This window comes from Erythrolamprus reginae, chromosome 10, assembly GCF_031021105.1.
Source record: "Erythrolamprus reginae isolate rEryReg1 chromosome 10, rEryReg1.hap1, whole genome shotgun sequence".
Classification (NCBI taxonomy): domain Eukaryota; kingdom Metazoa; phylum Chordata; class Lepidosauria; order Squamata; family Dipsadidae; genus Erythrolamprus; species Erythrolamprus reginae.
The window spans coordinates 9,213,852-9,358,030 of NC_091959.1; the positions used below are offsets into that span (position 1 = coordinate 9,213,852).

Genomic DNA, 144,179 nt, shown 5'->3' on the forward strand with positions numbered 1-144,179 from the left:
ATATGTGATTCTGGGTAGCTGACCACATGGAGTTGAGATTGAGGGTTTTTTAATACCTTCTCTTGGGCTTTGAATTTGAACTAGAATTCTATTCTAATTTGCTTATGAATAGAGCTAGCTATCTCTTTATCTCTTAAGTGTTGACATCTGCTGAGGGTTATTGAAGAAGGTGGGGGCTGCTTTCCAAGAGCATGCATGCCTCTCCATTTATTCCTCCAGGGAAATACAATATTCTGCCTTTTTAAAAAAATATTTCTCAAAATATTCCATTCTTCTAGGACAGGGGTAGGTGCTAACTTTCTGCACCGCTGATTTAAATAAGTTCCGGATCAAATCTGGAAAGAATGAGTTAATTCATCACAGCTGGGCTTTGGCCTCAACATATCCCAGTGTGTCAGGGATACTACTTGTACTAAGATTGTGCAGCTGGGGCCCTTTCCTCCGCAGATCTATGATATCCTTTCTCTGCCAGTCACTGGACGTGATCTATACATCTCTTTTACACTTCGCTCTTTATGCAACAGCTTTGTTTATCAATTTGCAGTCTATCTCCAACCCATTTTCCATGGCCCTGTGGCTGAGATGCAATCGCTGAGCAAACCAAAAAATACCTTCTTTTGGGGAAATACCATCAAGCATAGATCAGAAACTTTATTGATTCTGTTGTTTGATCGTATCAAAAATATAAAGCCTGAATCTAAATAAAAATTCACTCCTGAATTTTTTTAGAATAGAATAGAATAGAATTTTTATTGGCCAAGTGTGATTGGACACACAAGGAATTTGTCTTGGTGCATATACTCTCAGTGTACATAAAATAAAATATACATTTGTCAAGAATCGTATGGTACGACACTTAATGATTGTCATAGGGGTCAAATAAGCAATGAGGAAGCAATATCAATAAAAATCTTAGGATATAAGCAACAAGTTACAGTCATACAGTCAACATGGGAGGAAATGGGTGAAAGGAATGATGAGAAAAACTAGTAGAATAGAAGTGCAGATTTAGTAGAAAGTCTGACAGTGTTTAGGGAATTATTTGTTTAGTAGAGTGATGGCATTTGGAAAAAAACTGTTCTTGTGTCTAGTTGTCTTGGTGTGCAGTGCTCTGTAGCGACGTTTTGAGGGTAGGAGTTGAAACAATTTGTGTCCAGGATGTGAGGGGTCAGTAAATATTTTCCCCGCCCTGTTTTTGACTCGTGCAGTATACAGGTCCTCAATGGAAGGCAGGTTGGCAGCAATTGTTTTTTCTGCAGTTCTGATTATCCTCTGAAGTCTGTGTCAGAATAATGAAGAAGCAACACCCCAAGAAGATACAATACTTAACAATACATATTTTATTTATTTATTTATTCATTTGTTCAATACACAAATACATAGGAAGAAAATAGATATGTGGTAATATATATAAGGGTAAAAGTGAACTCAGAGGAGAGGATATATGAAAGGAAGCAAATATATATGATAGGTGAAAGAAAGGAAAGACAATTGGACAGGGGACAAAAGGCACACCAGTGCACTTATGTACGCCCCTTACTGACCTCTTAGGAACCTGGAGAGGTCAATCGTGGAGAGTCTAAGGGAGAAATGTTGGGGGTTAGGGGTTGACACAATTGAGTCCGGTAATGAGTTCCACGCTTCGATAACTCGATTGTTAAAGTCATATTTTTTACAGTCAAGTTTGGAGCGGTTCGTATTAAGTTTGAATCTGTTGCATGCTCTTGTGTTATTGCGGTTGAAGCTGAAGTAGTCATTGACCGGTAGGACGTTGCAGCATATTATCTTGTGGGCAATACTCAAATTGTGTTTTAGGCGATGTGGTTCTAGGCTTTCTAGGCCCAGGATTGTTAGTCTATTTTCGTAGGATATTCTGTTTCGAGTGGAGGAGTGAAGGGTTCTTCTGGTGAAATATCTTTGGACATATTGTAACAGCCGCCATGATAACATATGTGCAATATTGGAAAAACAACCCAATCCCATCAGAAAATGTACTTACAGATAAAATTTACAGGTTTGCAGAGATAGACAGGGAGACAATGGAGGTAAAAGAATTAAATAATTCAAAATGCTACGAAACATGGAACAGATGGTACAATTGGATTAGGGGAAAAAAAGAAAGGACTGAGAAACAAGTTGAAATGACTAATGAAAAATAAGAGCTGTGTAAATATATGATATAGTGTGTACAGTATTATTAAGTAGATACAGTGTAAGAAAATGGGTAGGGATCTGTATCAAAATATTGGGATGTTCTAAAAATGAAAAACCAATAAAAACATGTGTATATACATATAAACCATACTCAGAGCAGCATAAGCCAATAACTTCAGCCTGAAGATGGCGAATGTGATTCCGCAGAAACGTAATATTTGCTGATCCCTCACATCCTGGACACAAACTGTTTTGATTCCTACCCTCAAACATCGCTACAGAGCACCGCACCAAGACAACTAGACACAAGAACAGTTTTTTCCCGAACGCCATCACTCTGCTAAACAAAAAATTCCCCCAACACTGTCAAACTTTTTACTAAGTCTGTACTCCTATTTCTATTAGTTCTGTCTCATCATTCTTTTCACCCATTTCTTCCCACTTATGACTTTATGGCTGCAACATACTTGCTTCTTTAAGATTTTTATTAATATTGATTGCTTCTTGATTGCTTATTTGCATCCTGTGACAATCATTGTGTTGCATCCCATGATTCCTGACAAATCTATATTTTCTTTTATGCACATTGAGAGCATATGCACCAAGACAAATTCCTTGTGTGTCCAATCACACTTGGCCAATAAAGAATTCTATTCTATTCTATTCTACTCTACTCTAACTCTACTCCATTCCATCCCTATTCTTATTCTTATTCTATTCTATTTATCCTTCTATTCTGTTCTATTCTATTCTATTCTACTCTAACTCTACTCCATTCCATCCCTATTCTTATTCTTATTCTATTCTATTTATCCTTCTGTTCTATTCTATTCTACTCTACTCTACTCTACTCCATTCCATCCCTATTCTTATTCTTATTCTATTCATTTATCCTTCTATTCTGTTCTATTCTATTCTATTCTACTCTACTCTACTCCATTCCATCTCTATTGTTATTCTATTCTATTTATCCTTCTATTCTGTTCTATTCTATTCTACTCTACTCTACTCTGTTCCATTCCATCCCTATTCTTATTCTTATTCTATTCTATTTATCCTTCTGTTCTATTCTATTCTATTCTACTCTATTCTACTCTATTCTATTCTACTCTAATCTACTCCATTCCATCCCTATTCTTATTCTATTCTATTTATCCTTCTATTCTGTTCTGTTCTATTCTATTGTATTCTATTCTACTCTACTCTAATCTACTCCATTCCATCCCTATTCTTATTCTATTCTATTTATCCTTCTCTTCTCTTCTCTTCTGTTCTATTCTATTCTATTGTATTCTGTTCTGTTCTATTCTATTCTATTAAGTCTGCCTGCATGTAAGACAGCGCCCTACGTTTCCAGGCTTAGAAAACCCATCCCGATGTCCCCCTTACTTCTTTTAAGTTGCAAAGGTGCCAGGCTGTGTTTGTGTGTACATTTGTGTATGTGGGCACACGTGCTCAAAACGCTTCCAGGAGAACAAACCTTTATTTGGAGAAATGTCTCTCCCCTTCTCCAGCTTTTCTTCTCCCCCCCCCCCCATTTGATTTGTAGAAAATGCAAGTAATGGGCCTGTCATCACCGAGGCGTAGCAATAGGTTCCTGCCAACACCTCTAGCGTTCGTGTCATCACTTTGGTTTAACTGACTTCAAGTCGGCGTGGAAATTCTTTGCGATTCCTTTTTTTTTTTCTTGTGTTGAGACGGGGGTGGCATTTTCATTGCTTCAAAATGCCACAAACCCAAAGCAGACGTCGGTGTAATGGGATCTAAACATAAAAGTCACTTCCACCACAGCAACAGAGATGTCTCTTGAGTTAAATCTATTTTCCTTGGTGGAGCTCCCACATACGCTCTTCAAGCAGATGTACAAAACAGTGCTGTTTTTTAAGCCTCAACATCTTTACGGGCTTCGCTCTGGGTTTCTTCAAGTAGGCGAGAGATAGGTAGGTAGGTGTGCAACCTCGAGTCCCCATTCCCCCACCAAGTCCCCAAAACTTCCCATATGAAAGAAAACCTGAAAAGCTCTAGATTGTAGCTGAAATAATTCTTTGCTTCCATGAGTAGAATTCTGCTTAATTTCTATGGCGGTGATGGCAAAACTTTTTTTTTAATAATAAACATTTATTTACAATGTCCTTTTAACAAAGGGCATAACAGCATGTTAGCGATAGCACTGTTTTAAACAGAGCCAGCATATTGCGCCCACAATCCGGGTCCTCATTTTACCCACCTTGGAAGGATGGAAGGTTGAGTCAACCTTGAGCCGTTGATAAGATTTGAACTGCTGAACTGCAGATCTAGCAGTCAGCTTTAGTGGCCTGCAGTACTGCACTCTACCTACTGCGCCACCCTGTTTTTTGTTTTTGTTTATTGCTTGGGTACCAAAAGGGCATGTGCATGTACTCAGAGCCATAATATAATGCCCTCTATTTCCCCTCTGTTTGCGGAGGGGAAATATCAAATAGAGTAGAATACAGTGGAGTGGAGTAGAGTGGAATACAATATAATGCAATGCAATGCAATACAATACAATACAATACAATAGCGAAGGAACCTTGGAGGTCTTCTAGTTTAGTCCCTTACTCAACCAGGAGAACCTATTCCAGTGATGTTGAACCTATGGCACAAGTGGCACAGGTGGCACACGGAGCCATATAAACTGACACATGAGCCGTTGCCCTAGCTCAGCTCCAACATGCATGTGTGTGCCGGCCAACTGATTTTGGGCTCACACAGATACTCTGGGAGGGTATTTCTGGCTTCTAGAGAGCCTCCGGGGGGATGGGAGAGGGCGTTTTTATCCTCCCCCAGCTGCAGGGAAGCCTTTGGAGCCTGGGGAGGGCAAAACACAGCCAGAAGTTGGGAAACAGGCCATTTCTGGCCTTCAGAGGGCTTCCAGGGGGCGGGGAAGCTATTTTCATCCTCTCCAGGCTTTGAATTATGGGTGTGGGTACTTGCGCATGCACAATAGCGCACGCATACTCTCTTTTGACACCCAAGGGAAAAAAAGGTTCTCCATCCCTGACCTATACCATCTCAGATAAGTGACTGTCCAGTCTCTTCTTAAAATCCTTCAGTGATGGAGTGTCCGTGATTTCTGGATAGTATCTAGGTAGTATATGCTTTCCCCCAAACACAGTAGTCATTATTTCAGATGGTCAGATGGAGCAGAAAGTCAGATTTGTTACATTAAATGTAGCGGAGTGTTTGCATGAGATTTTGGCTGTCAATATCCACGCTCCTGTGGCTTGTTTTTAAGGGATGTGTGAACTTCGTAGCTGGTAGGTGGTAAATTACATGGTTTGGTTTGATTTTTTTTCTTTGTTTGTTTTTGGTGAATCCAGAGCTCAGTAAGAGAAATGGCTACTTTTATTGCAACGGATAGGTCCCGTGTCTGCGTTCTCTAAGGGGACAGAGATTAAGAGAGATGAGCAGGAAACCTGGATCAAATCCCTGGTGACAGATTGAAGATTGGTCTTACTGCTTGCAAAGGGGATTTAAGAGAAGCTAAATAGGATAACGGCTGTGAGGTTAATTTGTGAAAGGAGGAAGGGAAGAGGCGGAAGAGTAGAGGCTCATTCACAATTAACTGAGAACATTGTACCAGTCCCTTCATTCATTCCCAAGGAGGAGAAGGGTTTGAGTTAATGGCTCGTGCTATTATGGATAGATAGGTAGATAGGTAGATGTAGATAGATGATAGGTAGGTAGGTAGGTAGATGTAGATGTAGATAGATGATAGGTAGATAGGTAAATAGGTAGATGTAGATGTAGATAGATGGTAGGTAGGTAGGTAGGTAGATAGATAGATAGATAGATAGATAGATAGATAGATAGATGTAGAAAGGTAGGTAGATAGGTAGAGAGAGAGAGGATAGATAGATAGATAGATAGATAGATATAGATAGATAGATAGATAGATAGATAGATAGATAGATAGATGATAGATAGATAGATAGATAGATAGATAGATAGATAGATAGATAGATAGATAGATAGATAGGAAGGTAGGTAGGTAGATAGATAGATAGATAGATAGATAGATAGATAGATAGATAGATAGATGATAGATAGAAAGAAAGATGTAAATAGGTAGGTAGATAGGTAGAGAGCGAGAGAGAGATGCAGAGAGAGAGAGAGAGAGACTCATGAAAAATATAATTCAATACCATGGTGGCAGGCCGTCTGTCCGAGTCATTGCTGCCAAATCATCAGTAGAAATAAAGCATTTTAGAATGGGACCTTATAGGAATTGTACCTTTATTAATCTCTTTGCTTCCTTGTGGATGAGCAGGCTGTTGCTTTGAAACAATGCTGCCTTGGCATCTTCTACCAGCCTTCAAAAGAAAAACAATTAAGCAAACCTGGATAGTCCCAGCCATAGTTTGTTCAGTTTTATGTGCAACCTGATTGCTCTGCCTTGCTCTTGGCTAATGGTGCTTTCTTGGCTTAGGGTTTGTTAAGAGGGAAACAAGCCAGAGTTCCCAGTTTGCCCATAAAACTAAATAAACCACGCAGAGAACAGTCCAGGTTTATTTAACCACTCCCCTTTATTTAACCATTGAGAACAACCAAGCAGCTCAGTACTATAAACCAGAATTTAGCATGCCATTTGACCAAGACCATAAGATGTTCTTAGGCAAGAAATCACTGGGTTTTTTGTATGCAACCAATCAGAGAGCTTTAAACCCTCATCAGTGGTCCTATGTTTTCTATTATTTTTTTCCTGCTACTTATCTACAACGTCCCAGATAATTATGATTGGATCTGGTGCTTCTGATTATTGGATTCTTTTCTTTGACTTTATTATTGTTGTTGTTGTTGCTGATTCTATTGCTGTTGTTGTTGTTGTTGTCCTTCTTCTTCCTCTTCTTCCTCCTCCTCCTTTTCTTCCTTTTCTCCTTCTTCTCCTTCTCTTTCTCCCTCTTTTTCTCCTTCTCCTCCTTCTCCTTTTCTTTCTCCTTCTTTTTCTCCTTCTCTTTCTCCTTCTTTTTTCCTTCTCCTTCTCCCTCTTTTTCTCCTTTTCCTCCTCCTCCTCCTTCTCTTTCTCCTGCTTTTTCTCCTCCTTCTCTTTCTCCTTCTCTTTCTCCTTCTTTTTCTCCTCCTCCTCCTCCTTCTCTTTCTCCTTTTTCTCCTTCTCCTTGTCCTCCTCCTTCTCTTTCTCCTGCTTTTTCTCCTCCTCCTCCTCTTTCTCCCTCTTTTTCTCCTTCTCCTCCTTCTCTTTCTCCCTCTTTTTCTCCTTCTCCTCCTTCTCTTTCTCCCTCTTTTTCTCCTTCTCCTCCTTCTCCTTTTTCTCCTTCTTTTTCTCCTCCTCCTCCTCCTCCTCCTCTTTCTCCTTTTTTCCTTCTCCTTCTTCTCCTTCTCCCTCTTTTTCTCCTTCTTTTTCTCCTCCTCTTTCTCCTTCTTTTTCTCCTTCTCCTTCTCCTCCTTCTCTTTCTCCTCCTTCTCCTTCTCTTTCTCCTTTTTTTTCTCCTCCTCCTCCTCCTCCTTCTTTATCAAACACTATTGAAAAATAAACCTCAGCATGTTATTGCAGTCTAAACCAGATACTTGTTTTTTGTAATCCCAACAGATAAGGAAATTGTATTTCTTTCAGGCCAGGCCAGGCACCCTAACCCAAACCCTTGATGTGAGTGATGTCAGGTTGGCCATCTTTAAGCCAACCACATGACCTTTAAGCCACCTTGGTCACATGATTGTCAAGCCACTCCCACCTGGTCACATGGCCAGCAAAGGCAACAGCTCGCATGCCACTAATAATAATAATAATAATAATAATAATAATAATAATAATAATAATAATTTATTAGATTTGTATGCCGCCCCTCTCCGCAGACTCGGGGCGGCTCACAATGGTAATAATAACAATGTGACAATGTAACAAATCTAATATTTAAAAAACATCTAAAAACCCATCATTTAAAACCATACAACATAAGCATACCATACATAAAACTATATAAGCCTGGGGGAGATGTCTCAATTTCCCCATGCCTGGCGATACAGGTGGGTCTTAAGCAATTTACAAAAAACAAGGAGAGTGTGGGCAGTTCTGATCTCTGGGGGGAATTGATTCCAGAGGGCCAGGGCCACCACAGAGAAGACTCTTCCCCTGGGACCCGCCAGACGACATTGTTTAGTCGACGGGACCCGGAGAAGGCCAACTCTGTGGGACCTTATCAGCCGCTGGGATTTGTGCGGCAGAAGACGGTTCCAGAGGTATTCTGGTCTGATGCCATGTAGGGCTTTATAGGTCATTACCAACACTTTGAATTGCGACCAGAAACTGATCAGCAGCCAATGCAAGCCACGGAGTGTTGGAGAGACGTGTGCGAATCTAGGTAACCCCACGATAGCTCTCGCAGCCGCATTCTGCACAATCTGAAGTTTCCGAACTTCAGTAGATATGGCACCTGTGGAATATGTGCCATAGGTTTTTCCATCACAGTTGTAGAACATATTTTAGCTATTTTTCTTTTACCTGTTTATCTTTCCATTCTCGTTCATGGCTCCTGTGTTAGCAAAAACTTCAGAAGAGAAGGATTTAGGGGTAGTGATTTCTGACAGTCTCAAAATGGGTGAGCAGTGTGGTTGGGCGGTAGGAAAAGCAAGTAGGATGCTTGGCTGCATAGCTAGAGGTATAACAAGCAGGAAGAGGGAGATTATGATCCCACTATATAGAATGCTGGTGAGACCACATTTGGAATACTGTGTTCAGTTCTGGAGACCTCACCTACAAAAAGATATTGACAAAATTGAGCGGGTCCAAAGATGGGCTACAAGAATGGTGGAAGGTCTTAAGCATAAAACGTATCAGGAAAGACTTCATGAACTCAATCTACATAGTCTGGAGGACAGAAGGAAAAGGGGGGACATGATCGAAACATTTAAATATGTCAAAGGGTTAAATAAGGTTCAGGAGGGACGTGTTTTTAATAGGAAAGTGAACACAAGAAGAAGGGGACACAATCTGAAGTTAGTTGGGGGAAAGATCAAAAGCAAAATGAGAAAATATTATTTCACTGAAAGAGTAGTAGATCCTTGGAACAAACTTCCAGCAGACGCGATTGGTAAATCCACAGTAACTGAATATAAACATGCCTGGGATAAACATAAATCCATCGTAAGATAAAATACAGGAAATAGTATAAGGGCAGACTAGATGGACCATGAGGTCTTTTTCTGCTGTCAGTCTTCTATGTTTCCTCCTCAGTATCCCTCCATTATTTCATACTCAAAAGCTTCAGTGAATGTGATTGAGAATTACTGATCTATGGCAAAGCAATATTATGGTGAAAGGATTGATATTTACCCGTGACTTCACTTACGGGTTGCAAATTAGTCTCTAAAGACCCCTCCGAATGCTAATTTTTAGCCCTAATTATAGGCAGCCTTAATAATTACACCCTATTTCATTGTTATAATTATCCCCAGTTCACAGGCAAGGCTCTTTCCCTATGCATTTTGTAAGTGTGATTCCAAAGCCGTTAGCATGATAAACAAGTATTAAAGCTACATGGTAATTAGTTACGTACTCATTTACATTTGAATTGTGTACACTTGGGGAGAAAATAGCATGAAAAGATTTCAGGAGCCCTCAGAGCCACAAGAAGAAACTTCCAGAAAGAAGAGAGTTGCGTTGACGGGGCAGGAAAACCAGAAACTCAGCATAAATGACACACAATGCCTCCTTGTTAGAATTTGTGATTTGGTAATATTTGGTTGAATCATGTTCCCCATGGGAAGGAGCGGCAAGTCCTTCATGTTGGGTTTAACTACTCTACTACATGCTTGCACTGTCTTGTAAACACATCTCTATGGTCAGGTTGCAATTAACTGACCAGTGTGTCACCTTTTGATGACCAAAAGGGGCAGATAACCTGCAGGCTATATAAACCTCTGCAGGGTAGATGCCCACCCTCCTTTCTTGTTCTTGCTCTTCTACCTCTTCTACCTTCTTCTGTGTGTGCTCCATTGTCCTCGGCTGAGGACACATGTGTGAGATGAAATCCAAAGCCATCCTCACACATGGGACCATCCAGAAGTTATTAATATGGACTGGAATGTAAACTTATCTGCCTGCAATCTATCAATTGCATGAATCAACATAATTGTAAGTAAAGATTGTATTTTTCATCTTTATGAAGAAGTGGTCATTCATTGCTAACAAATGGGATTCTGAACCACGTGTTATTTCTTGCCATGCTAACTCCGCTGCAAATTAAGCCAGCTGAACTCTGCTAATACAAATAATATTAATGATAATCAAAATACCCAACACTTCATCCCTCTTCTCACAGCAAAATACCTTACTCCACCAGACTTGAAATTCTTGGCTTAGACAACTTACAACTCCGTCGTCTCCGTTCCGACTTAATTATAGTTCATAAAATCATATACTAAAATGTCCTCCCTGTTAACGACTACTTCACCTTCAACCGCAACAACACACGAGCACGAAATCGATTTAAACTCAATGTCAACCACTCCAAACTTGACTGCAAAAAAAATTATTTATTTATTTATTGGATTTGTATGCCGCCCATCTCCGAAGACTCGGCAATAATAAGACAGTGTACAATAATAATCCAATACTAAAAATGATTAAAAACCCATTAATATCAAAACCAAACATACATAGAGACATACCATGCATAAAATTGTAAAGGCCTAGGGGGAAAGCGTATCTCAATTCCCCCATGCCTGGCGGCAGAGGTGGGTTTTAAGTAGCTTACGAAAGGCACGGAGGGTGGGGGCAATTCTAATTTCTAGGAGGAGTTGGTTCCAGAGGGCCGGGGCCGCCACAGAGAAGGCTCTTCCCCTGGGTCCCGCCTTCAAAATACGACTTCAGCCACAGAGTAATCAACGTCTGGAATGCACTAACCTGATTCTGTGGTTTCTTCCCCTAACCCCAAAACCTTTGTTTTTATTTTATTTATTTATTTTGTCCAATACACAATACATATTGAAGAGGATAGACATGAAGTATTTTATATATAAAGAAAAGATATAAAAGTAGAGGAGAAGATATATGAAAGGAAGAAAATATATATGATATATGAGATAAGGAGACAATTGGACAGGGGACGAAAGGCAGGCTAGTGCACTTATGTAGGCCCCTTACTGACCTCTTAGGAACCTGGAGGGGTCAATCGTGGATAGTCTAAGGGAGAAATGTTGGGGGTTAGGGGTTGACCCTACTGACTCCGGTAATGAGTTCCACGGTTTCGACAACTCGATTGCTAAAGTCATATTTTTCACAGTCAAGCTTGGAGCGATCAATATTAAGTTTGAATTTGTTGCGTGCTCTTGTGTTGTTGCGGTTGAAGCTGAAGTAGTCGTTGACAGGCAGGACGTTGCAGCATATGATTTTGTGGGCAATACTTAGACCTTAACCTTAGACTATCTACAATTGATCTGTCCTCCTTTCTAAGAGGTCTGTAAGGGGCGTGCATAAGCGCACCACTGTGCCTACTGTCCCTGTCCTATTGTCTACTTTTTATCATTACTTATCTAATGTTTTATAGGTACAAATTATCACCCTATAATTGTTTTGACAAATAAATAAATGAATGAATGAAAGAAAGATAGATAGATAGATAGATAGATAGATAGATAGATAGATAGATAGATAGATAGATAGATGATAGATAAATTGGTAGATCTCAGACTAATTTTTGTCATTCCCCTGTTTGGAGGAGGCTAATGTCTGTTACCTCATTTATTCCAGTAGTAGCAAGTTATGTTTTCGCTGGAATCTCTTCTCATCTTCTTAAGTAGGGCTCTGGACCTCTGCCCTACACATTGTATCCTAAGTGCAGCACTTAATCTTTACGCTCAGCAAGCCCCAAACCAGCTATTACTGGACATTGTTTATGTCCATTAGATAATAGGAATATTTTCCCAGATGATAGAAAGGCTTTTCCAGTATTTCCTGCTTCTCTTCAAAGGAAATCAGTGATGTTAAGGTTTCTTTTATATGTTAGATGCGATTTATTGGAACTGGAAAAGGTGCAAAAAAGGGCAACAAGAATGATCAAAGAAATGGAGCCCCTCCCTTATGAAACCAGATTGCAACGCCTTGGTCTCTTCAGCCTTGAAAGACGGCGTTGAAGGGGTGACTTGATCGAAGGGTATAAAATCATGCATGGGATAGAAAAGGTGGATAGAGATACTAGGACGAGGGGGCTTTCCCTAAAGCTCATAGGTAAGAAAGTGAGGATAAATCAAGGGAAATATTTCTTCACCCAGAAGGTTTATGGAATTCACTTCCAGAAGAGGTCCTGACAGCTGTCAGCCTGGATAGCTTCAAGGCAGGATTAGACAGATTCATGGATGTCAAGTGTATCGGTGGGATGTCTATGTTGGTTGAGGCAGGCAGGATTCCCTTGGGTCCCATTTGTTGGGGGTCGAGGGAAAGGGAGGGTTTTGCCTTCTCTTTCTGCTCAAGATCCCCATGGACAGTTGGTGGGCCACTGTGTGACACAGAATGCTGGACTCTATGGGCTTTGGCCTGATTCAGCATGGCTCTTCTGATGTTCTTCTGTTCGTATGACTGTTTTACACCAGTATGAGTTACGGTTGTGCCTTTATTTACTTTGCGCCTTTTTTTCTGGTGCTTGGATAATGTGTGTTGTGGTTAGCTCTGGCCCAGCTCCTGCCCCAAGGACTGTGGATGTGGGAGAGACATCCACATGCTGCAGGCCTGTTTCCCCCCCGGTGGAATCTGATGATGAAGGCTCCTCTGACCAAGAAGACATGAGTGACAGGGAGGAGGAGAGTGTGGCAGACAGCTCAGAAGGATATCAATTATCTAGCTCCTCCTTGGATTCAGAACAAGAGTTAATGATACAGCCACGCATGCAGAGAGCGATGCATAGGCAGCAACAACTGAAAGATTATTATCAACGAAAATGAGGCCACCTGTGGTTGGGTGGGGCTGTGGTCATTAGTGAGGCTGCTATAAAGAGCAGCCTGTGGGTTTGGCCATTGTGGAGGATTATCTGATCGTTGTGTTTCATGACTGCTTTCCTGACTTTGACTTTTTGTGTGCTGATTTTTCCCTGCTTTGAATCTAAACCAGAGCAAAGTGTGTTTCACTTTGTGAAAGAAGGACTGTGAATTGCCTCACAGCTGCAAGCTAAGTATCACGGGACTAATAAGAAACTTGTACAAATTACCAGTTTGTTTGGAGACGAGTGCTCTTCGCTATAACAAAAGAGGGCTTAGTTAAATGAATTTTCATTATAAAGAACATTGTTTTGAATTTTCAAATGTGTGTATGTCTGAAATTTGTACCTGTGAATTTTTGGGAGAATTCTACCAGAGAGCCCGACAGAACAAATGTGCCTTGAATTTATCCGCTGCTGGAGAGTTGAGCCTAGCCGAGCAGTCCAAAAGTATAAAACACAAAGCGAGGCAAATTGTAGAACCTATAAATATCACCGAGGTGAGACTTGACTAATGGGAGATATTGTGCCCAGCTTTAGACTACAAGAGGGCTGGTTGGAGACCCTCATGAAAGGCTTTCTGGGCTGGATTGTTTTCAAGGATGAAAAGTGTCTTTAGACATTTAGCAGAACAACTTCGAGTCTTTTTTGTTGTTGTTTTTTATTGCAATGGGTTCAATGTTCCATGATGGGGGTTTTTAAAAAATTTTGAAGGCTTGTGCAACTTCCATCAGCACCACTTCTGTGTCAATGTCACACTTCTTCTCCATTTTCCATTTCAACCATTATTAATTGGACTTTTATGCCACCCCTCTCCGAGGACTCGGGGTGGCTCACGACATATAATAAAACAATGTATAACATCCTAGATCCAATTAATTAAATGTAGAATCTAAAAAAATCTTTAAAAACCCCTCTCCCCAAACCGTAAAAAAACCAGTCATTTCCATTTGATCATCTTTCGCTCAATACATTCATCGGCCAGGGGCCAAGGATATTATTATTATTATTATTATTATTATTATTATTATTATTATTATTATTATTATTAAAATGGAATCGATGGTACAATTGGGTTGACCAAAAAAACCTTTAAAAATTTTAAATATTTACATTACAGTCAAATATATTATTCTCTAGCAATCTTGTTATTCTTTATTATTCTTTTTTTTTTAAAAAAAGGGAAGGAAAAAAAATACCACATATAAGTGTGAAATTAACTAGTCTATCTTTTTTTGTATTAGTAAGACTTCTATACTTAGTGGAGCAATGGTAGCTCCTTTACATGTTAAATGTTTGTCTTGTTTGTCTTATACAGTGGTACCTCGAGATACGAGTTTAATTCGTTCCGGACTTGGGCTCTTAAGTCGAGCAGCTCTTATCTCGAACGACTTTTCCCCATAGGAATTAATGTAAATAATTTTAATTGGTTCCAGCCCTCAAAAAACTCACAAAGTTAGTCTAAATTATGCAGAAAGACATGTTTTTAATGAAGAAATGTACATGTACATATAAATGAATAATGAAGTTTCTTTCACTTAACTTGTAAACTTTCTTAAACTTTTAAATTTACATATGTTCAACTTCTCTGCCACCCAATCCTGTAGGACAGAGGTCCCCAACCCTTTTTGCACCAGGGACCGGCTTTAAGCGATCAAGAGAGGAATGGGTGAATGAATGGACGGAGGGTGGGAAGGAAGGAAGGAAAGAGGGAAGGGACAGGAACAGAGGAAGGAAGCAAGGAAACTTATGAAAGGGGAGAGTAAGAGAGGAATGAGTGAAGGGAGGGAGGGAGGGAAGAAGGTGGGAAGGAGAAAGAAAAGAAGAAATAGAGGAAGGGAAGGTAAAAGAGAGAAAGAAAAAGAGAAAGAAAGAAAGAAAGAAAGGGGGAAGGGACAGGAACAGAGGAAGGAAGCAAGGAAACTTATGAAAGGGGAGAGTAAGAGAGGAATGAGTGAAGGGAGGGAGGGAGGGAAGAAGGTGGGAAGGAGAAAGAAAAGAAGAAATAGAGGAAGGGAAGGTAAAAGAGAGAAAGAAAAAGAGCAAGAAAGAAAGCTGCAAGCACCCCCCCGAGCCCCCCAGGCCGGCTGCAACCTTTTAAAACACGCGCGCCGCTTCGCAGCTGTCTCCTGAAGCCGAACGCGGAAGTTAGCGTTTGGCTTCAGGAGACAGCTCCTTGGCGCTTGTATCTCGAATTTGGGCTTGTAAGTAGAACAAAAATATCTCTCCCCTCCCAGCTCTTATCTCGAGTTGCTCTTAAGTAGAGCAGCTCTTGTGTCGGGGTTCCACTGTATTTTAAAAAAGCCAACAAAAAATGTAAAAAAAAATTAATGTGAAATTAACACGGCCAAGACTCATGTAAATGAATATGTTTGTTTTATTTATTTATTTTCTTTTTTGTCTTTGTTCTGTATTTGTCTTGTCTTCTTTTTAATGTTAATAATTAATAAAGATATTTTAAATAATAATAATAATAACAATATCAACAATAATAACGATAATCTCCGAGACCGCCTTCTGCCGCACGAATCCCAGCGACCGATTAGGTCCCACAGAGTGGGTCTTCTCCACGTCCCGTCAACTAAACAATGTCGGTTGGCGGGCCCCATGGAAAGAGCCTTCTCTGTGGCGGCCCCGGCCCTCTGGAACCAACTCCCCCCGGAGATTAGAACTGCCCCTACTCTCCCTGCCTTCCGTAAAGCTCTCAAAACCCACCTTTGTCGTCAGGCATGGGGGAACTGAAACACCTCCCCCGGCCACGTACAATTTATGTATGGTATGTTTGTGTGTGTGCTTGTTAATATAGTGGGGTTCTTTTTAAAACTATTTTAAATACTTAAATTTATTGAATTTATTTGGATTTGTACGATTGTTTATATTTTTTGTTGTGAGCCGCCCCGAGTTCGCGGAGCGGGGCGGCATACAAATCTAAATAATAAATAAAATAAATAATAATAATAACAAAAATAATAACGATAATAATAATAACGATAATAATAATAATAATTTATTAGATTTGTATGCCGCCCCTCTCCAAAGATTCGGGGCAGCTCACAACATAACAGCAATACAATATAATTACAAATCTAATGTTTAAAACTTTAAAAAAACTAATTTAAAAGACATTGTTATAAAATCTTAACTAACGCCTAGGGACATAAGTGAGTCTTAAGACAGTAGGGAAAGGCAAACTATGCAATTGCATAGTCATTTTTTATTCAACATGCAATCGATGTCCCTTCCAGTTTTGGGTGGTCGCTAATGAGAATAGGATGAAAATGAGAATATCCCTGCAACGTCTAAAGAGAGCCAATCTTCGAATGTCAGAAAACAGATCTGCTGAATGTCAGCTACACAGAAGGTTGCAGTGATGAAGACTTTTGCCTGTCACCACCCAAAAACCTCGGAGTGAAATATCCCAAGGGCTGCCAACCAAAACTGCCCAATTCCCATGGCTGGGATACAGGGTTGGCAGCGGCTGAAGAGAAAGCCTCCCAGGCCAAATGTTTACGTCTCTCCCACCACCCACCAACACCCTGTTCCATAAACACACCAGCTATTTACTCTCCCAGCAGCCCTCTCATTGGGGGGGGGGGGGGGGTGGATTTGCAAATTTTAGTTTTCAGCAGGAAGCTATCAGTAAAGAATAGAATAAAATAGAAATTAGAATAGAACAGAAACATAGAAACATAGAAGTCTGACGGCAGAAAAAGACCTCATGGTCCATCTAGTCTGCCCTTATACTATTTTCTGTATTTTATCTTTGGATGGATATATGTTTATCCCAGGCATGTTTAAATTCCGTTACTGTGGATTTATCTACCACGTCTGCTGGAAGTTTGTTCCAAGGATCTACTACTCTTTCAGTAAAATAAAATTTTCTCATGTTGCTTTTGATCTTTCCCCCAACTAACTTCAGATTGTGTCCCCTTGTTCTTGTGTTCACTTTCCTATTAAAAACACTTCCCTCCTGGACCTTATTTAACCCTTTAACATATTTAAATGTTTCGATCATGTCCCCCCTTTTCCTTCTGTCCTCCAGACTATACCGATTGAGTTCATTAAGTCTTTCCTGATACGTTTTATGCTTAAGACCTTCCACCGGTTTTGTAGCCCGTCTTTGGACCCGTTCAATTTTGTCAATATCTTTTTGTAGGTGAGGTCTCCAGAACTGAACACAGTATTATTCCAAATGGGGTCTCACCAGCATTCTATATAGCGGGATCACAATCTCCCTCTTCCTGCTTGTTATACCTCTAGCTATGTGTTGTGGTTCAGCCTGGGACCCCTCCGGGAATGGCTGATTTGCTGTCGGTGTCCAGCTCAGAGGCTGAGGACCAGGAGGGGCAGACTGACGACGAAGCTGAATCCCAGGCTGAAGATGAAGGACAGCCAGAGTTCCACCAGGGGGAGCTCTCCCCAGCAAGCAGCCTGGATTCCCTGGGGGAAGATGCTAGTGACTTCATAGATATGCGACAGAGGAGAGCTAACGAGAGAAGAACGCAATTGGCTAGATATTTCCAGCATTAGAGGTCACAGCTGGGTTTGGGTGTGGTGCTCTTGGGAAAGGATAAAAGGCGGCCCCACCCTTCCTGGCTTGTGGAGTTTTATCTTGGAGATTCGTGAGACCTGTCTGTGAACTTTGGTGGCTACAATCCTGGTTTGTGCCTTGGACTCTTGAAACCTTGGGGGGGGGGGGTGCCAGCAAGAAGCTTTTGGAATTGACTGGACATCAGGACCCTGTTGTAAAGTATTGTAACCTGTCTGCTGTGAAGACAGGTTTTCCTTTGTGCTTATTTTTTCCTGCTATAAATTACTTTTGGATTTTACCAGAGTGTCTGGCTGTTTTTTCAGTGGGTGTGGAGGTCTGGGAAAACCCAGACAGAACACTATGCAGCCAAGCATCCTACTTGCTTTCCCTACCGCCTGACTGCACTGTTCACCCATTTTGAGACTGTCAGAAATCACTACCCCTAAATCCTTTTCTTCTGAAGAAAATAGAATAGAATAGAAATTAGAATATAAATTAGAATAGAATAGAATAGAATAGAATAAGTCTTTATTGGCCAAGTGTGATTGGACACACAAGGAATTTGTCTTGGTGCATACGCTCTCAGCGTACATAAAATAAAATATACATTTGTCAAGAATCATATTGTACAACACTTAATGATTGTCATAGGGGTCAAATAAGCAACGAAGAAGCAATATTAATAAAAATCTTAGGATATAAGCCACAAGTTACAGTCACACAGTCAACATGGGAGGAAATGGGTGAAAGGAATGATGAGAAAAACTAGTAGAATAGAAGTGCAGATTTAGTAGAAAGTCTGACAGTGTTGAGGGAATTATTTGTTTAGTAGAGTGATGGCGTTCGGGGAAAAACTGTTCTTGTGTCTAGTTGTCTTGGTGTGCAGTGCTCTGTAGCGACGTTTTGAGGGTAGGAGTTGAAACAGTTTGTGTCCAGGATGTGAGGGGTCAGTAAATATTTTCCTCGCCTTCTTTATGACTCGTGCAGTATACAGGTCCTCAATGGAAGGCAGGTTGGCAGCAATTGTTTTTTCTGCAGTTCTGATTCTCCTCTGAAGTCTGTGTCGGTCCTGTTGGGTTGCAGCACTAAACCAGACAGTTATAGAGGTGCAGATGACAGACTCAATGATTCCTCTGTAGAACTGTATCAGCAGCTCCTTGGGCAGTTTGAGCTTCCTGAGCTGGCGCAGAAAGAACATTCTTTGTTGTGCTTTTTTGATGATGTTTTTGATGTTAGGTGACCATTTTAGGTCTTGAGATATGATAGAACCTAGAAATTTGAAGGTCTCTACTGTTGATACTGTGTTGTCTAGTATTGTGAGAGGTGTAAGATACATTTGTCAAGAATCACAACCCTTCATGATTGTCATAGGTTCAAATAAGCAATCAGGAAACAATCAAGAAGCAATCATAACAATCCTTGGGGTCGTAGGCTAAAAAGATCTCCATATCTTTGGTAATGTCTCCATCATGGCGGGACCTAGGGGAAGAGCCTTCTCTGTGGGGGCCCCGGCCCTCTGGAATCAGCTCCCCCCAGAGATTCATACTGCCCCCACCCTCCTTGCCTTCCGAAAAAGTTTAAAAACTCATCTTTGCCGCCAAGTCTGGGGTTCCTTAGACCTTCTCCTCTGACTGATGAATGCTTAGTTTGACTGTTGAATGAATTATATTGATAGTTTTTATTTCGAATTTTACGATTGTTTTTTAAGGTACAATTGGATTGTTATTATTGTTTCCTGTTTATTCTGTACATGCTGTGAGCCGCCCCGAGTCCTCGGAGAGGGACGGCATATGAATCCAATTAAACAAACAAATAAAATAAATAAATAAAGTAGCATGGCTGAAATGCTGAATATTTTGAAATGAAGTAGAGGGGGAATTTCCTCCAGGCTTAAGTAATTTTGTTCAGAGAAACGGGTTTCCCTTTCTCCATTTGCCAAGTGGCCCTGAGTTTCTTTAACACTGCAGGAAAAATGTGTGTAAATCCATTTTCCCTTTATTCCAATTATTATTGTTGTTATTGATTTCTACGTAGCACAGTCAGCCAGATGTTCAGATTGGATTTGGTATTTTTGTTTACTTATGGAATCCTTTCCAAGGACCTAAGGGGAGGCCTCCACCACCTCCTCCTCTTCCTCTTCTTCATCCATCCTTCTTACCTTGTCTTCCTCCCACTCCCCTCTTCCTCCTTGTCCTCCTCCTCCTCTTCTCCTCCTTCTTCCTTCATCCTTCTTACCTTGTCTTCCTCCCACTCCTCTCTTCCTCCTCCTCCTCTTCTCCTCCTCCTTCTTCCTTCATCCTTCTTACCTTGTCTTCCTCCCACTCCCATCTTCCTCCTTCTCCTCCTCTTCTCCTCCTTCTTCTTCCTTCATTCTTCTTACCTTGTCTTCCTCCCACTCCCCTCTTCCTCCTTCTCCTCCTCTTCTCCTCCTTCTTCTTCCTTCATCCTTCTTACCTTGTCTTCCTCCCACTCCCCTCTTCCTCCTTCTCCTCCTCCTTCCTCCATCCTCCTTCCTCCCTTGTCTTCCTCCCCCTCCTCTTCTCCTCCTTCTTCTTCCTTCATCCTTCTTACCTTGTCTTCCTCCCACTCCTCTCTTCCTCCTTCTCCTCCTCTTCTCCTCCTTCTTCTTCCTTCATCCTTCTTACCTTGTCTTCCTCCCACTCCTCTCTTCCTCCCCCCCCTCCTCCTTCCTCCATCCTCCTTCCTCCCTTGTCTTCCTCCCCCTCCTCTTCTCCTCCTCCTTCTTCCTTCATCCTTCTTACCTTGTCTTCCTCCCACTCCCCTCTTCCTCCTTCTCCTCCTCCTTCCTCCATCCTCCTTCCTCCCTTGTCTTCCTCCCCCTCCTCTTCTCCTCCTCCTTCTTCCTTCATCCTTCTTACCTTGTCTTCCTCCCACTCCCATCTTCCTCCTTCTCCTCCTCTTCTCCTCCTTCTTCTTCCTTCATCCTTCTTACCTTGTCTTCCTCCCACTCCTCTCTTCCTCCTCCTCCTCTTCTCCTCCTCCTTCTTCCTTCATCCTTCTTACCTTGTCTTCCTCCCACTCCCATCTTCCTCCTTCTCCTCCTCTTCTCCTCCTTCTTCTTCCTTCATCCTTCTTACCTTGTCTTCCTCCCACTCCTCTCTTCCTCCTCCTCCTCCTCTTCTCCTCCTCCTTCTTCCTTCATCCTTCTTACCTTGTCTTCCTCCCACTCCCCTCTTCCTCCTTCTCCTCCTCCTCTTCTCCTCCTCCTTCTTCCTTCATCCTTTTTACCTTGTCTTCCTCCCACTCCCCTCTTCCTCCTTCTCCTCCTCCTCCTCTTCTCCTCCTCCTTCTTCCTCCATCCTTCTTACCTTGTCTTACTCTTACTCCCTTACCTTGTCTTACTCTTACTCCCTTGTTTTCCCCTCCCTCCTCCTCCTCCTTCCTCCATCCTTCTTCCTCCCTTGTCTTCCTCCCCCTCCTCCATTATTTCATGGTCCCTGAGCCTATCTGTAAAAGCATTTGGGATACTCTGCCAAGAGTAAGGCCTTTCTTTTGGAAGAGGAATTAAAACTGGGAGGAAACAGTCCTTTTGAGAGAGAGAGAGAAGAGGCTGGTTGTGTGCCCCTCTGCTATTCGATTGAAGTCTTTCTCTACTTATCTGGCTTCTATTGGCAACTTCACTGATGCGCGGGAGGGAGAGAAAGGACCCGTGGGGGGAGCGGGCAAGGGCGACACAATGGGAAGAGGATGGGGAAACGAAGCGGGAAGGAAGGAAGGAAGGAAGGAAGGATTGGCCCTCAAGCTCGGGGAACTTTCGGGGCTCCCGGGCCGTTGCCAACCATTGTTTCTCCTCCTTTTGGCCTGTGCCAAAAGCTCGGCTTAATCCAAGCCAAGGGGACGGGAACCGGAGCCGTCCTCTGTTCCCCTCCCAACCCTCGGTTCCTCCTCCTCCTCCTCCCAATTCGGTCCCTGCCTTGCCAGGGGAACGCAGCGGCCGGGAAGCTGGAAGCGGCTCCCTCGGAGGCGGAGGAGGCCAGCGAAGGGTCAGCGGGAGTGGGGAAAGCGGCTCCAGAGGCCGCCGAAGCAGCGGGGACAAAGCTACCCAAACCCTGCGTAAAGGAAGCGCCACCGACTCCGGAGGCTCCGCAAGGGAAGCGACCCCCGAGAGGGCTCGGATGGCCGGTTTGGCTGGCATCGTGGGGGCTCGGCCTCTTGGGGGAGATGCCGCCCGGGAGGAGGACCAAGGCGCAGAGAGGAGCCGCGTCTCTGCCCGGCTAAGCCCGGACTCAGCCTTCGCTTTCCAGTTTCCACCACCCGCCAAGGTAAGGCGAGGTGCGCGCCAAGCCAAGGCAGGAAAGCGGGGCGCCGAGGAGGAGGACGAAAAAGAGGAGGAGGCGGGGAGGAGGAAGAAGAAGAGGAAGAAACAAGAGGAAGAGGAGGAGGAAGAGGTGAAGGGGGAGGGAGAGGAGAAGGAACAAGAGAAGGAAGAGGAGGAAGAGGGGAAGGAAAAAGAGGAAGAGGAGGAGGAACAAGAGGAGGAGAAGGAGGAGGAAGAGGAGGAAGAAGAAGAGGAGGAAGAGGAGAAGGAACAAGAGGAGGAGGAGGAGGAAGATCAGAGTCCCGAGATCAGAGGGAGGACTGAGCCCTAGTCTCCGCAAATCAGTGCCTTGGCACTCACTCGGACTGGCGAGAGCTTCCCCTCTTCTCTCCCCCTCCCTCCTGAAAAGTTGCAAGGGAGGGAGGAGAGGGGAGGAGACGGGGAAGGACCAGGCCCTCGCTCCGCTTCGCTTTGACCCCCCTCCTCCTCCTCCTCCCGGGCTGGCCTGGGGGGGTGGAAAAGCGAGCGAGAGAAAGCCACCCGAACTCCTGCCGCTTGCGCTCCTGTTTCCCTTGGCAAATGGGAACGGCGGTCGGGTCTAGGGCGCGCGGCGATGAAGGAGGAGGAGAAGGGGGCCACGGCCCCGCTTTGGATTCGAAGCCGGTAGGTTGACACGGGTCAGAAGCGGGTAGAGGAAGAGAGGGGGGTGTCGGAAAGATTGGGAGGGGGGGCTCTGCTTTCAAGAGACCGCAGGAGGAGGAGAGGCGACCGGGGTGGTGGTGGGGTTTCCTTTCTTGCTGGCCCAGCTCCGTGGATTGGAAGAGCCGTCCGGCTGCGAGTCGAAGGGCTTTGCGGGGATCGGAGGAAGCGGCTGCGGGGGGTGGAAGTCGGCGCCCGGTGCGCTGCGGAGGAGGAGGAGGCTGACCAACGGGCCGCGAATGGTGGAAGAAGGGGAGAGGAAGGAAGGGGACGCGGGCTTTGAGCTGGCCGCCACAGCCGCCGCCGCAGCTGGAAGGCTGAGCCGGAGGCGCTTGGTTCGAAATTGGAGCCCTCCCCCCTTCCTCCTTTCCCCAGGGGGGGAACGAACCGGGGAGACTGATCGCAGCCCCCGGGCCAGCTTGGCCGCTTAAAACTTCGCCTCCGGCGCTTTGCTTTTGCCAGGTCCCTGCGGGGATAGGGTCGACGTGCAGAATCGGTGGAAGTGCAGAATCGGGACTCAGGACAGCAACGGGTCCGGTTTGGCCAGACCCCTCCTCTCCACAAGCCCCTGGGACTGAGGAGCCGGCGATCTCCGGAAAGACACCCCCCCCCCCCCAAATCCCTTAACTCGGTTCCCCCAAGTTGTTCTTCTTAGGCGGCAGGGGGCTCATTCCCCTTGTTCGTTTCTTCTGGAAAATCTGCACCGATTAGCTAGGAGGTGTGTTTGGGAGAGTAAGGGGGAAATAACGGTTTGGGAGTTAAGTGAGTAGCTGTTGGGTTGGTTTGATGATCTCTGGGTGTCCCTTCCCGCAAATTGGTCCCTGGTTTGTAGAAGGCAGCTTCTCTCTCTCTCTCTCTCTCCTTTCTCTCTCCTTTCTCTCTCCTTTCTCTCTCCTGTCTCACTCACTATCTCCTCTCTTTCTCTTCTCTCTCCTCTTTTTTCTTTCTCATTCCTCTCTCTTCTCTTTCTTGCTCTCTCTCACACACAAACATTCTGTCTCTCTTCTCTCTCTCACTATCTCCTCTCTTTTCTCTTTTTTCTCTTTTCCCTCCCTCCCTCTCATTCTTCTTTCTCTCCCCTGCCTCACTAGTTCCTCTCTTTCTCTTCTCTTTCTGCTCTTGCTTGCTCTCTCTCACACACAAACATTCTGTCTCTCTTCTCCCTCTCACTATCTCCTCTCTTTTCTTTTTTCTCTCTTCCCTCCCTCTCTCTTCTCTCACTCTCACTTCTTTCTCTCTTCTCTTGCTTGCTCTCTCTGTGTCTCACACTCACTATCTCATCTCTTTTCTCTTTCTACTCTCTTTTTTCTATCTCTTCTCTCTCTCTTCTCTAACTCTCTTCTCTCTTCTCTTGCTTGCTTGCTTTCTCTCTCACACACACACACACATACACATTCTGCTCTCTCACTCACTATCTCCTCTCTTTTCTCTCTTTTCTCTCATTTCTCTAACTCTCACTCTCCTCTCTCTTGTTTGCTCTCTCACACACACAAACATTTTCTCTCTCTATTCACTCTCTCTTCCCCCCCTCTCTCTCTTTCCTTTGGGGTCCGAAGGGTCTCACCTCCCTCTTGGCAGCTGGAACCTTTCATGGGACTAAACCAAAACAAAAGTGACACCCCCCACCCACCCCCGTCGCAAGGAAAAGGGTGAGCCAATCCAGATGACAAAGCTGCTGCTCACAGGTCCCAGAGTTGGAGAAGGGGGGTGGCTCTCTACCTCAAAAGGGGGGCATGAAAATAGGTGTGTGAAGCAAGCCCTTCCCTCCCCAGCCCAGTTGACACTCAATCCTTATTTGCCTTAGTGGGTCTCCTGTACCCACTTGCCTACCCAGCCTGCTGAGTGTTAACTAAATTCTGAAAGATTGAATAGTTTCCTTTGCTGGATCCGATTGGAGTTCAGCCTTGGAATCAGGAGGTAGGCACATCTGCCTGTCCGTCTTTCCATCAATTATGGATGGAAACAGGGCAGGGCTCATCGCTGGCCTTCCTCTTCCTCTTGTGCCAAAAGCCAAAGCTTGAAAGGCAAAAAAAAAAAGAGAGAGAGGGAGAGAGCAGTATTCCCAAATGTGGCCAGACCATATTTGGAATACAGTACTATGTTCAGTTCTGGAGACCTCACCTACAAAAAGGTATCGATAAAATTGAAGGAGTCCATACACAAATGGTGGAAGGTCTTAAGCATCAAACTTATCAGGAAAGACTTCATGGACTCAATCTGTAGAGTCTGGAGGACAGAAGGGAAAGAGGGGACGTGATCGAAACATTTAAATACGTTCAAGGGTTCAATAAGGTTCAGGAGGGAAGTGTTTTTAATAGGAAAGTGAACACAAGAACAAGGGGACACAATGTGAAGTTAGTTGGGGGGAAAATCAGAAGCAAAGTGAGAAAATATTATTTGACTGAAAGAGTAGTAGATGCCTGGAACAAACTTTCAGCAGTTTAAACATACCTGGGATAAACATATATCCATCCTAAACTACTCAAGACTCATGTATACCACCAGGCATGGGGGAGTTGAGATATTCCTTCCCCCAGGCCATTACAAGTTATGCATCGTATGTCTGTATGTATGTTTGGTTTTATAATAAGGGTTTTTAGTTGTTTTATTATTGGATTGTCACATGCTGTTTTTATCATTGTTGTTAGCCGCCCCGAGTCTACGGAGAGGGGCGGCATACAAATCCAATAAATAAATAAAATAAAAGATAAAATACAGGAAATATTATAAGGGCAGACTAGATGGACCATGGGGTCTTTTTCTGCCGCCAATCTTCTATGTTTCTACGTTCTATGTTTCTAAAACTTATGTCTCCTCCTGTCTCTTCTCTTTACAGAATTGCTCCATAGGTCCCCGTTGGCTACACTGAGAAAGTTGTAAAAGGTGAACCTCGTTCCTGAGTTTAAAAAAAACCAAACCCTGGGGAATCCCTGATGGTTTGCCTCCTTCTCTTTGATTCCTTTTCCACTGGTTTTGAACTTCAGCCTTCGTAGACAACAGCAAAAACTGAACGGATGTGTGACGCAGAGCGCTTTGGAGATTCTGGGGGACTCTCGCTTTAGTAATTTTGGGGTAAGTTACAATGTTGTCGGTTGGGTTGGGTTAGGCCCAGCAACAGACTTGCCTTAAAACTAGTGAGTCACTCCCCCCCCCCCTGGTTTCTGTGTAGTAGTAGATAACTCGCCGCCTTTGCTGCTGTATAATTTCTGTTGGACGTGCATGAAATGAAATGTCACAGCCTTGTGCAGATCTGGTGTGCTCCGACATTGTTTCAGATTTATGGAGGGGCGGGCTGTGGAGGCAGAACCTAATCCAGAAGAGGGCATAAAGGGAAGATACATTTATTTTTATTTCTGTGTACATCAGCAGTAAAAACAACTGACTGGCTACAATCCACGGATAAATGCTGGGCTTTGAAGATTAACGTTTCTGGAGAGTTACTATTCCTCTTGCCATCAGAAGTATCCTGAAAGTTGCCTCCTGCTAATGTAACCCTTTCCAAAATAATCCCCCCAGGGATCATTATATAAATGTTGTTTGGCACTCCTTTCAGGGAAAAAAAAGCAGGGCTTTGCGAACTTTTTCAGAAGTTTTGTTCAAACTCTTTTGCCGATCAAAACCTAAGCTGTGCTGTACTTGAGAGAAGCTTATTGTTCGCTTTTGAATTTGCAAGAATAATTCTGCAATATTTCTGTACAGCTGCATGCAGGTTGTTATCAAAGCTGCCGATAGTATTTGCTGCTTTCTTGCTGAGAGGTGGGATTGCTTCCAGACTTAGGGGATAATTTGAAAAGGCAGCTTAGTTTTGCAAACGTGTTCAGGCAAGGTCTCTCCAACTTTATCTTGTGCACACAGTAATGAAAGGTTGTCCCTTCGTTGTGGTTGTATCTGTTTTGAAAGGGAACTCGAGTTTTTAGTTCTGCAGAAAAATCCAGTAAATGATCACCACGTTTAGTGTATTGAGTGAAGGGTGTTTTATATTCAGCTGGCAGGCTCTGTACAAACATTTATTCTGCCTCCAACAAATAGAAATTCACACAAGTTGTCTATTTCTCCCCCCCACACACACACTTGTCTATCATAAACTTTAACTACATCACCGAACGTCTAACAGAAAGTTGAGTTGTAGAAATTCACCTGGAATTTTTTCAAGGCAGGAAGGCTGAAAGGGAAAACTAGAGGTTTCTTTTAAAAACCTCCTTGCTTTGATGTGCATCTTTGTCTCCTTAAGCAAGTTGTCATCTTTTCCTTCCTACTTGAGCCTCCTTGTCAACATCACATCACATATTCAGCATGCTTTGTAGAGTGGGCCTTCTCCGGGTCCCGTCAACTAAACAATGTCGGTTGGCGGGCCCCAGGGGAAGAGCCTTCTCTGTGGTGGCCCCGACTCTCTGGAACCAACTCCCCCCAGAGATTAGAACTGCCCCTACTCTCCCTGCCTTCCGTAAACTCCTTAAACCACACCTTTGCCGTCAGGCATGGGGGAACTGAAACACCTCCCCCGGGCATGTACAATTTATGCATGGTATGTTTGTGTGTGTGTTTGTTAGTAAATGGGGTTCTTTTTAAATCTTTTTAAATATTTTAAATTTATTTGGATTTGTCATGATTTGCTGTATCTCGCTGTGAGCCGCCCCGAGTCTGCGGAGAGGGGCGGCATACAAATCTAAATAATAAATAAAATAAATAAATAAATAAATTGTGTAGTGTCCCTGCCAGACAAACAGGCAATGCTCCAGGCTGTTTCTGTTCCAACGGCTAACCTCCCAGAATGCATATAATAATAATAATAATAATAATAATAATAATAATAATAATAATAACAACAACAACAACAACAACAACAACAACAACAACAACAATGTTGGAAGGGATCTTGGAGCTTCTAGTCCAATCCCCTGCTTAGGCAGAAAACCCTACACTACTTCAGACAGATGGTTATCCAACATCTGCTTTAAAACTTCCAGTGTCGGGGCATTCACAACTTTATTTATTTAATTTATTTATTCTTTATTTATTTTGTCCAATACATAATACACATTGAAGAGAATAGATGTGTAATAATATAAATAAAGAAAAGAATGGAAGAAAAGATATAAAAGTATAGGTGAACATATTTGAAAGGAAGAAAAGATAAAGGAGATAAAGGAGAGACAATTGGACAGGGGACGGAAGGCACACTGGTGCACTTACGCACGCCCCTTACTGACCTCTAAGGAACCTGGAGAGGTCAATCGTGGATATTCTAAGGGAAAAATGTTGGGGGTTAGGGGTTGACACTACTGAGTCAGGTAATGAGTTCTGAAGGTGAGCCTGATTAATTGTTCTGACTGTCAGGAAATTTCTCCTTAGTTCTAAGTTGCTTCTCTCCTTGTTTAGTTTCCACCCATTGCTTCTTGTTCTACCATCAGGTGCTTTGGAGAATAGCTTGACTCCTCCTTCTTTGTGGCAACCCCTGAGATATTGGAAAGCTGCTATCATGTCTTCCATGGTCCTTCTTTCCATTAAACTAGCCATGCCCATTTACCCTTTCCTGTTGAATCACAAGAGGACCATGGACTTTCCTGGCTGGACGTTCTAGTTTTTTTAGCTCTTATTGGGCCACTGGTTCTCAGCTGTCATTCCAAGCAAAGAGTCCTTCTGTGACTGCTCATGTCAAAGCTTAGCATAGAATTCTCCTGTCGACTTCGAAAGCTGGTGCATTCTGGAATAATTTTACCTTTTTTCTATGTAGAAGGGAAACCTCATATAAGGATGCAAGGGGACCAAAGTTTTCAGATGAAGTGGGGGGTCAATATAGTCCAATATTTAGAGGGGGGATGGCTTTTATCATTAGTATTATTACTCTGTTGTTTTGCAGGTACATTGAGAGTTTCTATGCCGGAGACAAATTCTTGTGTGTCTAATCACACTTGGCCAAATAAAGCCTATTCTATTCTATTCTATTCTATTCCTGCTCCTATTCTATTCTACTCTACTTCACTCTTTCTGTATTCTATTCTATTCTATTCCTTCTTCTATTCTACTCTACTCTACCCTACCCTACTCTTTCTGTATTCTATTCTGTTCTGTTATATTCCTTTATTTATTTATTTAGTTAGTTAGTTAGTTAGTCCAATACACAATGAGGGTTTTAGTGGGTATATATCTATATACACATAGTAAAATACATGATGAAGGTTATAGAGGAGATACTCATAGTAAAATATATCTAAGAAATAATAGAAAAGAAGGTAAAGTAATAGAATATATCAATGAAAGAATAGAAGAAGAGATATAGGAATAGAAGAAAGGTATAGGAGATATAGGAAAGCAATAGGACAGGGGACGGAAGGCACTCTAGTGCACTTGTACTCGCCCCTTACTGACCTCTTAGGAATCTGGATAGGTCAACCGTAGATAATCTAAGGGTAAAGTGTTGGGGGTTTGGGGATGACACTATGGAGTCTGGTAATGAGTTCCATGCTTCGACAACTCGGTTACTGAAGTCATATTTTTTACAGTCAAGTTTGGAGCGGTTAATATTAAGTTTAAATCTGTTGTGTGCTCTTGTGTTGTTGTGGTTGAAGCTGAAGTAGTCGCCGACAGGCAGGACGTTGCAGCATATGATCTTGTGGGCAATACTTAGATCTTGTTTAAGGCGTCTTAGTCCTAAACTTTCTGTATTCTATTCTATTCTATTCCTTCTCCTATTCTATTCTATTCATTATTCTATTCTGCTCTGCTCTGCTCTGCTCTGCTCTACTCTACTCTACTCTACTATACTATACTATACTATACTATACTATACTATACTATACTATACTATACTATACTATACTCTGTTTATGATTCTGTGGGTTTATTCTTGCCAGCCCCACAGAGGGCCATGCAAATCTTTGAAATAAGTTCAAAGTTTGCACATTTTTTTAAACCAAAAATGCCATTGTCACAGTTCCTACAAGTCAGTCTGAGCTATCTTGATTGTACGCATGGTTTTGTTTGCAAGAGGATAGGCCTCAAGCCTAAGTTGTCCACTCTGTTTATCGGCAGCGCAAACACAGCACTTAGAACTGGGTGCAAAAAGATAATTAAGCATTTGCAGCCAGGACATCGGAGTTAAGTGCCAGAACTGACTGTGCAAAAATCCATGACTTGAGAGTTATTTCAGGTCAGTTATTTGGTTGTTGCTACAGTATTGTTCAGGAGATGGGAGCAGCCGGCTTTCGTATTCTGGTCTCCGATGTTTGTCTATCCCTTTCAATATCCAGCAAGGAAATTCTGCAGATTGTGGTTATTTCTGGGAGCTTTGTGCATGGCTGGGATGGGATCTTTTTGAATGTAAATAAAATGTATTATCACCATTATGACTTTGATCTGCAATTGCAATGACTCACAAAAGAAAGCTCTTTAATTACTATTTTTGCTCCATTAAGAAACAAAGCGATTATATATCTGCTCATTAAATATATCTGTTAATTTTAGCCTAGCATGTCAATGTGACTTTTCCCAGTTGCAGAAATTTTTTTAAAAAAACATTCTCCAGTAGCAGTTCTGGAATTGGATGGACGGGAGAGCATTTATGATGGCGAAGGGTGGGGGTTTTTTTGGGGTGGTTGTGTCTCTTTAAAATCTGGCATCTGTTCTGTCAGGCTCTCTGGTAGAATCCTCCCCAAAATTCACAGGTACAAAGTTCAGACACACACACATTTGAAAATCCAAAACAATGTTCGTTATAATGAAAAGTCACATAAACTAAGCCCTCTTTTGGTATAGCAAAGAGCACTCATCTCCAAACAAACTGGTAATTTGTACAAGTCCCTTATCAGTCCTGTGATACTTAGCTTGCAGCTGTGAGGCAATTCACAGTCCTTCTTCTTTCACAAAGTGAAACACACTTTGCCCTGGTTTAGTTTCAAAGCGGGGAAAAATCAGCACACAAAAAGTCAAAGTCAGTAAAGCAGTCACGAAACACAAGGATCAGATAATCCTCCACAATGGCCAAACCCACAGGCTGCTATTTATAGCAGCCTCGCTAATGACCACAGCCCCACCCAACCACAGGTGGCCTCATTTTCTTTGATAATAATCTCTCAGTTGTTGCTGCCTATGCATCGTTCTCCGCATGTGTGGCTGTATCATTAACTCTTGTTCTGAATCCAATGAGGAGCTAGATAATTGATCTCCTTCTGAGCTGTCTGCCACACTCTCCTCCTCCCTATCACTCATGTCTTCTTGGTCAGAGGAGCCTTCATCAGCAGATTCCACCGGGGAGGGCAAAACAGGCCTGCAGCATGTGGATGTCTCCCCCACATCCACAGTCCTTGGGGCAGGAGCTGGGCCGGAGCTAACCACAACAGGGGGTGTCTCTTTAAAATCTGGCATCCAAATTAAAACATCCCAATTGTTGATTCTGTCCAAAAAAAAAAAAAAAATCCTGAGAGGGCAGTCGAGGACAGTCTCAAAATGGGTGAACAGTGCAGTCAGGCGGTAGGGAAAGCAAGTAGGATGCTTGGCTGCATAGCTAGAGGTATAACAAGCAGGAAGAGGGAGATTATGATCCCACTATATAGAATGCTGGTGAGACCACATTTGGAATACTGTGTTCAGTTCTGGAGACCTCACCTACAAAAAGATATTGACAAAATTGAACGGGTCCAAAGACGGGCTACAAGAATGGTGGAAGGTCTTAAGCATAAAACGTATCAGGAAAGACTTCATGAACTCAATCTGTATAGTCTGGAGGACAGAAGGAAAAGGGGGGACATGATCGAAACATTTAAATATATTAAAGGGTTAAATAAGGTCCAGGAGGGAAGTGTTTTTAATAGGAAAGTGAACACAAGAACAAGGGGACACAATCTGAAGTTAGTTGGGGGAAAGATCAAAAGCAACATGAGAAAATATTATTTTACTGAAAGAGTAGTAGATCCTTGGAACAAACTTCCAGCAGACGTGGTAGATAAATCCACAGTAACTGAATTTAAACATGCCTGGGATAAACACATATCCATCCTAAGATAAAATACAGAAAATAGTATAATGGCAGACTAGATGGACCAGGAGGTCTTTTTCTGCCCTCAGACTTCTATGTTTCTATGTTTCTATGATTTGTTTCTTTGCTTCTGATAAGCTGTTGCAGTCGCCATTAAAATCCATCTGAGCTGCTTTTATGAAGTTGTAGCTGCCAACTTCAAGCTGAAAGGGAAATATGTTGAGATCTTTGTTCCCACGTTCCATGGAAAAACAGCTGAGTGAAAAATCCTGTTATGAACATTATCACGCTGTTTTTCAGCCCATCTCTGGGCTGTTTCCTTTCCCCTTTCATGCCCTAATGGTCCTCCCAGCTGTTCACAAAAGCCTGGCGTTTTTGTTGTGGTTGTTGCTGTTGAGGTTGTTTTTCAAAGATGAAGCAAGGGTGCTTCTACTTCTGAAGTCCATTTCCAGGTGACCGGAAAGATGGAATCTGAAGGTCAGGTGGTAGGGAAAGCAATCATGGGCTTCTCTAAATATGCCCATGTTACACCAACACTCCGCAGTCTGCATTGGTTGCCGATCAGTTTCCGGTCACAATTCAAAGTGTTGGTTATGACCTATAAAGCCCTTCATGGTACCGGGCCAGATTATCTCCGGGACCGCCTTCTGCCGCACGAATCCCAGCGACCAGTTAGGTCTCACAGAGTGGGCCTTCTCCGGGTCCTGTCAACTAAACAATGTCATTTGACGGGACCCAGGGGAAGAGCCTTCTCTGTGGCGGCCCCAGCCCTCTGGAAGCAACTCCCCCCAGAGATTAGAATAGCCCCCACCTTCCTTGCCTTTCGTAAGCTTCTTAAAACCCACCTCTGTCATCAGGCATGGGGGAACTGAGATATTCTTTCCCCCTAGGCTTTTACAATTTATGTATGGTACGTTTGTATGTATGATTGGTTTTAAAATACTAAGGGTTTTTAGCTGTTTTGGTATTGGATTGTCGCATGTTGTTTTTACCACTGCTGTTAGCTGCCCCGAGTCTACGGAGAGGGGCGGCATACAAATCCAATAAACATAAACAAACATAAACAAGTAGAATGCTTGGCTGCATAGCTAGAGGTATAACAAACAGGAAGAGGGAGATAGTGACACCGTTATACAGAGCGCTGGTGAGACCCCATTTGGAATACTGTGTTCAGTTCTGAAGACCTCACCTTCAAAAAGATATGGATAAAATTGGACAGGTCCAAAGATGGGCTACAAGAATGGCGGAAGGTCTTAAGCATAAAACGTATCAGGAAAGACTTCATGAACTCAATCTGTATAGTCTGGACAACAGAAAGGAAAGTGGGGGGACATAATCAAAACATTTAAATATGTTAAAGGGTTAAATAAGGTTCAGGAGGGAAGTGATTTTAATAGGAAAGTGAATCCAAGAACAAGGGAGCACAATCTGAGCTTAGTTGGGGGAAAGATCAGAAGCAGCGTGAGAAAATATTATTTTACTGAAAGAGTAGTAGATGCTTGGAACAAACTTCCAACAGACGTGGTTGGCAACTCCACAGTCACTGAATTTAAATATGCCTGGGATAAACATATATCCATCCTAAGATAAAATACAGGAAATAGTGTAAGGACAGACTAGATGGACCATGAGGTCTTTTTTCTGCTGTCAGTTTTCTGTGTTTCTATGTTTGGTTTGGACTCTTGAAGAGCAAAGTTAAAGTTTTAGCCTTATTTTTCAAAGGTTCCAGAAATATGCGTAGAACCAACAGATTGTTGCATATTAATTTCAACATTTGCAATGTGGGCATATGGTTTGGTGGAGGGGTGGGGGGGTTGAGGAGGGGGGAAGATTGCTTTTGAAATTTAAAGACTTGTTTTGCCTCTAACAATAGACGTCACGATGGCTTCCCAAAGTTGCAACTAACTACAGTGGTACCTCTACCTAAGAACGCCTCTACTTACGAACTTTTCTAGATGAGAACCGGGTGTTCAAGATTTTTTCGCCTCTTCTCAAAAACCACTTACAAACCCGAGCCTCCAAAACTATAACCGGAAAAGGCGGAGAGAAGCCTCCTTGGGGCCTCTCTAGGAATCTCCTGGGAGGAAACAGGGCCGGAAAAGGCAGGGAGAAGCCTCCATGGGGCCTCTCTAGGAATCTCCTGGGATGAAACAGGGCCAGGAAAGGTAGGGAGAAGCCTACATGGGGCCTCTCTAGGAATCTCCTGGGAGGAAACAGAGCCGGAAAAGGTGGGAAGAAGCCTCCATGGGGCCTCTCTAGGAATCTCCTGGGAGGAAACAGGGCCTCCACCCTCCCTGTGGTTTCCCCAATCACATGCATTATTTGCCTTTACATTGATTCCTATGGGAAAAATTGCTTCTTCTTATAAACTTTTCTACTTACGAACCTGGTCACGGAACGAATTAAGTTCGTAAGTAGAGGTACCACTGTATAATTTACACTGCATTGCATCCGGGTATGAAGTGTATCCCCCCCCCCAAAAAAACTTTTTATTTCCCACTTGCAGTGAGCTTTTTGTTAACTGAACCAGATTAGCATTTTAACAACCCCGAAGTGAACTTCCACCATTCTTTTTATCTTGGACGCTGGATGTGTTGTTAATCCATCATCTTGTCTATTGGCTCAATAACCCCTTTTGGAGGAACTATTCAGTTGTGGACAATGGAGTTGGCAGCAACCCCTTCTCCGCCCCCCTCTCCTTCCATGGCACTGGCCGCATTGTCTGTCTCTGATGACTGAAGTTAACATCCAAAACGGGATGTTTCTTTTGTGTTCCCTGGGTTTACTCACTTGCTCCAACACAGCTTAGCAGGCACACCTGCAGAGGGATAGAAGGGAGGTTACCAAGAATCCCTGGGACATCGGGCAGCGCCAAGCTCTCAGAAGCGGGACCCTTATTGATTCGTGACATTTGTCACTGGCTTTTTAAATTATTATTTCTTTCTTTTTTCAAAAAAAAATTTTTATTGGTTCTCAAATACATTGTAAAACAAATAAATAACGACAATGAAAAAATAATAATAAAAATCAAACAAAAACAACTACAAAATAAATTATAATATCAGCAAACATTCAATATTTCTGCATTGCTACGTCGGATATTTCATTAATTTTTCTTTTTTTAAAAAATAAATTTTATTGGTTCTCAAATATATTTTAAAACAGGCAAATAAATAACGACAATGAAAAAATAATAATAAAAATCAAACAAAACAACAACAACAACAAAATAAATTATAATATCAGCAAACATTCATTGCCGCATCGGATATTTCATTAAATCCTATAATAATGTGCATATTATTATATTATATCCGATTCTACGGAGAGGGGTGGCATACAAATCTAATAAATTAATGAATAAATAAATAAACAAATAAATAAACAAACAAACAAATAAATAAATACAATAATATCGTATTATTTCATACAGTCACACATTCCTATTCAAACCATTCATATTTACATATTTATATTTTTTATTTTACTGATATTTATTTATTTATTTATTTATTTATTTATTTATTTATTTATTCGATTTTTATGCTGCCCTTCTCCTTAGACTCAGGGCGGCTTACAACATGTTAGCAATAGCACTTTTTAAGAAATCCAGCATATTGCGCCCACAATCTGGGTCCTCATTTTACCCACCTCGGAAGGATAGAAGGCTAACCTTGAGCCGGTGGTGAGATTTGAACCGCTGACCTTCAGACCTACAGTCAGCTTCAGTGGCCTGCAGTACAGCACTCTACCTGCTGCACCACCCCGGCTCATTTATGTATCTTTTGTGGTACCTCTACCTAAGAATGCCTCTACGTGCGAAATTTCTCTAGATAAGAACTGGATGTTCAAGATTTTTTTGCCTCTTCTCAAGAACCATTTTCCACTTACAAACCCGAGCCTCCAAAACTGTAACCGGAAAAGGCGGTGAGAAGCCTCCGTGGGGCCTCTCTAGGAATCTCCTGAGAGGAAACAGGGCTGGAAAAGGTGGGGAGAAGCCTCTGTGGGGCCTCTCTAGGAATATCCTGGGAGGAAACAGGGCCGGAAAAGGTGGGGAGAAGCCTCTGTGGGGCCTCTCTAGGAATCTCCTGGGAGGAAACAGGGCCGGAAAAGACGGGGAGAAGCCTCCATGGGGCCTCTCTAAGAATCTCCTGGGCAGAAACAGACGGAAAAGGTGGGGAGAAGCCTCCGTGGGGCCTCTCTAGGAATCTCCTGGGAGGAAACAGGGCCGGAAAAGACGGGGAGAAGCCTCCATGGGGCCTCTCTAAGAATCTCCTGGGCAGAAACAGACGGAAAAGGCAGGGAGAAGCCTCCGTGGGGCCTCTCTAGGAATCTCTTCTGAGGAAACAGGGCTGGGAAGGGTGGGGAGAAGCCTTCATGGGGCCTCGCTAGGAGGGTGGAGGAAACAGGGCCTCCACCCTCCCTGTGGTTTCCCCAATCTCACGCATTATTTGCTTTTACATTGATTCCTATGAGGAAAAATTGCTTCTTCTTGCAAACTTTTCTATTTAAGAACCTGATCACGGAACGAATTAAGTTTGTAAGTAGAGGTACCACTGTATAACCCTTCTGCTCAACTCTGAAGTGGTTCCAGCAATATTGCTCAATTTCATTTCCGCCACCGCTATAGGCCAGGTGCTTTGTGAGTGTTGAGGTCACAGACGTCTTCAAACTTGGCAACTTTAAGACTTGTGGACTTCAACTCCCAGAATTCTCCAGCCAGCTGGCAGTTGAAGTCCACAAGTCTTAAAGTTGCCAGGTTTGAGGAGCCCTGGTAGAAACTTGTACCTTTAAAGGACTCGGAACTAGAGTTCAATCGACGGAAGATGGTTGGCAGAGAAATGTTGTGGAATGGAGGTTAAAAGGCAGGGAATGAATCTTAGTCCTGAATTAATTGACTCACAGCCAAGTCATGAAGTTTTTCATTGGGCCGTTAACTTGATTGGAAATTGGCAAAGAGCTAGGACAAGTCATTAGACCTCCATTTCGTAACAGTCTTTCTCTATATCCTTTACATAAAAGTTTCTATATTTTATGGAAAGATTTCAGAAGTTCTTGTAGAGGTTATAATTCAGGTTCCCCTCTGTCTAATCCATGCATTGAATGTGGTAGCATACTTGGATGATCAAATGCCTACTTATGAGATCTACCAGTAGTGGGGTTAATAGATAGATAGATAGATAGATAGATAGATAGATAGATAGATAGATAGATAGATAGATAGATAGATAGATAGATAGATAGATAGATAGATAGATAGATAGATAAAGAGAGAGAGAGAGAGAGGGAGAGGAGAGAGAGAGGAGAGAGAGAGAGAGAAAGAGGAGAGAGAGAAAGAGGAGAGAGAGGGGGGAGAGAGAGAGATGATCGAGGGAGGTAGATGTATATGATTGATTGATTGATTGATTGATTGATTGATTGATTGATTGATAAACCGCCCTTCTCGGCCTGGGGGAATCCCAAGGGATGCTACAGTATTTATTTATTTATTTATTTATTTATATTTAGATAGATAGACAGACAGACAGACAGACAGACAGACCTACCTACCTACCTACCTACCTACCTACCTACCTACCTATCTATCTATCTATCTATATTAATTGTCTTAAAAATGCAAGTTCCAAATATAGTTATAAATGAAGAAGCAGTAGCCATCATGATCTCCGAAACATATAAAATTTATTTAAAACTACTAAAAACTATTAAGCTTTCTGTCTGTCTGTCTGTCTGTCTGTCTGTCTGTCTGTCTGTCTGTCTGTCTGTCTGTCTGTCTATCTATCTATCTATCTATCTACTTATCTATCTATCTATCTATCTATCTATTTATCTATCTATCTATCTATCTATCTATCTATCTATCTATCTATCTATCTATCTATCTATCTATTAGCCTCTAGGCCATATCAATGTACACGTTCAAACTCATATCACCAATAAAATTCTGAACAATTTAAAATGAGAGTAGGATAAAATACAATAGTTACAGGCTAAAATACAATAATTTAATCCAGAAACATATAAAATAGAATAAAATGGAGTAAATTATATTTCTTCATCGCCCTTGCAATCTACTCCAATCAGGCCCACGTTTGTGAGTCTCAGTCAGACCATTTTAGCCAGAAATTGTGCTGTATTAAATATCGTTTTCAGATTCTGGCCACACATGAGGTACCATGTTGTTTTAATATGGGCCTCCCACTGGGCCACATGTTTAATACATGGATCAGTCTTTGCAGGTATAACAGAGCATCTCCATGGTCATGTGATCAAAATGTGGGCCTTGGCAACTTACCATGTATTTACAGCAGTTGCAATTTTCCAGGGTCATATGATTACAATTTGTGAGCATCTCAGCCAGTTTCCAGCTAAACTGATTATGCATTATTGCTTTTTCTTTCTCTTTTTTTATATATAAAAAAATCAAAATTAATGACTCCAGCAGTAGGAAGCTAACAGCCCAAGCAAACTGGTGACTTTCGTCCTGAGCCAAAATATTTCCAACCCATCTAAATTAAATTGCTTTGATTTAAGTATTTGTCAAAGTTTAATTTACTCTAGGTCTTTATTTTTTTTAAACTTGGGTTACCGGAATACATCATCTCTTTTTTTGGCAAGCGCAGAACCTGTTTTAGCAAATGGTGCTACATAACCGAAGGTCAATTTATTATTCTTTAGAGGGGGAGTGGAATTACGATCCACATCCTATATAGCAATTTGGATTTAAGTCAAAGCAACAAGGCCAGACCAAGCAATAGATACCAGACTGCAAGAATGAATTGTTCAGAGTCATACAGTCTTGGGCAGCCAGTAAGTCTTACAAAATGAATGACTAAACAGAGGAAGTAGACTTTGGAATATGCAGGTAAGTATAAGTCACTCTATTCAAATCTTTTCTCCAGAATCCAGAGGTGAGTTCCTCCGATAGAAACCTGATGATGACGTCAGAATGATTTCATGGATTGGTTGGCGCAGGTCCTTGGAGGCCACCAACTTTTTTTTTTTTGAAGGGAATTTTATTCGAGGTTTTTTTTCTTCTGCACATGTGCAGAAGCCGAGTTTCTGGCATCTCCGGGTCCTGTCGACCTAGGGGAAGAGCCTTCTCTGTGGAGGCCCCGGCCCTCTGGAATCAACCTCCCCCTGGAGATTTGAATTGCCTTCTGTAAGATGTTAAAGACTCGCCTATGCTGCCAGGCATGGGGGGGATTAACTCCCCCCTCTCTTCTGACTATAGCACTTGAGAATGGTATGACTATGTTGCAATGTTTTTTAATATTAAGGGGTTTTAATTCTGCTTTTATTAATTGGATTTGTATTATTGTTTACTGTATCTATTGTTGTTGGGAGCCACCCCGAGTCTTCGGAGAGGGACGGCATACAATTAAATTAAGTTAAATTAAATTAAATTAAATTAAATTAAATTAAATTAAATTAAATTAAATTAAATTAAATTAAATTAAATTAAATTAAATTAAATTAAATTAAATTAAATTAAATTAAATTAAATTAAATTAAATTAAATTAAATCTTGATGCGTGCGTTGCCATCTTGGTTTTGACTTTTGGGCGCGGATTATTTTTCTGATTTTTTTGCCACTGCGCATGCACCGGGGTGGGCAGCAGCCGGTGCTCTATTCCGGTCGAAAATTCCAGGATGAGCACGAGGCTGCATGTCCCTGACATGCGCCCCTGCATGAGATTTGACTTTTGCGCATGCACGTCAAGTGAAACTTTATAGGAAGATGCTGACACGAGCTAGATTTCGGCGATTTTTGAGATTTTTTTGCTTATGCGCATGCGCAGAAGCAAAAATATCAGCGGAAACCACCAAAATCTCACAAGCGAGGGCATCCTTGCATGGGGTTTCACTTGCTGCACATGCGCAGAAGCCATATTTCATGCCGACGGGCACATGGGTGACCACAGGATGCATATGCGCCCACGACGGCCTTGGAGGGTGAACCGGTAGCACCCAAGACAAGCCGTCCTTTAGTGGCATGCATGTGCATGAAGAATGCGCCCACAAGGCACAGCCATGTGTCGTGGCCATATGGTGCATCAGGAAGCAAACCGCCAGTGAGATAAATTTGAACCCACCTCTGCCTGAAGCCAATCCTAACACACTGCCCTGCTCATTTTTGCATGTTACTATGTAAATAAGAACTGCTTTCAGCCCTTCCTAAGGAAGCTTCCTTAGATAATGCTTCTTGAATGGCCTGCCCATGGAGTACAGTGGTACCTCTACCTAAGAACACCTCTACTTATGAACTTTTCTAAAGAAGAACCGGGAGTTCAAGATTTTTTTGCCTCTTCTCAAGTACCATTTTCCACTTGCAAACCCGAGCCTCCGAAATTGTAACCGGAAGAGGCGGGGAGAAGCCTCCGTGGGGCCTCTCTAGGAAAGTCCTGGGAGGAAACAAGGCCTGAAAAGGTGGGGAGAAGCCTCCATGGGGCCTCTCCAGGAATGTCCTGGGAGGAAATAGGGCTGGAAAAGGCAGGGAGAAGCCTCCATGGGGCCTTTCTAGGAATGTCCTGGGAGGAAACAAGGCCTGAAAAGGTGGGGAGAAGCCTCCATGGGACCTTTCTAGGAAAATCCTGGGAGGAAACAAGGCCTGAAAAGGTGGGGAGAAGCCTCCGTGGAGCCTCTCTAGGAATCTCCTGGGAGGAACAGGGCCGGCAAAGGCAGGGAGAAGCCTCTGTAGAACCTCTCTAGGAATCTCCTGGGAGGAAACAGGGCCTCCACCCTCCCTGTGGTTTCCCCAATCGCACACATTATTTGCTTTTACATTGACTCCTATGGGAAAAATTGCTTCTTCTTACAAACCTTTCTAGTTTAAGAACCTGATCACAGAATGAATTAAGTTCGTAAGTAGAGGTACCACTGTATTATGATCTTTAAAAAAAAAAAATCTCTTTTCATACTGTAACATTTGACAGACCTCTGGTGAACCTTTCCCACCATTCTCTCTAGAGAAAGCTTGTGGAAACCCAGATTTTCTCACTTCCAAGGAGTAAAATCAATAAACAATGTATATAAGGCATGGGGCTTAAGTCATAAATTATGCTTCTCAAGCCATTATAGTTGAGTGTACTCAATACACTCAACCAAAACCAATTAAATCGTTGGCCTAGTAGGAAGGTGGTCCCACCTTTATGATCCAAATTGTCAATCACCGGCGACATTCCTAAAGGTTTGGTATGTTTAATTTGCCTTGGCCAACTCTGTATTTATTTTTAGATTGCTCTTTCTGAGATCAGAGGGCCGGTAGCAAAAAAAAAGGAAAATGTAGTAGAGACGTTAAAGAACAATAAACATTTCCAGTCCCTGGAAATTTCAAGTGCGGAGATCAGAAGAAAATGAGAAATTGGTGGAGAAAGCAAAACAGAAGGGTGGAATTACGAACTGACAGAGCACAGGTTTGGATGAATAATGCAACTCTAAGAAAAATTGCTGCTGGGCAGAAGATGGCATAATACCCTCAAAAGAAAAAAAAATGCACGAGGATGAATAAACTCTTAAGTGCTAAGATTTATAGAATAGAATAGAATAGAATAGAATTTTTATTGGCCAAGTGTGATTGGACACACAAGAAATTTGTCTTGGTGCATATGCTCTCAGCTGTTCTGTCTGGGTTTTCCCAGACCTCCACACCCACTGAAAAAACAGCCAGACACTCTGGTAAAATCCAAAAGTAATTTATAGCAGGAAAAAATAAGCACAAAGGAAAACCTGTCTTCACAGCAGACAGGTTACAATACTTTACAACAGGGTCCTGATGTCCAGTCAATTCCAAAAGCTTCTTGCTGGCACCCCCCCCCCCAAGGTTTCAAGAGTCCAAGGCACAAACCAGGATTGTAGCCACCAAAGTTCACAGACAGGTCTCACGAATCTCCAAGATAAAACTCCACAAGCCAGGAAGGGTGGGGCCGCCTTTTATCCTTTCCCAAGAGCACCACACCCAAACCCAGCTGTGACCTCTAATGCTGGAAATATCTAGCCAATTGCGTTCTTCTCTCGTTAGCTCTCCTCTGTCGCATATCTATGAAGTCACTAGCATCTTCCCCCAGGGAATCCAGGCTGCTTGCTGGGGAGAGCTCCCCCTGGTGGAACTCTGGCTGTCCTTCATCTTCAGCCTGGGATTCAGCTTCGTCGTCAGTCTGCCCCTCCTGGTCCTCAGCCTCTGAGCTGGACACCGACAGCAAATCAGCCATTCCCGGAGGGGTCCCAGGCTGAACCACAACATCAGCGTACATAAAATAAAATATACATTTGTCAAGAATCATGTGGTACAACACTTAATGATTGTCGTAGGGGTCAAATAAGCAACGAAGAAGCAATATTAATAAAAATCATAGAAACATAGAAACATAGAAGTCTGACGGCAGAAAAAGACCTCATGGTCCATCTAGTCTGCCCTTATACTATTTTCTGTATTTTATCTTAGGATGGATATATGTTTATCCCAGGCATGTTTAAATTCAGTTACTGTGGATTTATCTACCACGTCTGCTGGAAGTTTGTTCCAAGGATCTACTACTCTTTCAGTAAAATAATAATTTCTCATGTTGCTTTTGATCTTTCCCCCAACTAACTTCAGATTGTGTCCCCTTGTTCTTGTGTTCACTTTCCTATTAAAAACACTTCCCTCCTGAACCTTATTTAACCCTTTGGCATATTTAAATGTTTCGATCATGTCCCCCCTTTTCCTTCTGTCGTCCAGACTATACAGATTGAGAGACTATACAGATCTTAGGATATACGCAACAAGTTGCAGTCACACAGTCAACATGGGAGGAAATGGGTGAAAGGAATGTTGAGAAAAACTAGTAGAATAGAAGTGCAGATTTAGTAGAAAGTCTGACAGTGTTGAGGGAATTATTTGTTTAGCAGAGTGATGGCGTTCGGGAAAAAACTGTTCTTGTGTCTAGTTGTCTTGGTGTGCAGTGCTCTGTAGTGACGTTTTGAGGGTAGGAGTTGAAACAGTTTGTGTCCAGGATGTGAGGGGTCAGTAAATATTTTACCCACCCTCTTTTTGACTCGTGCAGTATACAGGTCCTCAATGGAAGGCAGGTTGGCAGCCATAGTTTTTTCTGCAATTCTGATTGTCCTCTGAAGTCTGTGTCGGTCCTGTTGGGTTGCAGCACCAAACCAGACAGTTATAGAGGTGCAGATGAGAGACTCTATGGATGTTTCATCCCTTTGGTGATGAACTTCCTAGCCAATTATTCTGGTTTCCAATAGAATAAGGTGAGCCTTGGTGGCACAGTGGTTAGAGTGCAGTACTGCGGGATACTTCTGCTGATCACCAGGGGCCAGCACTTTGGCAGATCAAATCTCAGTAGGCTCAAGCTTGACTCATCCTTCCATCCTTCCGAGGTCGGTTAAATGAGGACCCAGATTTTGGGGGGCAATAGGCTTACTCTCTGTAAACCGCTTAGAGAGGGCTGTAAAGCACTGTGAAGCGGTATACAGTGGTACCTCTACTTACGAACTTAATTCATTCTGTGACTAGGTTCTTAAGTAGAAATGTTTGTGAGAAGAAGCAATTTTTCCCATAAGAATCAATGTAAAGGCAAATAATGTGTGCGATTGGGACAATCACAGGGAGGGTAGAGGCCCTGTTTCCTCCCAGGGGATTCCTAGAGAGGCCCCACGGAGGCTTCTCCCTGCCTTTTCCAGCCCTGTTTCCTCCCAGGAGATTCCTAGAGAGGCCCCACGGAGGCTTCTCCCTGCCTTTTCCGGCTCTGTTTCGTCCCAGGAGATTTCTAGAGAGGCCCCACCGAGGTTTCTCCCTGCCTTTTCCGGCCCTAGTTTCCTCCCAGGAGATTCCTAGAGAGGCCCCACGGAGGCTTCTCTCTGCCTTTTCCGGTTACAGTTTCAGAGGCTCCGGTTTGTAAGTGTAAGTGGTTCTTGAGAAGAGGCAAAAAAATCTTGAACATCTGATTCTTATCTAGAAAAGTTCGTAAGTAGAGGCGTTCTTAGGTAGAGGTACTGTACTTAAGTATGGAGAGTAGGCAGAGTTAGAAGCACCAAAACATGGTTGGTTGGGTGACATTCTGAGCCAGTGTAAACTTTTCAGAAGTTCCATCTTCACATGAAAACACACCGCGGCTTTGTAACCCTTCCCGAGACTGCGCCTCCCTCTCCATTCACCGGCGTTTAAAGCCAACGAGGCAGAGGTATAATTGGCAGACTCTGCCTTCCCATTTGTACACAACAGAAATAATAACCTCTTCGACATACTGCAGCTCTGGGAAGAACAAGCTTGGTATTGTTCCGAGAAACATGTTCGCTCCAAAGCATAGAAAATAAAATTTAAAAAATCACCAGACTTGCCCAGGCTGACTTCCCAGCTGCCCAAACACCGCTGTTGGCACCGGTTGCCGAGGTAAAGACGCTCTTTGCTAGTTTGCCACCTACACTGTAGTGGGTGGACGAGTGTACGTGTGTACCGAACGCGTCAACAGTCTACGGAAGACACCAAGAACTAGAGAGGGAGAGAAAGAGTGGAGTTCAGTTGGTCCACGGAACCAAACCGTTTTTCCTTTAATACAAAAAATATATATATTTATGCACATATATACATAACACACAAAACAAAGGACATTTAAATGGTTAATACAAATTGGTTTGAATGATTAATATGTATGCTGTTAAATTGTCTTAGTTTTAATGATGATTTTAGAAATTAGGTTTTTTTCCACTTGACTTTTTTTTTTTATTATTGTTGTTAATTGTAATTTTTATACTGCTGTAAATCATCCTGAGTCCTTCGGGATTGGACGGCATAGAAGTCAAATTAGATAGATAGATAGATAGATAGATAGATAGATAGATAGATAGATAGATAGATAGACAGACAGACAGACAGACAGACAGACAGACAGACAGACAGACAGACAGACAGACAGACAGACAGACAGACAGACAGACAGACAGACAACGATGATAGATAGATAGATAGATAGATAGATAGATAGATAGATAGATAGATAGGTAGGTAGGTAGGTAGGTAGGTAGATAGGTAGATAGGTAGATAGGTAGATAGGTAGATAGCAGATAGATAGGTAGGTAGGCAGGCAGGCAGGCAGGCAGGCAGGCAGGCAGATGATAGATAGATAGCAGATAGATAGATAGATAGATAGATAGATAGATAGATAGATAGATAGATAGATAGCAGATAGATAGATAGATAGATAGATAGATAGATAGATAGATAGATAGATAGATAGATATTGGACATTTGTGTAGCAAATCTTGTTACATTTCTTATTGTGCTCACAACCTAACTTTTTTTGGCAAGATAATATATAATATATGTAACTATATATATAGCTGTGTGTGGCCAAATATAACAATACAGTACAACAGCAAATCTAATTAAATTCAAAATTACAAACCAATCATTATTATTATTATTATTATTATTATTATTATTATTATTTATTAGATTTGTATGCCGCCTCTCTCCGTAGACACATCCCAATCATACCAGTTCAATCATAAAACATATATTTCATTTCGTTGGCCAGGGAGCTAAGACCTAATTGACCCAAGCCTGGCGACGAGTCTTAAGACTCTTATGGAAGGCGAGGAGGGTGAGGGCAGTGCGAATCTCCGAGGGGAGCTGATTCCAGAGGGCCACCCCCTCTCCCCCACAAAGAAGGCTCTTCCCCTGGGCCTCACCAAGCAACCTTGTCTGGCTGACGGGACCTGGAGAAGACCGACTCTGTGGTACCTAATCGGTCGCTGGGACTCATATAGCAGAAGGCGATGCCATGTAGGGCTTTATAGATCATTACCAAAACTTTGAATTGTGTCTGGAAACCTATCGGCAACCAATGCAGTCCGTGGAGTGTTGGAGAAATATGGCATGCCTAGGGAGGCCCATAACCGCACTCGCGACTGCATTTTGCACGATTTGAAGTTTCCGAACACTTTTCAGAGGTAGCCCCATGTAGAGAGCATTGCAGTAGTCAAACCTTAAGGTGATAACGTATACATTGATCTTATTTCTATATCTAATCCTATGTCTATTTTCCCTTAACCCATTTGTCACCAAGAAATCATTCCAGTTAATAATATTATTACTAATTATACATTTGTTACTTTCTCCTGTTCTCCAGCCAGCGGTAGAACTTGCCCCAACATTCATAATATTCCGAATCTTCCTTATTTTTTAATTCCAATGTTAATTTATCCATCTCCGCAATTATTTTTTTCTATTATGTCTCCCTCTGTCGGTACATTTTCATTTTTTCCAATATTGTGCAAATATTATTCTTGCCGTGGTTGTTTTGTGCAAAATTAAATATATCTGGCTTTTTTCAATTTTTTCTCGTATTGTTCCCAATAGAAAAACCTTTTATATACAGTGATACCTCGTCTTACAAACGCCTCGTCATACAAACTTTTCGAGATACAAACCCGGGATTTAAGGTTTTTTTGCCTCTTCTTACAAACTATTTTCACCTTACAGACCCACCGCCGCCGCCACTGGACTTCCGTTGCCAGCCAAAGCACTGGGATTCCCCTGAGGCTCCCCTCCATGGGAAACCCCACCTCCGGACTTCTGTTGCCAGCGAAGCGCTCATTTTTGCGACGCTGGGATTCCCCTGCTGGGATTCCCCTGCAGCATCCCAACAACACAGAAGTCCAGAGGTGGGGTTTCCCATGGAGGGGAGCCTCAGGGTAATCCCAGCAGTGCAAAAATGCGCGGTGAATTTTGGGCTTGCACGCATTAATCGCTTTTCCATCGATTCCTATGGGAAACATTGTTTCGTCTTACAAACTTTTCACCTTAAGAACCTCGTCCCAGAACCAATTAAGTTTGTAAGACAAGGTATCACTGTATGTGTGAGAGACACAAAACCTTGTTACCTTTTCTTTCCCGAGTTGGAGAATAATCATCGGACTGTAATTTTTTATATTTTTTATTTTGCAATTGGGCTACTTAGATACAATTCTGTCATTTTGGACGGCAGATAAATCTCTCTACCTATAAGAAAGCTGAGGATACGACTCCAGATTGCGAGTGGGTAGCAGTGCAGACTTAACAGTGTCTTGTTTATTTCAAAACAAGTCAACGAGTGATATTTTTATAAGTAGAAAATGAGTGTGTAGGACACAGGGCTGGCCAACATGTTTTTCTTGGAGGTGCTAGGCTTTTTTTTTTTTTAAAAAAAATTGCAAACAGAAGTCTTTGTAATGTACGTTAAAAAAACTGTAAATATTTACCGCGGTCCCTGCTGTAGTTTCAAAGCCGCCCTGTCCCTTTTAGCACATCCTCGTGCAGGATGGATAGAACAAAAACCCCAAGCCGTGTGATCTCAAAGGGAGAGATGCTTTACAGATATTTTTAACCATATGTTCTTTTTGGATATTAGGAGAACAAGCCGATCATGTTACACATTTTGCTGAATAACTGGATTCCCTGCTACGGTCGGAGTGAAAGCTTTGGTCTGTCTGGGTTGATTTAAGACTTAAGATTTCATGGACGTATGGTGGCAATTAAATCTCTTGTAACATCCAGAAGCACCGGATCTTACATTAGTGGTCCCAGGGATCCGTTTTATGCCCCATTAACCTCTGGATTTAGTTACCCTAGGGAAAACAGACCTTTTGTCTTAAAAAAAAAACCAAACCAATGATTTTTTTATAAGTACAGCTCTCCTGGTTGTTGCTTATTCTGCTTTTGTTGTTAGATTTAGCCAGCTTAATAGCAGTAGCACTTATATACCACTTTATAGTGCTTTACAGTCCTCTCTAAGTGGTTTAAAGAGGCAGCATATGACTCCCCAATACTCGGGTTCTCATTTTACCCACCTGGGAAGGATGGAAGGCTGAATCAACCTTGAGGTTGCTCCATGTTTTGATGATGTAGCCAGCACAATGTTTTCTGGGAGGCTGCCGTAAAGATCAGTGGTTTTGATGGAGGGAGAGAGGGAGGGAGGGAGAGGGAAGGAGAGAGCTGGAGGCAGAGAGAGAGGGAGGGAGGGAGAGGGAAGGAGAGAGATGGAGGCAGAGAGAGAGGGATGGATGGAGGGGGTGAGAGAGAGAGAGGGATGGAGGGGGAGAGAGAGGGAGGGACAGGGACGGAGGGAGAGAAGGAGGGAGGGAGAGGGACGGAGGGGGAGAGAGAGAGGGACGGAGGGGGAGGGAGGGAGCTGGAGGGAGGGGGAGAGAGGGAGGCAGAGAGGGAGGGAGAGAGAGGGAGGCAGAGAGAGAGGGAGAGAGAGGGCGGGATGGAGGGGGAGAGAGAGAGGGAGGGAGAGGGACGGAGGGGGAGAGAGGGGGAGGAAGGGACAGGGAGGAAGGGACAGGGATGGAGGGAGAGAGAGAGAAGGTGGGAGGGAGAGGGACGGAGGGGGAGAGAGAGACGGAGGGACAGGGACGGAGGGAGAGAGAGAGGGAGGCAGAGAGGGAGGGAGGGAGAGGGCGGGACGGAGGGGGAGAGAGAGAGGGAGGGAGAGGGAGGGACGGAGGGGGAGAGAGAGAGGGGGGAGGGAGGGGGAGAGAGAGGGAGGAATGGACAGGGAGGAAGGGGCAGGGATGGAGGGAGAGAGAGAGAAGGTGGGAGGGAGAGGGACGGAGGGGGAGAGAGGGAGGGAGGGAGAGGGAGGGACGGAGGGGGAGAGAGAGAGGGGGAGGGAGGGGGAGAGAGAGGGAGGAATGGACAGGGAGGAAGGGGCAGGGATGGAGGGAGAGAGAGAGAAGGTGGGAGGGAGAGGGACGGAGGGGGAGAGAGGGAGGGAGGGATGGAGGGGGAGAGAGAGGGAGGGAGGGGGGAGAGAGAGGGAGGGAGGGGGAGAGAGGGAGGGACAGGGACGGAGGGAGAGAGAGAGGGAGGGAGGGAGAGAGAGGGAGGGAGAGGAACCGAGGGGGAGAGAGAGAGGAAGAGAAGGGGGAGAGAGAGAGAAAGGGAGTGATCTTTGGAACACATCCAAAACAAAGCAATGGAACATTTAATCAGAGGCAAAAAAACCAATAATAATCATAATGACTTCTAAATCCAGACAGGGTCTGGATGCGAATAAAGGCAGGATGGAGAGAAAGCTGGTTTGTCTGGCAATCCAACTGGTAAGATGACTTCCAAGAAATATAAAAGGAAGCATTTGTAGCAGATGGGATGGTTTGTCTCATGCCAGTTGGCTCTTCCTTACAGGCTGAACTGCTAGGAGACGGTCATCCATAATTTGCTCTGTTATCTGTCTGGTATTTACTTCCAGGATCAACTAAACTTAGAATAGAATAGAAATAGAGTAGAGTAGAATAGGATAGAATAGAATAGAATAGAATAGAGCCTTCTCTATGGCGGCCCCGACCCTCTGGAACCAACTCCCCCCAGAGATTAGAACTGCCCCTACTCTCCCTGCCTTCCGTAAACTCCTTAAAACCCACCTTTGTCGTCAGGCATGGGGGAACTGAAACACCTCCCCCGGGCATGTACAATTTATGTATGGTATGTTTGAGTGTGTGTTTGTTAGCAAAATGGGGTTCTTTTAAATATTTTAAATTATATTTGGATTTGTTATAAATTGTTGTGTTGTGCTGTGAGCCGCCCCGAGTCTGCGGAGAGGGGCGGCATACAAATCTAAATAATAAATAAATAAAATAAAATAAATAATATGATATAGGATAGAATATAGAATAGAATAGAATAGAAATAGAGTAGAGTAGAGTGAAATAGAACAGAATAGAATAGAATAGAATAGAATTCGTTATTGGCCAAGTGTGATTGGACACACAAGGAATTTGTCTTTGGTGCACAGGCTCTCAGTGTACATAAAAGACAAGATACATTTGTCAAGAATCATGAGGTACAACACTTAAGAATTGTCTTACCTGGAAACAATCACTATTAATATAAATCGTAAGGATACAAACAACCAGTTACAGTCATACAGTCATAAGTGGGACGGGATGGGTGATGGGAACAATGAGAAGACTAATAGTAATGCCATCTCAATGAGTAGTTTAACACTGTTGGGGGAATTCTTTGTTTAGCAGAGTGATGGCGTTTGGGAAAACCTTGTTCTTGTGCCTTAGTTGTCTTGGGGTGCAGTGCTCCGTAGCGACGTTTTGACGGTAGGAGTTGAAACGATTTATGTCCAGGAAGCGAGGGGTCAGTAAATATTCTCACAGCCCTCTTTTTGACTTAGGACATCTTTAGCCGCCCCAAGTCTACGGAGAGGGGCGGCATACAAATTTAATAATAAATCTAATCTACACTGTCCCAGCATTTCTGTTCAAGGTCGCCTCGAACCATGAGGTGGGTGGCTAGAGGTATAACAAGCAGGAAGAGGGAGATTGTGATCCCCTTATATAGAGCGCTGGTGAGACCACATTTGGAATACTGTGTTCAGTTCTGGAGACCTCACCTACAAAAAGATATTGACAAAATTGAACGGGTCCAAAGACGGGCTACAAGAATGGTGGAAGGTCTTAAGCATAAAACGTATCAGGAAAGACTTAATGGACTCAATCTGTATAGTCTGGAGGACAGAAGGGAAAGGGGGGACATGATCGAAACATTTAAATATGTTAAAGGGTTAAATAAGGTCCAGGAGGGAAGTGTTTTTAATAGGAAAGTGAACCCAAGAACAAGGGGACACAATCTGAAGTTAGTTGGGGGAAAGATCAAAAGCAACGTGAGAAAATATTATTTCACTGAAAGAGTAGTAGATCCTTGGAACAAACTTCCAGCAGACGTGGTTGGTAAATCCACAGTTACTGAATTTAAACATGCCTGGGATAAACATATATCCATTGTAAGATAAAATACAGGAAATAGTATAAGGGCAGACTAGATGGACCATGAGGTCTTTTTCTGCCGTCAGTCTTCTATGTTTCTATGTAAATTTCTCTGGCATGTGCGTGTAGATCGGAAACCCGTACCTGTGCATGCAACTCCAATTTTACTACTGGTGCGGCATCCACATGCGTACCGGTAGGAACCTGATATTGGTACATACGATAAGCATACACACACAAAAAAATAAATTCATAACTTACCACTGCCACCGAGCTATAAAATTGTGTGCTTTCATCTCGGCCTGTGGGCTGCGCAACCCTTACGACACTGATGCAAACCTTTTTTTCCTTGGGTGCCGAAAGCGCATTTGCATGTGCTATTGCTCATGTGCGAGTGCCCATACCCATAATTCAATGCCTGGGGACTGCGAAAATGGCCTCCCCCCCCAAATGCTCTCTGGAGGCCTGAAACAGCCCATTTGCCAACCTGTGGTGGGCCCGCAAGGCCTGTTTTTCTCCCTCCCCAGGCTCCGGGGAGGGCAAGAAAGAGCCTGGGTGGCGCAGCAGGTCGAGTGCAGTACTGCAGGCCACTGAAGCTGACTGTAGATCTGTAGGTCAGTGGTTCAAATCTCATCACCGGCTCAAGGTTGACTCAGCCTTCCATCCTTCCCAGGTGGGTCAAATGAGGACCCGGATTATTGTGGGGGCAATATGCTGGCTCTGTTAAAAAGTACTATTGCTAACATGTTGTAAGCTGCCCTGACTCTAAGGAGAAGGGCAACAAAAAAATCTAGATAGATAGATAGATAGATAGATAGATAGATAGATAGATAGATAGATAGATAGATAGATAGACAGACAGACAGACAGACAGACAGACAGACAGACAGACAGACAGACAGACAGACAGACAGACAGACAGACAGACGATGGTAGACAGATGATAGATAGATTGATAGGTAGGTAGGTAGGTAGGTAGGTAGGTGCTCTGTCTGGGTGCCCCCAGACTTCAACACCAACTGGAAAAAGCAGCCAGACACGCTGGTAAAATCAAAAGCACTTTATAGTTTGAAAAATAAACACAGAGAAAAACCTGTTCTTCCCAACAGGCAGGCTATGAGACTTCACAGCAGAGTCCTGATGGCCAGACAATACAGCAGACTTCTTGCTGGCACACCCACCACTGTAGAGAATAAGACCCACACCTTTTCCCCCCAAGGTTTCAGTATTCAAAGTCACAAACCAGAATTCCAAGACGCCAAAGATCACAGCCAGGTCCCAGGACTCCCAAAGATAATACTCCACAAGCCAGGAAGGGTGGGTCTGCCTTTTCAGCCTTTCCAGAGAGCACCACACCCAAACCCAGCTGTTGCCTCTTTAGTGCTGAAAGTACCTGGCTAATTGTCCCCTTCGTTGTGTTGCTCTTCTCTGCCGGAGATCGATTATTGCTTGTGCATTTTCATCTAAGGAATCCAGGCTGCTTGCTGGGGAGAGCTCCCTCTCGGGGGACTCTGGCTGTCCTCCCTCTCCCTCAGCCTGAGATTCCTCCTCCCCGTCTGCCTGAACCTCCTGTTCCTCATCCTCCCCCTCTGAGCAGGAAGCCGGCAGAGGATCAGCCGTTCCCTGAGGGGCCTCAGACGGAATCACAACAGTAGGTAGATAGACAGAGACAGACAGACAGACAGACGATGATAGTTAGATAGATAGATAGATAGATAGATAGATAGATAGATAGATAGACAGACAGACAGACAGACAGACAGACAGACAATGATAGATAGACAGACGGTAGGTAGGTAGGTAGGTAGGTAGGTAGGTAGGTAGACAGACAGACAGACAGATGATGATAGATAGACAGACAATAGATAGATAGATAGATAGTTGATAGATAGATAGATAGATAGATAGATAGATAGATAGATAGATAGATAGATAGATAGATAGATAGATAGATAGATAGATAGATAAAATGCCCTCCCCCATCACCCTGGAGACTCTCCGGAAGCCAAAAATGTGTTCCCAGAGCCTCTGGGTGAGCCCCAAATCAGCTGACCGGCACACACATGCACATTGGAGCTGAGCTAGGATAATGGCTCCTGTGCCAGCAGATATGGCTCCGTGTGCCCCCTGTGGCCCCCGTGCCATAGGTTCGCCCTCACTGCCTTACGATACGGACCGCGGCTTGCCAAGTGCTTTCGCCGGAGAACTCCAAGCGCTCTCGAGAACGTCGCTTTGGGTAAGGGCTGACGGGAGCCTTTGCAAAGAGAAAGCCTCAAGACATCTTTTTTTTTTCTCCCCCTTCATCAGGGATTCATAGGGTGTCGGACCGAGCAAACAGCGATCCATCAAGCAGCTACTTTAAATTAACAGTATATAGACCTTTCATAGGAGTTAATCACGAGCTGGCGCAAACAATAGGGCCTTGCCCTTTGTCCTAGAAATGTAGAATAAGTGCAGGTCCTGGCAGACTCTCAAGGGAACCTTTGTTCTGCAGGCGTGAAACTCAACTGGGAAGGGAATTTTTTTAAAAAAAAAAAAAAAATCTAGTGTCGGAAACAAAAGCCAGTCTCTCAGCTGCAGGCTGATTCGCACTTCATCCAGGCAGAGGGGAGGTGTGAAGGGAAAGGATGAAGGGGGGAAAAACACAGGGGCCCTGTCGGATTTTACTTTCATGTCAATTAAATAGATGCTTTCGGGAAAGTCCAGTGCTTTTCACCTTCCATTAGCAAGGATGTAATCCCCCCCCCTTTTATCATTTGGGGTGGAAGGGATGACTTGAAAGTTGTCCTCCAAGCATCTAATCAAGCCATGAGGACTGGGATCATTAACAAAGCATAAAACGTATCAGGAAAGACTTCATGAACTCCATCTGTAGAGTCTGGAGGACAGAAGGAAAAGGGGGGACATGATCGAAACATTTAAATATGTTCAAGGGTTAAATAAGGTCCAGGAGGGAAGTGTTTTTAATAGAAAAGTGAACACAAGAACAAGGGGACACAATCTGAAGTTAGTTGGGGGAAAGATCAAAAGCAGCGTGAGAAAATATTATTTCACTGAAAGAGTAGTAGATCCTTGGAACAAACTTCCAGCAGACGTGGTTGGTGCATTGTTTATGATTGTTGTTAGCCGCCCCGAGTTTTCAGAGAGGGGCGGCATATAAATCCAATAAAACTAAACTAAACTAAACTAAATCCACAGTAACTGAATTTAAACATGCCTGGGATAAACATATATCCATCGTAAGATCAAATACAGGAAATAGTATAAGGGCAGACTAGATGGACCATGAGGTCTTTTTCTGCTGTCAGTCTTCTATGTTTCTAAAAGTCATCCTCACCATTGACAAGTCTTCTGTCTGGTTATAAGGGAAGAAAGAGGGAGAGGAGAGGAGGGAGCACAGAATTCTCCCAGAAAAGTTAAAAGCTTGCAAATAACCACAGCCAATTAAGATCAAAGCTGCGATATTCAGTAGTAAAGTTTTGTGTTAAAGCTTGGAGGCGAAATAATGCATTCAGTTACTTCGAAACAGATCAAGAGGTGTTAACACACAACCCTTTGTTGTTCCCGAAAACCTGAACCGTTGCTGTTAAAAGCAACAGGTTGGTTATTTGCTCTTCACCTACTGGTTGTTTTTTTCCCCCCATTCTCCCTCTGGAGTTGTCGATATTTTCTTTTTTTTAAATAAAAAAAAGAGGGAGTCCTGATTATGCTCTATTATAATTGAAGCACCAACTAATTAAACGTGTCCTTTGATACGCAATGGGTGGCGGGGATCTACAGATGTTTATATGTTAATTCATTGGATGCTACAACATTAGTAAAAGAGAGGGGGAGAGATGGAGAGAGAGAGAGAGGTGGGAGGAATAAAGAGAAAGAAAGATAGAAAGTTTTCAACTTTCCGATTAAAGAGAGAGAAAGAAAGAACATTTTTGATTTTGTGACTTCGTAGACCTCTTCTCTAAGTCTGTTGGACGCTTGCTGTTCTACCACTGGGCAAAATATATCAAATGTCCAATTCCAAAGATATATTGATTGATTGATTGATTGATTGATTGATTGATTGATTGATTTTTTGATTGATTTTTTGATTTATTTTTTGATTTATTTTTTGATTTGATTTGATTTGATTTGATTTGTATGCCGCCCCTCTCCATAGACTTCGGGCGGCTAACAACAGTAAAAAGACAATATGAACAAATCTAATATTAAAAGTAATGTAAAAAACTCAAATTTAAGAACCTAATCATACATACAGACATACCATGCATAAATTTTATAAGCCTAGTGGGAAGGGAATACAGTATCTCAATCCCCCCATGCCTGAGGACAGAGGTGGGTTTTAAGGAGCTTACGAAAGGCAAGGAGGGTGGGGGCAACTCTGATATCTGGGGGGAGTTGGTTCCAGAGGGTTGGGGCCACCACAGAGAAGGCTGTTCCCCTGGGTCCCGCCAAACGACATTGTTTAGTCGACGGGACCCGGAGAAGGCCCACTCTGTGGGTCCTAACTGGTCGCTGGGATTCGTGTGGCAGAAGACGATCCCGGAGATATTCTGGTCCGGTGCCATGAAGGGCTTTATAGGTCATAACCAACACTTTGAATTGTGACCGGAAACCGATCGGCAACCATTGCATACTGCGGAGTGTTGGTGTGACATGGGCATATTTAGGGAAGCCCATGATTGCTCTCGCAGCTGCATTCTGCACGATCTGAAGTTTCCGAACACTTTTCAAAAGTAGCCCCATGTAGAGAGCTACTGAACTTTTGGGCGGGGGTTTCCCCCTTTGAAAATATTTTGCTTGTCATCAGTTCTTTGCTTCTTGGATGAGAAACAAAACAAAAGGAACATAAACCCTTCCATTCCCCGTCGTTCAGTCAGAACTGAAGAATCTCCTTGGGAGAGAAGTGAAACCTCTTCAAAACTACAACAAAGAAGTCCAGTTGCTCTTTGAAAAAGCAAATGTTTGAGACCACCGTGACCCAGATAACTGAGAATCTCCATAGGAAGTTTTAATAGGCGTGAGAATGGCCTCTCTAACCTTAGCAGGGTTGGTTCAAACACACACCACTTGTCTTATGTGTAGTGGAAGAAGCCGGTTCGTTGTCAGTGTGGCAGTAATAATAGCCTGCCAACCTCGTTGGCTTCGGCACAGGGAAATTTTGCAGGCTCATTGTCTCCATCTCAAAGCGAAGGAGAAGAAGAGTTTAGAGTTTCTTGAATCTAATCCAAGATGTATTTAGAAACATAGAAACATAGAAGACTGACGGCAGAAAAAGACCTCATGGTCCATTTAGTCTGCCCTTATACTATTTCCTGTATTTTATCTTACGATGGATATATGTTTATCCCAGGCATGTTTAAATTCAGTTACTGTGGATTTATCTACCACGTCTGCTGGAAGTTTATTCCAAGGATCTACTACTCTTTCAGTAAAATAATATTTTCTCATGTTGCCTTTGATCATTCCACCAACTAACTCTCAACTTCTCAGTCAAGACCTTTGCCTGCAAATTAAGCAGAGCGCCTTCGCGAAGGGCAGGGTGCATAACAACGTGAAGCTGATCTTTTGTGTGTTAATGCTTGGTGGTTTTCTTTGGCAAATTGAGGAAATGTGTTTGGTTAAGATATATGTAATGTCCCAAAGCTCTAACCACTAGACTAACCTCATGAAAAGAGACCAACCAAACCAAAATGACAGCCCTTGGTGCATAGAAACATAGAAACATAGAAGTCTGACAGCAGAAAAAGACCTCCTGGTCCATCTAGTCTGCCCTTATACTATTTCCCGTATTTTATTTTAGGATGGATATATGTTTATCCCAGGCATGTTTAAATTCAGTTACTGTGGATTTACCAACCACGTCTGCTGGAAGTTTGTTCCAAGCATCTATGACTCTTTCAGTAAAATAATATTTTCTTATGTTCCTTTTGATCTTTCCCCCAACTAACTTCAGATTGTGTCCCCTTGTTCTTGTGTTCACTTTCCTATTAAAAACACTTCCCTCCTGAACCCTATTTAACCCTTTAACATATTTAAATGTTTCGATCATGTCCCCCCTTTTCCTTCTGTCCTCCAGACTATACAGATGGAGTTCATTAAGTCTTTCCTGATACGTTTTATGCTGAAGACCTTCCACCATTCTTGTAGCCCGTCTTTGGACCCGTTCAATTGTGTCAATATCTTTTTTGTAGGTGAGGTCTCCAGAATTGAACACAGTATTATTCCAAATGGGGTCTCACCAGCGCTCTATATAAGGGGATCACAATCTCCCTCTTCCTGCTTGTTATACCTCTAGCTTTGCAGCCAAGCATCCTACTTGCTTTTCCTACCGCCCGACCATTTGTTATTTTTTTCCTCCAGCTACCTACCAAGGACAAAAAGGAGGGTTGTGCTCTATAGATTTAGTCTTCATAACTCAAAAGAAAGCCATGCTGTGCTCCAGTTCTGATTGGCAGTAATCACAGCAGCCACACCGCTAATGGTATCCGATGCATTTCTTGCTGATTGACCTAGTGGCGTTCGGAATAAGCCACTGTGGATAAAGAGCTCGTTTTCCATGTTTTATTTACCACAAGCACCAATTCTTCCTCGCTGTTGCAAACTCAGTTTTCTTTTCTTCTCCTTTTTTTTTTTGCTTTGTTCCAATGTCAAGATCTGACATTTTCCTTGGAAACGATCGCCATAAGGCAGATTGCGGCTTCCCACCTACCACTTTTTAATGTTTAATTACCCCCGTGACATGGAGCTAAGCAGGTCTGGAACTCCGAGTCCCATTTTCTTATCTCCATGCAGCAAATTTCGGGAGATGAAAGCCTCTGTTCGTTTGAATTTTGACTACGCTTCCCGTAGTTGTGTTAGCTAGTTGGTTTTCTTCAAATAAAGCGGCTTTATTAACACACATTTGATTCTGTTGGCTAAGGCGATGGCAGAGGTATTTACAAACCACATATTGCCACAAAACACAAACCCAGTGGTACCTCTACTTACGAACTGAATTCATTCCATGGCCAGGTTCTTAAGCGGAAAAGTTTGTAAAAAGGAGCATTTTTTCCCATAGGAATCAGTGTAAAAGCAAATAATGTGTGCGGTTGGGGAAACCACAGGGAGGGTAGAGGCCCTATTTCCTCCCAGGAGATTCCAAGAGAGGCCCCACGGGGGCTTCTTCTCGCCTTTTCCAGCCCTGTTTCCTCCCAGGAGATTCCAAGAGAGGCCCCATGGAGGCTTCTCCCCACCTTTTCCAGACCTGTTTCCTCCCAGGAGATTCCAAGAGAGGCCCCACGGAGGCTTCTTCCCACCTTTTCCGGACCTGTTTCCTCCCAGGAGATTCCAAGAGAGGCCCCACGGAGGCTTCTTCCCACCTTTTCCGGACCTCTTTCCTCCCAGGAGATTCCAAGAAAGGCCCCACGGAGGCTTCTCCCCACCTTTTCCGGCACTATTTCCTCCCAGGAGATTCCTAGAGAGGCCCCACAGAGGCTTCTCCCCACCTTTTCTGGCCCTGTTTCCTCCCAGGAGATTCCAAGAGAGGCCTCAAAGAGGCTTCTCCCCACCTTTTCCGGCCCTGTTTCCTCCCAGGAGATTCCAAGAGAGGCCCCATGGAGGCTTCTCTCTGCCTTTTCCGGCCCTGTTTCCTCCCAGGAGATTCCAAGAGAGGCCTCACAGAGGCTTCTCCTCACCTTTTCCGGCCCTCTTTCCTCCCAGGAGATTCCAAGAGAGGCCCCATGGAGGCTTCTTCCCACTTTTCCGGCCCTGTTTCCTCCCAGGAGATTCCAAGAGAGGCCCCACAGAGGCTTCTCCCCACCTTTTCCGGCCCTGTTTCCTCCCAGGAGATTCCAAGAGAGGCCCCACGGAGGCTTCTTCCCACCTTTTCCAGCCCTGTTTCCTCCCAGGAGATTCCAAGAGAGGCCCCACGGAGACAAATGAGGGTGCACTAATTTATAATATTTTAAAACCAGGAACATCAACATATTTACACAATGTAGAGTGGAAAAACTGATGGGAAGAGGGGATAGGGTCAGAGGTTTTATGGCTAGTAGAATTCGAGACCGAGCCACAGAGAACAAATTGGAATCACCCTACATTCACTCACAAACCTATGATCTTTGGGTGTGGAAATTCTTACCTACGAAAGCACATCTAGACTCAGAGCTTCTCAAATCCCTAGTGGTGCAACATCCCGAGGCTCCCACAGACCACATAGAGATTGAGTCACGGACAGTGCGTGTGAAAACAGGTGGAATAATGGGCTGCCAGAAGTTCAAAACCATTAAGAGATCCTAAGGAAATGCAAAAGTTCAAAAGGGCTTCTATTGTCTTGAGAAAGGACTCCTTTTCTGCTCTGCGCACTCCAAAAATCTGTGCCGGCCTGTTTGCGTTTGATGGATGCTCTCCGGTACCCAATTCCCCCTGAACTACTTATATCCAGTTCAAGGATGAATGAACAGACCAGATAGCATAACCTGGATAAAACATCTTAGTGGCTTCGTGGCGTTTCCTTTCCGTCTGCCCAAATACTTCCGTGAAAATATTAGACCAGTGATGGCGAACCTTTTTTTTTTCCCTCGGGTGCCAAAAGAGTGTGTGCATGCTCTGTTGTGTGTCCGCATCCATAATTCAATGCCTGGGGAGGGTGAAAATAGCTTCCCCTGCCCACTGGAGGCCCCCTGAAGGCCAGGAAAGGCCTATTCCCAACTTCTGGTGGGCCCAATAGGCTCGTGTTTCGCCCTACCCAAGGTCCAAAGGCTTCTCTGGAGCCAAAGGGGGATAATAATAATAATAATTTACTGGATTTGTATGCTGCCCTTCTCCGCAGACTCGGGGCGGCTAGCAACAATAATAAGCACCACATGTACAATCCAATCATAAAAAACAACTAAAAAACCCTATTATAAAACCAAACATACACACAAACATACCATGCATAACTTGTAATGGCCTAGGGGGAAAGTAGTAGTAGTCTTGAGTAGTTTACGAAACACAGGGAGGGTGGGGGCATAAAAATGTCCTCCCCATTTATTTATTTATTTATTTATTTATTTATTTTATTGGATTTGTATGCCGCCCCTCTCCGTGAACTCGGCGCAGCTAACAACAGTGGTAAAAACAACATGTGACAATCCAATACTAAAAACAGCTAAAAACCCATTATTATAAAAACCAAACATACATACAAACATACCATGCATAAATTGTAGAAGCCTAGGGGGAAAGAATATCTCAGTTCCCCCATGCCTGACGGCAGAGGTGGGTTTTAAGGAGCTTACGAAAGGCAAGGAGGGTGGGGGCTATTCTAATCTCTGGGGGGAGTTGATTCCAGAGGGCCGGGGCCACCACAGAGAAGGCTCTTCCCCTGGGTCCTGCCAAGCGGCATTGTTTAGTTGACGGGACCCAGAGAAGATCCACTCTGTGGGACCTAACTGGTCGCTGGGATTCGTGCAGCAGAAGGCGGTCCCGGAGATAATCTGGTCCGGTGCCATGAAGGGCTTTATAGGTCATAACCAACACTTTGAATTGTGACCGGAAACTGATCGGCAACCAATGCAGACTGCGGAGTGTTCTCCCATTCTCCCAAAGGCTCTCTGGAAGCCAAAAAGCCTCTGTGTGAGCCAAAAACCAACTCGCTGGTTGTGTGCCATCAGACACAGCTCCGCATGCCACCTGTGGCACCCCTGCCATAGGTTCGCCATCATTGCATTAGACCCACAAAGACAAAAAATACGATTTCTTTTTTGTCAGGAAAGACATTGCAAAGCCTAATCCGGTTCCAATTAAAAATGTTTATCTTGCACAGGGCAAATGGTGCCCCCTTTTTTCAGACGCACATCTCTGGATTCTTAGAAGGGAGACTTCTGTAAAAGAGAGAGAGAGAGAGAGAGAGAGATCATAGAAAGAAACAAATCCCCGCTTTCACCTTCCCGTGAAATGTTGACTTCTGCAACAGGTTTTATCTTTAATGAGGGTCAGACTGGATGTAGCTTTCAAGGTCAGCGCTCGGGTGCCAGCAGCTCAGAGACAAATATTATTTGTAACTTGCGGGCAGCTTTCATAGCTCAAGCCAGAGGTGGGCTCTCCTCCCAGGCAGGGGTTCCACTGACCGGTTGCTACTTGGTATGTAGAGGGCATGCGCATGTGCCCGTCAGTGCGAGATTTGGTTTCTGCAATATGCACAGCAAGCAAAATCTCATGTGAGGATGCTCACATCACCATTTTTCTATGTTTCCGCGCATGCGGAGTGGGTTGAAATAAGTTTCCATGGACCCTCATAAGTCCTGGGTTTCATTGTACCATTTCTAAAAACTTTTTCTTGAGATTCTTTCTTTCTTTCCTTTTTCATTCTTTGTTCTTTCTTTTGTTCTTTCTTTTTCCTTCCTTCCTCTTCTTTCTTTTTTCTTTCTTTTTCTTCTTTCCTTTCTTGTCTTTCTTTTGTTATTTATTTCCTTACTTCCTTTCTCTTTTTTTCTTTCTTTCTTTCTTTCTTTCTGTTGTGGTTAGCTCTGGCCCAGCTCCTGCCCCAAGGACTGTGGATGTGGGGGAGACATCCACATGCTGCAGGCCTGTTTTGCCCTCCCCGGTGGTATCTGCTGATGAAGGCTCCTCTGACCAAGAAGACATGAGTGACAGGGAGGAGGAGAGTGGGGCAGACAGCTCAGAAGGAGATCAATTATCTAGCTCCTCCTTGGATTCGGAACAAGAGTTAATGATACAGCCACGCATGCGGAGAGCGATGCATAGGCAGCAACAACTGAGAGATTATTATCAAAGAAAATGAGGCCACCTGTGGTTGGGTGTGGCTATGGTCATTAGTGAGGCTGCTATAAAGAGCAGCCTGTGGGTTTGGCCATTGTGGAGGATTATCGGATCATTGTGTTTCCTGACTGCTTTACTGACTTGGACCTTTTGTGTGCTGATTTTTCCCCGCTTTGAAACTAAGGCAGAGCAAAGTGTGTTTCACTTTGTGAAAGAAGAAGGACTGTGAATTGCCTCACAGCTGCAAGCTAAGTATCACAGAACTGATAAGGGACTTCTACAAATTACCAGTTTGTTTGGAGACGAGTGCTCTTTGCTATACCAAAAGAGGGCTTGGTTTAAGTGAATTTTCAACATTGTTTTGAATTTTCAAACGTGTGTGTCTGAAATTGTATCTGTGCATTTTTGGGAGGATTCTACCAGAGAGCCCGACAGAACACTTTCTTTCTTTCTTTCTTTCTTTCTTTCTTTCTTTCTTTCTTTCTTTCTTTCTTTCTGCCTGCCTGCCTGCCTGCCTGCCTCCGTTTCTTCCTTTTTTGAGGGGATACCAAAGGTGCTTTCCAAAAAGCAATTGGCTTTTTTTGGATTTTTAATTTTTTTCCCCCTTGAGAACATTTCACTTCTCCTCCAAGAAGTTCTGACTGAACTTTCACAACTGACGCAGCTTCTTAGATGAGAAGCCAAATCTTGAACAGGGAAGGGAACAAACCCCCCGAGAAAACCCAGTCGCCTTTTGAAAAGCACCTTTGGGACAACCCTGGCCTGGATGGTTGAGAATCTCCGTAGACTGTTGAGAGAGAGAGCAGTTGCAAAATCTATTTATTTCTTTTATTTATTTATTGGATTTATATGCCGCCCCTCTCCGAAGACTCGGGACGGCTTTACAGCAATAACAAAACAGTGTACAATAATAATCCAATACTAAAAACGATTAAAAACCCATTAATATAAAAACCAAACATACATACAGACATACCATGCATAAAATTGTAAATGCCTAGGGGGAAAGAGTATCTCAATTCCCCCATGCCTGGCAGCAGAGGTGGGTTTTAAGCAGCTTACGAAAGGCAAGGAGGGTGGGGGCAATTCTAATCTCTGGGGGGAGCTGGTTCCAGAGGGCCAGGGCCGCCACAGAGAAGGCTCTTCCCCTGGGTCCCGCCAAGCAGCATTGTTTAGTTGACTGGACCCGGAGAAGACCCACTCTGTGGGACCTAACTGGTCGCTGGGATTCGTGCAGCAGAAGGCAGTCCCTGAGATATTCTGGCCCAATGCCATGAAGGGCTTTATAGGTCATAACCAACACTTTGAATTGTGACCGGAAAGTGATCGGCAACCACTGCAGACTGCGGAGTGTTGGTGTAACATGGGCATATTTGGGGAAGCCCATGATTGCTCTCGCAGCTGCATTCTGCTGGGTCCAGGGAAGGCTTCTTGAGGAGGTGTCCTCTTCCACCGAGCTGTTCTTTGCTTCTTCTTGCTCGAGTTTAGTCATTCTGCTTTGTTTACATGTATTCATTAGCAGTCTGATGTTAGACACTGCATCATGGGGAGGCTGTCAGGATAAGAGGGAGAGCAGGGGAGAAGTGCCAGGAATTGTTTCTTGTTCATCAATCTTGGCAATGAGGCTAGCCCATCAGTTCTGGACTGGTAGGCCTGAACTGCAGCGGCATCATTAACAGTTAGGCGAAAGCATCTTTTTCAGGTCAGCTTCTAATGCCTAAAAAACCTCCCTCACAGTTTTCATTGCCAAGTTGTCTTTCCCTATCTAAGCTAATTCCATCATGACTTCACCAGAGCAAGCTGCCACAGAAATCAATTATATACTGGGAGGAACTCAACCTTAGAACAGTAGCTGTGACTCACGTCTTGATTTTCCAAACATAATCAGCTCTTATCTGGGACAGCTGAGACGAGGGAAAATTTTCCAACCTCTGTTACAAAAAAATATATATGCTTTTTTGGATTTCCATTTCCATTGGGTGTTCCCTTCATGGCATCGGACCAGAATATCTCCGGGACCACCTTCTGCCGCACGAATCCCAGCGACCGGTTAGGTCCCACAGAGTTGGCCTTCTCCGGGTCCCGTCGACTAAACCAGTGTTTTTCAACCAGTGTGCAGTGAAACATGGTCAGGTGTGCCACGAAGCTCAGAGAGAGAAAGAAAGCAAGAGAGAAAGAAAGCAAGAGAGAGAGAGAAAGAAAGCAAGAGAGAGAAAGAGAACAAGAGAGAGAGAGAAAGCAAGAAAAAGAGAAAGAGAACAAGAGAAATAAAGCAAGAGAGAGAGAAACAGAAAGAAAGCAAGAGAGAGAGAAAGAGGGAGGGAAGGAGAGAGAGAAAAAGACATAGAGGGAGGTAGGGAGGGAGAGAGAAAGAGAGCAAAAAAGAAAGGAAGGAAGAGAAAGAAAGAGGGAGGGAGAGAAAAATAGAGTGAAAGGGAGGAAGAGAGAGAGAGAATTTTTTTGTCCAAACTTTTTTTAGCCCCCACCCTCCCCCCGCTCAATGTGCCCCAGGGTTTCGTAAATGTAAAAAATGTGCCGCAGCTCAAAAAAGGTTGAAAATCACTGGACTAAACAATGTCGTTTGGCGGGACCCAGGAGAAGAGCCTTCTCTGTGGCGGCCCCGACCCTCTGGAACCAGCTCCCCCCCGGAGATCAGAACTGCCCCCACCCTCCTTGCTTTTCGTAAAGTTCTTAAGATCCATCTCTGCCGTCAGGCATGGGGGAACTGAGACATCTCCCCCGGGCCTATACAGTTTATAGATGGTATGTTTGTGTGTATGCTTGCTTTTAATAATGGGGTTTTGAGTGTTTTTTAAATTATTAGATTTGTTCTTACATTGTCTTTGTTATTGTTGTGAGCCGCCCCGAGTCAACAGAGAGGGGCGGCATACAAATCTAATAAATAATAATAATAATAATAATAAATAATAATGATTTCCACAAGATGGGATCTCGCCCAAGCTCTGCATTTCTTACTGGACTAAAACATAGAAGATTGATGGCAGAAAAAGACCTCATGGTCCACCTAGTCTGCCCTTATACTATTTCCTGTATTTTATCTTAGCATGGATATATAGCCATCCCGAGTCAATAACAACAACAACAACAACAACAACAGCAACAACAATAAAAACAATAATATGTTTATCCCAGGCATGTTTAAATTCAGTTACTGTGGATTTACCAACCACGTCTGCTGGAAGTTTGTTCAAAGCATCAACTACTCTTTCAGTCAAATAATATTTTCTCACGTTGCTTCGGATCTTTCCCCCCAACTAACCTCAGATTGTGCCCCCTTGTTCTTGTGTTCACTTTCCTATTAAAAACACTTCCCTCCTGGACCTTATTTAACCCTTTCACATATTTAAATGTTTCGATCATGTCCCCCCTTTCCCTTCGGTCCTCCAGACTAAACAGATTGAGTTCATGAAGTCTTTCCTGATACGTTTTATGCTTAAGACCTTCCACCATTTTTGTAGCCCGTCTTTGGACCCGTTCAATTTTGTAGGCGAGATCTCCAGAACTGAACACAGTATTCCAAATGGGGTCTCACCAGCGCTCTATACAGCGGGATCGCAATCTCCCTCTTCCTGCTTGTTATACCTCTAGCTATGCAGCCAAGCGTTCTACTTGCTTTCCCTACCGCCTCACTGCACTGTTCACCCATTATGATACTGTCAGAAATCACTACCCCTAAATCCTTCTCTTCTGAAGTTTTTGCTAATGGAGGGAGGGTGGGAAAGAGAGAGACCGTGGATAGATATAAATATATGGCTAGATATAGAGAGTGGCTATTTGCTTTTTTTTTTTCAAATAACATCAAATATTTCACACAAAGTATTGGCAATTTCATTTAAGTACTGCTTCCCCAGACATATGTTTTAACTGGTAGCCTTGAGGCATAATCCAATGCATATAAATTTGAAAGTAATTCCATTGCAGCTTCAGTTGGCAAAGGACAGTTAATTGATTATAGGTGGTCATTATATTTTCTGCAGATTCATTTCGCATCATCTTCCATCAGCAAATTCTAGGAATTGCAGTTTAATGGGACATTAGCTACATACCGTGAAAAAGGCCATGCTTTGGTTCACAATCTAATCTAGAAAAAGACAGACCATGCCTTCAATAAATAACTGTATCGTATTTTTCCCCCCTAGATGGTAACAGTTTTTCTGTATGGCATCAATTCAACATAAGAACAAAAGTGTTTAGTGTTCTTTTTCTTTTTTTAAAAAAAGTTTTTTATTGAATACAATGGTACCTCTACTTACAAACTTAATTTGTGACCAGGTTCTTTAGTAGAAAAGTTTGTAAGAAGAAGCAATTTTCCCCATAGGAATCAATGTAAAAGCCAATAATGTGTGCGATTGGGGAAACCACAGGGAGGGTGGAGGCCCTGTTCCCTCCCAGGAGATTCCTAGAGAGGCCCCATGGAGGCTTCTCTCCACCTTTTCTGGCCCTGTTTCCTCCCAGGAGATTCCTAGAGAGGCCCCACGGAGGCTTCCCTCCGCCTTTTCTGGCCCTGTTTCCTCCCAGGAAATTCCTAGAGAGGCCCCACAGAGGCTTCTCCCCTCTTTTTCCGGCCCTGTTTCTTCCCAGGAGATTCCTAGAGAGGCCCCACAGAGGCTTCTCTCTGCCTTTTCCAGTTACAGTTTTGGAGGCTCAGATTTGTAAGTAGAAAATGGTTCTTGAGAAGAGGCAAAAAAAATCTTGAACCCCCGGTTCTTATCTAGAAAAGTCCGTAAGTAGAGGCGTTCTTAGGTGGAGGTACCAGTATTGTTAATTGCAACCTTGGGAAGTTAGCTGTTCAATTTCTTACTAAAAACCTCTGATGATGGAGCGCCCACATCTGGATGCAAATCTTTCCCCTAGTACAGTGATGGTGAACTTATGGCACGGGTGCCACAGGTGGCACACAGAGCCATATCTGCTGGCACATGAGCCTAGCTCAGCTACAATGTGCATGTGTATGCTGGCCAGCTGGTTTTTGCTTACACAGAGGCTCTAGGAGGATGTTTTTGGCTTCCAGAGATGGGGAAGGACATTTTTATTTATTTATTTATTTATTTATTATTTGGATTTGTATGCCGCCCCTCTCCGAAGACTCGGGGCGGCTCACAACAAGTGAAAAAAACAATCCAATACATAATCCAATTAATTAAAATATGAAAAGTTTAAAAAAAACCCATACTAACATATACACACACAAGCATATCATGCATAAATTCAGCGGGCCCAGGGGGAGATGTTCAGTTCCCCCATGCCTGACGGCAAAGGTGGGTTTTGAGAAGTTTACGGAAGGCAGGAAGAGTAGGGGCAGTTCTGATCTCCGGGGGGAGTTGGTTCCAGAGAGTCGGTGCCGCCACAGAGAAGGCTCTCCCCCTGGGGCCCGCCAACCGACATTGTTTAGTTGACGGGACCCGGAGGAGGCCCACTCTGTGGGACCTAATCGGTCGCTGGGATTCGTGTGGCAGAAGGCGGTCTCAGAGATATTCTGGTCCGATGCCATGAAGGGCTTTAAAGGTCATAACCAACACTTTGAATTGTGACCGGAAACTGATCGGCAGCCAATGATCATCCCCTAGCTCTGGGGAAGCCTGGGGAGGGTGAAACACGAGCCTACTGGGCCCACCAGAAGTTGGGAATAGGCCTTTCCCGGCCTTCAGAGGGCCTCCAGTGGGCAGGGGAAGCTATTTTCACCCTCCCCAGGCATTGAATTATGGATGTGGACACACAATAGTCTGTTTCCAGCTTCCAGAGGGCCTCCAGGGGGCAGGGGAAGCTGTTTTCACCCTCCCCAGGCATTGAATTATGGATGTGGACACACAATAGTCTGTTCCCAGCCTCCAGAGGGCCTCCAGGCAGGGGAAGCTGTTTTCAATCTTCCCCAGGCATTGAATTATGGTTGTAGGTACTGATCTAGAAAAGTTCATAAGTATGTACAATAGCATGCACTCATGCTCTATTATTATTATTATTATTATTATTATTATTATTATTATTATTATTATCATCTAGTGATTTCGGAGAACTGTAAGAACAGGAAAACAAACCTATACATGACCTATTATTATTATTATTATTATTATTATTATTATTATTATTATTATTAATTAGATCTCTATACCGCCCCTCTCTGTAGACTCGGGACAGCTCCCAACGATAATAGTACAATATATAACAAATCTAATAATTAAAAAGTCTTTAAAAAAAACCATATTTAAAAAGAAGCATACACACAAACATACCATGCATAAACTGTATAGGCCCAGGTGAGATGTCTCAATTCCCCCATGGGCAGAGGTGGGTTTTAAGAAGTTTACAAAAGGCAAGGAGGGTGGGGGCAGTTCTAATCTCCGTGGGGAGCTGGTTCCAGAGGGTCAGGGCCGCCACAGAGAAGGCTCTTCCCCTGGATCCTGCCAGACGACATTGTTTAGTCGATGGGACCCGGAGAAGGCCAACTCTGTGGGACCTAACCGGTCGCTGGGATTCGTGCGGCAGAAGGCGGTCCCGGAGATATAATTTTGGCACCTGGTGGAAAAAAGGAGAAGCCAAAAACTCACTGCCCTAGTAAATTATTCTATCATTACATTCACCTTTAACCTCTCTAATTTCCCACGCTCAAAACATACGTTAATCTGGGTGAGAGATCCTTCCTTCCTTCCTTCCTTCATTCATTCATTTATTTATTTATTCTTTCCTTACCTTTCCTTTCCTTTTCTTTTCTTTTCTCTTTTTGGCTTTCTCTATCCCTTAGAAACATAGAAACATAGAAGACTGACGGCAGAAAAAGACCTCATGGTCCATCTAGTCTGCCCTTATACGATTTCCTGTATTTTATCTTACAATGGATATATTTGTTTATCCCAGGCATGTTTAAATTCAGTTACTCTGGATTTACCAACCACGTCTGCTGGAAGTTTGTTCCAAGGATCTACTACTCTTTCAGTCAAATAATATTTTCTCACGTTGCCTTTGATCTTTCCCCCAACTAACTTCAGATTGTGTCCCCTTGTTCTGGTGTTCACTTTCCTATTAAAAACACTTCCCTCCTGAACCTTATTTAACCCTTTAACATATTTAAATGTTTCGATCATGTCCCCCCTTTTCCTTCTGTCCTCCAGACTATACAGATTGAGTTCATTAAGTCTTTCCTGATACGTTTTATGCTTAAGACCTTTTTCAGTCTGTCTCCACAATCTTTCATTTTCCCCCAATTTGGGCACCCTCCAAATATTCTGTGTGAGCGTTACGGTCAGACCCAGAGAACAGACTGTTGGGGCCAACACCGTGTGAGCTGTTGTATAAAAAATTTGGAGGGAACAATTTGGGAGGAAGTACTGTTTCATCACAACTAAGATGTGTTAACTTTCACAGTATGTGGTTATTTTGTTTTTTGAGCACCTGAGAACGTCTCCCAATAATTTTGAAACTTTGCATATGCTAAAACTCTTATGAATGAGTTGAATACCACTTTGCTCCCCCCAGCATTTCAATGACTGGATAGTAAGCTAGAGAGGGCTGGGGGTGGGGGTTTGATACTAGAGCTCCAAAGGGGAAATAAAGTGTATGTAAGAAGTAGTTTCTTGAGGCCATAGGGATGGTGATCAGAAACTTAATTAGTTGGAAACAATCCCTCCTTCTCAGTTGAAAGAAGTTTTGTTCTCCAAAAAAAAAAAACCCTTTCTGGATGAATATATAAGGACACCATTAGCATCTTCTCAAGTATCCCAAGTCTCAAATTTTGGGTGAATTCCTAATTTGTAACTTGCTATAAGTCAGAGACTGCAAATTCAGTCTTTGTTAAAACAAAGATCCTAAGCTCTAATGTTACAATATGATTCTTTAAACAGTGGGCAATCTTCTTTCTTTCTTTCTTTCTTTCTTTCTTTCTTTCTTTCTTTCTTTCTTTCTTTCTTTCCTTCCTTCCTTCCTTCCTTCTTTCTTTCTTTCTTTCCTTCCTTCCATCCTTCCTTCCTTCATTCATCCATCCATTCATTCATTCATTTATTCTTTTCTTACCTTTCCTTTTCATTTCTTTTCTTTTCTCTTTTTGCCTTTCTCTATCCCTTCCTCAGTCTGTCTCCACAATCATTTATTTTTTAGAAACTATCATTTTAAAAGGATGTAATGGGAATTAGGCCACTATTTTTTCAAAATAAGCATTTGAACTTTTCTTTTTTTTCCAAACGAGCAAGTCACCATTCTTGACATGAAAACTATCATGGGTTTTCACTCATGCAGAATGGGTTACAATTGATTTGGGGAGACGCTTCGAACATTGTGTGGTTTGTGGTTGAGGACCGATGGTGTCAGGTGGAAGAAGTAGTGAGGAACCAGGCTTGTTCAAGTGAGTACAAGTTTATTCCCAGCTCTAAACAAGAAGCTGAACTTCTAAATACTTTTGAACTACAAAAAGATATTGACAAAATTGAACGGGTCCAAAGACGGGCTACACGAATGGTGGAAGGTCTTAAGCATAAAACGTATCAGGAAAGACTTCATGAACTCAATCTGTATAGTCTGGAGGACAGAAGGAAAAGGGGGGACATGATCGAAACATTTAAATATGTTAAATAAGGTCCAGGATGGAAGTGTTTTTAATAGGAAAGTGAACACCAGAACAAGGGGACACAATCTGAAGTTAGTTGGGGGAAAGATCAAAAGCAACATGAGAAAATATTATTTCACTGAAAGAGTAGTAGATCCTTGGAACAAACTTCCAGCAGACGTGGTTGGTAACTCCACAGTAACTGAATTTAAACATGCCTGGGATAAACAAATATATCCATCCTAAGATAAAATACAGGAAATAGTATAAGGGCAGACTAGATGGACCATGAGGTCTTTTTCTGCCGTCAGTCTTCTATGTTTCTATGCACCAAGGGCTGTCATTTCGTTTTGGGTGGTCTCTTTTCATGAGGTTAGTCTAGTGGTTAGAGCTTTGGGGCATTACATATATCTTAACCAAATGCATTTCCTCAATTTGCCATAGGAAACCACCAAGCATTAATGCACAAAAGATCAGCTTCATGTTGTTATGCACCCTGCCCTTCGCGAAGGCGCTCTGCTTAATTTGCAGGCAAAGGTCTTGACTGAGAACCGAGCATCAATTAGCTGGTGGGGGGAGGGAAGAAAAGAGGTTGCAATTTAATTAATATTTTAATCCCGATGTTAGCAGCCTTCCGGCCAAGTCAGCAAGGCTGCTATTCTGTTTTGCCATCCCTGTGCTTCAACCAGGCTGACAGTTGTCACCTTACTTCCAGAAAAAGAGAAATCCCACTTGTGAAAACGAGCGCACACAAAAATTAGCAAATGTCACAGCGTGTGTGTGGCTGTGCGTGTGTCCCTGAAAAGTTTTAATCAGGGCTGTCATGTAGCAGGGGTTTTTTTTTTTCCTGTCGGCAAATACAAAAGGACCTTTCAGGACGAATCATTTTCTCAGACTTCACCAGCACGTAGAATGTAAATTGGAGGATTGGCTTGCTAGCCCAGGAGCCTGGAGAATGGAGAATTTATTTATTTTTTCCCAACACAGTTCTAAGCTTGCATTAACAGAGGAATAGAATCAAGATCACATGAAGTGTTATTACCAATTCAATTCCATTCAATTTATTATATTTGTATGTCGCCCCTCTCCGAAGACTCGGGGCGGCTCACAACAATAATAAAAACAATATTCCAGAGAAAACAAATCTAATATTAAAAAGCACATAAAACCCTATCATATTTTTAAAAGCAAACAACATATACATACCCAAACATAAATATTAAAAAAAACCTGGGGGAAAGGTGTCTCAACTCCCCCATGCCTGGTGGTATAGATGGGTCTTAAGTAATTTACGAAAGACAAGGAGTGTGGGGGCAGTTCTAATCTCCAGGGGGAGTTGATTCCAGAGGGCCGGGGCTGCCACAGAGAAGGCTCTTCCCCTGGGGACCGCCAAACGACATTGTTTGGTCGACGGGACCCGGAGAAGGCCAACTCTGTGGGACCTTATGGGTCGCTGGGATTCATGCGGTAGCAGGCGATTCCGGAGGTACTCTGGTCCAATGCCATGCAGAGCTTTAAAGGTCATAACCAACACTTTGAATTGTGACCGGAAACTGATCGACAGCCAATGCAGGCCACGGAGTGTTGCAGAAACGTGGGCGAATCTAGGAAGCCCCATAATGGCTCTCGTGGCCGCGTTCTGCATGATCTGAAGTTTACGAACACTTTTCAGCGGTAGCCCCATGTAGAGAGCGCTGCACTACAACCTTATGAGACCTTGGTAAGGTCACACTTGGAACATTGCATTCAATTTTGGTCGCCACGGTGCAAAAAAGGATGTTTGAGACTCTAGAAAAAGTGCAGAGAAGAGCAACAAAGATGAGTAGGGGACTAGAGGCTAAAACATATGAAGAATGGTTGCAGGAACTGAACATGGCTAGTTTGGTAAGGAGACGGATCAGGGGAGACATGATAGCAGTCTTCCAATATCTCAGGGGTTGCCACAAAGAAGAAGGAGTCAAAGCACCTGAGGGTAGAACAAGAAGCAGTGGGTGGAAACTAAACAAGGAGAGAAGTAACTTAGGACTAAGGAGAAATTTCCTAACAGTGAGAACAATTAATCAGTGGAACAGCTTGCCTCCCGAAGTTGTGAATGCTCCAACACTGGAAGGTTTTAAGATGTTGGAAAATCATCTATCTGAAGTAGTGTAGGGCTTCATACCTAAGCAGGGGGTTGGACTAGAAGACCTTCAAGGTCCCTTCCAACTCGTTGTTGTTCTTGTTGTTATTATATATTATTATTATTATTATTATTATTATTATTATTATTATTATTATTATTAAACAATGTTTATATACATGATTCTAGTGAAGGAGAGAGAGACATTAGGACAGAGGACGGAAGGCACGCTGGTGCACTTATGCACGCCCCTTACTGACCTCTTAAGAATCAGGTGAAGTGAACAGTGGATAGTCTAAGGGTAAAATTTGGGGGGGAGTTAGGTGATGATACTACAGAGTCAGGCAGTGAGTTCCATGCATCAACTACTCAGTTACTAAAGTCATCTCTCTTACAGTCGAATTTGGAGGGTTTACTTTAAGTTTGTATCTGTTGCGTGCTCCTGTGTTGTTGTGGCTGAGGCTGAAGTAGTCGTTGACAGGAAGGACATTGTAGCAGATGATTTCATGGGCTATGCTTAAGTCGTGTCAAAGGCGACGTAGTTCTAAGCTTTCTAAATCTAGGATTGTAAGTCTAGTCGCATAAAAAATAATAATAATAATAGACTTACAATCAGTGATGGGCTACAAGCTGGAACGCTAAATTGCGCTCGCCACCGCGGCTCATAAGTTTTTGCGGGACCAGTGCGATTTTGCTGCTTGCATCTGTGGAGGTAGCAAAATCGCACACGGAACTGCAGGTAAAACCTTAGCGAAACACGTGAGCAATTTTGCTACCTCCACAGTACAGCAGCAAAATCGTGCTGGTCCTGCAAGAACTTAAGAGCCGTGGCAGCGAGCGCAATTTAGCATTCCGGCTCGTAGCCCATCACTGATTGTAAGTCTATTATTATTATTTTTTATTATTATTATTTATTGGATTTGTATGCCGCCCCTCTCTGGAGACTCGGGGCGGCTAACAGCAATAATAGAACAGTATACACAATAATCCAATAGTAAAAACAATTAAAAACCCATTAAAGTAAAAACCAAACATACATTCAGACATACCATGCATAAAATTGTAAAGGCCTAGGGGGAAAGAGTGTCTCAGTTCCCCCATGCCTGCCGACAGAGGTGGGTTTTAAGGAGCTTATGAAAGGCGAGGAGGGTGGGGGCAACTCTGATATCTGGAGGGAGTTGGTTCCAAAGGGTCGGGGCCGCCACAGAGAAGGCTCTTCCCCTGGGTCCCGCCAAACGACATTGCTTAGTTGACGGGACCCGGAGAAGGCCAACTCTGTGGGACCTAACCGGTCGCTGGGATTCGTGCGGCGGAAGGCGGTCCCGGAGATATTCTGGTCCGGTGCCATGAAGGGTTTTATAGGTCATAACCAACACTTTGAATTGTGACCGGAAACTGATCGGCAACCAAGTCTAGTTGTGTAGGTATTCTGTTGCAAGTGGAAGAGTGGAGGGCTCTTCTCATAAAGTATCTCTGGACGTTTTCTAAAGTGTTTGTGTCTGAAATGCGGGGTGGGTTCCAGGAAGATGAGCCGGGTCAACCCAGCTGGGTCAACGTTGCTTTCTTCCCTCTCTTGCAGGTAAACCGTTTTGCCAGTTGCGCTCTCCACCACCAACACCCCCATCCATCCCACGCGGCAGCCATGAAGTTTCGCCTCCTCACGGCTTACGCACTGCTCCTTGCGATCTCCCGAGGCTGGGCCGTCAGCTTTCCAGAGGACGACGACCCTATTAACGTGGTCGACTACCATTGTAAGTGAGCAGCAAAGCCGGACGTGTTGCGGGATTGCCGGCTTCTTTGCCTCCCTCCTTGCCGGGTGACGACAATTCTTCTTTCCACCAGCTGCCAAGTTTTAGGTGGACTTTAATGGACTCTCTATCTACTGCAGCCAAAAAGGCGGCGGGAAGTGCAAGTTTTTTTATTTATATTTTTAAGTTCGTTGGCTCTTGCGGGCCATCTTTTATTCATTGACATTCGAGACATTCCACAAAAAGAGTTTAGTTTAAACCCTTCTGCTCCCGGTATATACAGCTAATCAATGCTGCTTATTGATTCTTCGGTTCCGTCGTCCTGACTGATGGCACGACTTATTTTTACTTGCAGATTCCAAGCAATACCCAGTGTTTAGAGGACGCCCTTCAGGCAACGAGTCCCAACACAAGCTGGACTTTCAACTGATGTTGAAAATTCGAGACACACTTTATATCGCTGGCAGGTAATTTTCTTGCAGTCCACTGATTAAATTAAAATTCCCCTCCCGCCCTCCATCTGCCGCCTGGTTTCGCATTTTCATCTATACGTTTTGTCTTAAAATAATCCACTGGATAATTTTAGGAAAGGAAGGAGGGAGACAAGACGGGGAGAGGGTGATTTATGGCGCAGAAGGAAAGCTCTGACAGTGATCCATGCAGTTCCAAATTCTGTTTTTCACCAAGAACTTGATTTGGACAAACAATTGTTTGTATCAATATAAGAGCGTGGGCAGAATGAACCTTGCAAAAAAGTTTGGCAGCTGGAAACTAGGTCATACTTACGCTGAGCTGCAGATTGCTTTTGTGATTTGGGAAACCAGCCACCATTACCGTATTTTTCAGAGTATAAGACGCACCTTAGTTTTTGGGGAGGAAAAAAGGGAAAGAATCTGCTTACCAGATTGTTGTGGTTGGCTCTGGCCCAGCTCCTGCCCCAAGGAATGTGGAGGTGGATACAGGGGAAACATCAACATGTCATAGGCCTGTTTTATTGCCGACAGAGTCAAATACTGCAGTTTCCTCGGACGAAGAAGAAGGTTGGGGTGACTTGGAAGAGGGGGGCTTGGCACACAGCCCAGGAAGCTAATCTCCATTATCTTCGGTCGATTCGGATGAGGAAGTGTTAGACCCACGCAGGCGCAGACTTATGCATAGAAGAGACCAATTGAGGAAATATTACAGGAGAAAAGAGAGGCCACCTGTGTTTGGGTGGGGCTCCAGTAATTAGAGCTGCTGATATAAATAGCAGGGTGCTGGCTTGGGCCGTTGTGGATCGTTGTGGATTATCTGATCGTTGTTCTTCAAGACTGTGCCTTGCTGTTTGTTGATTTTTCACGACTTTGAAACCAAAGCAGAGCAAAGTGGGTGTGTTTCAGTTCGTGGAAGAAGGAGGGCTGTGACGTTTCTTCACAACTGCTAGCTAAGTACTTAAGGACTGATTAAGCGGATTGTACAGACTACCAGGTTGTTTTGGGACGAGTGCTCTTTGCAATACAAAAAGGGTGCTTTGTTTCTTTTGAATTTTTGTGATAAAGAACATTGTTTTTGAACTTTCAAGTGTGTGTGTGTGTGTGTGTGTGTGTGTGTGTGTGTCTGAAATTTGTACCCTTGAATTTTCGGGAGACTCATATCATAGAGCCCAGCAGAACACCAGATATTCCTCGAGCTAGCGTCCTTAGTCTGGTCAGCTTCAGCACATTATTTGATTCCCTGGTTAGGGCCTTAAAAAACCTTATTTACAGAAAGTAACAATGAAAGAGCCAGTAACAGCTGGCAACATTGTTAACACCTGGTCAGGGCTGAAAAGAAACATTCAGATCAAATAGAGCAATTTTTTAAAAAAAATCTACAAAGACAGGCTTTGGAAAACATTCTCCACAGAGAGTAACAATGAAAGAGCTTGCAAGCAGGTAAGAGCTGACAATATTGTTAGCACCTGGTTAGGGCTGGAAAGAAACTTATTCCAAGCAAGTTAGAGCAATGAAAAAAGAACCTGCAAAGACTTAGGGCTTGAAAAACATTCTTTGCAGAGAATAACAATGAAAGAACCTGCAAGGTAAAAGCTGGGAAGATCATTAGCACCAAGTTTGGACTGGGGAAAATGTTTCGGAAAAGCTATATTCGGAGTATAAGACGCATCTGGTGCGTCTTATACTGGTAGAGTAGAAACTCACAACTGTTTTTAATGTTTTAATGCTGGAAGCCACCCCAAGTCATTTGCTATGACAAGGGTGGAATATAAATTAAATAAAACCAATCAATCAATCAGTTGGATTTCTGATATATATCTTTTTCCTTTTTTCCTTCCAGGGACCAAGTTTATACAGTCAATTTGAATGACATTCCAAAAGGGGAAGTTGTTCCAAGCAAGGTTAGAAAAATGCTTGTCAATCTCTTTTGTGGTTTTGTTTATTTTATGAAAAAAAACAAGCCTTCTTGGTCAAAGATGAAATTGTCTTCTTCTTTCTTTTATCCAAAACAGAAGTTAACCTGGCGGTCAAAGCAACAGGACAGAGAGAACTGTGCTATGAAAGGAAAACACAAAGTAGGTTTGTCTTTCAGGCAAAAATGCTTTTAATTCACCGAAGTCTTTTATAGAAGGTCAGGATGGATGCTGTTTTGGAACTGCTAATTAGCTAATCGACCTCTTTTATCGCTGCAAACATCTGAATCTAGGCTAGGCAGAAGAGAGGGGCGAGCACAGGGGTGGTTTTCAAAGAAAATTTAGCAAGAGGTTCTCTGCTGGTTGATGGGTGGGCATGGCCTGGTCGGCGTCCTGGACCATGGCGGAGGGGACGTTTTTGCCCTCCTCAGACTCTGGAACCTTTCCTCGAGCCTCTAAGACATTGATGGCGAACCTATGGCATGGGTACCATAAGTGGCACGCAAAGCCATATCAGCTGGCACATGAGCTGATGCGTTAGCTCATATGCATGTGTGTGCCAGCCAGCTGATTTTTGGGTTGCACAGAGGCCCTGGGAGGGTGTTTCAGGCTTCCAGAGATCCTCCGAGGGGATGGGGGAGGGCATTTTTACCCTCCCTCAGCTCCAGGGATGTCTTTGGAGCCTGGGGAGGGTAAAAGATGATCCTACTGGGCCCACCTGAAGTTGGGAAACAGGCTGTTTCCTGCCTCCAGAGGGCCTCCAGGAGGCTGAGAAAGCTGTTTTCGCCCACCCCAGGCATTAAATTATGGGTGTGGGCACTCACGCATGCACGATAGCGCACGCCCACACTCTTTCGGCACCCGAGGAAAAAAAGGCTCACCATCACTGCTCTAGGAGAACGAAAACAGCCTCCCCAGGCTATGGAGGCCCTCCCTGAACTTCCCAGAGGCCCGTTTTCACCCTCCCTGAGGCTCCTCACACACCCTGCACTTACCTGCATCCAAAATGGGCTGCGTGAAGACTCCTGGGAGGGGTGGGGCAGGGGGGCAGTGCGGGCCAGCCAGAAGTGGGATTTGGGGGTTCGCCGAACTGCACAGAATCTTACCTAGAGGTTCTCCTGAATCCCTAGGAGCCCCTACCGGAGGGGTTAAGGCGCCATACCGGTAGCAAAAGTTGAGCTGTGCACGCAGCTTTGGGTCTCCTGCGTGCGCGTGGGTATGTCCCAGCGTGTTTTTGCTTCTGCGCATGTGCAGAAAGCTAAATCTCATGAGGGGACTTGCATGCGAGAGAGATTTCAGCCATTTTTTTTTGCTTCAGCTCATGCGCAGAAGCAAAAAAAATGGCGTGCACATTCCCTCACAAGATTTTTATTCCTGCTCATGCGCAGAAGCAAAAAATGGCCGAAATCTCAAGTGCATGCTCATCCCCTCATGAGATTTTGCTTCCTGCTCATGCGCAGAAGCAAAAAATGGCCGAAATCTCAAGTGCATGTGCATCCCCTCATGAGATTTTGCTTCCTGCTCATGCGCAGAAGCAAAAACTGGCCAAAATCTCAAGTGCGTGCACATTCCCTCACAAGATTTTTCTTCCTGCTCATGCGCAGAAGCAAAAAAAATGGCTGAAATCTCAAGTGCATGCGCATCCCCTCATGAGATTTTGCTTCCTGCTCATGCGCAGAAGCAAAAAATGGCCGAAATCTCAAGTGCATGCGCATCCCCTCATGAGATTTTGCTTCCTGCTCATGCGCAGAAGCAAAAACTGGCCGAAATCTCAAGTGCATGCACATTCCCTCATGAGATTTTGCTTCCTGCTCATGCGCAGAAGCAAAATGGTGCTGGGACATCCACACAGGCAAGACGCTCAAAGCTGCACGCATAGCACACTGGTAGCGACGGTAGGAGCATTCCACGAACCCCCAACAGGCCACCCCTGGGCAAGTGGGATGTTGCAGGGTCCTTTTCAGACGGATTTTTTTCCAAGCAAAATTGAAAAGCCCAAATTAATATTCTTAAGAAATGAGTTGCCCTCGATCAGATTGATAGAAAGACAACTTTCAATGAAACTGCAAGTGCTTTGTTAGCTCTGATTTGTTTTTTCCCCCGTTCCTTATTTCCAGCTCACTGAGCACATGTTCAAAAATAATATTTGCTAGTGAATAGTGATGTGAGCCATTCTCTCTTCTCCTCCTCCTGCTTTTAATTTAATTTTTTTTTTCAGGATGAATGCCATAATTTTATTAAAGTCTTCGTCCCCAGAAACGATGAAATGGTGTTCGTCTGCGGAACGAACGCGTTTAATCCTATGTGCCGTTATTATCGGGTAAGGACCAACACTCCTACCAGTCAGATTGTTCCCTGCCAAAATTCAAAGAGTACCCTACTTTTCGGAGTACAGTGATACCTCAGTCTGAGTATTGTATTGGCAGTTCTGTGTTAGCAAATACTTCAAAAGAAAAGGATTTAGGGGTAATGATTTCTGACAGTCTCAAAATGGGTGAACAGTGCAAGTCAGGCGGTAGGGAAAGCAAGTAGGATGCTTGGCTGCATAGCTAGAGGTATAACAAGCAGGAAGAGGGCGATTATGATCCCGCTATATAGAGCGCTGGTGAGACCACATTTGGAATACTGTGTTCGGTTCTGGAGACCTCACCTACAAAAAGAGATTGACAAAATTGAACGGGTCCAAAGACGGGCTACAAGAATGGTGGAAGGTCTTAAGCATAAAACGTATCAGGAAAGACTTCATGAACTCCATCTGTATAGTCTGGAGGACAGAAGGAAAAGGGGAGACATGATCGAAACATTTAAATATGTTAAAGGGTTCAATAAGGTCCAGGAGGGAAGTGTTTTTAATAGGAAAGTGAACACAAGAACAAGGGGGCACAATCTGAAGTTAGTTGGGGGAAAGATCAAAAGCAACATGAGAAAATATTATTTTACTGAAAGAGTAGTAGATCCTTGGAACAAACTTCCAGCAGACGTGGTAGATAAATCCACAGTAACTGAATTTAAACATGCCTGGGATAAACATATATCCATCCTAAGATAAAATACAGAAAATAGTATAAGGGCAGACTAGATGGACCATGAGGTCTTTTTCTGCCGTCAGACTTCTATGTTTCTATGTTTCTATGTTTCTATGTTTCTATGTTTCTATGTTACTTAAGAACGCCTCTACTTAAGAACTTTTGTTGTTGTTGTTGCTGTTGTTGGTTTTTCTTTTTTATTAACTTAATCCTATGTTTATTAGAATATGTAAACAAAATTCTTCTTTTCACTTAGAATACTACGTTGATTTAAAGACTTAAGAATTTATCCTTTTTTCTGTATTAAAAATTGACTTCAAGAAAAGAGGGGTAATTGTAACCCCTACTATGTGTTTAAATGTTTGTGAGTTTGTCCTTTTATGGAAAAATTAATAAAGTATATTTTTTTAAAAAAAGAACTTTTCTAGATAAGAACCGGGTGTTCAAGGGATTTTTGCCTCTTCTTAAGAACCATTTTCTACTTAAGAACCAGAGCCCGGAAAAGTTTCCCAGGAAATTTGAGAGTGGCACAAAGGCCCGGCCAGTTTCCTGCCATTCATTCTGGGTTTCTCTCTATGGCACAATGTATGGGAGGCAGCATTGTGCTGGGTGTATGGGAGGCGCATGCCTCAGAGTCCCTCTTTTTTTTTTAAGCCTTAAAGTTTTGGATTTTACCTCACTTTCTTCCTTCAGCAGCGACTGTTCTCCCCCTCTTCTTCCTCCTCCTCCTCCCACCCAAATTCCGAGCTTTTATTTCTTTCCTAATGGGTTTGCACGCATTATTTGCTTTTACATTGATTCCTATGGGAAAAATTGCTTCTACTTACAAACTTTTCTACTTAAGAACCTGGTCACGGAACGAATTAAGTTCTTAAGTATAAGACATATCCCTCACATCCTGGACATAAACTGTTTCAATTCCTACCCTCAAAACATCGCTACAGAGCACTGCACACCAAGACAACTAGACACAAGAGCAGTTTTTTTCCTGAACGCCATCACTCTGCTAAGCAAATAATTCCCTCAACACTTTCAAACTATTTACTAAGCCTGCACTTCTATTCTACTAGTTTTTTCTCATCATTCCTATCACCCATCTCTTCCCATTTATGACTGTATGACTGTAACGGAGGGGCCGCATACAAATCTAATAAATAATAAAATAAAAATAACTTGTTTGATTGATTTTATTGGATTTGTATGCCGCCCCTCTCCGTAGACTCGGACAACCTGTTGCTTGTATCCTCAAGATTTTTATTAATGATTTTTTCTTCATTACTTATTTGACCCCTATGACAATCATTAAGTGTTGCACCTCATAATTCTTGACAAATGCATCTTTTCTTTTATGTACACTGAGAGAAAAACCAAAAACAAATTCCTTGTGTGTGCAACCACACAAGAATTCTGTTCTATCCTTGACCTATTGCATGGACCCAGGGAAACTGATGCCTTCACAAACTAATGCCCCAAATGTATATGTCTTTTTCAGCTGAGTACCTTGGAGTATGACGGGGACGAAATTAGTGGTTTGGCCAGATGCCCGTTTGATGCCAAGCAAACCAACGTTGCCCTCTTTGCTGGTGAGACCCCTTTTTATTTCTAATGGACCGTATTGATAGATGATACAAAAAGGGAAATGAATAGGCCTATGACATCACTGCGTCGCCTGCTTTTTAAAAATGCTAATATACCTTTTGTGGAATTAGAAGCTATTTAGTACCGCTGGTTCTTGATTAATTCCCTCTTGTCTGGCTTGATACTCAAATTCTAAGGGCTGCTAACCAAAGCGAAGTCCAAAAGACCCATAGTTCAGATTTGTTTAAAAAAAAACCCAACCAGACTTTCTTAATTAACTTCAGCCATCTGAATGAAGTAGGGGTAAAAAAAAAAAAAATTCCCTGCTTTTTGTTGTAAAATGCTTCAAAGTCAGAGCTGGGAAGACCTCGTGTAAATCACCCGGAGATATTTATCAGGCCCCTACTTTGCCGTTCTTTTTATTAACTGTTTACTGTGAAAGGTGGTTCTGAGGTAATAATAAAGCTTACCTGAGGTAATAATAAAGCTTGCCTGAGGTAATAATAAAGCTTACCTGAGGTAATAATAAAATTTGAATTGGACCAGGCAAGATGTTCATCACAAAGATATACAGTGGTTCCTCTACCTAAGAACGCTTCTACTTACAAACTTTTCTAGATAAGAACTGGGTGTTCAAGATTTTTTTGCCTCTTCTCAAGAATCATTTTCCGCTTACAAACCTGAGCCTCCAAAACTGTAATCAGAAGAGGCAGAAACAGGGCCGGAAAAGGCCGGGACAAGCCTCCGTGGGGCCTCTCTAGGAATCTCCTGGGAGGAAACAGGGCCGGAAAGGGTGAGGAGAAGCCTCCGTGGGGCCTCTCTAGGAATCTCCTGGGAGGAAACAGGGCCGGAAAAGGTGAGGAGAAGCCTCCGTGGGGCCTCTCTAGGAATCTCCTGGGAGAAAACAGGGCCTCCACCCTCCCTGTGGTTTCCCCAATCGCACGCCTTATTTGCTTTTACATTGATTCCTATGGAAAAAAATGCTTAGTCGTACAAACTTTTCTACTTAAGAACCTGGTCACGGAACAAATTAAGTTCATAAGTAGAGATACCACTGTATAATTATTAAACTACAAAAATATAGAAAAAATAGTTAAACATAGCATGATAGTGTGGATGACTAACTCTGGCTACCCTTTCCAGCTAGATGATTGAGAAAGGTTATGGAAAATTAATTTTAAAATGGCCCTATCAGTACCGTACAAAGATAAACTATATAAGATGTTCTACCGGTGGCATTATGCCCCAGCACGCCTGGCCAAAATATATCCCAGTATAAATAATAAATGTTGGAAATGCAAATCAGTCAGTGGTACATATTATCTCATTTGGTGTACATGTTTGGAAATTAAAAAAGTATGGTCTATGATTAAAATCTGGTTAAAAGAAACTTTCAGTTACAAAATAGAATCGAAATCGGAAATGTACTTTTTAGGAATTATTAGAGGACCACACAGAAAGGCAGATTATTATTTAATAGCACACATATTAACTGGGGCGAGATTGGTTTTCGTGCAAAACTGGAAAATAGAAAACATACCAAGCGAAGAGATGGTGATTAGGAAAATGATAGATTGTGCAAAATTAAGCAAACTTACATGAGAATTGCAGAACAAAACAAGACAAGGAACTTTATAACATTATGGGGAAACTTTACAGCTGGATAGAAAAGAAATTCAAATTAACCCTAAAGAAAAAGGGGAAATCATAGAAACAGGAATGTAAATGTGAATTTATGTCAAGCTTGTTGATTTTGTTGTTGTTGTGGGTATTTTTTCTGCTTGTGTCTTGTGTTTTGTGTTTTCAATAAAAAAAACTTTAAAAAAAACTTTCCTGAGGTAATAATAAAGCTTTTTCTGAGGTAATAATAAAGCTTTTTCTGAGGTAATAATAAAGCTTTTTCTGAGGTAATAATAAAGCTTTTCTGAGGTAATGAAGCTTTTTCTGAGGTAATAATAAAGCTTTTTCACATTTCCAAGAACCTGTTTGCTCTGTCCTACGAGGCGTTTTCTTCACTGGGCTCTGATGAGCCTTCCAACTCTAAATTAAACAGTATGAATAAATATATAACATGATTGAGATAATGGCAGCGTGGGAGGCAGGGGGGAAGAAAGGTAAAAATTATATAAATAGCTGTTGATGGAGAAGATGACAAGAACGCTGCAGCAATACAAGGAGGCGGCATCACTGTTGCAGCTGAACGTTCTTTGTGCCTTCGTTTCTTCTAGATGGCAAGCTCTATTCTGCCACCGTTGCGGATTTCTTGGCAAGCGACGCCGTTATTTACCGGAGCATGGGCGACGGCTCAGCCTTGCGAACAATAAAATACGATTCCAAGTGGATAAAAGGTACTTCTGTCGAAAGTTGAATCGCTACCTGCAATTTGCCTCTTTTTCCGTCCCCCCATAGCCTTTGTTTGCCAAATTAAGAGAGTTGGAGTACACGTTTCCGGAAAGTCGTGATTTGTCGCCTTTCTGAATATTTGAATTTCAATCCATTGTTCACAGGCGTCCTGAATTGGAAGCATGCTTTTTGGATTAAGAAAAGGGGGGAGGTACGTTTGCTCTTCCCCCCTTCCTCGCCAAAGAAAGTCTGGGTTCTCCTCACCCCTTGTGGGCCACTTAGCAATCAGCAGCTCTCCGACAGCCTGCCAAGAACAGCTATTCTAATTTCCTCTCCCTGCTACCCTTCAACCAGCAGGCAGTGATGTGGGCATTTTAGGTGGTTTCTTTGCCGAAACTAAAGCTTTCAACAGCTGGAGTTTCATTTCTTCATTTCCGTGTATGAATTGTGCTCCAAATGGATTCATGCTTAGGTTTTAATTTACATTCCCTGACTTTAAAAACTAAAAACTAAAAGCAAAAAAGCGTGCTTTGGAGTTTAGCTTCTGGATTCTAGGGAATTGTAAATCTCTAATGCTGTCATAGGCTTTGCATACTTTTTATAGGGAGATATTGATTTTTTTTAAAAAATGTTATCTCTTTCCACCACTCCCATCTTCTTTTGCGAGATTTGTTTTTCTTTTTTTAAGAGGGAGGCTAAAAATACAGGAAGTTGTAGAGACTCGTATTGTTTAGCCAACTTGGAAAACATTTGGAAGGAAGGAAGGAAGGAAGGTAGGTAGGAAGGAAAGAAAGAAAGAAAGAAAGAAAGAAAGAAAGAAAGAAAGAAAGAAAGGGATGTGGATTAAGTAAATAAGAATATTGATTTGTGGATCAGCTCTTAAGTGCTCATCTTTTTTCCGTTTTGGAGGTCTTCAGATTCACAAACTCCCGTTAGCAAAGAATTGCTGTTTAAAGTGATGGTTTTCAATCTTGACCTATAAAGTCCTTCATGTCATCGGACCAGAATATCTCCGGGACTACTTTCTGCTGCACGAATCCCAGCGACCGATTAGGTCCCACAGAGTTGGCCTTCTCCGGGTCCCGTCGACTAAACAATGTCGTTTGGCGGGCCCCAGGGGAAGAGCCTTCTCTGTGGCAGCCCCGACCCTCTGGAACCAGCTCCCCCCGGAGATTAGAACTGCCCCCACCCTCCTTGCCTTTCGCAAACTCCTTAAAACCCACCTCTGTCGTCAGGCATAGGGGAACTGAAATATCTTCCCCAGGCCTATACTGTTTATGTAGGGTATGTTGTGTGCATGTTTTTTTTTAATTATGGGTTTTTAGCTTTTTAATTATTGAATTTGTATTATATATTGTTTTCTGTTGCTGTTGTGAGTCGCCCCGAGTCTGCGGAGAGGGGCGGCATAGAAATTTAATAAACAAACAAACAAACAAACAAGCAAGCAAATAAATAATGTGAAGATACGTGGACATCAGCTCCCAGAATTCCCCAGCCAGTATGCTGGGGAACAGTCGAAATGCAGTACAATCCAATTGCTGGCGTGCTACTTAAGGAATTATGGGAATTGAAGTCTTGAAGTTACCATGGTTGAAAAAACCCCAACCGATTTAGAGAGTTGGCTATTGATCACCATGGCATTGACCTCAAACACCTCTGGAAGTGGTCAAGTTGGAGAAATATGTTGCAAATTATGCCCAGTCTTCCCTATATTTAGTGGAAACAAGCCAGGTTTATAACGATCCAAGTTGACTGGCTTTGGGTAACTGGGGTTCAGATGTAATTAGCATTTCGGCAATTAGCAATTGTTGCATTATCCAGGCATCTCTGTGGCGATATAACACAAACAGCTTTTTATTCCCAGAACTGTGGCTGGGTGGTGCTATAAACCACTGGAGCAGAAATGCTCAATGCTCAGCTGTAGTTTTCCAAACACTCCAAACTTCCAAACTCCTCTCAGGAGAGCAGGAGGCTTTGCACAGTTCAGTGGAAGTGAGTCCCGTAATGATTAACTTGTTTTTATTTACTCAGACAAAATGGAGTCAATGAGCACAAATAAGAGTTTTTAGATTCTCCACAGTTGTCTTCCCATGCTAAATCTGACAGTTCCTGTCAAGGATTAGCTCAATCCTAGGTGATATTTCATTGGGTTACCATACAAGGTAATAAAAGGATGTAAGCATGTTAAATGCTGAGTCATAGGGAGCAGCCTGCAACCTGATTGGGCCAGAGCATTATAAAATGCAAAGCCCCTTTACAATGGGTGTGGTTTGGTTTTGCGGTTTGTTGGTTTGGTTGGCGGTGTGGTGTTGTTAGTTGGCAGTTTGAATGTGAGTTAAGTGAGTTAAGTATTGAGTTAGAGCTGTAGTGTTGATACGGAGTAACCTGGTTTGGCTTAGTATCTACGTTCAAGTAAGCTTTACTGCATGTAGCTAAAGTAAAGTTTGTTCCTGTAAATAGAAGACTAAGACAGAAGATATTTTGTTTGCACTGAAAAGTAAAACTGTTTGCTACTGTTTTTTCTACATAAGTGTCATTTATCTGCACTGGTTCCTTAATTGCTATAAATTCTGGTAACTAGACAAGTCCTTGTCCGAGTTTTTCTATTCCAAACTTTCAACATAGAACAAATAAAAGGAAACCTACTTTTTTTGTTGTTCAATTTGGCCCAAGGATAAAGAATAAAGAATCCTCCAATCAATCAACTCAGCAAATGAATGAAGCTGTAGTAACAAAGACCATGGAGCTGTAACCCAATTCCTTGGGGGGCTTTTTACTGTCCATCTTGTCTGTCCTTATACTATTTCCTGTGTTTTATCTTAAGATGGATACATGTTTGTCCCAGGCATATTTACAGTTACTGTGGATTTACCAACCACGTCTGCTGGACATTTGTTCCAAGCATCAACTACTCTTTCAGTAAAGTAATATTTTCTCACGTTTAATCCCCAAATATATGGCATGCATCCTCCAAATTCCTAGTACAGTCCCTTTCATTTCCCATTAAAAATTGCTTTTGGGTACCAAATTTGCAGGGAAAGTCTTTTTACTGAACCAAGCAAAACAGCGGCAGTAGATTAGATAAACCAATAATTGGATTCTCGGTTCCTGATTCCATTAGTCCGATGAGCTAAATATAGGCTACTTGTCACCTTACAGCAGAGGACCAAAGTTCATCTAAGGATTTTCCCCAACCCTTTCCACAAATGATGGAGACTGAATCTAGGCATGTAACTTTCTCCATGCACTCTGTAGAATCGGGTCTACAACATACCACAAATCAAGAATTAACTCCATAGGAAAACTACAATATATCTACACTTTATTGAGTCTGTAGTAACGGAAACCTTGCAAGCAAAGATTGTTTGCTTTTGCCTTCCGCTCTAGCTATCTTTTCCTGGGTTTAATGAGGGAGTTTTGTTGAAGGAAGGAGATTATATTATAATTTAGCCTTTTTAAAGGCTTATAAGGCAGTTCTGTCTCTTTTCCCATCTCTTAAAAATAATGAATAATATAAAGTAGGAAAAAAAGAAACAAAAAAGATGAAAAAACACAAGTAAACAAAATTAACAAGCGCCATAACATTATGTAAATTAAATTAAAATTCTCATTTTAAAGTTGGTGATGTTAAAACCAATTATGTTTAGAGTTTAGAGAGAGGGAGGGAGGGGAGGGAGGGAGGAAGGAAGATAGATTAAAGCGAAAGAGGGAGGGAGGATGGAATGAAGGAAGGAAGGAAGTAAAATGAGAGGGAGGGAGGATGAGAGGGAAGGAAGGAAGATGAAAGAGAAGGAGGGAGGAAGGAAGGAAGATAGATAGATAGATAGATAGATAGATAGATAGATAGATAGATTAAAGCGAAAGAGGGAGGGAGGATGGAAGGAAGGAAGGAAAATGAGAGGGAGGGAGGATGAGAGGGAAGGAAGGAAGATGAAAGAGAAGGAGGGAGGGAGGGGGGAAGGAAGGAATGTAGATAGATAGATAGATTAAAGCGAAAGAGGGAGGATAGAAGGAAGGAAGGAAGGAAAATGGGAGGGAGGGAGGATGAGAGGGAAGGAAGGAAGATGAAAGAGAAGGAAGAAGGATGGAAGGATGGAAGGAAGGAAGGAGGAAGATAGATTAAAGCAAAAGAGGGAGGGAGGATGGAAGGAAGGAAGGAAGGAAGGAACCCAACAGAAAGGATACCAAAGAAACATCACCATCCTTTCTAAGACCCGAGGTGGTTTTAATCAGAATAATTCAACGTCTGTTTTTTTTTAAACTGTCCATTAGCAAAATGTTTTGACTGCTTTCCTTCCCCTTGTGCCTTTCAGAGCCCCATTTCCTTCACGCCATCGAATACGGGAACTTTGTTTATTTCTTCTTTCGAGAGATTGCGGTGGAACATAACAATTTAGGCAAGGTAAGAATAAATGCAGCCGCTTGTTACGATAAGTGGCACAGAGTCTCGGAATTGATTCCTTGGGTGTGAAAACAAAGGCGTGGACTGCCTTCTACTTGTTTGATTTGTTTCTGCATGGGTGGTATTTTCATACTTGGGCTCACTGGAGAAGGCTGTGGAATGCTCTCCTGTCGTTTCCCCCTTTTTCTCTTTTGCTTGTGCACGCTGTTTTGTCCTCAAACCAAGACTTCACGTTCAGTTATACTTTATTATGCTTGAAAATGTAAGTAGCATCCCCAACGGTCACAGGTGGTAACCTTTCTCCTCTTCGTTTTGTCTCTCTCAAAAGCCACATCTGTTGTTTTGTTTACCTTTTTGTATTATTTTGTGCCACGCAAAATATAACACAGCCATAGCGTTATTCACATTTGGCTTAAGACACAACCCAGAGACACAGCATTCGCTGGCTGGGGAATTCTGGGAGTTGAAGTCCAAATATCGTCAAGTTGCCAAGGTTGGGAAACACTGGTCTGGAGGACAGAAAGGAAAGGGGGGGGCGGACATGATCGAAACATTTAGATATGTTAAAGGGTTAAATAAGGTTCAGGAGGGAAGTGGTTTTTTAATAGGAAAGTGAACACAAGAACAAGGGGGCACAATCTGAGGTTAGTTGGGGAAAAGATCAGAAGCAACGTGAGAAAATATGATTTGACTGAAAGAGTAGTAGATGCTTGGAACAAACTCCCAGCAGACGTGGCTGTTAAATCCACAGTCACTGAATGGAAACATGCCTGGGATAAACATCTATCCATCCTAAAATAAAATTTAGGAGATAGTATAAGGGCAGACGAGATGGACCGTGTTTTTTTCTGCCGTCAATCTTCTATGTTTCTATGTTTCTTGAGGGCATAGCTCTCTCTCTCTCTCTCTCTCTCTCTCTCTCTCTCTCTCTCTCCCTCTCTCTCTCTCTCAAACACAAACACACATACATACACTCATATACACAAACAGAGAGAGAGAGTAAGAGAGAGAGAGAGAGTAAGAGAGAGAGAGTAAGAAAGAGAGAGAGAGAGAACCTTCGCTGTGACCCCTTAAAGCCTCTCCAAAAATCGCTGGCAATTTTGTAATCTTGACTATGTCAGAAGGGGTAAATACAGTGAATTAGAATTAAAACAAATATGTTTATCTCGGGCCCATCCACTTGTTGGAATGCAGCTGGAATTCCACTGAAAGCCAAGAACACTGTCATACCCTCCGGCATAAACACTCTAAAATCAATCTCATGAACAAAGTGATAGATAGAAAGGGTGGGTGAATTATTCCTGGGCTCAATCCAAATCAAAGGTACTTTTTCCAAAAGGCAACTGGACTTCTTTGGAGTTTTTTTTTCTTTGAAGATGTTTTGCTTTTCAACCAAGAGGATTCTTCAGTTCTCTAAATCCAAGTCAGGATCAATTAATTATTTGGCTAAATTGATGCTCTTGCTAGATTGTATATTTGTGGCTGATTTTAACCCTGTTATTGTAATATCTGAAGATCTGACTACGATAATCAACAAGACCTGGCCATACATGTTATGCATGGGTTTTATTGTTTTATTTTAACTGTTTTAAACTGTTTTTATAGGTTTGCTTTTTGTACCTTGGATATTATGGTTGTGAGCCTCCCAAGTCCCTAGAGAGTGAGCGGCATTCAAATTCAAATAATACAATACAATACAATACAATTTATTTATTTATTTATTCATTCATTCATTCATTCATTCATTTGTTCAATACACAAATACATAGGAAGAAAAATAGACATGTAGTAATATATATAAGGGTAAAAGTGAACTTAGGGGAGAGGATATATGAAAGAAAGAAAATATATATGATAAGTGAGAGAAAGGAAAGACAATTGGACAGGGGACGAAAGGCACACCAGTGCACTTATGTACGCCCCTTACTGGCCTCTTAGGAACCTGGAGAGGTCAATCGTGGAGAGTCTAAGGGAGAAATGTAGGGGGTTAGGGGTTGACGCAATTGAGTCTGGTAATGAGTTCCATGCTTCGATAACTCGATTGTTGAAATCATATTTTTTACAGTCAAGTTTGGAGCGGTTGGTATTAAGTTTGAATCTGTTGCCTGCTCTTGTGTTGTTGCGGTTGAAGCTGAAGTAGTCATTGACCGGTAGGACATTGCAGCATATGATCTTGTGGGCAATACTCAAATCGTGTTTTAGGCGCCGTAGTTCTATACAATACAATACAATACAATACAATACAATACAATACAATACAATACAATACAATACAATATAGGTACTGATGAGTCAATACAAAATGCTTGCATTGACCTGCATTCATCTTTTGGCTGTATTTTTTTTAAATCCAATCGAACTTATTCCAATCTGACTTGGTTCAAAAATAAGATTTTATAAGGATGAGATGGATTTCATGTGTTGTTGTTTTTCCCCCCAAACCAGCTTCAAATTAAAACACATTTCTTTTCAGGCATAGAAGCCTTTGCATTATCTGATTCAACAATGCATTTGGCCATTTGGAGAATCCGTTCAAATGGAAAGATTCAATGAAATCCTCCTTGAACCGACTTTCCAAACTAGAGATTTGCCTATCTCTTTTCTATCCATCCATCGACTTTGTCTGTCTTCACCAAGGCTTTTACAATTGTGATGATTGTGATTATGGCTATTGTTTATTTGTTTATTTATTTATTTAATTTGTTTTGTCAAGTACATATTGGTGGTATACAAAGATATAACAATGTTTACAATGATGCTAGTGAGAGGGAAACATTAGGAAAGGGGACGGAAAGCACATTGGTGCACTTATGCACGCCTCTTACTGTCCTCTTAGGAATCGGGTGAGGTCAACAGTGGATAGTCTAAGGGAAACATTTGGGGGTTAGGTGATGATAATACAGAATCATGTAGTGAGTTCCATGCATTAACTACTCGATTACTAAAGTCATATTTCCTGCAGTCGAGTTTGGAGTGGTTTACTTTAGGTTTGTGTCTGTTGTGTGCTCATGTATTGTTGTTGTTGAAGCTGAAATAGTCATTGACAGGAAGGATGTTGTAGCAAATGATTTTATGGGCTATGCGTAGGTCGTGTTTAAGGTGACATAGTTCTAAGGCTTTCTAAACCTAGGATTGTAAGTCTAGTTGCGTGGGGTATTCGGTTGCGAGTGGAGGAGTGGAGGGCACTTCTCATAAAGTAACTAAGTCTAAGGGTAAAGTTTTGGGGGTTAGGTGATGATACCACAGAGTCAGGTAGTGAGTTCCATGCATCAACTAATCAGTTACTAAAGTCGTATTTCCTGCAGTCGAGTTTGGAGTGTGTACTGTCGGGCTCTCTGGTAGAATCCTTCCCAAAATTCACAGGTACAAATTTCAGACACACACACGTTTGAAAATTCAAAACAATGTTCTTTATAATGAAAATTCACTTAAACCAAGCCCTCTTTTGGTATAGCAAAGAGCACTCGTCTCCAACCAAACTGGTAATTTGTCCAAGTCCCTTATCAGTTCTGTGATACTTAGCTTGCAGCTGTGAGGCAATTCACAGTCCTTCTTCTTTCACAAAGTGAAACACACTTTGCTCTGCTTTAGTTTCAAAGCAGGGAAAAATCAGCACACAAAAAGTCAAAGTCAGTAAAGCAGTCACGAAACACAATGATCAGATAATCCTCTACAATGGCCAAACCCACAGGCTGCTATTTATAGCAGCCTCACTAATTACCACAGCCCCAATGAGGTGGCCTCATTTTCTTTGATAATAATCTCTCAGTTGTTGCTGCCTATGCATCGCTCTCCGCATGCGTGGCTGTATCATTAACTCTTGTTCTGAATCCAAGGAGGAGCTAGATAATTGATCTCCTTCTGAGCTGTCTGCCCCACTCTCCTCCTCCCTGTCACTCATGTCTTCTTGGTCAGAGGAGCCTTCATCATCAGATTCCACCGGGGGCAAAACAGGCCTGCAGCATGTGGATGTCTCCCCCACATCCACAGTCCTTGGGGCAGGAGCTGGGCCAGAGCTAACCACAACAGGAGTGGTTCACGTTGAGTTTGTATCTGTTCTTGCTCTTCTCCTTCAGGCTGTGTATTCCCGCGTGGCTCGCATTTGCAAAAACGACATGGGAGGCTCTCAGCGGGTGCTGGAGAAACACTGGACCTCCTTCTTAAAAGCACGTCTCAACTGCTCAGTGCCTGGGGATTCGTTTTTCTACTTCGATGTGCTGCAGTCTATCACAGACATCATTGAAATCAGTGGCATCCCTACCGTGGTCGGTGTTTTCACCACACAGCTGAACAGGTGAGAGAGGGACAAACCTTAACCTCATAGAGCAATGAGGGCGAACCTTTTTTTCCTCCGGTGCCGAAAGAACTGGGCGCGCACTATAACATATGCGTGAGTGCCCATACCCATAATTCAATGCCTGGGGAGGGCAAAAAGAGCTTTCCCACCCCCATCTCCCTGGAGGCCCTCTGGAGGCCGGACATGGCCTGTTTCTCAGCTTCTGGTGGCCCAGTAAATTCGTGTTTTGCCCTCCAAAGGCTTCCCTAGAGCCGAGCGGGAGGGTAACAACGCCTTCCCCCATCCCCCTGGAGGCTCTCTGAAAGCCAAAAACGCCCTCCCAGAGCCTCTGTGCAAGCCAACAATCAATTGGCGGCACATAAATGCACATTGGAGCTCAGCTAGGGCAACGGTTCGCGTGCCAGCAGATATGGCTCCGTGTGCCACCTGTGGCACCCATGCCATAGGTTCACCATCATTGTCATAGAGGCAAGTCCTGCCAACCACACATGACCCAGTTTCTTTTTTTTCTCCCTGACTGCCTCTTCGTCTTCTTCATCTTTGACAGCATCCCTGGCTCGGCAGTTTGTGCTTTCAACATGGAAGACATTGAGAAAGCCTTCAAAGGGAGATTTAAAGAGCAGAAAACCCCCGACTCTGTTTGGACAGCTGTACCCGAAGACAAAATACCAAGGCCAAGGTAAAATATTTGTCGACGTGGGCTGTGCAAAGCTTCACTGATTTGATTCGAAGGTGTTTTGTGTGTGTGTGTGTGTGTGTGTGTGTATGCATACACACACACACATCTCTCTCTCTCTCTCTCTCTATCTATCTATCTATCTATCTATCATCTATCGATCTATCTCCTATCTCTCTCTATCTCTATCTATCTATCTATCTATCTATCTCTATCCATCTATCTCCTCTCTCTCTCTCTCTCTCTCTCTCTCTCATCTATCGATCTATCTCCTATCTCTCTTTCTCTCTCTCTCTCTATCTATCTATCATCTATCGATCTATCTCCTATTTATGTCTATCCATCTATCTCCTATCTTTCTCTATCTCTCTCTCTATCATCTATCCATCTATCTATCATCTATCGATCTATCTCCTATCTCTCTCTATCTCTATCTATCTATCTATCTATCTATCTATCTCTATCCATCTATCTCCTATCTCTATCTATCTATCTATCTATCTAATCCCCCCCTCTCTCTATCAATCAATCTATCATCTATATATCTATCTATCTGTCTCCTCTCCCTATATATGTGTGTGTGTGTGTGTGTGTGTGTTTCTGTTGGAGCAAGGCCGAAATAACGCTATCCTAGTCTCCCTTAATTTTAAATATTCAGCAAAAACATTTGATTATACATAGAGAGAGAGAGAGAGAGAGAAGATAGATAGATAGATAGATAGATAGATAGATAGATAGATAGATAGATAGATAGATAGATAGATCCATCTATCTCTATCTCCTATCTATATCCAGCCAGCCAGCAGTTTTCTGTCGGACTCTGAATTTATGGTTCCTCCCTTTTTTTTTTCCTCTCGCTATTTTTACTTTAAAAGAAAAAAAAACATCGGGGAAAAAATTGTTGCTTTCCTTCCAGACCTGGTTGCTGTGCAAAGCATGGTCCGGCAGAGGCTTACAAAACCTCCATTGATTTCCCAGATGAAACGCTTTCTTTCATCAAGTCCCATCCTTTGATGGACTCCGCCGTTCCATCTGTCATCGAGGAGCCGTGGTTCACAAAGACACGAGTCAGGTAAGAGCCACGGCTTGGGCACTGGGCCAAGGAGCAACGGGTCCAAAATAGAATCCAACTCCCCCCCACTCCCCCAATAAGGACAGAAGGCTTCCCAGAGTTGAGAAGAGGCAGACAATGTTTGGGGATTTTTGCAGATTCGTTTGCTAGAAGTAGCAATGGCCCTTAGACTTAGATAGCGCTTTACAGTTCTTTCCCAGCTCTCTCTGAGTTTAAGTTAAAGGGGAGTGGGCTGTCGTAGTTAACAACAGTTCGTATTTCTGGAGGTTTTGCTCATTGTGTTTCATATAGAGGGGCTGCCTCTGAAAAGTGTTCGGAAACTTCAGATTGTGCAGAACATGGCCGCGAGAGCCATCGTGGGGCTTCCTAGATTCGCCCACATTTCTGCAACACTCCGCGGCCTGCATTGGCTGCCAATCAGTTTCCGGTCACAATTCAAAGTGTTGGTTATGACCTTTAAAGCTCTGCATGGCATTGGACCAGTGTATCTCCGGAACCGCCTGCTCCCGCACGAATCCCAGCGACCGATAAGGTCCCACAGAGTTGTCCTTCTCCGGGTCCCGTTGACCAAACAATGTTGTCTGGCGGGCCCCTTATCTGTGGCAGTCCCGGGCCTCTGGAATCAACTCCCCCCGGAGATTAGAACTGCCCCCACACGCCTTGTCTTTCGTAAATTACTCAAGACCCATCTATACCGCCAGGCATGGGGGAGTTGAGACACCTTTCCCCCAGGCTTTTTTTTATATTTATGTTTGGGTATGTATATGTTGTTTGCTTTTTTAAAATATGATAGGGTTTTATGTGCTTTTTAATATTAGATTTGTTTTCGCTGGAATATTGTTTTTATTATTGTTGTGAGCCGCCCCGAGTCTTCGGAGAGCGGTGGCATACAAATCTAATAAATTGAAATTGAATTGAATACCACAAAGACAGAACTTAATTGGTAGCCTTTCGGCTGGGAACTCAGGGCTTTGCAATCATCGTTTCTTTTTAAATATTTTTATTAATTTTCCACTTTTAAAAAAGAAAACACAATAGTAAGCACAGATGAAAATCAAAGAAAATTAAATTAATAGTAGTATATACAGATATTAGCATTATATTAGCATTAAAGTCACTACATTTATAATATATTAATTATACACCAGACTTTCCATCCTTCCAACATGGGTAAAATGAGGACCCGGATTGAGTCTTCGGAGAGGGGCGGAATACAAATCTAATAAATAAAAATAAATAAATAAAATAAAATAACATGAGAAAATATTATTTTACTAAAAGAGTAGTAGATCCTTGGAACAAACTTCCAGCAGACGTGGTAGATAAATCCACAGTAACTGAATTTAAACATGCCTGGGATAAACATATATCCATCCTAAGATAAAATACAGAAAATAGTATAAGGGCAGACTAGATAGACCATGAGGTCTTTTTCTGCCGTCAGACTTCTATGTTTCTATGTTTCTATAAATAATAATAATAATAATAATAATAATAATAATAATAATAATAAAAATAAAAATAAATAAATAAACTCAATCTGTATAGTCTGGAGGACAGAAGGGAAAAGAGGGGGGCATCATCGAAACATTTAAATATGTTAAAGGGTTCAATAAGGTTCAGGAGGGAAGTGTTTTTAATAGGAAAGTGAACACAAGAACAAGGGGACGCAATCTGAGGTTAGTTGGGGGAAAGATCAGAAGCAACGTGAGAAAATATTATTTTACCGACAGTAGTAGATGCTTGGAACAAACTTCCAGCAGACGTGGTTGGTAAATCCACAGTCACTGAATTTAAACATGCCTGGGATAAACATATATCCATCCCAAGATAAAATACAGGAAATAGTATAAGGGCAGACTAGATGGACCAGGAGGTCTTTTTCTGCTGTCAATCTTCTATGTTTTTATGTTTCTACAGGGGAAGGCTGATTAATGCCGGTGCCATGAAGAATGGGATTTCATAGTTATTGAGCCTGTTGGGTTTTTTTCTTTCCTTCCCTCATACAAAATATGCTGTTTCTATGACAGGCAACCTTTATTTAATTAATGTTGCAGCTGCCGCTACCAAAACGAAGCCTATTTCACACACTATGGGCAAAAGATATGATGCTTCTCTTTCAAAGCTATGGAAAACAAGCTTTCGGAGGGCTCGTTCCTCCTTAAAGAAAGTTGTTTCTGCCCATTCAACTCCCCATCGTCCTCCCAAAGCTCTCTGCGACAAATCCCATCGTCCTCGCAAAACCACACCCAGGACCTGACGGTGGAGAGAGCAGTTGTGATGAGAGAATGTCTTGATCTCAACAGGTATCGGTTGACCGCAATAGCCGTGGACCGTTCAGCTGGTCCGTATCAAAACTACACGGTCATCTTTGTGGGTTCTGAAGCTGGAATGGTGCTTAAGATCCTGGCGAAGACCAAAGCTTTTTCTCTGAATGACAGCATCTTGCTGGAAGAGATTGATGCTTTCAATCACGCAAAGTAGGTCTTATTTGATGATCTCTGCAAAAGATTTGATGGTGTCCATCTTGTTTGATTTGATGTGTCCATCTTGTTTGGGTCTCTTTTGCTGTTAGCCACTTGATTGAAAAGAGCTTCTTCCTCCCTTCCTTCCTTCCTTCCTTCCTTCCTTCCATCCTTCCTTCCTTCCTTACTTCCTTACTTCCTTACTTACTTCCTTCCTTACTTCCTTACTTACTTCCTTCCTTACTTACTTACTTACTTACTTACTTACTTACTTACTTACTTACTTACTTACTTACTTACTTACTTAGATGGTGTTTAAGGGGTGACTTGATCGAAGTGTATAAAATCATGCATGGGATAGAAAAGGTGGATAGAGAAAAATTATTTTCTCTATCACACAATACTAGGATGAGGGGTCACTCCCTAAAGCTCATAGGTAAGAAAGTGAGGACAAATAAAGGGAAATATTTCTTCACCCAGAGGGTCCTCGGTTTATGGAATTCACTTCCAGAAGTGGTTGTGACATCTGTCAGCCTGGGTAGCTTCAAGGCAGGATTAGACAGATTAATTGATGCCAAGTGTATCGGTGGTTATTGAAACGGATATCCATGTGCCGCCTCTATGTTGGTAGAGGCAGGCAGGGTTCCCTTGGGTACCATTTGTTGGGGCTCAAAGGAAAGGGAGGGTTTTGCCTTCTCTTTCTGCTCAAGATCCCCATGGACAATTGGTGGGCCACTGTGGGGCACAGAATGCTGGACTCGATGGGCTTTGGCCTGATTCAGCATGGCTCTTCTTAGGTTCTTATGTTCCTTCCTTCCTTCCTGTTCTAACCCGGGCCTACACAGATTGAAAACAAAGGAATCCATGCGCTGATATTTCAAATCAATCTTTTTTATATAGAAAGCCTCATTTATACAAGCCAAATTCATGCATGTGAGTGTATCTTGGTAGCTTCTCAGTGAGAGGAGTTACAAGATAACCATCCAGTGGCTAGGCTGCTGCCGAAGAACAAAGCTAACTGTGAATTCCTTTATGAGATAAAGAGTCTCCAGTTTCACCGACTTACAGTTACAGCAATTCTACTCCAAGGATTTTAGCAGGGAAATAACAGTTGGCTAGTGTAACCTAGCTGGAAACTCAAACATCAGCCGATTCCATTACAAAACGTTGAAATTCCACCCTGAATTTCCCATTGGCCACCCTTAAATATCTATGGGGAATGGTCATCAATTCCTAGAGTTAACAAACAAAAGACTACTTCCTTTTCCCATACAAGTATTCTTGTCTTTTTCTTAGCCTTTTAAAGTGGGCATCCAGCAAAGGCTCATGGTCCTCCTCTTTCTCTAAGTCAGACCCTACTGTCATTGGTATATCTGCTACCTCTGGGGGCCTCCCAGGTTCATCCAGGTTTATTTCTCCCTCACTCTCACTCTCTGCATCAGCTGGCAACATCACTGGCCCAGGGTGCCAAGATGGGCCTGGCTCATCCTCAGAATCTATCATTACCGGGGTTGGTCGAGGACCACTCACAGCACTTATTTCCTTCCTTCCTCCTTCCCTCCCTTCCTTCCTTCTTTCCTCCCTCCCTTCCTTCGTTCCTTCCTTCCTACCTACCTCCCTTCCTTCGTTCCTTCCTTCCTACCTACCTCCCTTCCTTCGTTCCTTCCTTTGTTCCTTCCTTCGTTCCTTCCTCCCTCCCTTCCTTCGTTCCTTCCTTCATTCCTTCGTTCCTTCCTCCCTCCCTTCCTTCGTTCCTTCCTTCGTTCCTTCCTTTGTTCCTCCCTCCCCTCTCCCTCCCTCCCTGTTGTCTTCTCATCCTGCCTTAGTGAAACCCGGTATATAAAGAAATGTGGGTTTGCATAATTTAAAATCATAGTTGGACCACATTTTGCTTTGAGGTGAGCACGTTTTGTTTTCATGTACGTATGCATGGACATGTTCCAGGATGTTGCCGATACTCCAGAACTCTGCAAGTATATCAACATGCACTTGTTATCCTCTGGTTAAAAAAAAGTAATTAGAGAGAAGGCTGTTTGATTTTGGGTGGCGGCCCTGTTTCCTTCCAGGAGATTCCTAGAGAGGTGCCATGGAGGCTTCTCCCTGCCTTTTCCGGTTACAGTTTCGGAGGCTCGGGTTTGTAAGTGGAAAATGGTTCTTGAGAAGAGGCAAAAAAATATTGAACACCCATTTCTTATCTAGAAAAGTTTGTAAGTAGAGGCGTTCTTAGGTAGAGGTACAACTGTAATTGAAAGACAAAGTAACCAATGTTACTCAACGTAGGCTTGAGATGAGAAGCATCCACAATTGGATAACCCCCAAAAAGTAAAGATGTTAAAAATTTCTGTATCTCACAGATGTAATGGGGATGGTGAAGAGGACAAAAGAGTCGTTTCTCTACAACTGGACAAAGAGCACCATGCATTGTTCATTGCGTTCTCCAGCTGCATCATAAGAATCCCCCTGAGTCGTTGCGAGCGTCATGGATCGTGCAAAAAGTAAGGCATCTCTACAACCTCTTGCAATTGGTTCTGCCAATCCCACAAGGCAACGGATGACTCATCTCTTCTTTGGCTTTGCTGTAGGACTTGCATTGCTTCTCGGGACCCTTATTGTGGCTGGTTGTCCAACGGATCCTGCGGGAGAGTGAGAGCAAGCATGTTGTAAGTAGAGCAATTTTATTTTTTGAGTTTTATCTCGCTGTACAAAATGACATTAAACTCCCCTTTTGCAAATCTGCAATTCCCTAATTTGGGGTAGAATCAGGGCAGTTGAATGGAGTTGAGAATTTACTGGCTGGACGCCCTCCCTGACTCCTATGGGGAGTTCACAGCAGATACTTTTTCTTCCTAGGAAAGAAACATCTGCGGCTACCTAGGATTGAACTCTCAGCCTTCCAAGCAGAAGGTGAACATTTTCACCGCCAGTCCACCATACTGCTCCCCGTTACCAAAATGACATTCTGCCCCACAAAATGTTGTAGAATAAGCTTTTAAACCCTAAACGAAAAAGGCTTCTACTGAGACTTTTTAAAGAGCTGTCTTCAATTACAGTGGATCGTCTTTAATTAAGACCCAAACATTGGCACATAAACCATCCTTCACTCAGATTTCCTTTCCATGGGAACTGTGGCAGGCTCCATTCATGCCTGATTATACTTTCTTCTTCCCTAATTTAAGGCTATTCTTGTTGCTGTTTGTTACCTTTTAAGACTCCAGGATGCTGTTCATTTTTTATGTCATGTTTATCGCTTTTTAATTCAGGTTTTCACGAAAACAAAAAATGGTAACACAGGGCTAGATTAACTACCGTTTGTATGTGAACTGAAGTTCAGGTTTTTTGGCGAGAACAATTCCAGCATTTAGTTGGTCCAATATCCAGTTACCCAAATTTGGACATTTAAATCTAGGAAATGTGAATAAGAATCTTAATTCGCATTTGCTTCGAAACACCCCGTCGTTTAAGACTGGCATTGTCCAAAGCCTCCATTCCTGCCCTTTTCCTGACCTTCTCTCCATTGCTTTCCATCCCATAATTGAGGCACAGTAAATGATGATGGATGGGATGAAGGCTTCTTTGCTCCAGACTGGAAGTTCTCCATGTCTTCCATGGTGGTAGACAGAAAGACATTTTGTGGTGCTGCTTTGTCAGGAAATAGCTCATAGGTCAGGCCCTCCGTTCAATAGTTTAATTGTTGGTAATTTGGGTCATGGCTTAATGAGAAAATCCTTAGGGCAAGGGCAACAAAATTGGAAGAGCAACTGTGAGCTAACACCAAAAGCTTGCTAGAGTTGGCCTTCATTCATTAGCCATGAACTGTGTGTCAATAGGAGGCCTAGGAACACTCATTTTGCATGGATCAAGGTCAAGAAGATTACTCAACACAGTATGGATCATGGTCAAGAAGAATACCTACTAAACCATTAGAGTAATGATCTGCTATTGGAAATGAGGCCTGCCCTTCATTTTTTGTCTAAGGCAGTGTTTCCCAACCTTGGCAACTTGAAGATATTTGGACTTCAACTCCCAGAATTCCCCAGCCAGCAAATGCTGGCTGGGGAATTCTGGGAGTTGAAGTCCAAATATCTTCAAGTTGCCAAGGTTAGGAAACACTGGTCTAAGGCATCCTCTCTTGAGTCCAGTGCCCACCCACCCCATTTATAAATATAATATTTTTCAGAGTACAGTGGTACCTCTACTTACGAACTTACTTGGTTCCGTGACCAGGTTCTTAAGTAGAAATGTTTGTAAGAAGAAGCAATTTTTTCCATAGGAATCAATGTAAAAGCAAATAATGTGTGTGATTGGGGAAACCACAGGGAGGGTGGAGACCCTGTTTCCTCCCAGGAGATTCTTAGAGAGGCCCCACAGAGGCTTCTCACCACCTTTTCCGACCCTGTTTCCTCCCAGGAGATTCTTAGAGAGGCCCCACAGAGGCTTCTCACCACCTTTTCTGACCCTGTTTCCTCCCAGGAGATTGTTAGAGAGGCCCCACAGAGGCTTCTCACCACCTTTTCCGGCCCTGTTTCCTCCTAGGAGATTTTTAGAGAGGCCCCACAGAGGCTTCTCACCACCTTTTCCGGCCCTGTTTCCTCCCAGGAGATTCCTAGAGTTAGGTTTGTAAGTAGAGGTACCACTGTATACAAATTAATAACCAGCACTAATTTTTCTATACCGACTGTATCTGCCATAACAAAAACAAAAATGTGTTTAATGGACTGAAATGTTTTAATTTTAGCATCTTTTCAAACTTTTCTTTTTCTTTTCTTTTTCCTTTTTCTTCTTTTGGTTTGTTTTGTAGATGTGTTTGTGTTAATGTTTGCTTAGGTATTTTTTTTGTGTACCATTTTTTAATGTTTAAATTTCAATCAAAATTATTTTTTTAAAAAAAGAAAGAAAATTAATCTGTGCATAAATAGACTTATACAGTGATACCTTGTCTTACAAATTTAATTGGTTCCGGGACGAGGTTCTCAAGATGAAAAGTTTGTAAGACGAAACAATGTTTCCCATAGGAATCAATGGAAAAGTGATTAATGCGTGCAGCCCAAAATTCACCCCTTTTGCCAGCCCGTTTTTGCACTGCTGGGATTCCCCTGAGGCTCCCATGCATAGGAAACCCCACCTCCGGACTTCTGTGTTTTTGCAATGCTGCAGGGGAATCCCAGTAGGGGAATCTCAGCATCACAAAAATGAGCGCTTTGCTGGCAATAGAAGTCCGGAGGTGGGGTTTCCCAGTGAAGGGAGCATCAGTGAAATCGCAGCATCACAAAAACACCGAAGTCCTCGAAACCCCACCTCCAGACCTCTGTGTTTTTGTGATGCTGCGATTTCATTGAGGCTCCCCTCGCTGGGAAACCCCACCTCCGGACTTCCGTTGCCAGCGAAGCACCCATTTTTGCACTGGTGGGATTCCCCTTCTGGGATTTCCCTGCAGCATCACAAAAACACAGAAGTCCAGAGGTGGGGTTTCCCATGGAGGGGAGCCTCAGGGGAATCCCAGCAGCAGAAAAATGGGTGCTTCTCTGGCAACGGAAGGTCTGGAGGTGGGGTATCCCAGCAGCGGCAGTGGGTTTGTAAGGTGAAAATAGTTTGTAAGAAGAGGCAAAAAAGTCTTAAACTCTGGGTTTGTATCTCGAAAAGTTTGTATGACGAGGCGTTTGTAAGACGAGGTATCACTGTACCTACGTACCTATCACATTGCAGGGGTGGGTGGATTTGGCATCGGTTTCATTGATGATGCTGTTGATTGATGTGGCTGCCCTCTCCTTGGTTTTCCCCCAACTAATGCTGTTAATTGCAGGTTGTCTTTGTTTGTTTCATACAACCACAGCCTTGGAGGCTATGAGCAAGACGTGGAGTACGGCAACACTGCCCACCTCGGGGATTGCCACGGTAAGCTCCTCCCTCCTGGACGCCCGCTTGAGAATGCCGCATGGTTTGGCTTGCGAGCCACAAGGTGGCGTGGAAGATCCTTTTTTAATGGCGCTAAGTACTCGCCCTCCCTTTAAACCGAAAGCTGTTTGATTTTGGGTGGCGGATCCCTTCGACCGACCGTCTTTTTTCCCCCCACCCCCAAAAAATCCATCACGCTGGTTCGTGAAGGTCCACAGCCACTTTATGATTATATCGAACCCTTTTTAATTATTATTTTTTGTTTAGCCCCCCTGTTTTGCCTTCCCTTTTGGGTAGCCGATTGTGTTTTTTAATTTTCTGATTTTTCCCTTGCTCAGGCTTTGAAAAAATCTTTTGCGTTTTTCCTTTTGGTTACTTTTCACTGATTATGTGTTCCTTTAATTCTTTTAGAAATTTTGCCTACTACAACTACACCAGATTACAAAATATTTGGCGATCCAACATCTGGTTAGTTTTTTCCAGTCGTTTTTTTCCTCCCCCATCCCGATTAATGAAGCTTTTATTTCCTTCAGTTTGAATATTTTTGACTTTTCCTTTTCTTTTCTTTCTTTCTTTCTTTCTTTCTTTCTTTCTTTCTTCCTTTCTTTCTTTCTTTCTTTCTTCCTTCCTTTCTTTCTTTCTTTCATTCCCCCTCTCTTTCTTTTAATTTTACCTACCATTCTTTTTGGGTGCAGTTGGCAATCTTTCGCTTTTTTTTTTTAATTTATATTTTTGCTTTTCTGCTTTTAATCATATTCCCACTGATGGACAAGATAAAGCCATTCGGTTTTGGCTCGCTCGATACTTTTCACCTCATATAGCTGCATGTTTAACAGCTCATTATTAATTGAGGTCCTTCTTTTTATTCACCCACAAATCTGATCGACATGGATGAGATTTTCTCGCCTACTCTTTCCACTTCCCACCCAGCCATACATTTTTGAATGCTAACCACCTCCTTGTCATAATTCAGTATACTGATCCCTGCCTGATTCTCCCTTTCTTTATTTTTTTACTACGTCTCCCAGTTCCTTTATCTCAAATACGCATTTTCCCCAAAATGTGTATTTCTCTGTTTGAATTGCCTTAATTTCTCCAGTAATAAGAATGTGTTTGTGCTGATAATTATACTTAGCATTATAACTTCTGAAATTGTGGGGTGTGTTTTTTTTCCTTCTTCTTCTTCAGAACAAAAATTGTAGAGAAAATTGGGGAGAGCGTGGGATCTTTTGAGCCATTGGGAATGCATTCACACCAGCCCAGAAATCAATTATTCTTTTCGGGATTAGTCCTGAAATTACTAATGAAATGATTGACAAGCTCAGCTCCTTTATTTAATTAATCACAAAGCATATATAAAACGTCCACCCTAAACATCCCATTCTAAGTGTATCTTTGAACTTTTAACACGATTTAAGAAGCTATACAGGTTTTAATAAAACTTATCTCGTTTTGACACCGTAATATCTAATTTGAGTTCAGTGACCAAAATCATTCCATGATGTGTTAGTCCAACAACGGAGGTCCCCCAGCCTCCGGTTCCTGGACCAGAATTGGGCCACGACATGTCAGAAACTGTGTCACGCAAACAAGCCAAACTCCACCCTCTCTGGTCCATGGAAAAGTCACTCTCCACCAAATTGGTCCATGGCAGTGAAGGGCTTTAAAAAAAAAATTACAGTATTACCACACTGTAGGTGTGGCTTGCCAGCCATGTGACCAGGTGGGAGTGGCTTGACGATCATATGACTGACAGCAGCAAAGGACCTCATGGTCCATCTAGTCTGCCCTTATACTATTTCCTGTATTTTATCATACAATGGATATATGTTTATCCCAGGCATGTTTAAATTCAGTTACCGTGGATTTACCAACCACGTCTGCTGGAAGTTTGTTCCAAGGATCTATTACTCTTTCAACATGAGAAAATATTATTTTACTGAAAGAGTAGTAGATCCTTGGAACAAACTTCCAGCAGACATGGTTGGTAAATCCACAGTAACTGAATTTAAACATGCCTGGGATAAACATATATCCATTGTAAGATAAAATACAGGAAATATATAAGGGCAGACTAGATGGATCATGAGGTCTTCTTCTCCCGTAAGTCTTCTATGTTTCTATGTTGTGGCTTAAAGGTCATGTGACTGGCTTAAGGGTGGCCAACTTGGCGTCACTCATGTTAAGGGCTTGGGTTAGGGTGCCTGGCCTCTCCTTGTCTCAAAGAGATACGATTTCCTTATCTATTGACTATTACTGAACATCCAAAATATACTATTTAATTCTAAGTATATATGCCATATGTGTACATATATATTACACACAGGCACACAAAAATATACATTATCTACTATAGTATATAAACCGTATGTGTGTGTACACACACGCACAGCTCTTCTACAATTATACACATTCAACTTCGTTTACTGCGATGGGAAAAATATACCCAGAGCCCAAAAGGGAAAAAAAGAAAAAAATTCAATTTTTTTCTACCGGTTCTGCACCCCTGACTGTACTGATAAGAACCCATCATGGTACCCAAAAGGTTGAGGATCCTTCCCTACAAAGTAGGTCAAACTCAGGCCCCAAATCATAAGTATGAAAACTACTTTTATGATAGGGTCACCATCGTGATCTTACAACTCTGAATATGCCTCCCTCTGGCCTGCCTTTATCCTAAAGAAAACTCTGGAGAATCCTTCAATATCCTTCAATCATTCAATATGATAGAAACATTTAAATATGTTAAAGGGTTAAATAAGGTTCAGGAGAGAAGTGTTTTTAATAGGAAAGTGAACACAAGAACAAGGGGGCACAATCTGAGGTTAGTTGGGGGAAAGATTAGAAGCAATGTGAGAAAATATTATTTTACTGAAAGAGTAGTAGATGCTTGGAGCAAACTTCCAGCAGATGTGGTTGGTAAATCCACAGTAACTAAATTTAAACATGCCTGGGATAAACATATATCCATCCCAAGATAAAATACAAAAGGAAGTTGGGGAAAAGGAATCCTCAATCTGAGTATTGTATTGGCAGTTCTGTGTTAGCAAAAACTTCAGAAGAGAAGGATTTAGGGGTAGTGATTTCTGAGAGTCTCAAAATGGGTGCAGTGCAGTCAGGCGGTAGGGAAAGCAAGTAGGATGATTGGCTGCATAGCTAGAGGTATAACAAGCAGGAAGAGGGAGATTATGATCCCGCTATATAGAGCGCTGGTGAGACCACATTTGGAATACTGTGTTCAGTTCTACAAAAAGATATTGACAAAATTGAACGGGTCCAAAGACGGGCTACAAGAATGGTGGAAGGTCTTAAGCATAAAACGTATCAGGAGAGACTTCATGAACTCAATCTGTATAGTCTGGAGGACAGAAGGAAAAGGGGGGACATGTTCGAAACATTTAAATATGTGAAAGGGTTAAATAAGGTCCAGGAGGGAAGTGTTTTTAATAGGAAAGTGAACACAAGAACAAGGGGACACAATCTGAAGTTAGTTGGGGGAAAGATCAAAAGCAACATGAGAAAATATTATTTTACTGAAAGAGTAGTAGATCCTTGGAACAAACTTCCAGCAGACGTGGTTGGTAAATCCACAGTAACTGAATTTAAACATGCCTGGGATAAACATAGATCCATCCTAAGATAAAATACAGGAAATAGTATAAGGGCAGACTAGATGGATCATGAGGTCTTTTTCTGCCGTCAGTCTTCTATGTTTCTATGTTTCTACAAGAAATAGTATAAGGGCAGACTAGATGGACCAGGAGATCTTTTTCTGCCGTCAATCTTCTAATGTTTCTATCCCATTTCTCCAACCCCATTTCTGCTCTGGGCTCAGATGTCTTTTAACTGTTGCTTCAGCTGCGAGGTTATTCTCGCTCCCCACTCCGTGATCTTAGATTAGAGGGTTATTTCGTTCCAACATGCCTAAATTAATTAAATTTTTGCGAATCCCTGCAGCCCATCCTCTCCCCATATAAAGCCTCCTCAGCTGTTGCAGAAGAGTGTTGGATCAACCATGCCCAGAGCAGTTTAAAAAAAAATCCCCAACCATCCATTGCTAGCTTGCATTTTGATGAGCATCTAAATCCAGTCTCTATCCTGGATTTTTATTTTTACATGGAGCCACAACAAATGAACGCCCTAAGGAAATGGAATGTATTGTCTCCCTTGGACGTGATGCCATGGATTTTAGGTGTCACTTTTTTTTTTTAAGACTATAAGCCTTGGATATTTTGAGTCAAACTCCCACGCAAGGTTTTACTGGACCTAGAGAAATTCAGGCTTTGACATCTGCTCGGACAACAGTCATGGTAGGAAAAGACTTACCTAGAGGTGCCAGCCAAAGTTGACAGTCGTGAGCCAAATGGATAAACAAATTTTATTTATTTATTTATTTATTGGATTTGTATGCCGCCCATCTCCGTGGACTCGGGGCGGCTAACAACAGTGATAAAAACGGAATGTAAAAATCCAATACTAAAAGAGCTAAAAACCCTTGTTATAAAACCAATCATACATACAAACATACCATGCATAAATTGTAGAAGCCTAGGGGGAAAGAATATCTCAGTTCCCCCATGCCTGACGGCAGAGGTGGGTTTTGAGGAGCTTACAAAAGGCAAGGAGGGTGGGGGCTATTCTAATCTCTGGGGGGAGTTGGTTACAGAGGGTCGGGGCCACCACAGAGAAGGTTCTTCCCCTGGGCCACGCCAACCGACATTGTTTAGTTGACGGGACCTGGAGAAGACCCACTCTGTGGGACCTAACTGGTCGCTGGGATTCGTGCGGCAGAAGGCAGTCCCTGAGATATTCTGGTCCGATGCCATGAAGGGCTTTATAGGTCATAACCAACACTTTGAATTGTGACCGGAAACTGATCGGCAACCAATGCAGACTGCGGAGTGTTGGTGTGACATGGGCATATTTAGGGAACCCATGATTGCTCTCGCAGCTGCATTCTGCACGATCTGAAGTTTCTGAACACTTTTCAAAGGTAGCCCCATGTAGAGAGCATTACAGTAGTCAAGCCTCGAGGTGATGAGGGCATGAGTGACTGTGAGTAGTGACGCCCGGTCCAGGTAGGGCCTCAAGTGGTGCACCAGGCGAACCTGGGCAAACACCCCCCTCGCCACAGCTGAAAGATGTTTCTCTAATGTGAACTGTTAGATTTGAATTAGATTTCGCCTCTTGACACAATCTGTCCGTCTCGTTTCAAGCGGGTCTAATAAGGCCAATCGTTGATATTGAACTGAACTTTCATTTTTAATCTGATTTGGAGATTAATTCGCGAGAGCAGCATCTCGCTTTTTATTGTCTGTCCTTTTCTCTTGTACAGATTTTTCATTAAACATCTCCCTCTAAATAGAACTTAGCAGCCATTGAGTAAAGCCAGTAGTGGATGAAGGGGGTAAAAGTGGGGGGGAAATAATAATAATACAGCGATCCCTCGATTTTCACAATCTCGATCTTCGCGAAACGCTATATCGCGATTTTTCAGAAAATATTAATTAAAAAATACTCCACTCTTCTCTCTCTCTCTCTCTTTCTTCCTCTCTCTCACTCTCTTCCTTCCTTTCTCATCTCTTTCTTTCTTTCTTTCTTTCTCTGCGCGCATGCGCAGATGGTGTTTTTACTTCCGCACCACTATATTGCGAAAAATCGAGTATCGCGAGGGGTCTTGGAACGTAACCCTCGCGATACTCGAGGGATCACTGTAATAATAATAATAATAATAATAATAATAAATAATTAATTTATTGGATTTGTATGCCGCCAATCTCCGTAGACTTGGGGTGGCTAACAACAATAATAAAAATAACATGTACAATCCAATAATAAAAAAACAACTAAAACCCCTATTATAAAACCAAACATACACACAAATATACCATGCACAACTTGTAGTGGCCTAGGGGGAAGGAATATCTCAACTCCCCCATGCCTGGCGGTATAAATGAGTCTTGAGTAGTTTACGAAAGACAGGGAGGGTGGGGGCAGTTCTAATCTCCGGGGGGAGCTGGTTCCAGAGGGCTGGGGCCGCCACAGAGAAGGCTCTTCCCCGGGGGCCCGCCAAACGACATTGTTTAGTCGACAGGACCCGGAGAAGGCCAACTCTGTGGGACCTTACCGGTCGCTGGGATTCGTGCAGTAGCAAGCGGTTCCGGAGGTAATCTGGTCCACAAAACCAAAAAAAACGACTGTAATGCACATTAATAAAAATAAAAATCTGTTTGCCATACAGACAGGATGTTATCTTCAACTTCCACTACCACAGTGGGGAGTGTCCCTGTTGTCTCGCCCAAAGTGATTGGTTCCTGGAAACCTAAAGGGACGGGCTCTCGGAAATTTGTAGCTCAAGATGACCCCAAAACTTCTGATTACTCTGAGCCTTTATCAGGGGTTCCAAAGGGTAAGGCCGGATTAGGGAATCTACTGCAGTTGAAAGAAAACCTGATGCCCTTCAGACGTTTTCAAAGACTCGGTCCGTCCGCTTGGATATGCAGTGTGTGTGTGGATCAAAGGCAAAGCGACATAAGCGGCTAAAAGAAAAAGCAATCGAAAAGGTGAAATGTGGAACTGAGGAACCAACCAAGAGATGAGTTTCATAACTCACGTCAGCCAACCCCTGTTCTTTCTTCTCTAAAACACCTGACAAGAAGCGATGGGTGGAAACTAATGAAGTAGAGAAGTAACTTAGAACTAAGGAGAAATTTCCTAACAGTTAGAACAATTAATCAGTAGAACGACTTGCCTCCAGAAGTTCTGAATGCTCCAACTCTGGAAGTTTTAAAGAAGAGATTGGACAATCGTTTGTCTGAAATGGTGTCCTGCCTAAGCAGGGGGTTGGACTAGAAGACCTCCATGGTCTCTTCCAACTCAGTTATTCTATTTCTGCCCGTCTGTCAATAACCCAAGGTTGCACCATGTGTGCTTCTAAAACAGATCAGTAGAAGTGTTATGGGTTTTATGTTAGCATAGCATGAGGTACCCCAAAACAGCTGCATCCTTTCCTGAATTCTGCATGAGTTTATAGAAGGAGGATGCTGTTGCTTGAAGGAACAGAGACGTATATCTTCTAAATCGGGAATCTCCAAGCTTGGAAATTTTAAGACTTGTTGGCTTCAACTCCCAGGATTCCCCGACCAGTTATGTTGAGAAATTCTGGGAGTTAAAGTCCACAAGTCTTAAAAGTTGCCAAGTTCGGAGATCTCTGTTTTAAATAAGTTGAGAAAGAGAGGGGGAGAGAGAGAGAGAGGAAAGAAGAGAGGGGGAGAGAAAGAGAAGAGAGGAGAGGAGAGAGAGAAAAGAGAGAAAGGAGAGAGTGAATGAGAAGAAAGAGAGAGGAAAGAAAAGAGCGAGGGGGAGAGAGACAAGAGAGAGAGAGTGAGAGAAAGGAGAGAGATAGAAGAAAGAGGAAAAGGGGGAGAGAAGAGAGAGAAAGTGAGAAGAGAGAGAGGAGAGAAAAAAGAAAGGAGAGAGGGGAAGAGAGAGGAGAGGAGAGAGGGGGGAGAGAGAAGAGAGATAGGAAAGAGAGACGGGAGAGAGAGGAGAGAAGAGAAAGAATGAGAAGAAAGAGAGAGAGGAGAGAAAAGAGTGAGTGGGGGAGAGACAAGAGAGAGAGTGAGAAGAGAGTGAGAGAAAGAAAGGAGAGAGATAGAAGAAAGAGGAGAGAGGGGGGGAGAGAAGAGAGATAGGAAAGAGAGACGGGAGAGAGAAGAGAGAGAAAAGAGAGAGAGGAGAGAAGAGAAAGAATGAGAAGAAAGAGAGAGAGGAGAGAAAAGAGTGAGTGGGGGAGAGACAAGAGAGAGAGTGAGAAGAGAGTGAGAGAAAGGAGAGAGATAGAAGAAAGAGGAGAGAGGGGGAGAGAGAAGAGAGATGGGAAAGAGAGACGGGAGAGAGAAGAGAGAGAAAAGAGAGAGAGGAGAGAAGAGAAAGAATGAGAAGAAAGCGAGATCTGCAATTGACCTAACAGCGTTGAATGAAGTGCCTTACATTCTGATCAAAACCCAACCCATCTTTTCCTGGAGAATAGAAGGTAGCTATTTTGGAATCACAGTTCAGCTCAAATATCCTTTGGCTCAAATATCCTTTCTGTCACGGGATTACTTTTGACCTTGGGTCTTGCTCTCAGACCCATCAAGTCATGAAATTTGATGATACACCAGTGGATTGCCATCAAAGCAAAAATAGGACCACCATCTCGATCTGCCCAGTTTCTCTAAGATTTTGGACAGAGGTCTAAAGTCACCAAGTCACTTTCTTCTGTGGACGCATATTTAAACCCAGGTCTCAGTTCTCCACTCACCTGAACTGCCTTATGTTTGCCTATAACCTTTTAGTAGATACTGCATATCTCGTCCGTGTTTTCTCCTTGTTTAAATGATCAGAACCTTGTTTGCATCAGGTATCAGGTTTCCTTTCAAGCTTTCTGACATTCTTTGCTTCAGGTGCCTTATAGCTTGAGTGTCCTTTGAAATCTTTATCCGGATTTAATCACAGGCTCTCGATATACAGTGGTACCTCTACTTACGAACTTAACTCATTCCATGACCAGGTTTCTTAAGTAGAAAAGTAGAAGAAGCAATTCTTTTCCATAGGAATCAATGTAAAAGCAAATAATGTGTGCGATTGGGGAAACCACAGGGAGGGTTGAGGCTCTGTTTCCTCCCAGGAGATTCCTAGAGAGGCCCCAGAGGCTTATCCCCGCCTTTTCTGGCCCTATTTCCTCCCAGGAAATACCTAGAGAGGCTCCACAGAGACTTCTGACTGTCTTTTCCGGGCCTGTTTCCTCCCAGGAGATTCCTAGAGAGGCCCCACAAAGGCTTCTCCCTGCCTTTTCCGGCAGTTTCCTCCCAGGAGATTCCTAGAAAGGCCCCATGGAGGCTTCTCCCTGCCTTTTCCGGCCATTTCCTCTCAGGAGATTCCTAGAGAGGCCCCACGGAGGCTTCTCCCCGCCTGCTCCAGTTACAGTTTTGGAGGCTCGGGTTTATAAGTAGAAAATGGTTTTTGAGAAGAGGCAAAAAAAATCTTGAACACCCAGTTCTTATCTAGAAAAGTTCATAAGTAGAGGCATTCTTAGGTAGAGGTACCACTGTATATGGTGGCACTTTTCATCTTTGGCCTCTCTTTCCCTATCTTACCTCTTCTTCCTCACCAGAGCTATTAAAATCAATAACCCTGAACACATTTAACTCTCGTCAAAAGCCTTGCCTCTAACAAATAATAACAACACTAATAGTAATAAGAAAAATGGTCCTCTTCATTTTTAAGTTTTCCGCCTGGTGTTAGAATAACACAAGTAGACGTCTTCTTCCAAACTAACGTTTTCTTGCCAGAATTATCTCTGTGGCTGCCTTAACACAAACAAATAATAAAACTGCTGTCGGTAAAAAAATATGCAAGCTCCGATAATTGTGTGTTAATTGCGATTTTAATTATTCTTCGTGACTAAATTAGTTGCATTCTTTATTTTAGGAAAAGCTAATACATTTCATTAATCAACCATTTGTAAACCAGCATGAGATTCCAAATGTGTATTCCTAATTCAAGCATAAACCATAAAAAATATAAAATTGTTCTCTCTTTTTTTTTTCATCTGCAGACAACCTAAGAAAAAGTTATAAAACGTTATTGGAAGAGAACCGTAGCTCTATTGATGCAATGAACAAATTATGCATATATATATATATATAATCCCATATTTATATGCATAATCCTATCTCGCATTTGATTTCTGATTTATGAGTCAGGCAGGGAATTGAGAGAGAAAATCCTTCCATGAGTTATTAATTGCAGTCTGGCAGAAGAACACCTTCTAACCTCAATTTTCCAGCAGAAATTGTTAAAGTTAATAACATACAAGCTACTATTTGTGAGTCTTAAAAGGAGAATTGAGGACAGGAGGAGGATAGATCGGCAAAATATCGCAGTCGGCAAGTTCTCCAAGCTGATCAACCCAGAGGTAGAAGTCACATCTTGTATCCAAAAGCAGAGCGAAGTCTCTCTATGCATGCCCAAGATATTCTATAGGTAGTTGTAGAAGGAGATCTTCACATCAGCCTTCAATTTTGCTCCATGGTCCTGCCAACTAAGAACTGGAGCCATTAGTGATGCATCTTCCCAACAACACTTTGGCTCTCTACTTCGGCAGAAGTTCTCCCCAACGATAGTTGCTGTACTGGAGGTTAGGGCAGTGAAGGGATGGTTAGACTGAGAAAGAGAAGAGAGATGATAATCAGTAAGGATCCACACAGATGTTTCATAATGCATATAGGTCATTAGAAAGCACTTGGGGTGCTCCTTGTAGTTCACTTCCTTGTCAAGAGGGATATAATTCCTTGATGCTTCTCGAAGGGCTGTTACGTTCAAGACGCCAAGTTTTGGTTAGGTGCCCTTAGGGTGCAACCCAAAGTCGCAAACTTTTGTCTCATGATTTGATCATCCAAAGTACCCTCTAACCTGTCCATCCTGTGTGTGTGCTTGTCATAGGTGTGAGGTGGGAAGTCCAGTCGGGCGATTCCAACCAAATGGTGCACATGAATGTCCTGATTACCTGCGTCTTCGCGGCTTTCCTTCTGGGGGCGTTTATTGCCGGCGTGGCCGTTTACTGTTACCGTGATGTCTTCGTGAGAAAGTCCAGGAAGATTCACAAAGACGCGGAGTCGGCTCAATCCTGCACGGATTCCAGTGGGAGTTTCGCCAAGCTGAACGGCCTCTTCGATAGCCCGGTGAAGGAGTATCAGCAGAACATCGATTCGCCCAAACTTTATTCCAACTTGCTGATGAGTCGCAAAGAGCTGCCCCAGACGGCGGACACGAAGTCCATGTTGATGGTGGACCACAGAGCCCAGCCACCAGAACTGGCCGCTCTTCCGACCCCAGAATCGACTCCCGTGCTTCAGCAAAAGACCTTACAAGGGATGAAGGGCCAGATGGAGAAGACCCAGAACAACCTCGGCTCTTCGAGGAAAGAAGCCCCCTTGAAGAGTCCTCAGTTTTTCCCCTCCAGCCCTCCGCCCCATTCTCCTTTGAGTCACGGACACATCCCCAGTGCCATTGTCCTTCCCAACGCCACCCATGATTACAACATGTCTTTCTCCAATTCTAACGCGCACAAAGCGGACAAAAAGATGCCCAACGTGGACCACCCACTGACTAAGTCCTCGGGCAAAAGAGACCACAGGCGCTCTGTGGATTCCAGAAACACCTTGAATGACTTCCTGAAACATTTAAACGAAGCCCCCAGCAACTCCAAAGCCATCATGGCGGACCTTCAGGTGGCTCACCAGACCTTAATGCTGGATTCCATGGGCAACGTGACGGAGGTGCCCCCCAAAGTCCCTAACCGGGAAGCATCTTTGTACTCCCCTCCTTCCACCCTGCCACGAAACAGCCCGACGAAACGGGTGGATGTCCCCAATGCGCCGTCGGGGCCAATGACCTCTTTGGAAAGGCAAAGGGGCTACCACAAGAATTCTTCCCAGAGGCATTCTATATCAGCTCTTCCTAAAAACTTAAACTCTCCGAATGGGGTGCTGCTCTCCAGACAGCCCAGCGTTAACCGGGGAGGGTATATGACTCCCACCGGAGGCACAAAGATGGACTACATCCAAGGGACGCCGGTCAGCGTCCACCTACAGCCTTCCTTGTCTAGGCAAAGCAGTTACACAAGCAACGGAACGCTTCCTCGGACAGGGATAAAGAGGATGCCCTCTCTTAAGCCAGATGTGCCACCCAAACCTTCCTTTGCCCCACAGACGCCTTCGGTCAGGCCACTGAACAAATACAGTTACTAAAAAAAACCCCTGCCTAATCAATCGATCCAGACCTTGGGGGCGATGGTGCAGGACAGACGGAAAGAAAAGACTCCGGCTCGCTTGTCACGGAGGGCATTTGGTGGGAGGGTGGACCGAATCGGGAGGCTCTTTTGGCTTCGTCTGCTGGTTTTGTCTGGCCTGCCGCAAGACTCCGCTGGCCCCATGCGCTAAAGAGATAGAGGAAGGGCTGGCCACCGCATCTCTTGTGTCGGGAGAGGAGGAGAGACGTAGCACACGCACACTCAAAAAAAAAAAAGGATGGGACTTTGTTGGCCACTTCAAAAGAGCTGTTTTTAGAGTCCTTAGGGAGGAAGCAGATCCGTGAACAAACAAACAAAATACTTGAAATTAATAATAATTAAAGTAAGAATAAAAAAGGGGGGTTGTTTTTAGACTGCCGTACTGTGTGGTCTTCCCACAAAATGTGAACATTTTAAAAATACGTATGCATTTGCCTTGCCTCTTGCACAAATATCGGGGGGGGGGGGGGAGAGAATTTTTTAAAAAATGTCTCGATACGTCTGTTGGTTAAAAAGCAGCGAGCTGAACTTCAGCCTCTTGGTGTCCAACGGTAGCATTTTTTCATTTTGGGGCCTCCCGGTGGTGACTTGTTTTGTGGCACAGAATAAAGGGGAGAAGGGGAGCGAGAGGGGGTTGCATGCGAGTGTGCGAGGGAGCCTGAAACCCTCGGGAGGTTCTCAATTCCATTGTGTTTGTCTGGATAGGAAGGTTGACATTTGTGAAAGAACGAGGACCCAGCGGTGTCTTTGACTCTGGTAACTCTTGCCTTGCAAAAGGCGCGCCGCAGATCTCATGCGGCGGACTTGGCGACCCAGACAGTCCTCGCCACAATGGAGGCCAACGTTTCTGTCGCTAAGCGAGGCAGTGGTTAAGCAAGTTTTGCCCCATTTTATGACCTTTTCTTGGCGCCGCAGTTCATTCAATCACCGTAATTGTTAAGTTGGTAACACGGTTGTTAAGTAAATTCCCCGTTGACTTTATTTCTCAGAAGGTCACAAAAGTAGATCACACGACCCAGGGACACTGCAACTATCATAAGTTCATGCCAGTTGCGAGGTGTCTAAATTTTGATCACATGATCAGTGCTGCAACAGTTCTAAGGGTTCTAAGTGTGAAAAATGGTGGTGCGTCAGTAATTCCAGTGCCATTGTAACTTCAAACGGTCACTAAACAAACCGCTGTTAAGTTGAGGACTATCTGTCTTGATTGTGGAATATGACACAATTAGGTACAATGTAAAACAAGCCAAACATATACCCAAAGCCAGGCTGCTCTAAAGCTAAGCTATCAAATTTCCAAATGTCGTTTTAATGGGTTTCCATTGACCCAACCACTGCTCCCTTTATTATCCTTCAAAACATCAAGGGCTGAAGACATCCAGTATAGAGGTTCTTAACTTCCCCAAATCTCAAACACATCTGAGGAGAAAGAGGACATTATCATGCAGGAAAATACCCCAGAATTTTGCGTTTTGTTTCAAACGCAAAGAGTTTCCCCATCGCTTCCTGCAGCGTCCTTCCACCATCTGTCTTAAGCTCATCGTTGTCTTTTATGAGTCCAACAACATGTCAAGAGTAATGTGAGGCAAGAAGGTATATGTTGGCCATTGGGCTTCTCCGGCCACTGCTTACATCGTTGTAAGGGGATTCTTCTCACTTTTGAAGAGCTCTATTGAATTCATTGAGTATGTTCCTACAACACTAAGCTGACCCTGGGACTCCAGATAAGTTGGGACTGCAAGTCTCAATAGTCCAACTTGGGTTGACGTAGAATTCTGGGAGCTGGGAGTACAACACATCTTGAGGGAACAAGGTTAAGGGAGGGTTACCTGAAGCTTCAAAAATCAGTTGGTAGCTCTCCAGATACTGCTAAACTACAAGTCCCAACGTCTGTAGGAATCACACCATGAGATAACGGTGAAGGATACTAGAAGTGGTAGTTAGTAACATCTAGTGGTCTACTTCTGTATGAAGCTTTGTGGTTTTGAAACTGTGCTCTTCCGATACTTGTGGTAAGAACCAGAAGGTTCAAGCAATGTTCTCACTGTTGTAACAGGTGTTGGCTTTGGATGTAATGTGAACACACCCAATGTGCGCTGGGTTCCTAAGTGAGGGAGGATCAATGTGACATTATCCCCATAATATAGCCATTCCCCCCCCCTCCCAAATGTCTTAGCAGGATCCATCCATCAAAAATTCAACAGAAGCACAGCCCATCTCTTTAGCTTGTGGTTTCTTTCAAGCCATGCCAACCACAACAACAACACTACTGTAAATATTCTGTGTGTGACTTTACTCAGATCTGTGCATTTTGTGCCTTATTCACAGGAATGAAATTTTATTTTTCCCCTAAATCGCTCACTACTAAAAAACCCTGTCAAGTGTTCTTTGTAATAGTACATCGTAAACCCCCCACCACACACCCCCGAGTGCTTTTAACTTCTCTCTGCAGTGTCCCCCCAAAAAATGAAAGGGGGGGGGAAACAAGAGAAGGAAGGGATTAATATTTTCTGCAGAACCGTTCATTATCCATGAAAAAGTTATCTCTAAGCCAAGAAACCTCTCTGTGCTAAACATTCATGGCTTAAGAATTGAATTGCAACAAGGGGAAATTGTATGCGATTTTTGGGATAACACAAGTCAGCTGAAGTTGCACAGGTACAGCATGTGCTTCTCGCTAATGGTCAACTCATATGAAAACCTTGGTTTGAGTTGGATGTCCCACCATTCGGTTGCTGAACTCTCTGAAACCAATCTCTTAAGTTTACAGGTCAAATACGAAACATCCATTTCTGTCAAAACAAAGAAAGAAAAAAGGTATTCAAAGGTATTGTTCTTTCCTATAGACATTGAAACTCCTTTTTCCAATCTGTATGTCAAGCATTATTTGTCTCCCCAAATGCCACAGGTAATTTTTCTTTTTTTAAAAAAAAAATCTTCGGTCTTGCAACTAATACCTTTTAATTTTTTTTTTAAAGAAAAACAGCAAAAATGTCTTTGACGTCACTTTGCAATGATTAATGAGTAATACATACTTGTGTAAAACTGAAACATAAATGTTATTCTGTGAACCCAAATAACTTCTCTGTAACATTGTGCTGATTCGTTTGTGAGTAACGTGAATCATCTCAGTATTTCTGTTGGAACAAAAAACTGAAAACAACCTCTAACATTCGACATAGTCTTTATCCTGTTAATTTATAATTTGTGTTGGGCTTTTTTTTTTTGTCTCCTTAAAAAAAAATAAACACACGCTTTATCCATTTGTGCAAAAGGTAAATGCAGGTTGTATTTTTTTTTTAAACGGTACAGATGAAAAAGAGAGAGAAAGAGAGAAAATAAACAAGAAACAGTAACTTTTAACAGGGGGAGAAGAAAATAAAATAAAAACGGCTCTATACAAGCTATAGGGTACGTTCACCTGTATAGCTATCTTGTAAACTTGTACTGTTGGATGTGTAAATAAAAGGCGTCCTTTGGGTTTTTAACACCGCATGTAAAGATGAAATAAACTCTTCAAAAGGAGCAAGCATCTGACATCTCACTTGATTGCACAGATGGAAATAAGTGGACACTGTCCATCAAGAGCCGCTTTGGGTGGACCATGGGCAGCGATGGAATCTGGACATCCATGTGCCCTCATTCCCATAACCCTGCAAGGGAAGTGCTCTCCAGGATTTAAGCCATCTGCTGCTGTAAGTTATTGTGGGTAGTGGAGAACTTTTTGCTTTAAATCCATTTTATGGGGCCCTTGGTGCTCTCTTGATGGGTTGGCATTGAAATGTCTACAAGACAGGTTTTGGTGGTTGGCTTGCGGACGTTTCGATACCAATCTAGGTAACGTCCCAACGTCTTTTTGGCATCATGGCGACCAAAACTGAATGCCGTATTCCAAATGTGGCCTTACCAAGGCCTTGTAAAGTGGTATTAACACTTCACGTGATCTTGATTCTATCCCTCTGTTGATGCAGCCTAGAACTGTGTTGGCTTTTTTGGCAGCTGCTGCACACAGCTGGCTCCTATTTAAATGGTTGTCTGCTAGGTTGATCCCTCTCACAGTTACTACTGTTGAGCAATTTATTTACTGATTTTTTGATTTGATTTGATTTGATTTGATTTGATTTGATTTGATTTGATTTGTATGCCACCCCTCTCCAAAGACTCCGGGCGGCTAACAACAATAAAGAAAACAATGTGAACAAATCTAATATTAAAAACAATCTGAAAAACCCCAATTTAAGAGATTAATCATACAAACAAGCATACCATGTGTAAATTCTATAAGCCTAGGGAGAAGGGAAAAATTTCAATTCCCCCATGCCTTACGACAGAGGTGGGTTTTAAGGAGCTTGCGAAAGGCAAGGAGGGTGGGGGCAACTCTGATATCTGGGGGGAGCTGGTTCCAGAGGGTCGGGGCTGCCACAGAGAAGGCTCTTCTCCTGGGTCCTGCCAAATGACATTGTTTAGTTGACGGGACCCGGAGAAGGCCAACTCTGTGGGACCTAACCGGTTGCTGGGATTCGTGCGGCAGAAGGCGGTCCCGGAGATATTCTGGTCCGATGCCATGAAGGGCTTTATAGGTCATAACCAACACTTTGAATTGTGACCGGAAATTGATCGGCAACCAATGCAATGTACCACCTATACCAGTGATGGCGAACCTTTTTTTCCTCGAGTGCCGAAAGAGCATGGGCACATACTATCGGGCATGGACGAATGCCCACACCCATAATTCAATGACTGGGGAGGGCGAAAACAGCTTCCCCCACCACCTAGAGCCTCTCTGGAGGCTGGAAATGGCCTGTTCCCCAACTTCTGTTGGTCCCAGTAGGCTCGTGTTTCGCCCTCCCCAGGCTCCAAAGACTTCCCTGGAGGCTCTCTGGAAGCCAAAAACGCCCTCCCAGAGCCTCTGCACGAGCCAAAAATCAGCTGGCCAGCACACACCTGCACGTTAGAGATGAGCTAGGGCAACGGCTCATGTGCCAGCAGATAGGGCTCCACGTGCCACCTGTGTAGTGTGACGCTTTTTCATTATTTGTCCCTTTGAAAAATGTCCCTCTTTTTTCCCCTCCCAACCAGCCCCCTTGGGAAGAGGCTGGAGGGAGGGGATTCCGGGCTCTCCGCTGCTGCCTCACCCTCCCCAACCCAGCTTGGCCAGAGGTCTCTGCGCTTACTTCCAGCCAGCTGTGCAGGGTCTTTGCTCGCCTGTTTCCCATACTCCACCTCCTCTCCTGCCTTCACCTCCACCCAGGCACCATCGGAGGACGGAAGCCGGGCAGCTCCTGTGCTGGAGACGTCCTGCCAGTCGGCCTCTGAGCCCGAAGGAGGAGTGGAAGCCCCGCCGTCTCTTCAGGTGAAGCTGGTCCTGGGCCAGAGCGCCTACTGAGCCCCAGGGAAGGGGCTGGGTTCGTGGGAGGGGAGGAGGGAGGGGAGAAGAGGAAGGAAGGGAGAGAAAGAAAGAGAGGGAGGGAAGGAGGGAGAGAGAGAAAATAAGGGAGAGAAAGAGAAAAGAGGAAGGAATAGAGAGAAAGAAAGAAAAAAATAATTTTTTTGCTATTTTTTTTTTGGCAAACTTTATTTAGTGCCCCCTCTCCCTCCCCCCCCCCAATGGTGTCCCGGAACAAGGTTCTTAAAGTGAAATGTTTGTAAGACGAAACAATGTTTCCCATAGGAATCAATGGAAAAGCACTTAATGCATGCAAGCCCAAAATTCACCCCTTTTGCCAGCTGAAGCACCTGTTTTTGCGCTGCTGGGATTCCCCCGAGGCTCCCCTCTGTGGGAAACCCCACCTCCAGACTTCTGTGTTTTTGCGATGCTTCAGGGGAATCCCAGCAGGGGAATCCCAGCATCGCAAAAACGAGTGCTTCGCTGGCAACGGAAGTCCGGAGGTGGGGTTTCCCAGCAAAGGGAGCATCAGTGAAATCGCAGCATCGCAAAAACACCAAAGTCCTCGAAACCGCACCTCCAGATCTCTGTTTTTGCAATGCTGCGATTTCACTGAGGCTCCCCTTGCTGGGAAACCCCACCTCCGGACTTCTGTTGCCAGTGAAGTGCTCATTTTTGTGCTGCTGGGATTCCCCTGCAGCATCACAAAAACACGGAAGTCCTGAGGTGGGGTTTCCCATGGAGGGGACCCTCAGGGGAATCCCAGCAGCACAAAAATGGGTGCATCACTGGCAACGGAAGTCCGGAGGCGGGGCATCCCAGCTGCGGCGGTGGGTTTGTAAGGTGAAAATAGTTTGTAAGAAGAGGCAAAAAAATCTTAAACCCCGGGTTTGTATCTCGAAAAGTTTGTATGACGAGGCGTTTGTAAGACGAGGTATCACTGTATTAAAATCTGGTCACTTTACACCTGTGGCACCCGTGCCATAGGTTCGCCATCACTGACCTATACTGTACCTGTGCGTTTAATTTCTCTTGCCTAAATGTAATGCAAACAAGCAACGTCCCCGTTCTTTTTGTTGTTATTTATGGGTGTATTTTCTTTTTGTACACCCTTAAGCAAAACACATTATTACGGACATGCCAGGGTCCTGGCCTGTACAAGTCCATGGAATAAATGCCTTCAGGCTTTCTCTGTGCTCAGATAATTATTAAAAATAAAAAGTTTTGAAGCTTAAGGTCAGGGGGCTAATGTGCTTCTGCTGAGATGCCTTGTCGAAAGCTGACCTTAACCAAAGTGCCAAAGACGGCAAGCGAAAACTTTTTTTTTCACCCTATTGTTTGCTTCCCCATCCCTGGAGCATACAGGCTTCCGAGTGCAAGAGACTTCGTTATCCTCTCTGCTTAAACACCAGCCTTCCTCAAAGACCAGGAACTGCAGTCAACGTTTCACAAATGATGTATTGAAAATCTTTAGATATACTATTTCTTTTCTCCAAAGGAGTCCCCAGCTAGCCTTCCCCTTATCTAGGCAAGTTAATGGGGGTCTGCCTTACTTAATCTGAAGAGAACAGATACTTGTGGGTCACAAGCTCTCTGGTAGACTCCTCCCAAAAATTCACAAGTACAATTTTCAGACACACACACGTTTGAAAATTCAAAACAATGTTCTTTATAATGAAAATTCACTTAAACTAAGCCCTCTTTTGGTATAGCAAAGAGCACTGGTCTCCAAACAAACTGGTAATTTGTACAAGTCCCTTATCAGTTCTGAGATACTTATCTTGCAGCTGTGAGGCAATTCACAGTCCTTCTTCTTTCACAAAGTGAAACACACTTTGCTCTGGTTTAGTTTCAAAGCGGAGAAAAATCAGCACACAAAAGGTCAAAGTCAGCAAAGCAGGCACGAAACACAAGGATCAGATAATCCTCCACAATGGCCAAACCCACAGGCTGCTATTTATAGCAGCCTCACTAATGACCACAGCCCCACCCAACTACAGGTGGCCTCATTTTCTTTGATAATAATCTCTCAGTTGTTGTTGCCTATGCATCGCTCTCCGCATGCGTGGCTGTATCATTAACTCTTGTTCTGAATCCAAGGAGGAGCTAGATAATTGATCTCCTTCTGAGCTGTCTCCTCCTCCCTATCACTCATGTCTTCTTGGTCAGAGGAGCCTTCATCAGCAGATTCCACTGGGGGCAAAACAGGCCTGCAGCATGTGGATGTCTCCCCCACATCCACAGTCCTTGGGGCAGGAGCTGGGCCAGAGCTAACCACAACACTTTCCAAACAACTTCCATGAATCCCCTTGGAACTGCATGCAAAAGAATATTCCTTGCAACAGGTGCAACTGAAAAAGTAATTAAAAAACCCCTAAATTTGTATGTTCATCCTTTGACACTTTAAGGCACATTTATCTCCAATAAAGATATTGCTAATTTCTTAGATTGCTTATCCTGGCGCACTAACTCTATGTGTGTGTGTGTGTGTGTTTTTTTAAGGCACACGTGTAGCCTATAGCAGGGATTTAGCAGTTTTATTAATTGCCTACCACAGAGTTTCCTACTAGAACAAGGAGAGAAAAACAAATTATAAGCATGCATGGACAATGTGTTGATCATGAAAGCTACTTTATAGATGCATTAGTCTGTGATCTTCCCAGCTCTAATTATAATTACAGTTTTTAGGTTGTTAAACATCTCTCAAGGACTGTACTTCTTTCATTCATTCATATCAAATGTTTGGAAGGAGGAGAAGCAGGGAAGGTGAGGGATGCAACGGGAGTTAATATTCATAATACCTATGCCACCCAGTTGTGAAGGACTCAGGACATCTTACAAAATAATAATACAAATACAAAAGATACAAGCAATAAAAGAAGTCGAATGTAATATCTAAACTATAGTTGAAACTATGGTTGAGTCTTTTAAGTTGGAATTGTTCAACATCAGTCACTTTTCTCTCTCCTGCCCCCAACTCCTGCAAATTACTGAAATCACATAATTTCATAAATGGGTAAGTCTAGCAGACAGGAGATTGCCAAATCATGAAATTGCTTGCTTGCTTGCTTGCTTGCTTGCTTGCTTGCTTGCTTGCTTGCTTGCTTGCTTGCTTGCTTGCTTGCTTGCTTGCTTGCTTGCTTGCCTGCCTGCCTGCCTGCCTGCCTGCCTGCCTGCCTGCCTGCCTGCCTGCCTGCCTGCCTGCCTGCCTGCCTGCCTGCCTGCTTGCTTTCTGTATGTATGTATGTATGTATGTATGTATTTATTTACTTATTTACTTATTTACTTATTTATTGGATTTGTATGCGGCCCCCTCTCCGTGGACTCGGGGCGGCTAACAACAGTGATAAAAACAGCATGTAACAATCCAATATTAAAACAACTAAAAAACCCTTATTGTAAAACCAAACATACATACAAACATACCACACATAAATTGTAAAGTCCTAGGGGGAAAGAATATCTCAGTTCCCCCATGCCTGACGGCAGAGGTGGGTTTTAAGGAGCTTACGAAAGGCGAGGAGGGTGGGGGCAATTCCAATCTCTGGGGGGAGTTGGTTCAGAAGGGCCGGGGCCGCCACAGAGAAGGCTCTTCCCCGGGTCCTGCCAAACGACATTGTTTAGTTGACGGGACTCGGAGAAGGCCCACTCTGTGGGACCTGACTGGTCGCTGGGATTCGTGCGGCATTTTGATCAATAACTTTTCTAACATATTGTGTTCACTATCAGGAAGTGTCTCCATGGATGGATCGATCGATCGATTGATCGATCGATCGATCGATGGATTGATGGATGGATCAATGAATGAATGAATCGATCAATCGATCAATCAATCAGATTAGATTTATATGCCGCCCTTCTTCGAGGACTCTAGGTTGGTTTCTTTCTTGATAAGTTTCTATCTATTATTTTGTGTCCTGCATTCAAGTACTTTGGGGAATAGGTTGACCTCCTCTTTTCTGGGACAGTCACTCAGATATTGGAAGACCGCTATTATGTCACTCCTACTCTCCTAATCTCTCCATTAGACGAGACATACCCAGTTCCTTCAGCCATTCATCATATATTATAGCCTCCAGCCTGCTAATCATCTCTATTGCTCTTCCCTGCCCTCTTTCTAGAGTCTCAACAATTTCATATTAATATTCCACCTCATCCAAACACAAAAGCAAAGCATAGCAACAATGACAAATATACATTGGATTATATCATTTTTAGCAAGCATCGGTCTGCTTAAAATCTAATTCTTATCTCTATTGCTCTTTGCAATTTTATTTCAGTCAAGTCAACAAAAATGGTGCATTTGAAAAGTACTCTCAGCAATTTTTTTTTCTCCCCACTTCTGGTAAAGTGCCTGATTCATATAAGCATTCCAATTACTTTCATTAAGGAAGTTATTACTTGTTAATTGAATAGCAACAGACTGCTAAGGATCACTTATTGAAATCTAACACTGATGTAAGAGAAAAAATCTACTCCTTATATAATTCTATCAACAGTAAACTAGTATAATTAGATTCTTGATAACAAACCCGAATTGCCAAGAAAGTTGAGCCAGATAATTGCTATTTAGGTAGATACCTGGAGATATTCCTTGCAATATCAATTAACATATTAAACGACAGCTTAAATTCTTAACAAATGGCTTACACCCATGGGCTCTTAGTAATCTGGGTGGCAGTTAATTAAATGCTTAAACACTGTTTTGGATGGAGGGAAAGATCAGGTTGCAGAGTGAAAGAACTGTTTAGCAATTCATATCAAAAACGTTCCTGTATGGTCTCGATTGCTGGCTCTGAATTAAAATGTGACATGTTTGATCTCCCACATATTTGTTGAAGTCAAAGGGACTGGTTTGTAACCTGGGAACAATGCAAAGCATGAATGAAACTTTACAGAGATTTTCAGAGGTCATTCCATAATGTTAAAAACTTACTGAAGTACAACAAATAGTAGTACAGTGATAACTTGTCTTACAAACTTAATTGGTTCCGGGACGAGGTTCTTAAGGTGAAAAGTTTGTAAGATGAAACCATGTTTCCCATAGGAATCAATGGAAAAGCGATTAATGTGTGCAAGCCCCAAACTCATTTTATTTCATTTCATTTTATTGGATTTGTATGCCGCCCCTCTCCGTAGACTCGGGGCAGCTAACAACAGTGGTAAAAACAACATGCGACAATCCAATACTAAAGTAGCTAAAAACCCTTATTTCAAAACCAATCATACATACAAACGTACCATACATAAATTGTAGAAGCCTAGGGGGAAAGAATATCTTAATTCCCCCATGCCTGATGACAAAGGTGGGTTTTAAGAAGCTTACGAAAGGCAAGAAAAGTGGGGACTATTCTAATCTCTGGGGGGAGTTGGTTCCAGAGGGTCGGGGCCGCCACAGAGAAGGCTCTTTCCCTGGGTCCCGCCAAACGACATTGTTTAGTTGACGGGACCCGGAGAAGGCCCACTCTGTGGGACCTAATTGGTCGCTGGGATTCATGTGGCAGAAGGCGGTCCCGGAGATAACCTGGCCCGGTGCCATGAAGGGCTTTATAGGTCATAACCAACACTTTGAATTGTGACCGGAAACTGATCAGCAACCAATGCAGACTGCAGAGTGTTGGTGTGACATGGGCATATTTAGGGAAGCCCATGATTGCTCTTGCAGCTGCATTCTGCACGATCTGAAGTTTCCGACCACTTTTCAAAGGTAGCCCCATGTAGAGAGCGTTACAGTAGTCGAGCCTCGAGGTGATGAAGGCATGAGTGACTGTGAGCAGTGACTCCCGATCCAAATAGGGCCGCAACTGGTGCACCAGGTGAACCTGGGAAAACGCCCCCCTCGCCACAGCTGAAAGATATTTTTGCACTGCTGGGATTCCCCTGAGGCTCCCCTCCATGGGAAACCCCACCTCCGGACTTCTGTGTTTTTGTGATGCTGCAGGGGAATCCCAGCAGCGCAAAAACGAGCACTTCCCTGGCAACGGAAGTCCGGAAATGGGGTTTCCCAGCAAAGGGAGCATTAGTGAAATTGCAGCATCACAAAAACACCAAAGTCCTCGAAACCCCACCTCCAGACTTCCGTTGCCAGCTGGGATTCCCCTGCTGGGATTCCCCTGCAGCATCAGAAAAACACGGAAGTCCGGAGGTGGTGTTTCCCATGGAGGGGAGCCTCAGGGAAATCCCAGCAGCGCAAAAACAGGCGCTTCGCTGGCAACGGAAGTCCGGAGGTGGGGCATCCCAGCAGCGGCGATGGGTTTGTAAGGTGAAAATAGTTTATAAGAAGAGGCAAAAAAGTCTTAAACCCCGGGTTTGTATCTCGAAAAGTTTGTATGACGAGGCGTTTGTAAGACGAGGTATCACTGTATATCAGTCATTGTACAGTTTCTTTTCTAAAAAAACCTCTTCAAAGCTAGGTGGTAATCTGAACATAAAGAAAAGAAAATAATGAAGAAGAAATCTATATACCAGATTAATTCAAGCCTTAAATTTATCCAATCTATATCATATGGAAACATACTGCTGTGTTTTCACACTTTTAATTTCAGATGACATTTCAAGAATGGAAATCATATTTTGAACTCATAATATCAGAAGAATACATTTCTTTCCTTTTATATACAATTTTCTCTTTTGCAAGCCCCAGGCCAGGAGCCCCAAATTCTCTGCTAAGTAGGAAATTCTATATTACATTAATTTTTTTCCCCCACCAGAACCGTCTTAATATATGCTGTCACGTGAATTCAAAAGGGAACTTTGGACAAAACCAAATTGTGTGAGTTTAAAAGCCCTCAACTTTCTTATCTCACCAACATTCAAAATCGGCTCCCCAATTTATTGGCCCACAATCTTCATTTAACCATAGAGATATCCCTGATCTCTGGTAACTTCAATTCAATTTATTAGATTTGTATGCCGCCCCTCTCCGAAGACTCGGGGCAGCTCACAACAATAATAGAAACAGTATAACAATGGAACAAATCTAATAACAAAATTACATTAAAAAACCCCAACAGTTTTAAAACCATACAACACATACATACCAAACATAAAATATAAGAAAGCCTGGGGGACATGTCTTAATTCCCCCATGCCTGGCGATATAGGTGGATCTTGAGTAACTTGCGAAAGACAAGGAGGGTGGGGGCCGTTTTAATCTCCAGGGGGAGTTGATTCCAGAGGGTCGGGGCTGCCACAGAGAAGGCTCTTCCCCTGGGCCCCACCAAATGACATTGTTTGGTCAACGGGACCTGGAGAAGGCCAACTCTCTGGGACCTTATCGGCTGCTGGGATTCGTGCGGTAGAAGGCGGTTCCGGAGGTATTCTGGTCCAATGCCATGTAGGGCTTTAAAGGTCATGACCAACACTTTGAATTGTGAAATTCATATTACTCAGAAGTTACTAGAAGCCACAGAATGAGGAATGAGCTGGGCTGGGAAGTTCTGAGGAAGCAAGAACCTCAAAACTCATTTATGTCACTGATAGTGAAAGTGAAATGGGATCCTCAGAGGGGGTCATGGCAGACAGCCCATTAGGTAGTCGCCACCTGAGTGATTCATCATCATTATCATCACTGGATTCAGAAGAAGAGACATTCATTGAGGTGCGCAGCCGCAGGGCAATATTTAGGAAAGAGCAACTGCGTAAATACTACAGGAAATAAGGGAGATCCCCTGTGGCTGGGTGTAATTAGATTAATTGTGGCTGCTGTTAAATTGTCAGTGTTCTGGCCTCTGGGCGTGGAAGTTTATCAGTTCGGTGAAAGAGGACGTGTCTTTTGTATCAGGATTCTACAAGGACTCTCTTTGAACTGTTTCCAGGACTTTTGAACAAAATCATAGTCAGGTTTGTGACGTGAGAATGCTTGAAGGAGAGTGGCTGTGACATCTTCACAGCTGCTTGTTATCTGCTTTGTGTTTGTTTATTGTTCTTCACAGCATTCAAGGCTGTTGCTTTGAAGGCGAGCCCTTTGACTGCCTAAAAGGGTGTTTGGCTCCTATTTTACTTTTGATAAAAACAGTGTTATTGACTTTACAACTGTGTGTGTCTGAATTCCTACCTTTGAACTTAATTGAGGGATTGTGCCGAGAAGACCGGCAGAACACAAATCTAAATAATAATAATAATAATAATAATAATAATAATAATAATAATAATAATGTTGTGGTTCAGCCTGAGGCTGCTCAGGGACCAGCTGTGTCTCTGCTGGCTCCATGCCCGGAGGAGGATGACAGCGAAGAGGAGGGGGCTGAGCAGTCGGATGGGGGAGGGGACAGCCAGGAATGGGATGAGGATGAACAGCATGAGAGCCCCCGGGGGGGGCTCTCCCCAGCCAGTAGCTTGGAATCATTAGGGGATGATGCACAAGCTGTCATTGACATGCGACAGAGACATTCAGAGCAAAGAAAGGAGCAGTTAAAGAAATATTATCACCATTGAATTAGAAACAGATGGGTTTGGCTGTGGTCCTCATCAGCAGGGTTTAAAAGGCAGGCAAGCCCTTGAAGCCATGTGGAGTGTTATCAGTTTGGAGTTACGGTGTCCTGCTTTGTTCTCGGCGTCTCTGTTCCTGGCTTGTGGCCCAGCAGTTTGGAAGACCTGTGGGAGGTGTAGGTCTGCTATCTACAGCCTCGGCTTGGCAGCAAGAATCCTGTATTGCTGCATGGACTTTTGCCTTCGTGGATATTTCTGGAGATACAGCATTTTCCTGTTTGTAAGGACATTTTCTGTTACCTGTGTTTTTCTTGAATTTTATAAACTGCCTTTGCCTTTTACCGGTGTGTTTGGCTTCTCTTTTTGGGTTGGTATTGGCTTCCGGAGTGACCCAGACAGAACAAATAATAATAATAATAATAATAATAATAATAATAATAATAATAATAATAATACAACAACAATAATAATAATAATAATAATAATAATAATAATAATGCCAAAAAAAATCACTGCAGGCAGAGATTTAAAAAAATCATGTTTTCATATGTAAACATTTGTATCCTTGATGATTTAATTGGCTTCATAATTTTTGACTTGGAGGGATTTTGTTTTATATAAGAGATAATTAAAACGAAGATCCTTAATCATCTGTCTGAGCTACCTACTCAAGATTTTACCTCTTCACTCTAGGAAGCCTATCTCTGTCAGTATTATCTTGGCTGACAAAGCAAACCACTCCAGAAAATATTTCCCATTTCGCAAATACTTAGATATAACTATTACTTGTTGTAGCAAAACTACAAAGCCATTAAGGAAGAGAATTCTACTGACTGCCGAGCACCTTTATTTAGAACAATAATGTCTAAATTCCTTGTACTTCTTTCCCCCATCTGTTTTACATGAAGATAAAAGAACTTGAAGCTCATCTCTTTGGGGAAGATAATAGTTTCCATCTGTTCCCTGTTTTGCTAATAGCCTGATCTAGTATCTGTGGACAATCTCATCTATTTTGTTAATATGATTATATGGAAGACGGCAGCAGCAGCCTCCGGATGTAGCTAATGGACAATTTCCACAACAGCATAGGTTTCTGTTATTAAAACTCAGTCTTGGATAGGTTTGCCATTCAGATAGTATGAGAGTGAAGGTCAGTGGGAAATTGAAATACTTTTATGGGTGTGGCTTGGTGGGCGTGGCTTGGTGGGCGTGGCAAGGTAAGGATACTAAAAAATCCCCATTCCCTCCATACTTCGGGGGAAGGATATTACAAAATCCCCATTTCTTTCACACTCAGGGAAAGGATACCGCAAAATATTTATTTATGTATTTATTCATTCATTCATTCATTCCATTCATTCCATTCATTCCATTCATTCATTCATTCCTTTCATTCATTCATTCATTCCATTCATTCATTCATTCATTCCATTCATTCATTCATTCCATTCATTCATTCATTCATTCATTCCAATACACAATAAAGGTTAAAGAGAATAAACATGTAGTAATACTGTATATATCACAGAAAGGATAGAAGAAAAGATATAAGGATAAAATACGTCAATGAAGAATAGAGGAAAAGATATATGAATTGAAGAAAAAATATAGGAGATATAGAAGAAACAGTTGGACAGGGGACGGAAGGCACACCAGTGCACTTATGCACGCCCCTTACTGACCTCTTAGGAACCTGGAGAGGTCAATTGTGGATAGTCTAAGGGAAAAATGTTGGGGGTTGATACTATAGAGTCCGGTAATGAGTTCCACGAAGGGTAAAAGCAGCTGGCAGAGCAAGAAAGCCATTATAAAGCAATTTTGCATTGTTTGCAGCAGGCCGGTAAATGGGATGGAAGGAGAGAGAGAGAGAAGAAAGGATTTTCAAATAGGTTATATGTTATCAAGCATTCTGTTTGCACCAGCACCGACCTCCCCAAAATAGACATTCACAACATGGGGCGTTGTAGATTTTATGGTGAAAAAACTATTGATGAGCTCTTCCACATTTATTTGTTTGTTTGTTTGTTTGTTTGTTTTAATTTAATTTAATTTAATTTAATTTAATTTAATTTAATTTATTTTATTTTATTTTATTTTATTTTATTTTATTTTATTTTAATTTAATTTAATTTAATTTAATTTATTTTAATTTATTTTAATTTAATTTTATCTTATCTTATCTTATCTTATTTATAGAATAGAATAGAATAGAATAGAATTTTATTGGCCAAGTGTGATTGGACACACAAGGAATTTGTCTTGGTGCAGATGCTCTCAGCGTACATAAAAGAAAAAGATACATTTGTCAATGTACATTTATCTATCAATTTTCTAGGCCCCCTTCTCCAGGAGACACTGAAAATAGGATTTCACCACTGTGGTGGTAGGGAAAGTGAGTAGAATGCTTGGCTGCATAGCTAGAGGTATAACAAGCAGGAAGAGGGAGATTGTGATTCCGCTGTATAGAGCGCTGGTGAGACCCCATTTGTGTTCAGTTCTGGAGGCCTCACCAACAAAAAGAGATGAATAAAATTGAGGGGGTCCAAAGACGGGCTATAAAAACGGTGGAAGGTCTTAAGCATAAAACTTATCGGGAAAGACTTGATGAACTCAATCTGTAGAGTCTGGGGGACAGAAGGAAAAGGGGGGACATGATCGAAACATTTAAATATGTTAAGGGTTAAATAAAGTTCAGGAGGGAAGTGTTTTTAATAGGAAAGTGAACACAAGAACAAGGGGACACAGTCTGAGGTTAGTTGGGGGAAAGATTAGAAGCAACGTGAGAAAATATTATTTGACTGAAAGAGTAGTAGATGCTTGGAACAAACTTCCAGCACACGTGGTTGGTCAATCCACAGTAACTGAATTTAAACATGCCTGGGATAAACATATATCCATCCTAAGATAAAATACAGGAAATAGTATAAGGGCAGACTAGATGCACCATGAGGTCTTTTTCTGCCATCAATCTTCTATGTTTCTATATGGCAGCCCCTCAAGTATTGCAGCATTGCTATCATATCACCCCTAGTCCTTCTTTTCATTAAACCAGACACACCCAATTTCAGCAACCTTCCAGTCCCCTAATCATCTTTGTTTTTCTTCTCTGTACTCTTTCTGGCATTTCAACTTTTTTTTTAACATGGTGTCAAACAAAACTGGAGGCCACTCAGAAATGTTAATTTCAAATTGAGTATCCCCAAACATATTAAATAAAGAAATAGAGTTGCCCCAAATCAGCACAGTGGTGTGTTGGAAAAGAATTGCTGGGATTTTGTTGTGGTTAGCTCTGGCCCAGCTCCTGCCCCAAGGACTGTGGATGTGGGGGAGACATCCACATGCTGCAGGCCTGTTTTGCCCCTGGTGGAATCTGCTGATGAAGGCTCCTCTGACCAAGAAGACATGAGTGACAGGGAGGAGGAGAGTGGGGCAGACAGCACAGAAGGAGATCAATTATCTAGCTCCTCCCTGGATTCAGAACAAGAGTTAACGATGCAGCCATGCATGCGGAGAGCAATGCATAGGCAACAACAACTGAGAGATTATTATCAAAGAAAATGAGGCCACCTGTGGTTGGGTGGGGCTGTGGTGATTAGTGAGGCTGCTATAAAGAGCAGCCTGTGGGTTTGGCCATTGTGGAGGATTATCTGATCCTTGTGTTTCGTGACTGCTTTGCTGACTTTGACCTTTTGTGTGCTGATTTTCCCCCGCTTTGAAACTAACCCAGAGCAAAGTGTGTTTCACTTTGTGAAAGAAGAAGGACTGTGAATTGCCTCACAGCTGCAAGCTAAGTATCACAGAACTGATAAGGGACTTCTACCAATTACCGGTTTGTTTGGAGACCAGTGCTCTTGGCTATACCAAAAGAGGGCTTGGTTTAAGTGAATTTTCATTATAAAGGACATTGTTTTGAATTTTCAAAAGTGTGTGTCTGAAATTTGTACCTGTGAATTTTTGGGAAAAGTCTACCAGAGAGCCCGACACAACAGATTTAGATCAAAAGGCAAAGAGTTCCTCAAAATGAAAGAGGGGATGGTCCCACGGCACACATGGGTTAAATGTGTAGGTTTCAACCTTATCTATATTTGGCACCAAGCCATGCTGGTTTTGGGTACCTTTGATCATGCTGAGTGCATACTGCCTTCCTTTGAAATGTGATTTGCTTAGATTCGGAATTTATGCCCCGTGTAATATTTTGCATGTCTATGCAACGTTTCAGTGAAATCACATTCACCATCATCAGGCTGAAGTTGTAAGCTTCGTGCTGCTGTAAATATAGTTTGTTTGCAACTGCCAATTGGATTTGTATGCCACCCCTCTCCGGAGACTCGGGGCGGCTAACAGCAACAATAAAAACCCATTAATATAAAAACCAAACATACATACATACATACCATGCATAGAATTGTAAAGGCCTAGGGGGAAGAGGATCTCAATTCCCCCATGCCTGACGGCAGAGGTGGGTTTTAAGTAGCTTACGAAAGGCAAGGAGGGTGGGGGCAATTCTAATCTCTGGGGGAGAGTTGGTTCCAAAGGGCCGGGGCCACCACAGAGAAGGCTCTTCCTCTGGGTCCTGCCAAGCGACATTGTTTAGTTGACGGGACCCGGAGAAGACCCACTCTGTGGGACCTAACTGGTCGCTGGGATTCATGCAGCAGAAGGAGGTCCCTGAGATAATCTGGTCCGGTGCCATGAAGGGCTTTATAGGCTTTATATTAATATCCCTCTTGACTTTTAGATTTTACATTTCTGGTTTGGGACTTTTGCAAACACTTTCAAAGGCAAATTCAATGAAAAGCCAATCTTGAAAGATTAAGCAATGTCCATTAGGCTATGGAAGCCAGTTTCAAACTAATTTTTAAAAAATTGGTTCTGTCTGATCTGATTGTTTGAATCAATGGGGGGGAAACCACTCAAGTCAGGTAGATTTGACTTTCCAAATCAGCTACAATGCATGGGTAAGTTCCTACCTAGCTATCAAATCGATCTGAATTCATCTGATTCAAGTCAATTTTTCAATTTGATTTTTTGGTAAGCTGGTTTTGTTTGGAGATCTGGTCCAATCAGTCCCAGATCAAATTTCTTGAAGTGACTAATTTTTAGGAAGGAAGGAAGGAAGGAAGGAAGGAAGGAAGGAAGGAAGGAAGGAGATAGGGGAAAGGGAGTGAGGGAGGGATAGGACAAGGAGGGAAAGGAAAGAAGGGAGGGAGGAGATAGGGAAAGGGAGGGAGGGAGGGATAGGAGGGGAAGAAAGGAAGGAAGGAGGAAAGAAGGAAGGAAGGAGATAGGAGAAAGGGAGGGAGGGAGTGTCTGAACTGATTGGCCCATGCACTCCCATTCCTGGTGCGCTTTGAGAAATAAATGTTTAAAAGACCAAAGAAAAGAATTACAGATCTCAAAAATAATTTCCCCAACTTCAGAGTGTTTTTTACAGCCAAGGCTGCAAAAACTCAGGGGTGTCTTCATTTGGGGGTTACCATTCAATGTGGCAGACTTTCTGACAGTCTCAAAATGGGTGAGCAGTGCAGTCAGGCGGTAGGGAAAGCGAGTAGGATGCTTGGCTGCATAGCTAGAGGTATAACAAGCAGGAAGTGGGAGATTATGATCCCGCTATATAGAGTGCTGGTGAGACCACATTTGGAATACTGTGTTCAGTTCTGGAGACCTCACCTACAAAAAGATATTGACAAAATTGAACGGGTCCAAAGATGGGTTACAAGAATGGTGGAAAGTCTTAAGCATAAAACGTATCAGGAAAGACTTAATGAACTCAATCTGTATAGTCTGGAGGACAGAAGGAAAAGGGGGGACATGATCGAAACAGTTAAATATGTGAAAGGGTTAAATAAGGTCCAGGAGGGAAGTGTTTTTAATAGGAAAGTGAACACAAGAACAAGGGGACACAATCTGAAGTTAGTTGGGGGAAAGATCAAAAGCAACATGAGAAAATATTATTTTACTGAAAGAGTAGTAGATCCTTGGAACAAACTTCCAGCAGACATGGTTGGTAAATCCACAGTCACTGAATTTAAACATGCCTGGGATAAACATAGATCCATCCTAAGATAAAATACAGGAAATAGTATAAGGGCAGACTAGATGGACCATGAGGTCATTTTCTGCCGTCAGTCTTCTATGTTTCTATGATTAATGTAACTACTAAACTGCCCCAGTTCTATTACATGATATCTTAATGGTTTCTGCATACAAATAACATTGGAAGTTGGACCAGGGGCGGATTCTTATTACCAACAGACCAGTGATGGCAAACATATGACATAGCTGGCTTATTTATTTATTTATTTATTCATTCATTCATTCATTCATTCATTCATTCATTCATTTATTTATTTTATTGGATTTGTATGCCGCTCCTCTCTGTGGACTTGGGGAGCTAACAACAGTGATAAAAAAACAGCATGTAACAATCCAATACTAAAACAACTAAAAAACCCTTATTATAAAACCAAACATACATACAAACATACCACGCATAAATTGTAGAGGCCTAGGGGGAAAGAATATCTCAGTTTCCCCATGCCTGATGGCAGAGGTGGGTTTTAAGAAGCTTACGAAAGGCAAGGAGGGTGGGGGCAATTCTAATCTCAGGGGGGAGGTGGTTCCAGAGGGCCGGGGCCGCCACAGAGAAGGCTCTTCCCCCAGGTCCCGCCAAACGACATTGTTTAGTTGACGGGAATTGGAGAAGGCCCACTCTGTGGGACCTAACTGGTCGCTGGGATTCGTGCGGCAGAAGGCGGTCCCGGAGATAATCTGACTTCCAATGTGTGTGCCAGCCAGCTGATTTTTGGCTCACACAGAGGCTCTGGGAGGGCATTTTTGGCTTCTAGAGAGCCTCTGGGGCAGTGGGGGAGGCCGTTTTTACTCTCCCCCAGCCAGGGGTGGGCAGAAGGCAGGATGGGGTGGAACACAGTTCCACCGGCGGAAATGAAGAAGCGTGCGCAGCTCCAGCTGATCGGCGGCTATCACTTTCTGGATTATTGGTCTCTGCTTGGCTCTCCTTTTCTCCCCTGCTGCTGCTGTGTCTGTGCTCCTTGCTTTTTTCCTCTTTCCTCCTTCCTGGCCTCGGACAAGCTTCCCTCTCTTCCCTCCTGCCCGGCTCCCCTCCAGCCTCACACGGCCCCCTCCCACCTGAGGTGCAAGCAGAAGGCGTGGGTGCAATCGGCGCTGGCAGCATTGATGTTTCTGGCGGCACTCGTTCGCCTAGCTACCCAGCCTGAGGCGGGGGGGGGGGGTGACCCAGGAAGGACAGCGCGGAAAACACAAAGCAAATTGTAACCCCCGTGAGCGACACTGGTAAGGTTGTAAGTCGAGGACTTAACAGTTCTTCCATGAGTATCCTTCAAATAGTTGTCTAACAAACTAAAAAACCCTTATATCTAAATTACTAGAGGGAAGACGGCACTACGGCTTTGACATTAAGATTATAAGATCCGAAGGATTTTGATTTTACAAATAGTTTAAGGAATATTAATGATGGACTCAATTAGACATTAATTGAGATTTATCGAGATGATAAAATTAGAAAGAAAGGAATAAGGGGTGTGTGATGATAACTGAAATTAAATAGATGGGATTTAAGAATGCATAATTTGACTATACAAGATGTACCAGTCAAAAACTATTTTATTATAACAAAAAGAGAATGTATATGACTTTTTGTATCGTATGATGTGGAAGAAAAAAAATAAAAAAATTTACTCCGAAAAAAAATATCGCTGTCTAGCGACTGTTGGAAGGAAAAACCTGGTTAGATTGACTAATCCAGAAATGACGTACCTACCTCAGAAGAAAACCAGGGAACCCTGTTCTGTCTGGGTTCCCCCAGACGCCAACACCAACTAAAAAGAGTATCCAGACACGCTGGTAAAAAGCAAAGTCATTTTATATCTTTGAAAACAAACACAGATAACAAAAACTGTTCTTACAAACTGGAATGCTGTGAAGCTTCACAGAAGAGTCACGACGGCCAGACAATACAACAGGCTTCTTGCTGGCACACACACCACTGTAGATAATAAAACCCACGCCTCCCCCAAGTTTTCAGCCTTCGAGGCCACAAGCCAGAATCAGAGACGCCAAGGATCGAAGCAAGGTCACAGGACTCCCAAAAGATAACTCTCCACAATACAGGAAGGGCGGGCCTGCCTTTTCAACCTTTCTGAGGAGAACCACACCCAAACCCAGCTGTTGCCTATGAGGGATGGAAATACCTGGCTAAACGCGTCCTTGTCCCCTTCTTTGTGCTGCCCTTCTCTGCCTCATATCTATGATGGCTTGTGCGTTCTCATCTAATGACTCCAGGCTACTCGCTGGGGAGAGCTCCCCCCCGGGGGTCTCAGGCTGTTCCCCCTCCTCCTCGTCCTGACATTCCTCTTCCCCGTCTGCCTGGTCCTCCTCCTCCTCCTGTTCCTCGTCCTCCCCCTCTGAGCATGGAGCCGGCAGAGTTCCAGCCGTTCCCTGAGGAGCCTCAGACTGAATCACAACAGAACCCTTATTTGCTGGATGTCAGCAATCAAGAGAAGACCAGGAGTCCTCCTGGCCCAGGATAAAAAAGACCAAATAAACTAGGTGGTTTTCACTCAACTGCGTTTGATTCAAAGCTCCGGGCCCAGCTGTCTTCTTCTTTCATTTCTCCATTCTCCATTGTCACCCTCCAAAAACGCGTCCTTGTTCCTAAAAATGAAATATAAGACAGCTGAAGGTCAAACGCAGTACCGGTTGGTCCTTCCCTCTTTCTGTTTCTTGATATGAAGGAAAGTTTTAATGATACGGATTTATGTGAGAGCGATGCTCAGATGTACAAAATGTTCCTTTCAAAGCAATGCCATCCCCAGCCTGTTAAAAGTGGCAGAAGTGATAAATTATTCAACCAGACCTAAAACACGCTGGAACTGCAAAAGATTTCTGCTAAAGCCTTTTGTGCTTCGATTAACAATGGACGTGACTTTTTAACGTTTCAGCCTTCGTGGGTTTCATGCCGTGGAGAAACTCATTAATAAGTAACCGTTTTTATGAAGTCGGTCAGGACGCCGATGGCTGCTGCTGTATCTAATTGAGGATGAAGGCTTTAAAATTGTGCAATTAAATAGTTAAATCCATCAGGAACGATTCGAGTTTACAAATGGGGTCCCAGCTTCAAGGCTTCAGTAGCGTCTCCAGTTAGAAACGATAATCAAGGATTCCTTTGCTACCTGTGACCACAACTTGTATACCAGTATATCCTCGACTTAACGACCACTGGGGGTTTTTTTTGGAGGGGACAGTATAATTTTTTTATTATTTTCCTCCACACCTTACAGAAATACAAATTCACATACCTTCAAATTAGAATACAATACAATATATAGTGTTCCCTCAATTTTTGCAGACCGCCTGCGAAAGTCGAATTTCCGTGAAGTAGAGATGCGGAAGTAAATACACTATTTTTGGCTATGAACAGTATCACAAGCCTTCCGTTAACACTTTAAAAACCTAAATGGCAATTTCCCATTCCCTTAGCAACCATTTAGATTATTACTCACCATGTTTATTTATTAATTTATGGGCCTTCTCTGGGTCCCGTCAACTAAACAATGTTGTTTGGCGGGGCCCAGGGGAAGAGCCTTCTCTGTGGCGGCCCCGGCCCTCTGGAACCAGTTCCCCCCGGAGATTAGAATTGCCCCCACCCTCCTCGCCTTTCGTAAGCTCCTTAAAACCCACCTCTGCCATCAGGCATGGGGGAACTGAGATACTCTTTCCCCCTAGGCCTTTACAATTTATGCATGGTATGTTTGCTTGTAGGTATGATTGGTTTTAAAATAAGGGGTTTTTAGGTGTTGTAGTTTTGGATTTACATGCTGTTTTTATTATTGTTGTTAGCCGCCCCGAGTCTATGGAGAGGGGCGGCATACAAATCAAATCAAATCAAATCAATAAATCAATAAATCAATATAACTATAACTATAACTATAACTATAAATATAAATATAAATATAAATATAAATATAAATATAAATATAAATATAAATATAAATATAAATATAAATATAAATAAATAAATATGATCACCATCTGTAATCTTCCCAGAAGCCAACTTCACTTAATGATTCCATGATTCACTTAACAAATAAAGAGATTTTCTGAAACAACTGTGACGGAAAAAACTCACACAACGGAGCAAGACTTATTTAAACCTGCCTAGACCTCGCTAAGCAAGGCAGGTTTCTGTAGGACACTGCACCCAACGACTTCACGAAGATGGTAGAAAGGTCCTGTCCAGTTCAGACCTTCTGCCAAAAAAGAGATTGGTGTGTACCCTGAAACCATTAACAAGTAGAACACTATTTGCATGAAAGGACCACACGATGGGTCGATTCCAACAGCTCACACTCTGAAAACCCGTCTGCGTTGCTGCCACAAGGCGCCAGCTCTCTAAATTAATGAGCCTCTCCATCCCAGCCTCCTTGAAAAAAAAACCCCATGTTATTCTTATTGGACAGACTAACGTTATCTACAATTCTTTTTAGAAACTTGAATAAACGAAACGCATTTCCCAGTACAGTGATACCTCGTCTTACAAACGCCTCGTCATACAAACTTTTCGAGATACAAACCCGAGGTTTAAGATTTTTTTGCCTCTTCTTACAAACTATTTTCACCTTACAAACCCACTGCCGCCGCTGGGATGGCCCACCTCCAGACTTCCGTTGCCAGCGAAGCGCCCATTTTTGTGCTGCTGGGATTCCCCTGAGGCTCCCCTCCATGGGAAACCCCACCTCCAGACTTCCGTTGCCAGTGAAGTGCTCATTTTTGCGATGCTGGGATTCCCCTGCTGGGATTCCCCTGCAGCATCGCAAAAACACAGAAGTCCAGAGGTGGGGTTTCCTATGGAGGGGAGCCTCAGGGGAATCCCAGCAGCACAAAAACGAGCGCTTCGGCTGGCAAAAGGGGTGAATTTTGGGCTTGCACACATTAATCGCTTTTCCATTGATTCCTATGGGAAACACTGTTTCATCTTACAAACTTTTCACCTTAAGAACCTCATCCCGGAACCAATTAAGTTTGTAAGACAAGGTATCACGGTACGTTTTTTTCCCCCTTTTGTGAGTGCAAGGTTATTTTTTTTATTATTATTTCTTCTTTCCTTTCCTTCTGTTCTTTTGCCTGCCTAGATTGAATTTGGAGGAGCGTGTTCCATTTGGACACAATCACTCTTCGCCCGCCGTTTGTGGTGGCCTCTGATAGAAAATTTCATTCTCCCTTGACGCTTATTGATATTCCAGGAAGGAGCCCCGATCACCTCGAGAAATATTGTTCGGTTCGCTGGTGATGCCATTTGCCAGGTTTAGATTTTTGCATTCCTTCGCTTCTCGACTGCACCACACGTGAGGTGCCGAAGAAATCTTTATTCGGATTGACCATCTCCACTTTCTTCCATTTCAAGTTGTACTGAACATTTTTTCCCCGAACGCCATCACTCTACTAAACAAATAATTCCCTCAACACTGTCAGACTTTCTACTAAATCTGCACTTCTATTCTACTAGTTTTTCTCATCATTCCTTTCACCCATTTCCTCCCATGTTGACTGTATGACTGTAACTTGTTGCTTATATCCTAAGATTTTTATTAATATTGCTTCTTCACTGCTTATTTGACCCCTATGACAATCATTAAGTGTCATACCACATGATTCTTGACAAATGTATGTACAGTGTTCCCTCGATTTTCGCGGGTTCAAACTTCGCGAATAGCCTATACCACGGTTTTTTAAAAATATTAATTAAAAAATACTTCGCGGGTTTTTTTCCTATACCACAGTTTTTCCCATCCGTTGATGTCATACTTCATTGCCAAACTAATAATTTTTGCAAATAAATAACAAAAAAAATAATTATTGTTAATAAATAATTATGTTTATAAATATCAGAATCACTAAGTGCCTTATTCAATGGTGAGTACCAGTAATAATGGTGAGTAAATGGTTGTTAAGGGAATGGGAGATGGTAATTTAGGGGTTTAAAGTGTTAAGGGAAGGCTTGTGATATTGTCCATAGCCAAAAATGGTGTATTTACTTCCGCATCTCTACTTCGCGGAAATTCAATTTTCGTGGATGGTCTCGGAACGCATCCCCCGCGGAAATCGAGGGAACACTGTATTTTATTTTATGTACGCTGAGAGCATATGCACCAAGACAAATTCCTTGTGTGTCCAATCACACATGGCCAATAAAATTCTATTCTACTCTATTCTATTCTGTCGAGCTCTCTGGTAGAATCCTCCCGAAAATTCACAGATACAAATTTCAGACACACACACACGTTTGACAATTCAAAACAATGTTCTTTATACCGAAAATGCAAATAAACGGAGCACTCTTTTTGTATGGCAAAGAGCACTCATCTCCAAACAAACTGGTAATTTGTACAAGTCCCTTGTCAGTTCTGTGATACTTAGCTTGCAGCTGTGAGGCAATTCACAGTCCTTCTTCTTTCACAAAGTGAAACACACTTTGCTCTGGATTAGTTTCAAAGTGGGGGAAAATCAGCACACAAAAGGTCAAAGTCAGCAAAGCAGGCACGAAACACAACGATCAGATAATCCTCCACAGTGGCCAAACCCACAGGCTGCTCTTTATAGCAGCCTCACTAATTACCACAGCCCCACCCAACCACAGGCGGCCTCATTTTCTTTGATAATAATCTCTCAGTTGTTGCTGCCTATGCATCGCTCTCCTAATGCGTGGCTGTATCATTAAATCTTGTTTCGAATCCAAAGAGGAGCTAGATAATTGATCTCCTTCGGAGCTGTCTGCCACACTCTCCTCCCTGTCACTCATGTCTTCTTTGTCAGAGGAGCCTTCATCAGCAGATTCCACTGGGAGCAAAACAGGCCTGCAGCATGTGGATGCCTCCCCCACATCCACAGTCCTTGGGGCAGGAGCTGGGCCAGAGCTAACCACAACATCAAGTAGAAAAGCTACAAAAAAACCCCCACTTAACACAAAAATCTGATTTGCATGAAATTTTATTTCTTTTATTTATTTATTTGTTTATTTATTTATTTATTTTATCCAATACACAATGAGGGTTTTAGTGGATATATATCTATATACACAGTAAAATACATGATGAAGATTGTAGAGGAGATACTCATAGTAAAATATATCTAAGAAATAATAGAAAAGAAAATATAGTAATAGAACATATCAATGAAAGAATAGAAGAAGAGATACAGTATAGGAATAGAAGAAAGGAATAGGAGATATAGGAGAGCAATAGGATAGGGGACGAAAGGCACTCTAGTGCACTTGTACTCGCCCCTTACTGACCTCTTAGGAATCTGGAGAGGTCAACCATAGATAATCTAAGGGTAAAGTGTTGGGGGTTTGGGGATGACACTATGGAGTCCGGTAATGAGTTCCACGCTTTGACAACTCGGTTACTGAAGTCGTATTTTTTACAGTCAAGTTTGGAGCGGTTAATATTAAGTTTAAATCTGTTGTGTGCTCTTGTGTTGTTGTGGTTGAAGCAGAAGTAGTCGCCGACAGGCAGGACTTTGCAGCATATGATCTTGTGGGCAATACTTAGATCTTGTTTAAGGCATCTTAGTTCTAAACCTTCTAGGCCCAGGATTGAAAGTCTAGTCTCGTAGGGTGTTCTGTTTCCAGTGGAGGAGTGAAGGACTCTTCTGGTGAAGTATCTTTGGACATTTTCAAGGGTGTTGATGTCTGAGATGCGATATGGGTTCCAAACAGATGAGCTGTATTCGAGGATGGGTCTGGCAAAATTATGACTTGTTCTCCCCTATCTGGGAGTTAGCTTGTGGAACATGCTGTCTTAGGAGGTATCTCGCTTCTTCATTCATTTCCTCATTTTCAAATATGATCTCATCAAATTCAAGAGAAAAAGGAATATTAGAAGTGGGGTGGACAAAAAAATGGAAATGCCTTTTATTATCATCATTATTATTATTATTATTATTATTATTATTATTATTATTATTATTATTATTATTTATTAGATTTGTATGCCTCCCCTCTCCGAAGACTCGGGGCCTTGCAGCTCTTCCGTGGAATCCAGATTTGTGACGCTCCCTTCGAACAGTTTTTGTGGAAACTGGGTTCTGTACGTGTCTATTGAGCTCTGCAGTGATTTTAGGAGCTGCGGTCTTGCGATCCGCTCTAACAATTCGCTTTAGAGTCCGACACTCTTTCTCAGACAACTTCGACTTTCGACCAGACATGTGCTTGGCTGAGGACGTTTTCCCTTCTCTTTCAAAAGCAGTCATGACTTTTGAGACATGACCTCTTGAAACGCCAAACATCCGGGCACTTTCTGTTACACTAGCACCTGCCATTCATTTATTTTATTTTATTTATTCATTTGTCCAATACATAAATACATAGGAAGAAAATAGACATGTGATAATATAAAAGAGGGTGAAGGTGAACTTAGAGGAGAGGATATATGAAAGGAAGAGAATATATAAGATAGGTGAAAGAAAGGAAAGACAATTGGACAGGGGACGAAAGGCACACCAGTGCACTTATGTACGCCCCTTACTGGCCTCTTAGGAACCTGGAGAGGTCAATCGTGGAGAGTCTAAGGGAGAAGTGTTGGGGGTTAGGGGTTGACACAATTGAGTCCGGCAATGAGTTCCAAGCTTCGATAACGCGATTGTTAAAATCATATTTTTTACAGTCAAGTTTGGCGCGGTTCGTATTAAGTTTAAATCTGTTGCGTGCTCTTGTGTTATTGCGGTTGAAGCTGAAGTAGTCATTGACTGGTAAGACATTGCAGCATATGATCTTGTGGGCAATACTCAAATCGTGTTTTAGGCGACATAGTTCTAGGCTTTCTGGGCCCAGGATTGTTAGTCTATTTTCGTAGGATATTCTGTTTCGAGTGGAGGAGTGAAGGGCTCTTCTGGTGAAATATCTTTGGACATTTTCAAGGGAGTTGATGTCTGAGATGTGGTATGGGTTCCAGACAGATGAGCAGTAGTCTAGGATGGGTCTGGCAAAAGTTTTGTAGGCTCTTGTGAGTAGTGTGAGATTGCCTGAGCAGAAGCTGCGTAGGATCAGGTTGACAACTCTAGAGCACCAACAATTTGGCCTCTTTGAAAGTCTGAGAGCTCTGCCATTTCTAGAAGGTTATAACCAATTTCCTTAAGTTTCTGTAAAAGAAGTTTTAAAAAAACATATCAAATAACAATTTTAAAAAACATTAAAATACGTCAAGTTTTGATTGACTTGAACATGTTCAAACATTATGATGCCAAAAAGTCAACTGTTTCCATTTTTTTGTCCACCCCCTGTATTTTCCCCATTTGTTTTGATAAATGGGGAATCAGACCTTTGCTCCCCACGGGGTCTCCCGTTGCGACAGCTAAGGCTGGGAGAAGGGCAGCTGTTTAAAAGGGAAGGGAGCAAAAACCTCCCCACAGATCTTTTAAGATATTTTTTATTTCCAGAACAGCTGCAATCAAAATGATGCCAATTTTCTAGTCTCACTCATCAGACCCATAGGGCTGAAACACCAAGAGTATTAAAAGTCCTGGGGAGGGGTGGGGGATAAAGGGTGAGTCCTCCCCCCAAAGTGTCAGATGTGTGTGTTTGTGTGTGTGTACACATATTTTGTTCCAATTTTGTTCCAAGCCTCTTCACTTTTCCCAGGATTATTCCCAGGGGCCTCACAGAAATAACCTTAAAATATGCTTGTCATCTGAAAGTTTAAAAAGGGAAAGATTTTAGGCATTTGTGTGTGTGTGTGTTTGTGTGTGTATACACATGCCTGATGTTCTTTTTTCAGCACCATCTGAAAAAAAAATACGAAGAGAGCATAAAGAAGGGAAAAAACAGATTTTTCAGGGAGAAGTGACACTCCACTCAGAAGGAAGGAGGAAAAAAACCCTGATCTTATTTATTTCTTCCTTCCCTATATTCATAGAAACATAGAAACATAGAAGACTGACGGCAGAAAAAGACCTCCTGGTCCATCTAGTCTGCCCTTATACTATTTCCTGTATTTTATCTTACAATGGATGTATGTTTATCCCAGGCATGTTTAAATTCAGTTACTGTGGATTTACCAACCATGTCTGCTGGAAGTTTGTTCCAAGGATCTACGACTCTTTCAGTAAAATTATATTTTCTCATGTTGCCTTTGATCATTCCCCCAACTAACTTCAGATTGTGTCCCCTTGTTCTTGTGTTCACTTTCCTATTAAAAACACTTCCCTCCTGAAACTTATTTAACCCTTTAACATATTTAAATGTTTCGATCATGTCCCCCCTTTTCCTTCTGTCCTCCAGACTATACAGATTGAGTTCATGAAGTCTTTCCTGATACGTTTTATGCTTAAGACCTTCCACCATTCTTGTAGCCCGTCTTTGGACCCGTTCAATTTTGTCAATATCTTTTTGTAGGTGAGGTCTCCAGAACTGAACACAGTACTCCAAATATGGTCTCACCAGCGCTCTATATAAGGGGATCACGATCCCCCTCTTCCTGCTTGTTATAAATCTAGCTATGCAGCCAAGCATCCTACTTGCTTTTCCTACCGCCCGACCACACTGCTCACCCATTTTGAGACTGACAGAAATCACTACCCTTAAATCCTTCTCTTCTGAAGTTTTTTCTAACACAGAGCTGCCCATTCGACTTCTATGGGCAGCCGATTCAATCAAGTGACTTTGCAGGTCTAAAATTTTAAAACAATAAAAACAGTTTAAAAGCATGAAAACAATTTAAAAAAAAACAACCCACCCACAAAATAAATGCACATAAACAAGCAGCCGTGACTACTAATATAATGGTCATATAAATCAGAAACCCTAGAACTAAGTTCTTTATTGTGCATTCTAGTCTACGGAGAGGGGCGGCATAC

At 42.9% G+C, this 144,179-nt stretch overlaps 1 protein-coding gene across 6 annotated transcripts; it reads left to right on the plus strand.

Moving 5' to 3' along the window:
- The first annotated feature begins 22,417 nt into the window (after positions 1-22,417).
- SEMA6D (semaphorin 6D) lies at positions 22,418-116,998 on the plus strand. Of its 6 annotated transcripts, XM_070763168.1 has the most exons (20): positions 22,418-22,573; positions 25,446-25,681; positions 73,332-73,503; positions 73,856-73,967; positions 75,814-75,874; positions 75,986-76,048; positions 78,105-78,206; positions 80,405-80,495; positions 82,719-82,838; positions 87,147-87,235; positions 91,312-91,529; positions 92,080-92,211; positions 93,125-93,280; positions 95,587-95,760; positions 98,100-98,240; positions 98,328-98,405; positions 101,546-101,637; positions 102,049-102,105; positions 107,879-108,046; positions 112,126-116,998. In XM_070763168.1, the coding sequence occupies exons 3-20, from the start codon at positions 73,395-73,397 to the stop codon at positions 113,430-113,432; spliced, it is 3,270 nt and encodes a 1,089-aa protein (XP_070619269.1). In that variant the 5' UTR covers positions 22,418-22,573; positions 25,446-25,681; positions 73,332-73,394; the 3' UTR covers positions 113,433-116,998. The 6 variants fall into 6 exon arrangements, with proteins under 6 accessions (XP_070619269.1, XP_070619273.1, XP_070619270.1 ...); XM_070763169.1 differs by lacking the exon at positions 22,418-22,573 and having other exon boundaries at positions 25,610-25,681; positions 101,576-101,637; XM_070763172.1 differs by lacking the exons at positions 102,049-102,105; positions 107,879-108,046.
- Positions 116,999-144,179: the final 27,181 nt, after the last annotated feature.

What these genes read in the sequence shown, in the direction of transcription:
- SEMA6D (XM_070763168.1), top strand. Translation starts at nt 73,395, where the DNA reads ATGAAGTTTCGCCTCCTCACGGCTTACGCACTGCTCCTTGCGATCTCC. An exon ending in GGGAAGTTGTTCCAAGCAAG is followed by an intron (nt 75,875 to 75,985) that starts GTTAGAAAAATG and finishes TATCCAAAACAG; the next exon opens with AAGTTAACCTGGCGGTCAAA. An exon ending in GATGCTTTCAATCACGCAAA is followed by an intron (nt 95,761 to 98,099) that starts GTAGGTCTTATT and finishes TGTATCTCACAG; the next exon opens with ATGTAATGGGGATGGTGAAG.